This window comes from Blennius ocellaris, assembly GCF_963422515.1.
Source record: "Blennius ocellaris genome assembly, chromosome: 1".
NCBI lineage: Eukaryota > Metazoa > Chordata > Actinopteri > Blenniiformes > Blenniidae > Blennius > Blennius ocellaris.
The window spans coordinates 9,042,820-9,186,998 of NC_137650.1; the positions used below are offsets into that span (position 1 = coordinate 9,042,820).

General features: G+C 40.3%; 6 protein-coding genes across 6 annotated transcripts in view; 2 read left to right on the forward strand and 4 right to left on the reverse strand.

Annotated features, from left to right (window-relative positions):
- Window positions 1–23,632: 23,632 nt before the first annotated feature.
- Window positions 23,633–24,478, forward strand: LOC308148873 (ribonuclease P protein subunit p25-like; the record flags this gene model as incomplete). Its single annotated transcript, XM_080520413.1, has 1 exon — window positions 23,633–24,478. The coding sequence occupies one exon, from the start codon at window positions 23,633–23,635 to the stop codon at window positions 24,476–24,478; it is 846 nt and encodes a 281-aa protein (XP_080376539.1).
- Window positions 24,479–32,976: 8,498 nt separating this feature from the next.
- Window positions 32,977–39,020, forward strand: dpep2 (dipeptidase 2; the record flags this gene model as incomplete). The annotated part of the gene is made up of 10 exons (XM_080520425.1): window positions 32,977–33,111; window positions 33,247–33,373; window positions 33,710–33,839; window positions 33,986–34,136; window positions 34,433–34,502; window positions 35,615–35,791; window positions 37,118–37,202; window positions 37,318–37,393; window positions 37,960–38,095; window positions 38,817–39,020. Exons 1-10 carry the CDS (start codon window positions 32,984–32,986, stop codon window positions 39,018–39,020), a joined length of 1,284 nt encoding a protein of 427 aa, XP_080376551.1. The 5' UTR covers window positions 32,977–32,983.
- Window positions 39,021–40,472: 1,452 nt separating this feature from the next.
- Window positions 40,473–65,225, reverse strand: slc12a4 (solute carrier family 12 member 4). Its single transcript, XM_080496198.1, has 24 exons — window positions 65,021–65,225; window positions 54,562–54,659; window positions 54,329–54,460; window positions 53,805–53,951; window positions 52,933–52,987; window positions 51,958–52,088; window positions 51,603–51,844; window positions 51,016–51,230; window positions 50,126–50,290; window positions 49,786–49,884; window positions 49,623–49,680; window positions 49,352–49,526; window positions 48,584–48,702; window positions 48,322–48,420; window positions 48,006–48,125; window positions 47,788–47,892; window positions 46,549–46,717; window positions 45,798–45,993; window positions 44,650–44,819; window positions 44,256–44,387; window positions 43,886–43,993; window positions 42,795–42,982; window positions 42,561–42,694; window positions 40,473–42,482 (listed from the first exon to the last, which is right to left on the reverse strand). Exons 1-24 carry the CDS (start codon window positions 65,154–65,156, stop codon window positions 42,391–42,393), a joined length of 3,285 nt encoding a protein of 1,094 aa, XP_080352324.1. The 5' UTR covers window positions 65,157–65,225; the 3' UTR covers window positions 40,473–42,390.
- Window positions 65,226–89,498: 24,273 nt separating this feature from the next.
- On the reverse strand, window positions 89,499–116,457 carry slc6a2 (solute carrier family 6 member 2; the record flags this gene model as incomplete). Its single annotated transcript, XM_080504487.1, has 14 exons — window positions 89,499–89,769; window positions 89,923–89,994; window positions 90,787–90,954; window positions 93,157–93,257; window positions 93,745–93,844; window positions 94,663–94,791; window positions 98,558–98,670; window positions 98,756–98,880; window positions 100,550–100,653; window positions 102,094–102,228; window positions 102,552–102,690; window positions 113,244–113,481; window positions 114,713–114,844; window positions 116,163–116,457. 14 exons carry the CDS (start codon window positions 116,455–116,457, stop codon window positions 89,746–89,748), a joined length of 1,875 nt encoding a protein of 624 aa, XP_080360613.1. The 3' UTR covers window positions 89,499–89,745.
- Window positions 116,458–123,566: 7,109 nt separating this feature from the next.
- On the reverse strand, window positions 123,567–135,960 carry lpcat2 (lysophosphatidylcholine acyltransferase 2). The gene is made up of 14 exons (XM_080499345.1): window positions 135,695–135,960; window positions 135,153–135,295; window positions 131,841–132,058; window positions 131,185–131,297; window positions 130,703–130,763; window positions 130,036–130,094; window positions 129,650–129,684; window positions 129,390–129,444; window positions 129,051–129,133; window positions 128,512–128,637; window positions 128,041–128,194; window positions 127,053–127,151; window positions 126,351–126,492; window positions 123,567–125,464 (listed from the first exon to the last, which is right to left on the reverse strand). Exons 1-14 carry the CDS (start codon window positions 135,803–135,805, stop codon window positions 125,286–125,288), a joined length of 1,578 nt encoding a protein of 525 aa, XP_080355471.1. The 5' UTR covers window positions 135,806–135,960; the 3' UTR covers window positions 123,567–125,285.
- A 2,315-nt stretch (window positions 135,961–138,275) lies between these two features.
- Window positions 138,276–144,179, reverse strand: part of mmp2 (matrix metallopeptidase 2) — a 13,861-nt gene continuing 7,957 nt past the window's right edge. The window contains exons 10-13 of the mRNA XM_080498842.1: window positions 142,598–142,734; window positions 141,976–142,135; window positions 141,628–141,737; window positions 138,276–139,454 (exon numbers count right to left, since the gene is read on the reverse strand). Of these exons, the coding sequence (XP_080354968.1) occupies window positions 139,351–139,454; window positions 141,628–141,737; window positions 141,976–142,135; window positions 142,598–142,734 (511 nt within the window). The 3' untranslated portion in view covers window positions 138,276–139,350. The remainder of the gene's footprint in view (window positions 139,455–141,627; window positions 141,738–141,975; window positions 142,136–142,597; window positions 142,735–144,179) is intronic.

Below are 144,179 nucleotides of genomic sequence, written 5' to 3' on the forward strand. Positions count from 1 at the left end.
GTGTGCTGGCAGCTTTGAATTGTAGACAACACTTAGACACGTCTATCAAAGAGCAGGTGGAAAGAATCTCACCTGAAAAACAGTCATACAGATTCTTCTCAATCCAAAGGAAACCAAGCCTTAACAAGAAAACTCAACAATCAGATAAAAATGCCTGTGATGGATGATTGACAGCTTCACTCTTTTCCCACAGTAGTTCTTACCTCTATTTTTATCATATCACGTCTGTAGTGTGGTCATTTCATATTAAAGAGCAACAAATACCCTACACTGTTCAGCTTGCCTGTGTTCTCGGTGTATGCACTTCAACACCTCGAGATGGCCGAGGCTATCAGCACCGTCTGATTGAAAGCCCTGATCGGTGTCTGTGACCACAAACATCTTTTTAAACGGCTCCTCTCTGTCCAGCTATCTGCCTCTCCCACAGTGCGAGCCCCCCTGCCTGTTCTGGACGATGACCTATCTTTTGCTGTAGTTTTGACCTCGCTGCTCTTATGATGACGGCCACAAAGTCAGTCTTCAGTCTCTGAACATTCAGTGTTCAGCAGGTACAAAGAAAAAGCATCATCTCATCATCTGTGATTCACCGATTCTTTGTTTATCTCTTTTCTGGGCTTGGCTGAGCACCTATTGCTTGTTGGAGCAACGTGTGCTGAAATGTGCAGATAACATTGTTGCTGTCTCCTCTCTATCCTTATTGGAACTTTTTTTTTTACTGTTCTAACCTTGCTGAACAGACAGCTCTGACTGTGCTACCAATGTAAAACATTTGAAATATTTTAACAAAAATAAAATGCCTCATATTAACATGTCACAACATAATCATTGGATTTTCAGGCAAGTTTCTTGATGATCAGTGCTGCAATAACCTGGCAAGAAATAGCAAACAAGCTTATAATGTAAAAGAATCAGATATTTAGAGTTAGATATATAGATATTTAGATATGAGATATTTCATTATTCACTATAAATGAATTCACAGAAAGATAACGATCTCGACATACATCCCACATTGATGAATGTTTGGTTTTTGGAGAAAATGGTCAAGTGGTCATTCATTTCATGTGAAACAGAATCCATCAAAGAGTGTCACTTCTGTGTACACTGCACTCCATCAATAGTCTTCCTGACTTGATAGCCCTCCCACAGCCTTGAGATGAGGTTTAGGGCACTGTGTTACAGAAAAACAAACGACTGTCTCTCAAAGAACAAATGGTGCTTTAAATTGTTATATCGCCACCCGAGGGAATAGTCATAATGAATTTAGAAGAAGTCACCAATGTCACAGGCGAACACCCATACTGACCTGGGTTATCATCAATTTAATACTACAAATATATCATATAAAGGAAATCGTTATGTGGGTCGATGGTTTCAATTATTGACATGTTTGGGCTGCACAGCTGTGTCAGACCACAGTTCAAATCCAAGGTCTGGTCTGCGTAGGGACTGCATGCTCTCTCCCTATGCCTCCATGTGTTTTCTCCATATTTCCATTTGGAATAATGTGTGGGTATGTACATGTATGACACCAATTTAAAACAGTCCACACTGAGTAGTTCATGTAAACACAAACACAACATTTCAAAACACCATAGCACATAAAAAAAGAGACTGATAGAGACTTGGAAAAACAAGAAGACAACATTATGACAAATGGCAAAATTGACCAAGTTCATTGTGAGACCAAGGAGAAGACACAATGATGCATTTTGAGTTTGCATTTGTCTCTTTGGTTATAGAGGCAGAATCTATGCTGCTCAAAATAATAAACACTAAAATAACACATATCAATGAATGAACTGTTCCAGTTGAAACTCTTTATTTATTACATAGTAGAATTCGTTGAGAACAAAATAGCATACAAATCATCAATATAAATCAAATTATTATCCCATGGAGGTCTGGATTTGGAATCATGGTAAAAATTCAAGTGGAAAATCACATTAGGAGCCGATCCAACTTCAGTGGAAATTCCTCAAGACAAGTCAAAATGAGGCTCAGCAGTGTGTATGGCCTCCACATGACTGTATGACCTCCTTACAATGCCTGGGTATCCTCCTGAGGGTTCTCCTCCCAGACCTGGATTGAAACATCAATCAACTCTTGGCCAGTCTGTGGTGCAATGTGTCATTGGTGGATGGAACGAGACATGATGTCCCTGATGTTTTCCATTGGATTCAGGTCTTGGAAACGGGCAGGCCAGTCCACAGCATCAATGCCTTCTTCATGCAGGAACTGCTGACACACTTCAGCCACATGAGGTCTGGTATTGTCCTGCATCAGAAGGAACCAAGGACCCACTGCACCAGCATCTGGTCTCACAATGGGTCTGAGGATCTCATCCCGGTACCTGGTGGCAGTCAGGGTCTCCCTGGCTAGCACATGGAGGGCTGTGCGGCCATCCAAAGAAATGCCTCCCCACGCCATTACTGACCCACCACCAAACGGGTCATGCTGGCAGAAGTTGCAGGCAGCAGAATGTTCTCCACAGCGTCTCTGTCACACCTGTCACATGTGTTCAGTGTGAACCTGCTCTCATCCGTGAAGAGCACAGGGCACCAATAGCAATTCTGCCAATCTTGGCGTCCTCTGGAAAATGCCAATTTGCCTGCACGGTGTTGGGCTGTAAGAACAGGCCCCACTTGTGGACGTGGGGCCCTCACAACATCCTCATGGAGTCTGTTTCTGACAGTTTGAGCAGAAACAAGCACATTCTTGGCCTGCTGGAGGTCATTCTCAGGGCTCTGGCAGTGCTCCTCCTGTTCCTCCTTGTACGAAGGAGGAGGTAGTAGTCCTCGCTTGTTGGCCTCCTACAGCCCCCTCCATGTCTCTTGGTGTAATGGCTTGTCTCCTGGTACCACCTCTATGTCTCATGGAGTACTGGCCTGTCTCCTGGTATCTCATCTGTGCTCTGGACACTGTGCTGACACAGCAAACTTCTTTTCATTGCACTACCTGAACACCTTCTGTGGGTTGCAGACACCATCTCATGCTGCCTCCAGGGGTGAGAGCACTGACAGGATGCTAAATTGACCAAAACAACCAGAAATGATGAGAACAGAAAAATGGTCAGTGGTCACCACCTGCAGAACCACTCCTTTATAGGGGTTGTCTTGCTGATTGCCTCTCATTTCCACCTGTTGTCTGTTCTGTTTGTACAACAGCTGGTAAGATTGATTCACAATCAGTGTTGCTCCCTCGCTGGACAGGTGATTTCACACAAGTGTGATTGACTTGGAGTTATCTTGTGTTGTTTAAGGTCACATTTACATGTACCCTGGTTTTTACAAAAATGTATATTTCCCCCTCTATGTTTACAAAAAAAAAATCACCAATGGCATGACCCTGTATATACACCTGTTTCAGAGCAACTATGAGCATGCCAAACCTGTAGGGGGCAGTGTAGCGAGAAGCATGAAGCGATAATAGCCAATCAGATTCATGGAAAAAACACCACAACGAGAGACACAGTTTATCCGGAGCACCACTGTGGCCAGAGTTTTCAGGAATCATTGCAAATGTGCAGCCCAAATGCAGAGAAATATCACAGCTTTTTCAAAGTGCGTTTTAATATGGCCTAAGTGTGCCCTTTATTTTTTGAGCAGTGTATTTAAAAGTGCGAAGTGTATCTAAACAGAGGAGGCATATAATGAATTATCAAAGTGTCATTCAAATGAGCCCCAACAAGTATCCTCTTCTTTGGAAATCAAAATATGGTCACTATAGCTTAAATATCTCTCTACGTCACAACCCTGGATAAGGTGGGCAGGTGGGTGAGTGGATGTTTGACACACAGAACAGTAACATGAACGGTACCGTCTTAAATCCAGCAGAGAGCAGGTTGTACTTGCAGTTGTCACTGTGGCGACCGCACATTTCACTTTAACAGCAAATGGACTCACGCCCATATGAGTCATTCCTCGAGTGTGTTCACACTTGTCGGTGTTGATTGATTCAAACAGGCCATTGTGTGATTGCTCAGTTAGAGCAATCCATTTGTGAAATTGTGAACGCTGCCATTCGAACACTGGCATGCTTCAAAGACTTGGTCCATGAGAGAAAATATCTCAGTGTGTACCCAAACAAACTCTGGTGTGTGTGAATTTTAGTACAGAACTCATCACAGACCAACAAGTGGAGATTGAATCAAATATAGCAGAGGAGTTTGTGTGTCATGTCGGTGCTCATCTCGTAAATATGCCAGAATAATAATCAAAAATACACTGTTTCAACAGAGCACAAGTCACACAACACAATCTGGTTTTGTTCACATCTTTTGCCAATTTGCCAGCACAACTAAACCTCTGAAGGGACACAACTCCGCATGGATTCAAAGTTCCACTCAAAACAAAAACAATGAACAAGTAAAGTCCGTTTGAGCCTTGGCTCTGTACTTTGTGGACAGCAGATGTCATTAACCTAGTATAGACATACATTACCAAATATGTGTAACAAACTCCATATAATGTTTTGTACATTCAACAACATTAAAATGTTGATGTCCTTGAGGCCACCATGTTCCCAGAAACATTTTCATAGGATGAACATCATTTTTTATGTAACTGAATCATCATACATCCGAGACGCAAGTAAAAAGAGGTCGCAATATAATTTCCAGGATCAAAATGTTCAGTTTTTCCATGTGTCTGAAGCGTCTGGCTCCAGACAAAATCCCAAAGTGTCATTTTTTTGTAGCTAAACCCCAAACCCCTCTCAAACATGTCTTGCAAGTAACCAGACATGATGTGGTATATACACCCAACCCTGATGTTAAGTGAACAGATAGAAATAGAATGTGCAGAGGAGGTGAAGTGTAGCAATTTTTCAGTACTCTGCACTTCTACAAATATGATGGGATTGAGCGATGGAAAGGAAAAAAAGCATTTAGACAAAGAGCGATGTTGAGTGAAGAGATAGCGCCAGCAGGATGGGGGCCGGGGGGGTTGCGTCTGTGATTGTGTTGAGCCATCCATGGTGAGAGCGCGAGTGTTTTCCTGCTCTGAGAGGGCGAAAGAGTAGTCGCTGGGCAGATAGATGGGAGGAAAACGTGCTGCTGTGGCACTGATAAAGTGACTGAAGACCACTACTGCCACACTTGGACAATTCCAGACACAATCTTCACCCCTCTTTTCTTCTCTTTTCTCTGTTGCCGGCCGTTGTTGTTGCAGGCATAATAATGGCTGCTTCTATCTCCTTCCCCTCACTCTCCCCCTCTCTCCCTAAATCTTAAACACACACTACCTTCCAGTGTCTGTCAAAGATGTGGGGGGAAAACTAGGAGGGGAGCCACTTTTGGATGTAGTGCAGCCCTGACAACCTTTCATTAAAGAGGCCAAATTAGAGGTTTGTAAACCCACTGCTGTCCCAGGCACCAGAGCCCATCCACCTCTACTTTATCCTTTGTGTCCTCAGAGCGTATACAGATTCTACATCCCAGGCCCATCACATGACAGTATCTCTTGAAGCCTGTGAGCTCGAAATAGTTTCAGATCTGTACTTGCACATTATCACTGAGATGTGAAAAAAAAAAAGAAGTCTGTACAACACAAGCTCAGCTAAACTGGGGGGAAAAAAGACATTAGCACAAAGGTTCACAGTTGACGGCATGCAGATTTGCTGACGCCTGTAATAAAATAAGGCCAGCCGGGTGTGAAAGAGTTGACATTGCGTATAGGTGTACAGCCGGGCATCTGCATAAAGAGCCTCGGCTTCTGCCAGCAGCCATCATGGCCTCGACAGATTAGAAATTGTGTATGTAAGGATTCACCGCAAATAATGAGAAATGAGTTTTAAATTGTGGCTCAGGCACAGTGAAAAAAATGGGCCCTGTCAATATGTGGTGAGTACGATGCAGCGAGAGGGAGGGAAGGAGTGAGAGAGCGCGTTAGAGGATTTAGGGGCAAGAGAGATTGAGAAACATGGTGACGGAAGGAGAGAGAGAATGAGGGATCAGGGGATGACTTTGTTTTGGTTTACTGCTTATTACCATCATAATCCTTTGTCCTGTTTTCCACTCTGCAGTCCGGGCACACCTCTCGCCTCGTCTCTGCGTTAGACACTGTGATTGCCTTGTATTTAAGAAGCCTTCTGTGAGCCTCTGTTCCGACAAATGCTTTTCCAATACCAATCACAGCTGAGTGCACCTCATTTGAATCTGTGAAAGGGGTTTTGATTCCATCAGCAGAATGCTCCTCCAAGCGCGGCGCAGACCATTCAATACTGAGGCAACGTGTGAAAGCCTCAGAATATTCTCACCTAGTATATGCATACACTGTAAGGGGTTTGGGTGAGGACTGCTTCGTCTCTTTAAACCGTGTTGTTCATTAATCCCCCTTTTATTCTCTACATAGGGCCTCATTAGCTCCTCTCCTTTATAGCATTTGGAAATTGTAAGCTGTGCTCAATACCGGTTTCAAATGTGTGATGAAACAGAAGCATTTCACTGATCGTAAACTTTGATGAGGAGTGAAAAAGGCTAATTGTACACTCGGTTTTAGTGTTTGATAGTGTTTATGCCACCTGGTCACCCTCTGATGTGCACGCTGGGTGTGTATTGTATTTTACTGTGACTGAGTGGCAGTGGTACAGACCAGCTGCTGATATCTCCACTGCAGCAGCTTGTTGACCTTCAAACTTATCAGTGCATATCTTTTTGTCGGAGCAATTGCCTGCCTTTTGGTCTGTAAGGAGTTCGGATAATGCATTCAAATTAAAATCTTTTGTAAATCCCATTGCTTGATTGCTTGGGAGCCACTGAGAGTTGTTCAACATTAATGGTGAAGGACTTCCTGATTCCCAAAGTCATTTTCTCTTCATTATTCAGGCGGGTATTAGCACCTCTTGTTTTCCGCACAGAGATAACACCCTGCCACTAAACTGCTTCATACAACAGTTTGCACAGTCGTCAAACAGGTTGTGCACATTCGCCTTATTAGTGTTGTGTGGCACTGCATTCCCCAATGTGGCCTTAGAATTTGGTTTGGACAAAATATGTGGAGATAGTTGGAGGTTTGTTATCACATTTTCATTATCCTAATATACCCATTGTAGGTGCCTCTGAAAATACATGAATATATAAAAAAAAATCAATGAGATTGTCAGTAATTTGTACCCTTTGAATTTTAATTGCCTTCAGTCGAGCCTCTGGTGAAAAGAAATCTGAACTGCTTATGATTTTATTCATTTTTAGATACTGTTTTATTTTCATATTTCTTAAAATATTAAATATATTACTTTAGGTCTAATGACTCCAGAATAAACTAGAACTACACTTGGTAGAGCGTAGACCTTTGCCAATGCGTTTACGGAACCGAGTTAGCATCGCTAGCACGATAGCTGTTAGCTCATATAAATGTTAACTTGAGAGGTCAGGTCGCTACATCACTGTGAGACACTGAGCAGGGAGCGTCTCCATGGCAACAGACACTGATCTCTTTTGATGTCCTCCATGAGGTGCCTCTCTCTTTGTATGGGAAGATTTTTGGCAGTTTTGGGGGATTTGGTGAGTAGTTTTTATGAATAGTTTGTTACATACATACATACAAACCAATAAGTAAATAAATACACGCAGACAAACAAAACCTTTTCACCCAACTTCGTTAGCGAAGGTAGTGAAAGTTTCACACAGTCTTAAATTATGGGGAAAATATTTACATTTGTTTTCAAAGTCTTCAAGATGCAGCTATATATTCATAAATCTACAGTTTTCACATTTATAAGATACTCTTGTGAATGTCCTACTTTTGTGTATAAATAAATATATTAAAAAAGTACATAAATATGTAATGTAACTCACCTAAATGTACAAATAGAGTAGACTGCGATTGAGTGAATCCCAGAGGTGGATTCACCCTGAATTTGTGTCTAGCAAAAGGAGATGTAAAAAAGACAACATGAATATTACAACAATAACTGACATACCATAGACACGTCAAGCCAACAGATGAATACCAACCAAATGATATGATTGACCTGTCTATTGTAATCAACTCCTCTGTGTGAAGACAGTAATGTATGGATATTGAGTGTGTCCATGTATAGACCCTTGTGGGGTCAATGTCCACTCTTGTTTTGGTGCATTTGCATGAAAAAACAACAAAACCTACAGAGTAGCACATAAGTGCAACCAGCCTTGAGTACAGAGTACAATCCCTGAATAGTACTGCACAAACGCCCTGCTTGTATTTAATTCTTTTATCAGATTAAGATAAAAGGGTTGGGTTTTTTTTTAAAGTGGTGCCAGATAATCGTATAAAAAGAAACCAGCTGTGTAAAAGCCACATTGTACCATAAGTCACTTCGTGTCATTTAACAGAGCATAGTTGTCTTGATAAAACAGAATGAAATAAGAATTATCTGACACAATGTGGACTCATCTGATGACCATGCCTGTATACTTTAGGACATTAAAACAGTGTTCACAACACCTGAAGAATGCCACAGAATAAAAAAAAAAAAAAAGAATTTTACATTAAAAAAACATCAGCAATCAAATAGTCAACTGGTATAATACTTTTGGGTGTAATTATATTGCCAATGGTATTTAAAGGTAAAAGAGGTCGCTTTTCAAAAGGGAAGGTCAATATCTTGAACTCAGTACACTGCATGTTGTGTGATGGAAACAAAACAAACAAAATGAACCATTATGTACTTTAATGTAATTGGTCTTTAAATGATCAACATCTCTGTTGATGTCAAATGTTCTTTGGTATGTCCTTATGATGAGATCTTATTCAGCTGAACTGCAAGGATTTGTTAGGTGAAACTGTCTCTCTAATAAGTACTATTCAGCAGTGGTGTGCAGTCAGAGGCAGCAGGGCGAGCACTGCTAGCCCTGTCAAAAATCATTTTCCTGTTTTGTATATAATTAAAAAGGAATTCTGAAATCTGTGTCTGGAATCAATTAGGCTGCTTGGTCAGCATACAACTTTATCCAGAAGACGGCTGGATATATTTTGTGGAGCTCAAATCTCCCATGTCCCTAAATGCATCACAGCTCCTTTCCTCTGCTGGGGGCCAGCAGAGGAAATCATTGCTAACCTCTGATCGAAGTTGGACGCTGCTATTGGGTTAAAATGTTGAGTGACACTATCACCAGCCAATCAGATTTTCATGTGTTATTGACGGACCGCCTTAGGGAAAGCAGAGTGTCTAGTGCTGGTCTTGGTGTCGTCATTGAAATGAGCTTGACTGATTGGCCCACCGGCAGGTGGTGATGACGCTCTGCTATTATCTGCTACTCTGGAGTGATGATGGCGGTTAATTTAACAGCAAGATCGGATGATACAATAGCGGAGTTGCTCTGAGGACCTTTTTCAAGGCGCCCGTTTGCAGAAGAAATGGAAATTGTGAGTAGAGGAAGACCAAAGGCTTTGTGCAGCATTTTACAATGGGAAACTACCAACACTAAGACTGGGTGACAGCTGGCTGGGAGCTCAACAAGCTGTCCTGCTGGTCATGTTTACTCTTCAGTACAAACTCCAGAACATGGAATAGCACTGGTTTTAGCAGCCTCACAGAGCGATTCATCAAAAACGACCGCGGGATGGATTTCCTCCACAAGTGATGGGTGAATGATATTCTCTTTTCTTTTTTTTTTTTACTTTCTCTGGATTAGATTGGTGCTGCTGCTGGCATTTGGTGCTGCTTGTGATTGTAAATTGGTGTTTCCCATACAATCGTGGCAGCTTGGTTCGACCAAGACAATATCGCTCCGTTCATTCATCTCCACATAGCGCACATACTCCGTTATTGTCATTCACACAGACAAACAAGTGCACATGCATGACAGTGGTACGTGAGACTCACACGGTCCGAGCCCCTCGTCAGACGCTACCCCCCCCCCCCCCCGTTCAAACCTGCGGGAAACACTGGAAGATGATCTGATGGTGATGGTGCATAATAGTGGCCTTACATTGGATTCAGATTGTGTTTTTACTATAGGACATAATGTGTGGCTATTGCATTGGCTGTATCGGCAACAATAGTTGTTTTTTTTGTTGGGGGGGTGGGGGGGTTGTATTTTGTTACTGCTGGCCCTGACTGAAACCCCATCGCACGCTACTACTATTCAGTACATACAGGCTAAAACTATGAGGTCTGCAGTTCTTATAAAACATATTATATTCGAGAAAATGTTAGAAAATGAAACGTTGGTGTGGAACAAATACAGTATCTGTCAACTGCATTAATTCTTGTCATATCAAACACAATTTCATGGTTGACATGGTGGAAGAGGATTAACACCCAATTTATATACCTTTAAAAGAAACAGAGTGCTAATGCTGTAGCGTCTAATCCTCTGCACACTCCGGGCATGGATGTGTTCAATCTGCTAGTTTTACTCTAAGTGTGCTGGCTTGGCCGGATAGCTGATGACTAAAGTAGTAACAGAGGGAGTGCAAAGGCTACGGGGAAATCAAGAGTTGTTGTACCCAGCAGCTAAGAGAGGGACTTGACAGTGTCAAAGGATTATGTACTGTGGGGCTAACAATACTAATGGCACTTCTTTTGCATTATGATAATTGCCAAGACAAAATTGCCACCTAATTTCTCCCTGTTTCTAATTATTGGGCTCTTCAATGCAAGCAGGCAGTGGGAGCAGAGCATTGGCAGGCAATTAAACTTCTGCAATCATGGGTCTATTGTAAAGCGCAGCTTTACCGCGGATTTGTAGGGCAGAGAGTGATTGCTCTCCAATGCAATTAAATACAGAATAAAACCTGTGTGGACCTCTGAAGAGATCCCTTAAAGTTGACTGCTGTGTTTTGTAATGGCAAGGAAACCTCAACCACATCTGTTAAGAAGGTAATTCACCCAACCTCCTGAGTAATGGCCTATGTAGTGTTGAATATGGACTCACACACACACACACTCACGATAAATGCTCTTGACTTGAAAATAGACCTTCATGACTGTAGAATCATTCCAAATACATCTAATAAAAACATATTTAGAAATATTTCATTGTATTAATATGAATACATGTAAATATATCTTTGTATTTTATATATGTATGTATATCAGTAACGGGAGAGGAGGAGATCCAGCAGGTGATGGATGCTGCTGTTCGGATTGAGAAAGTTTGCCACCGCTTTGCATGGCCGCTGAGCTGTGGATGCGGGGAGCTGACAGCTTTGGACGTCCGCACAACTGCAGCTACCGCGAGCTGTGACCGCAACGGAAGCGCTCTTCGCGCCACTATTGTTGCATAATGACGTGACATCCCCACGTCGTTCACAAGACCACCGACATTTTACTGCACTCTCTGTAGTGGGACCGCGCAAACACAGTTGGTTCTGGTTGCACTTTGCCTTACTGTACCGCCCCGCTCAGGGATGAACTGCAGTGGGACTGAGGCTCAAGGGGCCGTAGTGGAGGGGCGAAAGAGCCCTGCCTTAGGGGGCGCTGCAGCATCAAAGCTGCCTGGTGCCCAACCTCTGGAGGTGCCAGGTGATATGTTTCAAGGCAAGTATTTTTATACATTTTGGGGAATTTAAAACATGGTCACTGTAACTTATTTGTTACAATAAAACAAAATAAAAAGTTTGATAATTAAAAAAACTTTTTGGAACCGTATTTAGCAACGACATATGTTGAAAGGTGTTTTATAAACTGTTTGCTGTTGTTTTCTCACAAGGTCACCTGTTGTTGAAGCTTGTGTGATTACACAACCCGAAAACTGCCCCATTTGAGGCTAGAATATCTTTTAATGACTTTTGACGTGATAAGTTAAAGCATGTAGTGTTTTGCAAGACGCCAAATGAGCTTTAGAGTAAACATGGAGTACTTTAATATGCTGATATGTTCTCATACTGTCAGAAAAAGGTTTACTGCAGCTCAAATGTGTGAAATCTATGCTCATTGTTATTCATATGATCAAATCTTAAAAGGACCAACATCTCTAAATTGGACAAATCTCTCTCTGAATTTCTGTATGAGGTTGCTTATGCATTATTGAGTACTGCAGCAACACCAGTAATAAGTGTAATTTCCCCCCAGATATGCCTTATCAAAACCATGAAGTGTAAGTTGATTCATTTTGATTTGTTTGGGGGAAAAAGTGCTTAAGTCTAACACGCAGGGAAAAAAGTTTGGGCCGACTTTTAAAGAACATTGATTTCTTGAATTATCTTTTATACTTGAAAGACTCTGGAGATTCTTCCCTCAGAGCAGAAAAGCAGATGTTTTATTCTCATTTTACTCTAAAAGATTATCTAAAGCATGCAGCTGTTTGAATGGAGTTCTGCTCTGTGTGTCTTTGTGTGTATAGGAGGGGATGTCCTGCACACTCCCAACACCCTCCACCATGGTACATATGCTTTTCTTTCAGGATCTACACTCAACCCTGCATTTAGAAAACGACCTTGGCAATATTGTTTGACCTGAAATCTGGCTTTCGTTTAAAGTATGATTTCAATTTAGTTTCCTTGTATTGTGGCGGCCGTTAGGACCCAGGCCTCTCACCCAGCAGGACTATGGGAAAAGTGGCTTAGCTCTCCCGCTCCTGGGCTGTTGCTGTACTGTTCTGAGTTGAGTGTTGGCGGTTGCAAAATAAAGATGAGTTTTTACCTTCAGCTCCAGCTCATCCTTCATCCTGCCACAATATTACCCAACCTGTTTAAGAAGGATTCAAATGAAACACCAACGTTTTCTTATTTGCAAGGGTTTATTCTACAATGTTTGTATTGTCAAATATCAATAAGTGATGGAGGCTGGTGGAACAGTGGACAAGCCTTTATGTTGACAGTCAGGCAGGACCGAGGTTTGAATCCTGTTTTCAGCACAAACACTGAGTCGTCGGTGCAATTTGTAATGATTTGCCACAGCATGTAAAGGTGAAGAGCTGATAAGACCATTGTCATCATCAGGAATGACTGGTTTACACAGGGTTTTTTTTCCTTTTGCTTTTGCAGGTGGCGGAGCTGCAGCCTACACTGTCAGGAAAACAGACTCTGCCTTCGAGGTAACACACGGTCATGTGGGATTGAAAAAGAGTCGAATGAAGCAGCTTGTCTTTTAAGGGAGTCAAGTGATAAACACTGCACTTTTCTAACGTCTAATGTCCCAATAAATTTACAACACTACAGTCTTTCAGTTTTTAAAAATGTTTCTTCCGGAGATGGGCATGCGGAGCCGATCCAGCTCAAACAGACACAACAGATTCTGAATGCAGCTCCTATGAGCCAATATTGTAATAGATGAAAATCAAGGAAAAGCTGGATTTGGGGTGATGAAATTTGAATACGTCATCTTTGGACCAACAAGATGGTGTTAAAAAGCTGTATAATATGACTCATTTAAATCCTACAGCAAACATGCAATGACTCAGTTTTACTCTGCTGATTAAAAGACTGGAACACACACACGCGCACATGCACACACGCTTTTGAACAAGTATGTTTCTTCCATATTATATTATTTGGTGTTTGATATCAACTGCCCCTACAATTTATTACATGTCACAATGCAGTATTTAGTAGTTCACAATGCATTAAAATGCACCGTTTAAGGTTTTTTTCCCCATAAATTTTCTGGGTGTTTATTGTGGTGTTTATTTTTTTTTATTTATATTTACTTGCTGTTATGTTCTGATTGTATGTCCAGCATTGCTGTCCAAATGCTTCAGGAACTAAGGTAAAAGGCAGACTACAGACCCCCCCCCCCCCCCCCCCCCCACACACACACACACACACACACACACATAGCCCCCCCGGAGAGAATGCCCCTGAAAAGAATCACAGAAGAAACACTGCTACCTATTGTATTTTGTTGTCTATGTTCATATTTATTCATGTGGTTAAAATGTATTCACATTTCAGTGCAAATATTAGGTGGCGTCCATACATAATCGTACACCAGTATGGTTTTCTACAGTACTATTAGCTCAAAATGCATTCTTGTAACTAAACAACTCTCACCTCCAAATATAAAAAGGACAACAATTTGCATATTTCCAGGGTTCCAGGGAGGCATGCTGGGTAGTTTAAGTGTTCTTCCTACCCTCTGTTTCAGAGGGAGCAGTGACCTGATGCAAATGTGTGTGCCAAGAAGTTTAGCGCTACGGACTGTGGGATACAAAGGAGCGTGGCCATCTGGAAACTCAGTGACAGGAAGGTGTTTATGGGAGACTAGGGAGAACAAGAAGCCACAGCCTACTTTGTCTCATTTTGTTGTACAGAAACCACTGATCCACAGCAGTGTTGTTTAAAGGGACACAAAGGAGGAATATATAAATTGGTCAATAAACTAGTTAACCTGAGTTTAGGTAATCAGTCCAGCTGTTAATAGAAATACGTGAACGTTTGCTTGAGCACAAGGACATCTCCTTATTGACGATGATGAATAAAGCACTTATCAGCCACACTTACCTCCAAAATAATAGCAGCGTCTTGAAGTAAAACTTCTTCCATCCATCTTCTATATTGCTTTGTCTAACTAAGGGTAACAGGACAATGGGGCCAAACCCAGCTGACTTAATGTGAAGGTACAGTACGGACTCAGCAGGACACCAGTCCATCACAGGGCAAATAAGAGACTGACAGCCACACACACATAAAAACCTATAGATATTTGTAGTCAACGAAACACATTTTTGACCTGTGCAATGATACTGGAAGAAACATAATCGTGTAGAGAACATGCAAACTCCACACAGAAAGCCTTTTAAGCCTGGACTCCTATTTTCAAAGTGAAGGGAGAGTGATAACTATTACATCACCCAGGGCCAGAGAACGACATAAACAAAGGACACTATGCACTCCTCGTTGTAAAATGAGGAAGTAGAGATTTGCCCTGGGATGGGACCCCTAAATAGCAGATCAAACATGTTATATGACCTAGCTACTGTTGTTGTAAGTTAGTTGTACCTTTAAATAATTCATATTAACCAAAACAAGTCTGCTTTTTGGGAATTTCAAAAAAAACAAGTGTTCATCAGAGCATCAAAAGTAATATGTGGTGAATATGTGCTTGTTTGCAAACATCTGTGATGTAATAATGACATCCAATCTTTAAAATAAGGACAATATACTAATGATATCTTTCTGAACTTATCCCGTTGCAGTAAGCATCTGTTGGATCACTAGTCAAGAGAACCAGTTGGAGAAGTAGTTGTAAAAACCCTCATAAAGATACAACCCTCATTCATCAGGTTTGGACAATGAGAATTTCCAGTCTTTCTCTCCAATTGTGGTTTTCCATAACTCTGGCAAAGGTTTGTTTTTGCTATTTGTGCTGCTGCTTAGAAGATCTTAACTTGGTGCATTAGTATCCTATCCTCGTTTCAGAACTGTGTGTGCTAAATCTGGATATCTGGTTTCAGTTTCTTGGTAAATGGTAAATTAATTTCTCTTATATAGCGCTCTTCAACTGCTTGAACAGACCCAAGCGCTTTAGATGGTTAGTCACATTCACCCATGCACACACCGGTGATGACTGCTCTACCAACCTCAGCATCAGCCGTCCCAATCTTCAGTTGGCAGATTTTTATGGGCGCAGGGTGTCCGTCCAAATTCCTCAAGTCTGTCCTTCACTTCATTCGACGATGCCAGGGGGATAGTACTGCAGTCGACAAAGTGCAGAGAGGTCACAGGGAAATACAAGCTATCCTAAAAGTATATCCACCTGAGAGTATCCTCTGGAATTTTCCTATCAATGTCTTGTAGTATTTTTCCCCTGTTCTTTGTAGGCTTATGACAGTGTCAAAAATCTATGTTTTGAAGTTCTTCTTAACAGAATAAAATGCTTTGTCTCTCAGCTGCAGTTTTCTTGAAAATGCTCTTCAATGTGAAAACCAACAGCAGTTTATTTGTACACTTTATGCTTCAGGCATTTGTTTACTCTGCTACAATTCTGATTGGTGTTCTATGTCTTGTTTAGTTCCACTTCTAACAACAAAAGATGGAAGAGACACCTTATTTGAGGGCCAAACACTCAGTCCTTTTCTGTGTGAATAATCCTTGAAAAAAGAAAACATCCACAGTACGAGTCATAAATATACACGAGAGGCAATCAATACAAATAAAGTACTAAATGCATACTGATGTGAGGACCAATTAATTAAATCTGATACTTACAGGTTTAATTTGAGGATTAAATTATGGTTTGAAATCCTCGAACATGGACACGGAGAGGATTGAATTTCAGAAAAGCAGCAACAGCTGGTATGAAGTAAATACTCTGTGTCAAAACACTGCAGTCTCATAGCAGTTAAACATGAATTTTTGCATTCATCCATTCACACGCAAGCATTCATTGTGACAAAGTAAGTATGTTTGCACAAAATTGGATGCAAGTTGTAGATCAGCAACATTTTGACCAACTGAGCCCCCACCAGCCTCTATCTGCTCAACCGGGGCTAATTAACCATGAATTCTTTGAATAAAGAAGAAAGTCACATGGCTGGAACAGTCCAGCCGACCCATGCCACAAGCACATATGGGTCTGTCTTTTTCAGTGTGCACAGCTGGAAGGGTTTTTGCATATGCAAGACCGGTTTGAATAATGTTTTTAATACAATGTCGTGAAGGCCTGTCACCTTCTTTTGAGAGTTTCATGTTTTATATAATCCGACAACCGAATGAATTTTTGCACACAAAAAAAAGTAGATTATGTGCAGTGATTGTAGATGTAACGCATGTGGTTAAATAGGGAACACAGAGAGGCTCTCTTGTTTACTGGTCATGCAGCACAAGCCATTTATTAGTCTAAGTAGCTCTTTAGACGTTTAATCTTTAGGCAGGGCTCCTCGAATGTCAAACCTACCAGCATAACAAAATACATTAACAAAGATGAATCTAATACACCTGACTGCAATAAATTGCTATAGTCTTCTGTCAAAGATATAAAACATTAATAACAAACCCACACAGGTGAGATATTGTTTTAAGGAAGCACTTGAGCGGGTACACCTCAATTTAAAGGAGTCATATTAAGCAAAATTCACTTTCTAATTGTGTTCCAGCAGAAATATGCATCCCCATACCTGGAATGATGCCCCAGTGTGTTGCTCCAACCAGCCAAACAGAAATCAAACCCTGACGATATATAGCCATTGGGGGTTTAGCCAACCCCAATCAAGGTAGGCTCCTCCCTTTGACCCTCCCACAATCAGGCAGCTCTGCTCTGGCACATGGCACCACGAGAGGAACGACTTCCTCCTCTTCCCAAGATGTGTGGGCGGAGCCAGTCCCGCTCACACAGACACAGCAGATTCTGAATGCAGCTCCTATGATCCAGTATTCAAATGGTTGAACATCAAAGAAAAGGTGGATTTGGGGCAATAAACTTTGAATACAACAGTTTTGGACCAATGAGACCCATGTGAAAGTGTTGAGAAGCTGCATGATATGAGCCCTGTAAAAACACAGGCAGCTCTAAAGTTGTCTCTCAGTATAAAATATAAAAGTATAACCTGCAATTTTACATAATCTATTAATTGCAACCTGAATTCTTTGAAACTCCAAGAAATGAGTTTCTCTTTAGACTAAAGTCAGTTGCTTCCCAGGACAGAGGATTTCTGCAGCCTCCAGCAAGCATGTTTTTGCAAACTGGCTTTGATAGTACGGCTTTGATGAAAATGCAATTTCTCTAACAATAAGGTAGCTAGTTTTCACTGCTGCATCACGGATCTCTCAGTGACAAACGTTGATGCTCTCTGCTGCTCTGTTCACAGCCACTATTTTGTCAGTTTTGATTGAATTCTTCCAGTGAATCTTCAAGACCATCCAATTGAAATGAACAATACATAATGTGATCAGATTTCTGAGACGCGATAACATTGATTATAAGTTATCACTATATTTGAACAATAGTGTTTTGCCAGCACCATTAGTTGTTTTTTTTAAAACACAGGGCATGAAGCGTCACATGATACTGTAACGCAACTGACACAAAAAGGAATCTAAAGTGCTGTTTCCATGGACTGTGATGTGGATCACGAACAGTTGTACCAATCATGATTTCAATCAGAAGAGCTAGTCTAATAAGTGTTTTCATGAGGCCATTGCAATCACATGACCATTTAATCGGATTACTTATAGTCCATATAACCACAGTATTAATCACAGCTGTAGAGGAGCTGAGGAGCTCTTTCAGTGGCAGACTGAGATACCCTCAGTGCAAGACGGAGCGCTACCACAAGTCCTTCATCCCCACTGCTGTTAGACTGTACAACAAGACTGTGAAGTAACATGCAATGACCTGCAAAAACTATGTGCAATAACCCCTGTATCTACGCCACTTTATCTACGCCACTTTATCTACGCCACTTTATCTACGTCACTTTACCTACGTCACTTAATTGACCACTTGTACTAGGACTGAACCTGCACTGCCAACACTGGTATTATTTTTTACTATAGTATGTTTATTGTACTTTTATTCTACACTTCGCCCCCCCCCCCCCCCTTGCCCCCCTAATTTCCTTGTATTTCATCTTACTGTATACTTTGCTTAGAACTTATTATACTCTACTATAGCTTGTGATTTTTATCTTTTTTTTTTTTTTGTCCTTTTTATTCTTTTTATTATTACTTTACTGTAAATACATTTGGCCCTTAGAGTTCTTGATAGTCATTGTATATAAGATACCTCTATTCTTATCTAACTGTTTGCACATTTCTTGTCTTTCCTACTCATGAGTGTCCTTAAGAGCAGAATGAAACAAGTAAGTTTCTCCATCGTGAGATCAATAAAGGCTTATCTTATCTTATCTTACATTATGGCTTTGTCACCGTTCCTGAAAAATCTGTGTTTTCACACATGACAAGCTCATTCAGCAGGCTGGACTGAACTGTGTTGTGGGTTGATTTTGGCACGTGTGTCCAACGTTTGACATCCCAGCTTTATGGAAATACGCAGTAAAGAGCAGACATCGTTAAAGGTACAGCCTTGGGTGCACATGTTTACCATTCAAATGCCATTTCCACTGTGACAAACCTAATGGTGTGTCTACAAACGTACAGTAAGCAATATTGGGACACCCATTTGAAATCTCCATAATAAGTGAATACTTCCTTTGAGGCATTCATTTGCCTTTTGCATTTGTTTTAACACGGCCAATTAATTTGTGATATAATTGATCAACATTTTTTCCATGAAGTCCATTAACTTTTACCCTGAGGCCAGACAAAACGGAAGCACCAAACAAATGCTATTTTCAACTGCTGCTGCCTATTTAAATTAGAGGCTGTGCTGTTAATCAAACCATGTGCAATAATATGCCTAAAAGCACAGAGCAACAGGGTTAAACTCCGCCCCATTCAATTAAATGCCGAAACAAAGAATGTCGCCTCTCGTATCATTGCTGTATGTCAAAAACATCAAAACATTTGTTAGGTGGTGTCGTGGCTTTGTGATTCTGTTCAGCTGATGAAGCTAAAGACACCATTTTCACTGACGGGGCTCATAAATCAAGAGTTACCATGTCTGCTTTGGTCTGCCATCTGTTTCCCATTTCCCTTCATAATGCTTGAGGTTTTCAAACTTTCTTGCATCATTTTGAGCAGTTTGATGCATTTCCACCAGCATCCCCCTGTCTCCTTCAACTTTTGATTCATGTCTGTCAGGCCCTCCCCTCTTCGTCTCATGTTCCTCCTTCACAAGTGTCTTCAATGGAAGTTTGCCGCCTCGGCGAGAGACATAGCTGCATTGCAGTGCCGAGAGGAAAGCAGCAGCTGGAGGAAAAGAGTATACAAAGCACTTGGGTCAGAGATACAGAGCAGGAAGACTGACCTGTCATTTCCTGAAATAATAGAAGCGTTTCTTCTATTTGGTATAATATATCACTGCGGTCCTGTGTGTGTGTGTGTGTGTGTGTGTGTGTGTGTGTGTGTGTGTGTGTGTGTGTGTGTGTGTGTGTGTGTGTGTGTGTGTGTGTGTGTGTGTGTGTGTGTGTGTTGCTTCAGATGGAAAAACATGTCCATTTAAACATCTAAAAACCTAATACAAACACAACCATTTGCACCTCAAAGTGCTGTCACAGGGAAATCACAGAGAGGGTCATCCACCCCACCTCCTCACGAGCCTCTGAGCCACCCTGTTATTAATGGCGTCATCATTTTTCCTCTGCTCACTCTATTTCCCTTCTGATAGTGGGGCCCGCTTCATCGTGTTCTGCCATGTTTCTGTAATTGCTTCAACAGCCTGCCTTATGCTGAGCATATAGGTTTTTTTTTTCCTCTCTTTGTGCGCATGTGTCTTAAGTGCGTACATATGCATGTGTATGTGTTACACCACCCCCCCCCCCCCCCCCGCCCGCCCAACCACCACCACCTCCCAAATGGGGCCGGCTGTGAGTTTGTGGGGCAGAACCGAGCCGCGGGCGAGCTCCACACAGAGCGAAATGACAGCCTCCAGGCCACCACTGGTTGATGACCGTGAAAACACTTGCGGTTAACGTAAAGTGAGAGACTGGCTGTCACAGTGAGGCACCGCGCTTATGTGCAGCCCCGACAACAGCACAACAAGCTGCTCGACAACTAGACTCTGCAATGCCGCAACAACCGACAAAAGGAGAGGTCCTACAACTCATAAAAGCATCTCAGGCACCTGACGTACGACACCAAAGAGGGATGTGTACGAGAACACGAGCGCCACTATTTGTCACAGTCTTTGGGGATAAATAGTTTTTCTTCACTTGAATTCCAGAGGGCAAAACCAAAAGCAGAAAGTAGCCGCTGAACGGGGAGAACAGAAATGAGCGTGCCGGGGAGAAGTCCAAGACTGTCACAGATCCCAGCCAAGGTCAGATAAAGTGAGGAGTAAGTGCTTAGAGAGCTAAAGGGGCAGAGGCCATTTCTGTGGAGGAGATGTGAAGGAGTGAGTGACCAAGCGTGCGCGCCGCCTCTACCCGTCATTAAATGAAGCCACTTAAAAGAAAAGGGCTCCACTCAAAAAGGTCAATACTCGGCACTCCGGCAAAGCCCTGATAGTTTTATTTAGCCATCCAGAGAATAGTTTTGTCTTTGATGGAGACAAAAAATGTTGTGAATACGTGTCTGCAGACTTTGCGCTCAAAAGCCCACATTTTTACTCAGATGCTGCACTGCTTAATCTATCACATTCCCACCAGTAAAGCGGTTCCCAGAGCTAAACTGAGAAGCAATAAATGATGTGCCAACATCATGTAGTAAGGAGGGATGATTACAGGGCTGCTTTTATCATCAATTTTAACCTCTCGGTGGTTAAATCAGACTTCTTTTACCCTGTGCCCTCTTGCATTTCCTTCTCGCTTTCTCTCAGCCTCGTGGAACATGCACACGCATGCACACACACACACACACACACACAGTTTATTATGCAGTAACATTACCAGATCCCCTTAGGCAGCTGTGCATCTCTGTATGACTGATGAGGGTAATTTCTCCCAAACAACAGAATGATCACTTTGGTAGTGAATGCTACAGAATCTCCCTCCTCCCTCTGTCTTCCCTCTCTCCCATCTTCTGTTCAGCTTACAAAAAAGGCAAGAAAAAGAAAGACATTTGTTACTATGTCTCCCGCGGTGTCTGGAAAACCTCCAGAGATGAATAGCTCTCTCACCTTATACATATGAATTAAACAACACCCCCCCCCAAAAAAAAAAAAACAACAACAACAACAAAAAAGAGAAGAGAGTGGATTAATCAATTGATCTTTCAGTATGGATTTACAATCAGCCAAAAAGACATTTTAACTGTGATCGTTAGATTTAGGGGTGATGAGGGTTTTCTTATTTTTTCCCTGATTACCATAGGGATCCAGTATAATACACATGCCAGTGTGAATTAGCCTCACAGTAAGAAGAGGAGCAAGCCACAGTGAGTTCATACTGCCTGTGTACGACCGTGCAGCGTGGGATATACTGAGCAGAGTGTAGTTAGGACTGTCTGCCTCCATCTCCCGCTCCCTCTCTTTTCGCTCCCTCTCTCTCTTGGCCTCATAGGTTCAGCCTCAGTGGGCTGTCTTTACCTATTCTTCCATCTGTCAGTCACACACAAAAACAAATCCACCTGTCGACTGGGAGACTGGGCTGAACAGGGCGACGCTACAGCTGTCTGGGCCTGACTCAGCGCTGAAGGGAGCCAGCCAGCGCCCTCCACTGGTGACAGAGAGCCCATTAAGAAGCTTATTACCCCACCTGTCAGCCCCGTCTCCTCACCTGCACAGATACGACAGACTAATGAAGACGGTCAGGCTTAATACAGCACCTTGAACATGGTAGTCATGCATCCATGCTTTTTGTGGTCCTCGTGTCCTTGATCACAAGGGCTCTCCAGGCTTGTGACAATATAACAATCCATGCGTTTAGGTGCCAGGCGTTCTTACCGTGCCACTTGATTGCCTCAACAATGAAGCTATTAATGCTGCATTATGTAAATGGTAATGGCCACGAAGATCTAATAGGATAAAGGCTAAGTACAGTGCAATTTAATGCTGCTGACTTTCAGTAGCTCTTTGAAGGATGTTTTCAATTATAACAGTGCTAATTTAATTCATTGTTTCGTAGCCGAAAATGCATTTTTAAAGGTTGACTGAGTCTCTATTTCAGAACCCGGGTTTAATAAGTCATGTACATTGAACAGCGGAACGTCCTCTACAGAGATTGACAAAGTTGCCGGGGATCTGCATTCTAGGTTTTAAAGGGACACCGTAGCCCAACCTTTCTCTTTTTTTGCTCAGATGCCAGGCTTCAGTTGTGGAGGGGAGGGTGTTCGTCTGAAAGATGAAAAGACCTGCGCCTTTAAGAGGGCTGTCTCCCCTTTCCCTCATGCTCCCCCTCAACCACACAGACACTCCTCCTGTGAGCATTAGTGAGGCAGCTCCTGTCCCTTATGTCTCTTTGTGGGGAACAGAACAGACTTCCCACAGCATCACTGAGGACAAGGCAGAGCTCCAGGGACAACACCCCTGGTGCAGACCTCCAAGCAACCCTGGCCTTAGGTGCACTGGACGCCTGCATGGGCATGAAGAGAGGAGACGCACACACAACTATGCTGCTGGAGTAAAACATCCAGAGGTCCAAAACAGGAGGTGGAACTTGACAGCTGGTCAAACCAAGAAGGCAGTTTTTGAGTTGATCGGCAGATCAAAATCAACAACGCTGGACTGGATCTCTAAGAACAAGGTGGAGTCTTTATTTTAAGTTTTTAGTTTGTCTTTAGAAAAGTTTTACAAGGGAGGAATCGACAAAGCACTTCATAGATTTTGCAGCTGTTAAGGATGAAAGTACCATATGAAATGCATACGCCAGAAGAAAGGTGGATAATTTAGCTGTGTATTTGTTGTTGTTTTTTGGTGTTGTTTTTTTTGAAGTGTCACCAGAACACTTTTCAAATAGTCATTCATGGGATGAAATGGAGATGCTCTTTACAGAACATCTTTAAAGGTCCCGACAGCGCTTTTAATTCACCAGCAGGCGTTTATCTTATTCCTCCAGCTCTTTCTGAGAGCCAACATTAAAGACTTGGCTGATAGTGCTCTAGGGGAGCGGGTAATATTTCTTATATGAAGTCTTGAAACTTTGCAGCTGTTGACTGGAGGGAGAGAAATGCGGCACATGCGTATGACAATGGTGTTAAACTGTGTTCCATGTGGGAAACGTGTGTGCCTGGACTAACATTACAGTGGAGCACCGAGGACTGCAGAAATGTTCACAGGGTGTGGATTGGTCGCTGGCCAGAACCAGTATCTGACCAGGGACGCCGTCAGGCCCCACCCAGGACTGGAGGTCGCCAAACCAATGCAGATGGTGAACGGGGTGTTGCCGGGAACGTGCCCCGTCTACCAGGGTCAAGTGTACGGCAACGCCGTTCCGTCGGCAGTGCTCAATGTATGCAGCCCGTTGAAACCAGCAATACCAGCAGCACTACCAGTTCCTCCGCCTGCACTCAAGCTCGGGCAGGAGGGCTTCAAAAAAGTGTGCCGAACCGAGGAGGACAGCCCCTGCCCCTTTCCAGGACTCGCCTCTGGGGTGCTGGAGATGCGAGTGAAAGAGGGAAGCAAAATCCGCAACTTAATGGGATTTGCCATGGCGCGGATGCAGGGAGAGAAGGATGCGAGTGGGGGAGGTGGAGTCGGCGGTGGCGGGCTCAGGCAGGTGGTCTTCACCGGGTCAGGCCGTGCCGTCACCAAGACCATCACCTGCGCCGAGATCATGAAACGTAAAGTGGGATGTTTGCACCAGCTGACCAAACTGCGGTACAAGGTGGTGAAGGAGGTGTGGGAGAGCGCCGAAGGGGGGGCTTCGGAGATGACCGTGCACAGGACTGTTCCCTCCATCAGCATCCTGCTTTCCAAAGACCCTCTGGACCCCCAGGAACCCGGCTATCAGCCGCCGCAGACTCTCAGTGCATTGTGGGAGGAGAGAGAGGGTGGCGAACCCGCCTCACAGGCGGCATGTAAGAGACCGTTTGGACCTTTGCCATACAGCAGTTTTCCTCACTGTAAGAGGGTGTGTTTGGGAGAAGGAGTCTCAGTCCTGCCTCCTCACTGACTGGCTGAGCCGGAGTCACAGTGGAGAGGATTGAATCAGAGGAGTTCATTTGGCGCTGCACTCCACTCAAGCACAATGCTGAGACAATCAGAACATTCACTCAGACAGAACAGTGCTTTCTCACAAGAACTGACTACCAATTCCAGCCTCCAGAGGTCAGTTTGACCAGGACCTGAGAGCCTGCCTCTGTACATACGGCGCTAACGGGACGTATTTCCCGGTAGCTCCGAGGTGGACTCTCACGTCCACAAAACTCTGGTGATGCGTGCTACCGTGCTATGAGATCTGGAAACCGATTTACATCCTATTTCACACCAATAAAAAGCCATGAATAGCACAAGCTCCAGATTCCTGCTTTCAGTAAACTATCTACAACCTGTGGAGAGAATTGTTTATGAGCATTGTGTTACAATCATCTCTCTCTTTCTCCATGCTTTTAAATATAGCCTTTCAACCTACACAAGGAAAATCCAATAATTCAAAATAAATGCAGCTTGAAGCCATTGATGATATGACAAATGCAAAACAACCGGTTTTATCTCATTAATAACCCTCAAGAAAACAAAATTGAATAAATGTTCTTTTTCCCCCTCCGAACTGAAACTTTCTCATTATTTCATCTTTCTTACTCACACATCACTGAATTTGCAGAGCTCTGATTGAACAGAAAATCACAGTGCGCTGATCTTTTGATAAGAATAACCGCAGTGAAATTTGTCTGTAGAAAAAGCTGATTCAATGACAAAGCTGTTGATAAGGCACAGCTCCTGAACCGACCCAGTCTGACAGAAACGCCTGGGGCAGAAATACAGGCACAGATTATCATTAAGATAACACTATAACATCACACAACACAGTAGAAAAGGGGATTAAAACTGGGCTTGACAGAGCTGCACGCTACAGTATGCCTGTAAAATATGAAACCAAGGCAACGAGATACATACCCCGAGGTTTCATCCTATAGGCCCACCCTCTCTATTGTGGTCCACCGCTTCCTCTGTATTCGCCTTTTCCTCAACTTAAATAATGTGCCGGAAAATGTGGTCTAAAAGGTGCCGACTTTTCAAAGTGTGACTGTGCACTTGTAGTTGACAGACATAACAAATGAAATGGCTGCAGACTTTTTCCAGTTGACACTTTATATGCATTGCCTCACTTCATTTTCACACCATTTAGATCCCATTTTAGTTGCAAAAGAGGTAGCTCTGAGTAATTGCTGAGGCTTAACTGGATGCTGCAGACATCTATGGCAACTGGATCAAAATTCAACTCCGAGCAGAATGCACATTGGTAGAAAAATTTAAAAAGAGAAAAAAGTTTTGAGGCATACACATCGATTTTTATGGATTAAAGATTTTTCTAAAACGTAGTCGCAAATGAAAATAAACAAAAACTATACGGTGAGTTATTCAATTTGAATTCTCAGTAACTTTTTCCCATTTACTCAATGTTCTGCAAGCAATACTAGAAATAAAGTTGGACCTTGTCTAAAGCGTTTTTCCCTTGATCTTAATGAAAATCTACAAATGAAAATGCCGACCTCTTGAAGTAAATTATTCAAAGTGACTTCTAATTACGGAGACAATTTTAAAATAGATAATAATCGGCACAGGCTCCAGCGGCATTTTCCAGACGAAATTCATCTTTCACAAAAGGAAAAATATATCTCATACAGTGGTCAGGCAGTACTTTTAATAGTCTATGGCGGACATAGTGATTAACCTCACTCTCGATCCCATTAAATGAATCAGAGCACAGCAGAGCATCCAAGGTTGAATAGGAAACGCTGCCACTGCAATACAGCACATATGTAGCAAACTGTGTGTCCTCAAGACCGCTGGAAGGTTATCACTTCGGGTCGTTGTTATCACAGAGTTAACAGCTTTCGCCCGAGAGCCTATGGAACAGTAAGTCTGCGATGCGGGTCAAAGAGATAATGCCGATATAAGTAAATTTCCCATCGACCTGCATCTGTTATCAAGCATTAAGAATTCTGGGCCAAGTGTGAGATGCAGAGGGGGTAATTAGGGATAACGGCATAGCGTACCTGAGTGAGAGAACAGATAAAACATAGTGACAAATGCATTATCCCAGAGCTAAATCCAATGTGGCTGGCAAGAAATAGCACAGTGGAGGAGTCAACAAAGTGCCTTATAGGAGTGTGGACAAGGTTATTCTCCGTCTGCGAGTCTGTTTGCCAGTAATGTTTGTTTGCAAAGATGCACTCAAGGTGGATGAAGCGGAGGTTCGGGCCAAGATGTACCATACTCTATTTATTTTTAGTGACAAGTCGTCACTGTACTTATGACTCTGGTTTATTAAATCTGACAAGTTTCAAAAGTCTGTTGTTTCCATAAAGCCGACTAAACAAAAGATTGTATATCAAGCCTTTTTTCCCCCCTGTTCTACTGAAATTATATAAATACTATTTGGTTCAAAGATTGATTATAAAAGTGCAGGTTTTTGACAGACTTGTGATTTCAGCTTCATTCGGTGCGTACCAAGGTTTTCCTCCCTTTAAAAGATGAATTCAAAACGACAATGCAGCAAGACAAGACTGGTGTTTATTTATTACTTTTTCTAACTATTACAAATGAAAAAGGACAACGTTATGCATTAATAAGGGCTGATCATAGTTTTCTGTTATGGCGGACAGAACAGTAACCTTCTGTTTACCAAAGCCAATAACTGCATGCAGTGAATGTGAATGAATTCATTTTGAAGTTAACATAATGAAAGTGTTGGCACTCTATTTTTCCCCTTCTTCGCCGCTGCAGCAGATGAGAGTGAGGTCTCCGGGATGGCGTGGGAGTTCGCTATCTCCCAGCCTCCAGATGGCTCCGTCTTCTCTTATCTAGAAGAATGGGTGCTGCCTCAATTTTTCAACTCGCCTTATCTGGGAATCCTTTAAATTGAATATTTACTGGGCCTATGTTTTCTGCCTGTGTTAGCCCTCTGAAGTCGACATTCCTCTTGCTTGTCGAGACAGGCCAAAAGGTTTTTCTCACTCATACACTCTCTTTGTCTGCCTTGTCAAGTAATGGGACAGTGATTGATTGTGTGATTGCTGGCAGACAATAGAAGGTTAAGCAGTTAAGCAGAGAGCAGTGGAGACATATTAAGCAACGGCCAAAGAGGGAATATGTTGAACAACAGAGAAGCGTACATTACCCAAACATGACATAAGGCACTTCCACTATACGTCAGGGGTAAAATAGATTGAATTAATCATTTTTTTTCCCAAACACTCCATTGTTTCGTGTGCAGTGTACACTAGAGGTTAAGAGAACACTTAAGCAGCCATTGAAAACATCTTATTGCCATTTGACTGGCTATGGTCTATCTGCATAAACAAGCTGTGCCACAGCTACTCCCTGGTAAGTGTCTGGAAATGTATTTTCAAAACCATTTTGTGAAATGCCTCCATGTTGGATTAATCAGCGCAGCTGAGGATGTAATTGCTGTGCTGAAGTTAAAGCTGTAAGAGCAGATAATGAACGCCGACTAACCGGCTGCCAGAAAGCCAGGGCGAAAAAGAAACACGAAGTTTGGAGACCAAAATGTCTTCAGCAGGCTTTCAAAAGCTGAGGCTGAAAATGAAGGCTGAGTGTATTTACACTGAATAATATAAAATGTAACAAAAATAAAACATCACAAGTAACATGGAACGGTAACATGTAAATTATACACTCATTTCTGATGTAGAAGTAATCTGAAGCAAAAAACACAAATATTTAAAATATTTATATATGTTTTTGTGCCCAAAATCACAGAGGCATTTTTCAGCTTTGGTTATTGCACCTATTCTTTCATTTATTTTCCTCACATGAAGGATGACGTGCAAAACCAACTGACTGCTGCTGCCCTCTAGTGGTCGAATGAGTTTACATGCAGCTGCAGACAAACGTCCCCCCTCCAGAGTGTCATCACTGATATTATTCGACGGACATTTATGGCCCTGCGGACTAAAGGGTTTTGCAAAACAAAGCCTAAATGGTAACAGAATAGACCACCATTATCTGATGAACTTATTATCTATAATCATGTTCGAAGACTATAACAGAGCATTTACAACTGGCAAATGGGAGCCGTGGGCCATGCTATTTTTTGGATCATTTAATGGCAATCTCCATGCTGGCACGCTGAAATCCTTCTCTTTTCTCACAGAAAACATCCCACCATTTAATCATCATCATTTCCTCGCTGTGGCAATAATGAGAGGACTTAATTCGATTTAAGCGGTGGCAGCACAAAGGAGGTCTCCTATTAAGCACATGGAGCAACATGGCACCATGTCTTCTTTTTGAAAAGGTACCGATGAGGAACGAACGGGCCAAGCAGGGCTTAGTGATCAATGTGAAGCAAAAGGGACACAAAAGCAAACACATAAGGACTGGCTTTGGGCTCTTTCAGCGACGCCCAGTAAAAGGTGGAGGTGGGACACAAAATAAACACTAAAGTGATGATCCGGATGTGTGTTCAGGCCTGACGCCACGATAAATAATACACCCGGCGATACATGTCGGCATTCGAGCACCCTTCCACACGCAACTGACGGCGGCGAGGAGCAGCCGAGGCTTCTGGGCGTTATCATCATCAGCTGGCGTAATCTATACAAGCGCTGAAGAAAGCACATGATGGGTTTCTTAAGCATCTCACACTTGAAAGAACAAAGAAATGAACACCTCTCATCAGGTTATCCTCTCACTTTGGTGAACACAAGGCAAAGACCCCTTTGTGTTGTTCGAAACAAAAAGGTACAAACAAGTTCCACACAAGCCTTCTCATGCATTTATTTATGCTATTCTGGTGCGGCCAGTTGAAATACAGTGTTACCCATGCTTTTATTTATTGAATTAAGTGTAATATACTAGATAATATACTGCACAGTTCACATTGAAAGTATAATGTTTTTTTCTATTTTGGATTGTAATGTTTATTTGCCATCTTCCACTACTGCTCTTACACATTGATTTCATTCTGGATATTATAATCTTCCAGAGAAATATATATAACTATATATAATCTTTATTTCAGACACAGGTCCATATAAAACAAGAACATACAGAACAAAACAAGTACAGAGAGAAAGAAATAAAAGTAGCCTACCATACTAACGAACAAACAAACTAACTACCTAAATAAATAAAAAATAATTAAAGATACAACATACTAAACTGTGCATATAGATCACTTAAGTTGATGCACTGAAGGATGCTGCACAAATAAATATCACTTCAAATAGCAAAGGATCTGAAACATGTGGCTTGACCTTCTCAATGTGATTTCAAAGCTGTGTTCAGTGTTACAGACTTATGCTTTCACAAGCCATGAACACAATAAGAAATGGAAATGAAAATGAAAATCTGCATGACACTAGTGACATTTCCCCACTGACGAGCACATCATGTTGTCATTTTAACTCGTTTTTTATGAAGCATTTAGGGGAAAAACATCTCTTGAAATTAAACATTTTGTTAAAAAAAAAAAAAAAAAAAGGCTCACCTGATAATGGGCTAATCCCTGCACCCATCATCCCCCCCAACATTAATTAAAACAAACACTAATAATAGGCCTTTGGCCTAAGCCTCCTAATCAAACTGTGAAAGACTCGGTTTTAATGCGAGGGATTTTCGGTTCTTGTGTTGCCACTCACATTCTGTACCAAGGTCGACAATATGACTAAATGATTTGGTTAATCTGAATTCAAACAGTGTCAGCCGGGGGTCCACTCCTCGCAGTGGGGGGATCGGTGGAGTAATATCAACACAGTAGTGATTACTCCATTGAAACAGTAGGGTGCTCCAATCAGAGGCGAATCGCTCTCCTCATTACAGACTACAAGGCCAAATCTCAGTGGGTGGACCACAGAATCAGGCTTCACATCTTCCCACTGAAATTAATTGAAATTCATTTGTGGCGCCCTGATGCTCCCCATCAACACCAGACTCATTCACATTTACACAATTCATCCCAGATTCATTAGGCAAGGCACATTTTAAGTTCCGGAGCATGTAAATGCAGAGGTTGTAATGCATGATATGGACCTTGGTTTTCCAGCTAATTCGAGCAGTTAGATCGTTTACTGGATCACAGTAGTCTTTTAGGAGACACTTATTGTCAACAAAAAGCTGAGCTATCTAGTTTTCTATTGCTCCAGTGGAGGGAGTCCTGAAATGGATTTAATCTGGACTGTTGGATAACAACAAGAAACCTGCCTCGTATCAAATGACCACACACCATGTGTATGTATACAGTCACAAAAGGGACACTGTATGTAGCGGACCAACCATCCATCCATCCATCCATCCATCCATCCTATTTGTAGATAAACAAAGTGGGGTTATTTCAAAGTCATCAGTCACCTCAAATGCATGTGTGTGTCCTGAAAGAGGAAACATGCAAACTCCACACACAAAGGCAAACGCTTCAACTGGTATGCAGCAATAACCAGTTAATCAACATAACTCAGTATAGAAAAAGAGCATTTCAGTGAAGCCAAGTCTCTCATAAGAGAATAGAGCTCGTTATGAGAACCTGGAAAATGATCTTCAATGTTGCTCTCGAACCGTCATCTCTGAAGCAGCAGTACATGAATAAAATACAAGAGGAAACTGAAAATTACAATCTCAGTCTAAACACTTCCGAAAAGAATATAGTGTGGAACCAAAAAGAAGAAAAAGCTACATTGCAAAAATGCATGGAAATGAGGCTGTATTTGGATCAGTTTCTGAAGCAGCACACCTCAAATATGTATCTGTATATGTAAAAGCGTGATTCAATAGGTCATAATAAGTATTGAATGAAACGTGTCATACAAAGTATATCCAAACACTACTGTGTCTGATCATGAACAAACAATCCATCACAATGCCCGAAGAACGCACACGTTTAATAGGGAATATAATAACATTTCATATCCCCACGGCAAATCAAAAGAAAGCAAATTATCACGAACACGTCCACAAATAATGCATTCAGTAGATGCATGTGAAATGTTTCTCATAAATGTGGCTCCATTTTAAAAGGGCCATAAAGAGGCTTTCCAGTATTACCACAGTACATTTACTGTACTCTTGTAGGCTTCTCACACCATAAACAGCAACGTATCAGCTTTAATGTCATCATTATGTGGTTGTTATTATGTTAAAGGCCGTCTTACCTTGAGATTGTATTCTTGCTCCGTTTTCATGTGAGCTTGAAACACTTTTGTTGAGAGAAAAAATAAATAAATAGGAAAACCGTAAAGGCTCCAGCTTTACATTCTAGAGTTACTTGTGTGTATTTCCTATCGTGAGGTTGTGATAATGGAGGAAACGTGCATGCACAAAATAAAATGTTTCCAGTCGGTTTAACCTGGCATGCCACCTTCTCTATCTTCCATGTAATGGACACTCGACCAGCGTTATTGCTGTTTCGCAAATCAGGATATTTACCTGGAAACAGGCCTCTCCTTGTTTTTAATTTACTGAGGGCCCTGCAGCTGCGACATTAAATTATTTGACCACGCCCACAAATGAACCTGTCAGTCACTTTATATTACTGGACCACGCCTTCAATTGATTGATTAAAACATTATGCTGTGCTCAATTCATTATTTGTGTTTTAAGTTTTGGGGTTTTTTAATGTTTATAATAGTAAATTTTGTTAGCGAAAATCGTGAACTCGACATGTGACCAGCAGAGGGCAGCTTCCGAACCCAAAGGTCACGATGGGGCTTTTAGATGCCCCTGGTAAATTTGTTAAATACATCCATAAACAGTGCTGGAGGGGATGTCGATCATTGTCACATTAGCATATTGTTCAGCTATACTCCGCTATAAATGTGTGGAAAACAAAAGCAACTAAACTTTAAATACTGTGAGACAATTTAGACGCAAAATGTGTCCTATCTTACCTTTCCCGAGTTTTATGAACGCACCACCACGGTGCGGCTCTCTCTTGTTTGTGTCGAGGCGCTGGAAACTTCCTGCAGTTTCAATACAGAAAGCTCAACAAGAGGGTCAAATAGAAGCTTTGACACCACCAGCATGGTAAGTCTGTTGTTGTAACTTCCCTGCAATCTATAATAATAATTATAATAATAACAATAACAATAATAATAATACTACTACTAATAATAATGATGATGATGTATACTTCTTGTGCTGTAAAATTGTCGCTGTCATTATGATCTATCATTTACATGAAATTAGCTGTAATATTATATATAGTATTTTTGATATTTGATAACTTGTGCATTTATAAATACCATCCTTTTTATTAATACCATTAATACCACCAAATACCATCCTTTTTATTCCGCAATTTCGTTGTACCATGTACAATGACAATAAAGCTTCTTATAATCTAATTATGTTTGTTGTTCTGCCACTGTATTAGTTGTACAGTTATTGGGTGGTGTGTTAGAGTGTGGTGTGTTTTTTGGCCATGCAGTAAGGAGTTTGTTATCAGATCATCTGGTTTGTTTTCGCTCTTCAGAACACGCCCTCTAAGAAAACTGTCATGATGAGTGCTTCATGCAGATTCTGGATGCAGTCACTCCTGGTTTCCTCTCTGTGCCACTTGATAACTGGATACTCGGCGAGGGACAGAGCCCACGACTTGATGTCCAGATATCCTCTTATCGATGGGTGAATGATGCGTCTTGTTGTGCCTACACAGATGCCGCTCTGATAGAAATGGAGTATTGAAATCCGATTGCTTCTCTCTTGTCTCCCGTCCGCCCCGTCGCCCTCTCTCTCCTGCCCCCTCGCTCCGCCTGTCAGTCATAATGACCTGGCTCTTCAGCTGAGGATCCTTCACAACAATCGCCTGAGTCAAATTGACCTTCATAATGTCAGTAAAGTGGCCACCGACATCTCCCGCCTCCGGGCAGGACACGTTCAGACACAGGTACCGCAGATTAAACGGCGCTCACTGCTGACACAAGGCTGTTTTACACATTTCAACTGCTTTGAAATGATCAATTCAAGCATAACTGTTATAATAATGTTTTACATTGTTGAAAGGAAATAGAATACAAGGCAAGTAAAGTCAGTTGAAACAAGTAACACGTTGATCAGAATGATGTCGTAAAGTTAGACAAGTAGGCCATGAAAATGGCCCCAATATTAATATAGGATCAAATAAAAACCCGTGAACCAATAACGGCATTTGCTGCGTGTTTGAAAAAGACAATGACATTTCACTTCAGTTCCCAAAACGTGTCTCCCGCCGTCCTTTTGTCAGACGTTTGCGGTCTATGTGATGTGTGGGGCCCAGCAGAAGGACGCCGTGAGGCTGACTCTGGAGCAGATCGATGTGGTCAGGCGCATGTGCACCGAGTATCCGGACTTCGAGCTGGTCACGTCCGCACAGGGTTCGATGGATCTAACTTCATGTTGCAAATCAAACCATCTCATGATCGCAGAGAACCTTTTCAAGCGGTTTACACACCAGATGTGACCTTTGGTCTGACACTTGTACATGTTGTTATTGTTGTTTTTGTTGCGTCCGACATCACAGAGCTGAAGGACGCCGAGATGAGGCATAAGATCGGATGTCTCGTCAGTATTGAGGGAGGTCACTCCATTGACAGCAGCCTTCCAGCTCTGCGCATGTTCTACCAGCTCGGCGTCCGCTCCATGGCGCTCACGCACACCTGCAACACACCTTGGTAACAAAAACAACAACAACAAAAAAAACTGGGATTTTAGATAATTCACCATCATATCAATCCTGTCTGACACTGGGTGCTGTTGTATTTTGAAGCCAGCTTTCAGATAAAGTAAATATGGAGCCTTTTTTTGTGTGTGTTGAGTTAGTTGATAGAAAGAAATACATTTAATCCGTGTCTGTTTATACAAAAGGAGTAATTAAATGATTGTCTCTCAAAGCATCACGATGTCGCTGCATGAAGAGTCCGGTATGTGACGTAGAAGAGGCGTGATGAGTGTTTTATTCTCATTGCAGGGCTGAAGCATCCTCAAACCTTTACAGTGTGTTTCAAAGACAGAATGACAGCCTGACAGACTTTGGAAAGGTGAGTTTAACCCGCAGTAATATCAGCTTTTAGGATTTGACCTGTTCATTTTGCCACAACATTTTTTTGTAGACCTTCTGTATTCTTTCATTCTCTGGATAGTACCTAGTCTAATATGTATATTTTTTATATATTTTATACTCAGATATTCAGATTAGTTTAGTATTTGTAGATGCAGATGGGCTTAAGAATGTGGACTTTATCACTAAAAGTTGGTTAGTGCAGTGAAAAGTATAACCTTTCTGAGAGAAATACAAATAACTCAAACTAGCCTGACGCGTCCTTTAAATAGCATTTCTCCAACCAAATGTTTTCAGTCATTCAGACTGAATGTCGCTTCTCCATTTGATGGAGTCGCCTCTTCGTTAAAATATTATTGTTCACAGCTGCTGGGATTCATAATATCTGCAATAAATCACACTCTTCTTGAGCTCTTGAGATGCTTTCAATCTGGAACATGCAGTAAGTCCTTGTATGAAGTCTGCAGCTGTTATTAGTTTTATGTGTAATTTGTTAATTTACCAGCAGCCATCTCTATACATCCTATTAATGTGTTTACTTTCCTCCTATTCACCATGTTTTTATCGTTCAACAAATATCTATCTAATAAAATGTCATCTAAATGTTGGGCTTATGGTTTCGCAATGAAACATTTTTCTTTAGGATTGTTGTTTATCTTTATCAAACTTACATTAAATTCAGTTTTATTTAGTTTCAATAACAAAAATGAATGTTTGATAAGTCCACGTCATCAATCATGCTGAGGAACGTTACGCCTCTGCCCCCCCCCCCCCCCCCCCCCCCCCCCCCCACACACGCACACACACACACACACACACATATTTTAAACCTGGAGAGGCCTTGCGCCACACTAACATACAACAATGCTGTTAGGCGGTGAAACCGCTTCCAAATAGGTTGATTCAAACTCCCATGGTCAAAACACACACGTCTTTATCATGCTCTCCTCCTCCTCCAGCTGGCTCTCTCCCTGCAGCTCGCTGTCGCCTGCTCCAGTGTTGGCATACTGGCGACCGCCGTCGGGCTGAAGTGACGTCCTTATTGAGATACCGTAAATTGCTTCTGAAATGGTCTTTGAATGTGTTTTTGAGGCTGTGGTGGAGGAAATGAACCGGCTGGGAATGATTGTGGACCTCTCCCACACTTCTTGGGACACAGCTCTGGCCGTGCTGAGGCACTCCAAGGCTCCCGTTATTTTCAGCCATTCATCTTCCCACGCTATCTGCAACCACAGCCGCAACGTACCTGACTGGCTGCTGCACAAGCTGGTGAGGAAAACAATCCGCCGACTGATTAATTGCCTGCTTAGTTGCTTGATTGAAAAATTATCTCCTCAATCAGGTTAATGATTCATTAATTTTTGGGCTAATTTTTATTGATATCTCCAGTTAAAGAAGATGCTATATGTTCATATTGTTGATCTGTTTGCATACCCCCTGCCTCCCCCATTGACAAATCACTGTTTCAACATGGATGTGATAATGGATTTCAAATTCTCATCGTATATTCTTGTGAAATTCCCATTGATGGCTTTTTTCATTGTTATGCACTTTATATAATCTGCGCAGCTTCGTTTGCCTCTTACTATATTTTCTTTGTAGTCCCAGCATGCACAGCGTGCACATGAGATCCAGCATTGGATGATGCAAAATAGTGGTGTGCGATACTGCAAGATTTGGTAAAAATACAGAGCCAGTATAACACATATCAATGCGATGCAGATTCTGTTTAACAGTCAAGGCTAATGCATCATCAAATTGTAAAATCTGGATGAATTTTCACAGCATTTAAATGTTTTTATGATTATTTTTCCTTTGGTTTATTAATTACCTTAACAGAATTTCAGAAAAGTTTATAGGTAAACAGAAAATACTTAATTATCTTTATATCTTAAATATCTGTTGTTACAAACAGTGACAAAACAATTCTCTCCCATGCATTGTAATGTCTGGAGTTTTTTCTTAAATAAACAAAATGTGCAAAACTATTACTGCAGAACAAACTAGAACAACATGTTATTTCAGGCAAAGTGTTCAGGCTGGAGCAGCATGGATACAGGAGAGAAAGTGAAACTCAGTATTGATCTCATTGTGCTGGTATTATTTCATATCGAAAGTGAGTATTGATATCAACGATATTTGGCTCAATCTGCCCACCACTAATACAAACACACACTGGTGGATAACAGCTCAGTTCTCCACCCAACCAGACGTATCTGTACATTTAAGTGTTGCAGTTGGCAGTCCTTTAAATGTGCGGCGTGATGTTTGAGAGATAAACTATCCCAAATTTAATGAACACATTCCAACTGATCAGAGCGTTGGTGAATAGTCTAATGATAGAGATTGTCGCTGACACCAAAGCTTCATTTAAAATAATAGAATTTTAGTCTGCATTCTGTCTAACTCACACTGGATTTCACGGTGGCACCGTGTGTGTGTGCGTGCGTCCGTGCGTGTGTGTGTGTGTGTGTGTGTGTGTGTGTGTGTGTGTGTGTGTGTGTGTGTGTGTGTGTGTGTGTGTGTGTGTGTGTGTGTGTGTGTGTGTGTGTGTGTGTGTGTGTGTGTGTGTGTGTGTGTGTGTGTGTGTTGCAGAAAAGCAACAAGGGGTTGATCATGGTGAATCTCCACAGCAAATTCATTTCCTGCAGGGACGAGGCAAACGTCTCCCGGGTGGCCGGTGAGGCATCCATCTTTGATAGACGTGTATTAAATCTGGAGCTTGTATTTCTTTTCTTTTTTCTTTTTTTTTTTTTTATCTCAGGTGATTTATTATTCCATCTGTCTTTTCACAGACCATTTTGATCACATTAAGCAGGTGATTGGAGCTGAGTCCATAGGAATCGGAGGAGACTTTGAAGGTGCAACAGGGTGAGAGATTTTCACGTGCAGATGATTGGAAGCTCAAAGGCAAAGGAAAATACATGTGCGGCTTGTAAACAGAAAATATACGATTTTCTGTCTTCTGCAGTCGAGACTTTTCAAAGCGAGAGCAAACTGGAGGCAGTCGGCCGCATGTGGTCTCAAGGCCTCTCGAGAGAACGTTTTTCAAAGACTGTTGTTAAAGCAGATCAATTTTTCTGCTTTTGGTTGCTTTATAATAATATCAACAATTTGGCTGTCTCGCTGTCCAGCTGTCAGCAGAGAAATGTTCAAAATCAATAACTCTGTACTGCTAACAGATGTGAGGAGAGAAACCTGACGCACTACATTCTCTGCACAATGTTAGAACTTTTAACTGAACCCTTGTTAGCAAACATCAAATAATATGTCCTACATTTGATAACCATAATACTAAATGCTAAAGATTTAGTATTATGGTTATCAAATGTAGGACATATTCAAGTGATGCATGAGGCAAATCCAAAGGGAATCATTTGCAAAACCAGTCATGTAGAAGCATAAACTATGATTATTTTTTTCTTCTTTGTATACAGCTTTCCTGTGGGATTAGAGGATGTGTCAAAGTACCCTGCCCTAATCCAGGAACTCCTGCAGAGAAACTGGACAGAGAGCGAGTTGGCCGACGTGCTCCGACGGAACTTCCTGCGCGTGTTTGAGGAGGTGGAGAGGGTGAGCCGAACAATGCTTTAAATATTACAAACCTCTCTTATAACTAGATAGCCACATTAATTTGTAATAAATAATTGAGGGGGAAATAAATGTCCATAAAAGATGTCTGTACTATTTATTTATGTATTCATTTTATTTTAATTTCCACATTTTCACACATGCAACCAGGGATTTCGACTTGTGCATGAAAGATGTGAAAACTGTCAAAATATGGACACGCAAAAAAAGCTTGGAGCTTAACATGCTGGGGGCCAACACACCGCCATCCAGGCTCCAACACACCACCACCACCCAGAGTCCAACACACCACCACCCAGGCATCAACACACCACCACCATCCAGGCTCCAACACACCACCACCATCCAGGCTCCAACACACCACCACCACCCAGGGCAACTTATTCTGCACATTTTAGGATGGCTCAACCATAACTGGTGATATTATTAGTCAGGAAAGTGATCTGTGCAGAAGAAAGTAGTGCAAACTTAGTGTATCCATCTAAAATGACCAAGATTTATCTACAATAATAAAACAAACAAAATATGAATGTATATAAATAAATAAACAAACATTTCCCTACAAGTGTGGCCCTAAACACAGTGCAAAACAACACATGACTAAATGTGCATATATGGGATGTTAATATGTAATTGCTTAACTTGAAGCTTTGTAAGCACACACACAATTTGCAGTTGATGCAATTCCTCTCTCTCCTCCCAGGTGCGTGATCGTCTGGTTCTCACCAGGCCCAGCGAGGTCCAGATCCCGTTAGAGGAGGTGCAGAACGCCTGCAGGCTGGCGCTCAGACGCCCCGACCCCCGGGAGCTGCCCCCCGAGCATAGTTTCTCCCAAGCAGATCACAGATCACCAGGTCTGCTAATCTCGGCCGCAGCGCTGCTGCTTCCCAGCCTCTTTTGGATTTAATGAATATTTTGAATTTCAATTCAGCTGCACCATCCTTCTCCTTTTTTTTTTTTTTCCTAATCTTGTTTAATATAATGAAGGCGAGTTTAATGAGTTTGCTGCAGCTGTTTGGGGGTCATCACGAGACTCCATGTGTCAATAAAGATTAGCAGGGATTAATCACGTCCTTACTGTTTAAAAATAATTAGAAAGAAACATTTGCAGTTTTGTTCTATTTTTGCAGCAAGTTTAGTGCTGATTCTTAATATGTACATTTGTTTTGGACTTTACTTTTGTTCTTGCTGCGTATGCTGTGCTGTTGTTTTGATATATTGCTAATAAAAAGAACACAATACAAAGAAATGACAGTGATGAATAAAATATTAGTTTTTATCTCGGCATCATTTTATAATCTATTCACCACCTTAAAGTGAGACTGCGAAAGGGCCACTGAAGAAGTATAGAAAGCCATTTTGTTTTTTTTTACATCAGTTGGCTGTGGGGAGTTATTGCTACATCCTGTCTGCTTCCTGTTCATATTTTGCTTTATTACCAGCATTTGGCCACTGTCACGTTTTACATGTTATCAGGCTGCGTAACGTGATCGCTTAACTTATAGTAATATAACATGGATCACTTTGTGCAAAACAAATTTACAAGACTGTTGATACCTTCGCTCTCAACCACTACAACCCACATATTGTTTTATTATGACATCTAATGTTGAGTGCATTATTATTGCTTATTTGGTGGTTGAGATCCTAATGCTGGTTATCTCTATGCAGTGTTTATTAACATTGACCCAAATATTTCACTCTCAGTGGAGGGTTTGGTGTGTGAGGCCGAAATGAAAACTTGCTGTGTGTTTTGCTTCCTGCTGCTGTTGAGGCTCCATCAGTGACATTCTTGCATTAAAGTTTACAGTCAATGGTGTTTTTTTTTTTAAGCAGTAGCCTTGTGAACCATTCATCTTTTATCGCTCTGGCTAGATATTGTACGTATTGTGTCGCATAATAATGTTTTAAATAGCAGAGCTTTTACTGTATGTGTATGACAGTTACGTGCATGGTGCAGTGCACATAAGTGCATCTAACATATTTCCGGTGTTACAGTAGGAAATTAAGTTAAGATCCCTAAATTCGGCAGCACCGTCACTGAAAGCTTGAGCTCCCCCATAGCACCAGCAAAAAAAAAAAAAAAAAAACAACCTCTGGAGCCGCCACTGGTTTTCTATACCTGCTTCAACCAGCATGGGTTTGTTTGGAGCTTGAGCTCATCAATACGAATGAGGTCCAAGTACACCTTGGACTCCATAACAGGGCGAATGCCATCAGATCCCTTTGGGCATTTTTAAGTTGTGGTGGATGTTTTTGCAACGGGATGAGAAAGCAAACCACGACACCCCCGGCAGTGTATAGTGTTTAGTTGCATGTTGTGCTTTGACAAAATAGTCCGGGGGCCCACAGGTTGGAAAGCAATTGTTTTGCTTCTTTATTCATCTTATAGCCTGACTACATCGAGGTTTACAAAACTTCATGAACATTTTCCTCTCAATTAATTTGCTGAACAGACAAATTCATTATTGCAATGTCTACACACACAAAAAAAACTGAAACCCAAATGATTAAAGAGAACAGCAGGTACTCAAAGCAACTCAATGAAAATACGCTGTGAAAACAGAGACTCAGTATTCAGTGCCAACATAACTGATGGGATTTTACACGGGTAAGATCCCTGGAGGTGGGTATGTTAATTTTTTACACAACCAAAAGAGCTGTGATAAAACTTGAGCAAAATGCTGCTCACAAACTTTTTGATTTTGGAGAGTATCACTCTGTCAAGGAATCATGAAGAGAAAACATTGATTTGGGTGACTGATGACGGCAGGTTAAGAGGGCTGAAGCACTCCAACCTTCCATTTGCTGCTGTCTGATTTTGTGTCTTAGTGTTTAACAGCACTGAAGAGTATTTTGTGTAAGCCTTACATAGAAGACACAGCTGGCTTATATGAGTCCTTAAGTCTTGACAACTGCTGCAGACAGTGTGTGTAGGGTTGTAGGCCCGATCGCAAAATGCTGTGAAAAGTTAGACGTGAAAAATTCATGTATCTGAGCTGAATTCAACACTTGAATCGAAGGAGAAACACCTGTTCCTTTAATACGAATAAAAATGTGTCATTAAAACGCAAACTGTATACCGGTTTAACAGCTGTTTCGCAAAAGAAGTCCATTAGGAAGTCAAACAACAACAAACTTTGCTACCAGTACTCAGAATGAGACCTTCATGCAAGATTGGGTTTCAGCCGGTTTGCTGGTGAGGTTTTTTTGTTGTTGTTGCAATTGTATCCCTCCTAACGTCAAAAATATCTGCAGAAGAGATGGCACTTACACCAAAGGAAGGAGTGTATCCTATCTACCGCCTCAAGTAACCCAATTTACATAAATATTTTGAAATTTAATTCCAGGAAAAGAATTCTAATATATATATATATATATATATATATATATATATATATATACACACACACACACACACACAAGTGCCCTTCAAAACCAATCCCAGTTGCATTGGATTGTTCTGTAGTATCCAAAAACCACCTGCATGCAGCCACAACAAAAGTCACAAACATTCACTCCGTCTTTCGTATGAAAGTTAAGTTTGAAGAGAAACACGTGTTTAAATTAAATAAATCCTTTCTTTTTCAAGCTGGTAAACTTTTTAGGCTGGTTAAAAGTAAAAAGTAAAGACGTAACAGTTTAAAGACCATTCTGCAGGGTTTTTTTTATCCTCTTATTAAGAAAAAACACAAATATCTTCCCAAAACATCAACACAATTATAAATTATAACTTTCTTCGTGATCTCTGCCATCTGCATATTTACAAACCCGATTCTGCGCCCACTCGCACACTCCAGCCAACATCACCTGCACAAACATATTTTCTATCGCCGGTGGGGAAAATAAATAAATAAATAAACAAGCGTGTGCCTCCAAGATAATCCAAAGATAAAAAGAGCTGTTTGAGGGATAAAACTCTGGGATTATATTAACATTACACGGATAAAACGTACGTTACTCAGAGTAGCTCTGTCTGCCAAATTGTCAAATAAAGATTTATTAAGTGTTTGCGACCTATAAATAAGAAAAGGTTTTTGTTTGACAAACAAGCATTAAATTCTCTGGGAGCTTTCATTTGTAAAGACAGAGCAGACCGGTAGATATGTACACTGTGACATCCAAATATTCTACAAGAATAGAATGAACCTCTTTTGTACATAAACGTTCATACAAAAGTGTAAAAAATTATGCATCTACCCAAAAAAAAAAAAAAAACTGTGTTTTATCCAGAGGGGGAATGTATGGAGAAGCCCTTTGAAGCAGTGTCTAGCTGGTCAAGAGTAGATGGTGATGACCTCTCGCCCTCCGCCTCTCACCAGCAGCACTCTTTCCAGGCCTTCAGTCAACACCTCCAGAAACTCCATATCTGAGGCACGGGAGGTTAAAGACGAGAACAGAGAGACAGATTCCACCACCTCTTGACGCTCTTTCAGGTAAAGGATACAGTTCTCATCTCCGTCTGCGTTCCGAGGCGGCCCCGGCATGTTGAGCAGCACCAGTCGAGCGTCATGGGACCTGTTGACGATCACCTCGTTCAGCTTCACGGCCGTGTGCATCCGACGTACGTTGGATTGATCACTGGATGGCAACCAAAAAGACACAAGTTTGCACTGCAGCTCAACACCGACAGAAGTCAGTTGGATGCACACGGAGATGAAAACCTCTGGACTGGACTCACGGTTTGAGGCTCATGAGCTCTCTGAAGTTCTCCGGGGCGTTGTTCCTATTCTTCCTCTCAGCCTCGCACCTTTCTCTGGTCCATGTCATGTGAACTTTCTCCGGAGGAACGTCCACAACGTCCTCCTCCTCATCTGAGTAGAGACTCCCCATGCGCACCAACGAGTGTCTGTCCTTTACCAACTGGGCCTGCAGGCCACACAGAGATAGTTCATTCCTTGATGCTAAAACTAATATTACTGCATTGTTGTGGTAGTTTGTTTCCACCAATTAGCAAAGTGAACGGATTTCAGCGTGATGCCTGCGTGGCACTACGTGCCTACTTTTGACATTTTAAACCTCAGTTAATTATTTTGTTCAGATCGACAATACATTAACCCTTTATAGGGTCCTCATTGAAAAGACTTTAAACTTTTGCGCATTGCTGGGGTATTTTTTTAAAAGTACTTTTGGAATACTTTAAAGTTATTGACCAAAGTACATAAAAAAAAATTCACAACTTATTGTAAATCTATTTACATTTGATGTAGATTTCACAATTCTATTGTCCCATAGCAGCAGTGGCCTGCTAAAAAGCATTTTTTTTTGTATGAAGAATTACAAGTTTTGTGTATATTTTAAATCGAGTTTGCTTCTCTTTGTTTCTTTCTCTGTCTTTTGTACACGTTCCAAAATCCACAAATAAACAGACAGACAGACAGACAGACAAATAAATAAATAAATAAATAAAATGCAAATCCTCTCAAAGGTACTGACCTCTAGTGGACCAATGACCTGTTCATGTTGCAGTTCACAGGATAATGCATGCACAGTTTGAAGATGAGTCCACACACACGTGAAGGTGAACCATCATAATGGAATCACAGAGTGGGAGTGAAAGGCTATGTAATCAAATGCAATCAAGTTCCCACAAGGCATCCCTGAGATATTGTATTAATGAGAATGAATTCCACAAACGACTCCCTGAAAAATAAATGCCTGCAGTCCACAGCTGTTGCTGGCATGGAGGCCTAATTATTCATTTACATCTGTAAATTGCTTATTTTCAGGCTCATGCAAAACAAGCAAATGGGAAGAAAAACAAAAGCCCACCTCTCTTTGTCTTTCTGCACTGGACAGCCTCATTTGCCTCAACATCTGGGACCTCTGCTCCATCATTAATGTTCGCTCGTAGGTGTACGCCGAGATGTCACTGTCATGCTGGAGTCCCAGTGGAGAAACACAACGTTACCGACTTTAACAGGCCTGTGACAGATCGGCAATGTGACAGTGAAGCATTGTTTTCCTGAACAAATAAAAGCGATGGTTTCAACTGAATCAAGTTCGAGGTGCAGCTTTAACTTCTGAGTCAAAATCATTTAGTTTTTAGTTGATTCTATCAAAAATAAATAAGAAAGAAAATAAAACTTTCCTGTCATTAATCATTTCTTCCTCAAGTGAGCTTTTGTGTGAGAAATCTTACCATCTCCACCACTTCCACCTCGGCTTCAATTCTCAGCTGATAAAGGAACGTGGCGAGATCTTTCTTCATCTGGATGCTGTTGTCATCCATCTGGGCCACAGTGAAGATGCGCATCTTACATTTTCTCCACACCTAAAATGCAAATATAGCCGTGAGGCTCAAAACCTCGCTTTTTATCAACGTGCATAATGTAAACTGAAGATAGTAGATACGAACATCCATAAAAAGCAAACTTCCTGACTAAAACGGATGCAGAATGTAGACTATTCTATGTGTTGCGTGCGAAAACGCAGCAAACACATACGTATGTAGATGGAGACGCCGTGAAAACGTTGAAACGGAGTTATTGTAAGCTGAATCTGCAATATATGTTTACTGAGCTCTGTCGTCTCACTTTATGCTGTTTGAGCAGGAAAGGCAGCAGCATGAGCATCCCGCCGTCGTGGACGATCCACCACACGTCGATGTTGCCGTCTGTGAAGCGCTCGTGGTTGCTCGGATAGAAGGAGACGTTCTTGGGCACCATCAAGGCCAGGTGGGCGGCGGTGGTGCAGCGGACTGTGTCTGGGTGGTTAACACAACATGGAAGCTGAGGAATTTACTACACTCTGTACATTAAGCACACTGGAGTACATCTTCTGAACACCGTTTATTTGCTGTGCGTATTGATTTTTTTTACTATTGAATATCTGGAAAATGAATGATGAGCGCAGTAACAAACAAACGTAAGCTTTTCACATGTCTGATATGTTTCCAGCAGTTTAAAAAAAAAAAAACTCATGAGAGAGTCAAGTATTATTGAAGTGAAAGGAATGCATCATCAATATATACATTTAAAGCTAAACTGAATCAACACACTTAAAATTAAGTACTTTTTTTTTAAAGCAGCAATTCACTGGATCAGAATTAGCTCAGATTATTCAGTCAGGCATTTTACTATGATTAAAATATTAGGTTTGTCAGACTGTAGCAGCAGATTTGATGATTTCTCTCTGATACCTATGTATAAGGTCCAGATTGTTATTAAAGAAGGGGGAAGGACATAGTTAAAAAAAAAAACAAAAAAAAACAATACATTAAAAGTGAAAATAATGATTAAACAAAACGCTTAACAATTTTACTGCAAAATGCAAAAAGAAATGTAAACACAAGGCCATCTTTGTTGCACTGGCTGCAGAGACTCACAATAGCATTTACTTTCCTCTCAACAGACGTCATTCTTTCCCCATGGATCTGCTGTTTGCTATAATATTAAAATTTTGAAAGCACGGAAAATCCATAGCTAATTGTATTAAATAGAAATGCATTCTGTGAGTGTGAGTTTAGAGTTAATTGTTTAGATTTCACTCTCGATTAATGAGATGTGTCAGTTCTGCCCAATGTACTTCGTCTAGTCTGCTGGTGAAGTAGCGCTAACCACTATGTAAAGGTTTATATAGAATTTCTAAAGTTAATATCAACACAAAGTTACAACGTATGGATATATACAGCCTTAAAGCATTTTTTAATGTTATATGACTGGAGTGTCATTGAGGCTCTTACTGATGAAGGTCTTCCAGGCACGGGGGTCTTCGCTCTGTCTCCAGCCGTACGGCCAGCCCATCACCACCGTGTTGTGTTTCATCCCTCCCAGACCGCAGGACTGGATCAGATGGACGATGCCCTCGCGCACCTTGGTAGCCACCACAACCTGGCAGAAACCTTTGACGCGCTCGATTTCCATCATATTCTTGATCGCCTGGAATTGGATTGGAAGTGGAAATGGATTGTTAATACAGCGCGAATCGTTCAGTTTAGATTATAAACCGCATGAACCATTTGAACTGCTGAAATTGCACTGATTCACCTTCAGCACCTCGATGTAGAGCACCACACCTTATTATAAAGATGTCTTTTGATATAGTATTGCCTCAGTACAGCGTGAACTGAACGTTACTTAAACATTATTTCACATTAACAATGAGCAGACATCTTTGAGTTTTCACCAAACACATCACATTGTCTGAAATACCTTTATGTCACAGTGAAGTACTGTTTGTAATCACACACACACACAACATTTGAATAAGTGAAATTATACACTATTGCCATTGCTTAAAAAAATGTTATACACATTAGGAAATTCTGACTTTTTACATTCACTGTGAAAACCCAATGCTTCATTGTGGGGTTTTTTTTGTTTTTGTTTAGTTTTTTTTAAACTGCCTGGGCTAACAATAACCCTTGGCACAGTCAGCAGTCCAGTACAATAGAGGACAGTACGATATATTGTCTGCCCCTTTCCAGCAATTACCTGTTCAGCTGCCTGCAGTTCTCCATAGCTGTCCAGGAAGTTACCCTGCACGACAGAGCCCACGATGGTCAAACCCTTTCCTGCCTTCAGCTGGGATGCAAAAGTGAGCATCCTGGGATATTTGACGTGGAGATCCTCGTCCAGCTTCAACAACACCAACAGCTGAGGTCTGAAATAAAGACAATAACAGACTGTATTAGAGATATTAACGGTTAGAAAAGGTTGTTGCTTCTCCTCAGGCCATATTGAATGAGATGTGACTGTATAGAAGAGAGACTGAGAGAGAGAGAGAGAGAGAGAGAGAGAGAGAGAGAGCGAGAGAGCGAGAGAGAGTGACTGCAGGTAATCGTCTATTAAAAGAAGACTGGTCTCTGTCAGCAGGACACATGGAACGATGATAGATGAAAGGTGGGACTTTGTACTCATCAATTATTCTCTCCTGCAGACCTTCAACTGAATATGAGCTACAATCTTACAGAATCTGTAAGTTTAATCATTTGCGGATTTCTATCGTCACTTAAGACGCAATGAACAAATCACATATAATAGAAGTACATTTTAACAAACACATTGACACACTGAATCTTCTGGTTGATTGTTTAAATTCAGGATTTTTTTTCCTTTATTACATTTTCTCTTGAATGTTTAAATTAACAAAACATCATGCATCTATTTAAATATAAAGTAATTCACATTTTAGTCAAAGACAAGCTCAAAGTATTTGTTTTAATATCAGGATATATTGGAGTATGAAAACAGTATTTGCATATTTCTTTTAACTATTCCATGAATCTCAATAAATATAAGTAAAGGTTTTTGTTCCTTTAATTAAATTATAAAAAAATATATTAGAGTAACGCTTTTTTTTGGCATCTCACCTCGCAGTGGTTAATTTTCTTCTTCATCACTTTCTATAATGTACCCTTCTTAAAGAAAGAACTGGGATTGGCTTCCGCAGCCCACAACACTCAACTCGATGATGAAGCAGTACCAGTAGACGAATTATTTAAAATAATGTATTAGTTAAATGTTAATACTTTTCAAGAGCATTGGGAGACAAAACATGTGTTGTTCAGTTATGGCGATGTCCAATGTTTGTAGTCACAATTTGATAGTTTTTTAATGTATTTTGTCAACCTTGTTGTCATGTCTGACTGTAAACATTTGTATTTAAACATATAAATCCAAGCAGATCGTCAGTATTAAACAGTAACACTCAAACAGGTGTTGGAGTCATACCTCCAGTTTTTGGTGTGTGGCGGCCCTGCTTCTAGCCTGAGCAGTGCATAGCGTGCGCCACTCAGGGAAAGTCCTCTTATACCGTCTCCCCACTCCTTCTCAGCCCTGTTTTTCAAGGACACAATCTCATGTTTATACTCGCACGTCACTCACGACAAACAATGATAAGACTTCAATATTGCAAGATGAGCGAATGGCTGATTAGATTCCAGACCTACCCCTGGTACTCGATGTACTTGTAGATCATCCCGGCAATGCCCATGGCCACGATCGCGTAATACCACGAGGAGATGAACATGAGAGCCAGACACATACTCATGCCAAGGAACGACAGGGCCCTGCGGGAGTGACACATAAAGACTGGAATTATGTGTTTGCATCGGAGTAAAAGGGGCCTGCGCCAAAACAATGGCCAAACAATCCTCCCTCATATGATATAGTTAAATAAGCCTGAACTGAAAAACAATAAAATATGCAAAGTATGCCAGAATGTATAAACAAATATGTGAAACACTGGTATTTGCCGTCACTCACCAGTGATAATATCTGAACCTCGGCCTCCAGTTTGGTGTGCGTAAGAGAGTCTGTACTGCGCAGGCCAAGTTCACGAAGAGATAGCACATCAAGAAGAACCTACAATGGATAAAAAAGCAGCACACGAATGAGGCGGTACAGCAGATACACATATATGAATATAACAGTGGCGCTACTGATGGAAAAAGATTGAGCGCAATTGTTACGAGTGCTCTTTGACACAAGAGCATGAGTCGTGCGAGTGTTTGTGTGTAAGGCGTACATGGAAAGGATAGGAGCCACCATATCCAGCGAGGCGATGAGGATTCCCAGCTCGGCGATGAGGCCAGTGAGCAGCAGCGCCCACGTCGGCTCTCCGTTGCTCTTTCCATGACCGAACACCTGGGAGAGAAGCTCAAATTATTCACACAAGATTCCCTGTTTGTTTAGTCCATCAGATAAGCGTGCAAATCAAATGCAAATTGTTGCTCATTTTTTCTTATGCTTCACTACAGCAACACTGCAGGAATAGAGACACTGGAGCTGAATGGTTTGTAGCAGGAGTGGAAATGATGAAATGATCCATTATATTGTATTTAAGTAGTTTTTTGGGGGAAACTTGCATTTTTACTTCTTAATTTTGAATGCTCCACTAAATTTTACGGATACTTATACTTGAGATCTCATTTGCTACTTTTCAAATTATAAGCGGCTTCAGATTACTCCCACAATTTGAAGTAAAATTCAAAACTTCTTAGCAGTATTTTTACAGTTAATCACAGAGGAAGAGAGAAAATCTCTGATTATATGTACATTTGTTAAATTGAATGCCTGCTTGACAATATGTTTAAAAAAAATTTAAACATATACTATTTTCACTCAAGTATTTTTTTCCACCTATAGTTTGCAGGTCAATGTCATCATTGACATAACATTATGACTGTTGATTATTTGTCAAAATAAAATACTACATGTGACAACCGTGAAATAGCGATGTTCACACGATGCCAATGGTCTCAGGAGAAGAGTGTTTCATATTGTTCTCTCTCACCCTGAGGAAGGGGATGATGTTGTCCTTGGCAATGGCCTGCAGAAGTCTTGGAGCTCCCGTGAGGGATTGCAGACCCGCCCCAACAGTGGAGAAGAAGGAACCGATGACAATAACCCACGGAGATGGCCAAGATAGAGTCCCAACCACCAAGGTTTTTCTCACTGCATCACCAAACCTGCAAGTACAGAAGGTTGTGATTGACGCCTATGATCAAGAATCTTGTTTAAAAAAAAAAAAAAAAAAGTATTCTGATGGACTCATTTGAACTTACTTGTCCCGCAAGACGACTCCCTCTATGCAGGCTCCAAACAGGACAACTGAACTTATATCTGAATGCAACTTGTCAAGGACTATAATCGCACAGAAACGTGTATTTCAAATCTGCTTCCAGTTCTCTGAGACGGAAGAAGGTTGTGCAGGCAAAGTGAGGATACAAACAAGTGTAGTAGTGGTTATAGCTAAGATAGTTCCTATGGGGATTGACTTCTGAGCATCCCTGAGATCTCCAGATCTGTTGGAGCCTGCCATTATTCCTGCAACAGACAGAACGAAAGCTGAAACAGACGATTTGAGGCTGTACAATAATGCCACCTGCTGGTTAGTTCAGGGAAAAGTTTAATCATTGTCTAATTTGTGCCTCCATTTAACCACCTCATACTCTCAAGCATTTATCATACAGCGTCAACTATGTTTTACAGGAAGTTAAACATAAAAGAAGAAACATGCTTAATATTAAAGAAGAAAGGAATTGTCTGCGTTGTAACTCGGTTGTACCTGTAGCAGATGGAAAGAAGATCCCCACCAGAAGTGTGAACGATGTAGCAATGTCTGCTGAAACGTACATGTACATGTTTTCCATGGCACTGGGAGTGTCCACTGACTGCAGCCCTGCCTTGTCCAAGATCTCCCCTTTCAGCATGTAGTCGCTCCACATGTTACCTGCAGCAGAAGCGAATCACACAATTCTTGAACATAAAGTAGGAAAAAGATTTGACCTGAATAATAAAATATTCTAAAATAATATATTGCAATATAGTGTGTTTTTTATTTCCCAAAATTAAATGAAATGTTTGCAATAATTCAGTTTGTGTGATAAATTGAAAATGTGCTCCTTTCTTATTGACAAAAATATTAGTAAAGTGTTCTAATTTGCACCCACACGTCACGTATTTTCCGACATCGCAATGCATGTGTCTTTGATGAATTTATTATGTATTCACTATTTGTGGGATGTATGAGGAGTAATTTTTCTGAGTAATGCTTGAGGCCAAATACAACTCGGAATTTTACAGAAACTAGTTGAAATTCAGGAAAAAACAAAGGAGCTGTGATGATCATGACCTCAACTGTCACATGGTCAACATCCCAAAACAAATGTATGAGGACCCCTGGAGTCTCATTTTTCTGCTTGATATTCATGTTTTTGAATTACAAAATGAAGACGATGCAAAACAAAGTCGATGAGAGATTGGAAAGGTTCCACAGGTGGAGGAGTTCTAGTATCTCAGGGTCTTATTCACAAGCTATTGGGAAGAGAAATCATGAAATCATGGGGGGGGGGTCGCCACAGCAATGTCATGTGTGGAAGATTGATGGATGGTGCAGGTTTGGATGGGTGGACATGCAAATATAATAGTAATAACAATATCATGTTCCTGTCTTACCTCTTATAATCCCACTGCTCAGTCCAGGGATGCCCTGAATCTCTGTCACATTGTTCTGGGTGAAGTAGTCGTCACACTGGGCGCTACTCATGTTTCCTGGCACACAGAATCTCTCCCACAGCTGACTGGGCTCTGTGATGTTGCCGTTCATAACAGTCTTTGCACACACATCAAAGCGATCTCTCACCAAAGTCCTGTTGCCCAACATGCAGATTCTACAGCAATAAAACAATGGAAAATATGACAATGTTACGACGTACATCGCCATCATATCTGCTTCTAACATCTTCATAATCATCACCACGGAGCTCTTTTGCATTATTACAGCCATCAATTCAGAGTTATTTGCTCGCAATGTCATTGATGATTATGGAATGATCTGTGGCTCAAAATCACTTTGTGAGCAAGTAATTGGTAGCAGATGGAAACTGACAAATAGAATATGAAAACAAGGAGCGTAATATAAAACTATGGAACACATCTATGATACTCAAAAATTAGTGCTCTCTCGCCCCATCGGATTCTAATTCTACATGAAGGTTTCCGTTAATAACGATCACAAGCTGTCTATTGCAGCAACAACGTACGTGAATTCCGGTGGATGAGAAATGGATTTGATGGCTCCAGCATAGATGGACACAATCGAGATGATGACACAGGCCAGAAAAAGCGAGGCCAACTTGTTGACATATTTGACTCCCACAAATACCACCACGGCCATCAGACTGAGGCATATTGAGCCGTATACACGCATGTTGTTGAGCATGGCGCTGTCGCTGCCGTGGGACTCCGTGGCTTGAAAGATGGCTGCCTGAGGGACCAGGTATTTCTGGAGAGGGAACGATATGAGAGGTAGGTAAAAACTGCTGCAACTGCATTGAGCTTATGACACGTAGCAGCCAAATATGATCAATTGAAGTGAAGAATAATGTTTGAACAGACCAAGAAGATTTCGATAGCCCCCAGTATGTACATGGCAGAGGCGAAAGTGGTGCCCAAGTAGAAGCAGAGCCCAACAGCTCCGCCAAACTCCGGGCCAAGGGACCGTGAAATCATAAAGTAAGCACCTCCGGCTACAAAAGAAAACAATAACGGTTATACATATAAAGCTTGTAGGAATCTTTTAATTTGTGTTGCACAAATCTCTGTTTGCTGCGAGTGTAAAAATATTAGCGTTAACGTTTCTCTAGTTGTTTCAGCCTGAATTAAAACATTTTTTTTAAATCAAACTGTAACAACGCCGACGCCAACTGCTTCTACAACTTTAGAGCTCGATATGTAATGATGAAATGTAACAACGACATAAATTGTTATCAAATATAATGTAATAAAATCTATATCTCCATTTTGCCAAAACAGTACTGTAAAACCAAACTGTGGTGACATACAGAACATCAGCACATTCTAAATAAGAGACATGGGGAATTTGTTCGGTCTGCTTTCAATTGTTGAAAATGTCCTCAGACAAATTGCGAGCTGCTTGAACTCCGGTGCCCCTACGACAGGGACCCATGGTGGGGGGTCACAGAGTTACCAAAACATCCACAGAACTGATCATACATTAGTGAAGTATAAATGTAGGATCATACACTTTAACACAGAGAAGAACCAAGTGACAATTTGGTGTATATATTTTATATATATATATATATATATATATATATATATATATATATATATATATATATATATATATATATATATATATATATATATATATATATATATATATATATATATATATATATATATAAAAGTATTCAAGGTCAAGGTCAAGGTCAAGAAAAAAAATATTTATAGAGCACATTTACAAACAGCAGCCACTGCCCCAAAGTGCTGTACAGATCCATACAATAAAACAATCAACATTTAATACAAATAGATAATAAAATCAACATGAGAAAAAAAAAGTATTACCTGGAACAACACCATTAGTAGCAATGGCACTCATTGATATAGCCGTAAGCATCGTCTGTGAAAGAATAAAAAAATATGCAAAATCAACATAAATGATTCACACACGACGAGTACAACAACCTCCTGGTGAATAAATATTGATATATATGATTATATATATATAATATTGATTTCAACAATATGGTTTTTTATATTTAGTATGCATTTTGAAAAAAAATCAAACTAAGAATCTGTAACTTATGTTCCCTTGTAAGTGTCTCTGAATGTGTGAACCATTTCTTTAGTGTTCATGGGAATGCCATGTCTTGCAACCTGCTTGTACGTTCAAGTAAATTCACTTCAATATTGGTGATGTGCAGATAATGGCTAAAATAGTGATATTTATACAACAGCTGAGATTCATTACAAAACATGCAGATCATTTCAGACTGAGAATAAATCACAGCAACGGTGGATTGAAATCTCCAGCGAGGGCTAAAGCTGCAATTCTACAACAGGAGAGGCAGCAGCTCCTCAACTAGTTTAATTTGCAACGATAGATAGGCTCACAGAAACTGCTATTAATTTAAGATAAGAATCAGTTACTACTGCATTACTGCCCAAAGTACTGGCGTTATATTAAAACATTATCATACCCTTACTGCGGTGGGACGAGAGAACAAACTCAACTTATCTTTATATTTTAGGACTCACTCCACTATCACTCCATGCAGAGAGGTCACGGTCTGCACACACTGGCTGCTGCTTACGTAACACGTGCATTGATTGTCTGGATTTGCGATAAAAAGCCGCCACATGCCTCTCACAAGGGGGTTGAGGCAACCCCACTCGCGTGACGAGGTGCAGCGATGTGCGTATGTGGGCATACTAACGCATGAGCAGCACATGAGGACAATCAGTAGGGACTGTATGATGCCGGCCATGCCCACGATCCACGTGAGTCGGAGGAAGAGGATGACGCCGAAGATGTTCTGGAGACACGGCAAGTAGACGCCCATCAGAGTGCCCATGTTGGGAGACTGAGAGAGCGAGAGAGAGAGAGAGAGAGAGAGAGAGAGAGAGAGAGAGAGAGAGAGAGAGAGGGAGGTGGGGTGAGCAAATAGAGAGGGGAGAGTATTGAGCATGACATTTCAGGAAACAAGTGCATTGATCATTACTATAGATTGATGTACTTTTTAAAGGTCAGCCGTGTTATCAGCCCTTGGCTCGTATCAGACTCTTACAGGGGCACAGTCTAACTGCAGAGTGTACAAAGACACAGACACTCAGTCAACAAGCTTTAATAACTTGGTTATTGAGGCCCGGAGCGAGCCAGCCGTGCATTGTATACTTGACGACAACAGTAAGCCAGTGTGTTCCCGAGATTTTTTGATTTTTTTTTTCTCAGACTGCTGACCTTGGGGGTCTTCCTACGTGAGGCCTCGGCACTCTCCTCCTCTTCGTGCTCCTTGGCTCCCTGGGTGATGTTGGTGTAGTTGACCAAGCGGCTGAGCAGAGAGGAAACTTTTGGCCGGATGTCCAGCTCTTCCTGGGAGAAAAGACAGAAGAAATGGGGGCGGAGGTTCATTTCACACGACTCACTTGAAATGGTCATTCAGCGGGAGCTGTTGGAAAGTAGTATGATCAAACCTCGAACAAGGCCAGGTTCCTGTCATAGAAGTCATTTTTCTTGCTCGCAGAATCAGAGCTGTTGAGAAACGGGCTGTCTTCTTTGTGGTTCCCATGTCCTAGTGAATGAAAGAAAGAAACCGTAAACTCATTTTAGCTTGAGCCAAACGGGCACGTTGTCCTGGTGAAGTTATAAAATACTCATTCGGACCATGCAGATAGTATCACTGACAACATGTGGTTGTTTTTCTATGCAAGCTGTTAATTGAAATTAACAAGCACTGATGGATACAACTACCATGAATGAGCATTAAAAATAAAATAGCATTGCTTGATTGTAAGATAAAAAAATGTAAATTAAAAAAAAGCATTTCATAATCAAATTAAAGATTAAAAGGATTGTTAAAAGTATGGCATTATGAGATTAAAAAAAAAATCCCCATTGGGAAATTAATATTAACTGCAGCTTCGTTTCCAGCTTTTACTGTTAATCGAAACATCTCATCTTCTTATCATCTCTTCTGAGCAGTAAACACAAATCGTGAGGAAAAAGTGAAGTGAACAGCGACCGTTAAAAGCCAGGGCGAATGACAAAGCAACGTCCAGGTGATAAACAGGCATATGATTAGATTTCACTCTCGTTAAAATTGTGCTTCAGAAGAAAAGAAGCGAAACACAGATGAGCACAGCGTCTGGGGCAATTACTGCATGTGAAGCAGCAGCACAAACTTTACTGCGCACACATTAACACTCAGATGCACGCTCACACCTCATTACCTAGAGATTGCCCAACCTTGGGTTATTGGAGCATGTAAACTTTAACAGTGGCATTATGGATCCCACATTCATTTCCCAAGAAGGCAAACAACAAACAAACAAAGAACTTGCAAAATAGGCATGAAACAAGAAAGAAAAGTGTTGTCAGCTGTGCAGAGGACACCAGCTTTGTGCACAGGCCCAATGTCAGCGGTGGTCCTCACTCACCTGTGTTCTGTGTCCCATTGCTGCTGCTATCACTGTGGGTGAGCATAGCTATGCACCGTGTGCAGTCTGGTACGCAGCGCTATCAGCCTCACAGCTCAGGAGGCAGTCGATTACTATCCAGGACACCCATCCGCCCAGGGTGAAAACTCATTCAGAGGACTGATCTCACTCATAGTGCACACTGAAGGGGGCCGTTGGAAGGGGGGAGGAAACATTCACAATCCACACACGGACTTGACAGGACTTCGAAATGACTTGTGGATGTAATCTCATCTTAATTAATAAACCCTTAATCATAACCCTTGACTCATTTTTCAAACATGCCTTAGAGGTCACTGGTTAGGTCGAAGGTGTATCAATGGACATGGAGTTGTGAATATCTTATAATGAAATAATTATTGCAATGAATAATGACATTATTTTTCCAGATCGATGCAAGAGCCAGACCTATGCAACACAATGAGAAAAATGCACAGGTGCTTCAAATGCCTCGAATATTAAACAATGTTTGCTAATAGCTAATAACGGCACATTATTTGTATAAAAAAATATCAAAAACTTGTATTTTACAGGTCAAAATGAGGTGATTAGTGGAAACAATGAAAGCCAAATTTCTGTCCAACAAAGTGTAAAAGGATTTTGAGGAGTGGAAAGCAATTCTAACACTGCCTCCTAGTGTTGACTTTATATAAATACATTTGCAGTCAATGACAGGTCATTGTCTCACACACACACACACACACACACACACACACACACACACACACACACACACACACACACACACACACACACACACACACACACAATAACTACTAACAAGTCTCAATGTTTTGTTTTTTTGTTTGATTTATTGATAAAGATGTTCATATTAAATGCATTAATCACTAAAAAGCAATGATGAAAACATGAAAAAAAATCCCACCTGAAATCCTGCCTGCTACTCTGTTTTCCATTCAGACAAATGTGGGCAAAAGCATGCAGGTTTTTAGAAACACATCTATGGTATAGTTTCAATACTTGTAATTTTTCGCTTGAATAAGTTAGTTTTCACTGCGACATCACTGACATCATCTGCTCTGTTTCTGGGTAGTGTTGCATTAGAAGTGCCGCTCAAACTAAAACATTATGGTTGGACACAACAAACTACATTTTATTGGAAAATTACAGTCACTCTTATTTCTAGACTTTGCTAAGTCATCCTTTTGGGTGTTGCTTGTGGGCTGGCATTGTCCCACATGCTACATGTCTGACACACTTTATCTGCAATGATGAGTCAGCACTGCCGCGGATAAAAGTTCAAACATTTGCCGCCAGCAACACAAGCAACTAATTTTCCCCTAAATCTGAGCTCTGAAGGTCACTGCTCTCACGCCCAGAATAGTTCATCCAGTTGGTTTTTTTGTTCCTTTTTTTTTGACAGTAAACATAAAACTCACTTTAACAATAAGCAGTGACAGTGGGGGGGGGTTCTCTTGTTAATAACCACACATTAAATGCCTAATTGAAAATATTAAAGATTAACTGGCTTGTTATGAAGGTGGGCAGGAGTCGTGCTGTGAGCGCAGAACAGCAGAGGCTTTTACAGCAACGTGCGCTGACATGTCATGTGTGGCCGCCTCCAAATCCACTCACGGATACAGCAAAGAGATCAAAGAGCGCGCTGCAGTACGAACACAATTGCAGAAGGGGCTGTCTCTGGAAGAGTATCATTGTGGGCACTTATGACTTTTACTTTCTCAAGACTTTTCCTGTGTAGAATCAAACTTTTAAGGTTGACGTGTGACAATGAAAAATGGAAATAAAAATTATAATAATTTACCTTAAAGTTTCACTTCCTTTTTGACAGCAAAAGTTTTATTTGATTGAAAGCAGTGATTTTAAGCCAGAAATAATAACCCCGATATCCATTCTTGAACTTTTTTCTGTGATGAGTTAGTGACACAGGAGTGCCAGAGCTAATTATAACTGCAAGGCTTGAGACTGACAACTTTATTTACTGACTCCCGAAAAACAAAAACGCTGTGATACGTCTCGGTGCAACTAATTCTACACTTTAGCAACAGTTAAACACAATATTCAAGACATGTTTTGACATCGATATTGTTGCGTATTCACATCTAAATCCATCTTTCCTGACCAGTTGTCAAATCATTTCTTAAACTCTTAAGTTTTCATCAAGGAAACTTCCCAAAGAAGAGAATGAGGATTTAAAAGTTAACACCCACAAAACAGGTTGCTGCAGAAAACCCTCATCTACACATCCATCAATGTTCTTGAGTTGATGTGAATTCAGATTGCAGGTTGCTGGAGCTGAATGTGTGAAGGCCTCAAAGTACTCAGAATGAAGTATTGAGTGTGCGCACTAAACCACTGTGGGGTCTTCTCAATGTTCAATTAAAACAAAAAGAAAAAAAAACAAACCCTGCCATTTTAAAGCCGATTATAAATGGAAAACAGTATCACTGTCCATTAGCTTCTTAAGGTTTACAAAAGGCCTCTTTTTAAAACTTCCTGTTTAATAAACATTTAAGATTTAACACTGAGAGAGGCACAAAAGTCATCCGGATTAGCTTACACTGCATGGAGTTAGTTGGCAAGAATATTCACCTCATTACTTCTGGTTGGAGGGTGTATGCTCGGTTAAGTGTGCGGAAAAAAACAAAGCCACTTGCATATATACACACCCCTCTTCTTTCTACACTATTAGTCCTCAAGGCACGTCAAGCACAACGGTGCTGCATTGCTTGAGAGCTGCTCACACGATACAAAGATGAAAGTGTGAAAGTATAAACACCTGCAAACCTGCTTCAGTGCACCTGTTTGCATTGGAGCAGGTTTTGGTTTCTATCTGCTGGAGACAGTTGTCTGTACAGGGTCTATTTACAAGGGCTGATTCATTTCTGTACACAAGCACCCTATTTTTGCAGTCACAGTGTCAACTATACATACATGTACATTAAATAACACAAAAGTTCAAGAAGTTTACTCATGTAAGACACAGAACAAGCTAATGAAGCATCCAGCTCTTCCAGCTCTGCTGACATTATTTAAATATCTTCTTTTCATGACTCATTTGTCATGAGGAGGAGTTGAAGAAGCACAAAAACGAAGCCCCTCTTCTGTCATTGTGTGTTTGTGTGTGTCACGAAGCTAACGTCATGCTGCAGAGTGGTGCATTACTATGATAACAAGACACATCCAAGTGAACCTGGAGACATGTGATCACTATAAGACATGATTATCTCATGGGTACAAACTGAAGGCAGGACAGATGTTAGTAACACTGCACCAAAACTGAAAGGATTCCTTCATTGTAACTAAGGAATATCCAAGGATATAATCTGGTGGCATGCACATCATGACAGGGTTTCATAATTTCTTTTTTTTTAATGTTTACTTTCGATAGAACGTTGTGCATAGATGCTAAATGTTGTAGATGGATGATTTGAAGAACTACTGTCAACATACCAATACTAAACATTTTATAATACAAGAAGAAGCTTGAGAGTGTTAGAAAGAAGAATAAGGCTCCTCGAGGCACTGGTGTTCCTCTTTTAGAGACAAAGAGCCTACATTTTCTATGAAATTTTATTAATCTATTCTTACCATTTTGGCATATCATCTTCTTTCAAGAAAACAAGGCCCATTTTCAAAAAGCAAACTGCACAGTTTCTTGCAGTTTATAAAAGTAGCATGGTTTCATTTAACTTCCCTCTCCTCCCTAGCCTGTGGCAACAACTAATGTCATTCTATTACAGCGATAGGCCAACTTTAACTGTAATGGCGAAGTTTCATGTGGAGCTGAATCTGAAGAGAGCTGAGGAATGCTAACCTGCTGAGCCCCAGAGCAAAACATATTATCTTTGATGTGCACTAATGATGAGAGGAGATGGCAGCTCAGTCTGACGAACTCAGGGGGTAAAGGTGGGCGGGAAGGGGTGCATCGTGCAGCAATTTCCTAAAATACAAAATGAACTAAACGGGGAAGTCAGTGTCTGGAAAGCAAATGGATAAACACATCCACCGCAGGAAGTTCTTTGTAACCAAGTTTAAATGAGTTGCACAGAGTCCATACGGACGATTGGTACTTATTAATTCATGGAGAAATCACCAAAACACCACGTTGGTTTCCTCAACCCGTAACCAGAGGCATCGGGATTAGGAGGAATGTGTGTCTGTTTCAGGAGTTTCTCAAGAAAAACTTTGAAGGCCTGAAGATCCTAAACACTGACTACTAACTTGAGTATATGGCGTCCAAAGATAACGCCACAATCTGTTAGTTGACATTTTTGAACTGCAGATGCTAAGATCTTCACAAACTTTGCAATTGAAAGTTGAGGAACATTTTAATAAAAATCGATGAAGCGCTGCCTGATTTTATTTCAAAGAGATGTTGCCTCTCTTATACACTTTTCATACATGACGCCAGTTGATCATTTTTTTTTTTATGTGTGTAAGAAATATGAGTGTTTCAAATCAGTAAAGTTAGTTTTTTGCCATTTGACACACCCAACCTTCTCAGAATTAGATTTGTGGTGATCCCAGAGGGCTCAGTGGGTCGAGAAAGAAGATGTTCAGACGAATATGAGGCACCAGTGTGTCTGGCTCATTCATCCGTCATGTTGCAAAGGTTTGTGTAAGTTAAAGACAATCCGCCTGATAGAGTGTTCTGAACTATCAGAAGGCCAACACTGATAAATGCTGCCACTGAGGCATTGTCCCATGTTATAAAACAATTGTCAACAAATGGCTTACTGGTTACACAACTGACAGTTAAACTATGTGAATGACTTGTCTGGACGTCAGATTCACAATGTGGTTGTTTTTTTTTACCCTTAATAAAAGTCTTAGTCTCAGGTTTTATTGTGTGGTCTGGTAAGAATTGCATGCACTTGGTATAAACCAGGAGTCTGCAACCTTTTTGACCAAAAGAGTGTCTGATATGAGAGGGGATGGTTTTAGCAACTCTATCTATCAAACTGTGTCTGACATTCAATCTGATACAAATGGTGACATGTTATTTGATTATTAGTATTTTAGCAGGTTTAATCATTTGATCAGTTTTTTTCAGTTTTGACTATTTTAGATATTCGATTTATTTCTTAGTTTCAGCTGTTCAGGCTATGTTCCTTTTGACCTTTTCTGGGGATTTGAGCCATTTTGACTGTTTTAGCCACTTCAGCTGTTTATTTGTATATAAATGTGTGAAACCTTCACACTCTACAAAGGCTCCAGAGCTGCTGATTGCAGACGGTGGATAGCGATGGACATTGAATGAATTATAACCGTGCCATTGTTGGATGCCTGCAGAAACGTCTGTGCTTTCATTGGATGTGCAGACGGCCCTGCTTCAGGAAAATGTGTTAGGATAGGACAAAAAACTAAAAATCTACCTCCCCACCCGGGTTTGCTCGCAGGCTGAACACTTCTGTCTAACCTAATATAAAGAATATATTTAAGAGTACACTTTTACTGCCAAATCATGTTTACAGAGTTACATACTGGACTTCAATTTGCTTGGTCATGAGATCAGATATGGAGTTCAAACTAGTATGGAATTGGGTATTTGTCACTTTATTTTTAATTAATATAGTCATAGTGATGTGTATCAGTCTTCAGTCTGTCACTCTACTATTTTTTTGATCTTTAGAGATCATTACTATCGTCTGACCTTCATGTTGAATGGCACCTTGCACACTCGGCTGTCATTAATTACCTGTTCTGGTGACTGGAGAAGTGGAAGCAATCCATGCAGCAACCGGCTCTATTGCTGGATGTTTTGCAGCCTTGTTGTCACTCATGTGAATGAGGTGATCGAACCAAAATAACTGATGATTACATTTGCAAAAATTGCATCAAAGGAAGTTGTGTGTGATAAATAATCAAAGCAGGATCCTGCTTGCAATGATCTTTGAAGAGTATTAAAAAGATCAAGACCCAAAAGGTACATATAATTTTTTGGTAATTCACTCTGTCAGATTGCAAACACAACAGAAGCTGAAGCCAATGGCAATTACTAACCACAGGAAAACAAAAACCTCCCTGCACTCTCCAAGACATTCCAAAGAGCTGATACTGTTTGAAAGACAAACAGTATTACGATACACGTAACTGTCACTATTTGCATTGTGTGCCTATAAAGATGTGTAGTGTTTTGTGTTGACGTTGTTGTAACTCTGTCATCTGCGCCACATTTGTACTTCATAGTAAAGTGTTTATCTCTGGAAGCCTATCAGAGTGGCATCCCAGATAGCTTGACAGGAATGATCACCATGTTCTCCAGAATTAGAGAGGCAACACATGGCAACGTTCTCCAAATAAACCAGTCATTGCACAAACTCCCCAGGACCTGCTGAGTTTGACAAACTTGTACTGCCACATCATTTCCCCTTTACAGGAGGCACAGTACAACTGTTACATTCCCCAGAAACACAGGAAGAAATTATTGCCGGAGGTTTTGTTGATTAATGTTAACAGTGGATCAATTCAGTGTGTATTCCTGGCACACATTCAGCTCAAGAGAGCATTTCAATGTGGTTGTTTGTGTTTTCTGTCCTGTGAGTTTAACTGAACTGCACACAAGGGGAAAACATGTAAACTCCACACAGAAAGATCCCAGTCTGATATTTGAACCCACACCTTCTCACTATGAGTCATTATATCAATATTAGTGAAACGTGTCATCTGTCATTATAAACACCTATAAATCCATACATTTTCTATACCAAGTCACTATAATTCAGGGTCCCTTGACAGTTCACAAGACTACCATTACAAATGCAAAGACAGACAATCACGTAAACTCACATTCACACTTTAATTTAATCTTCTTTAAACTTCACGCTCAATTTAATCATTATTTAACCTGTCTTTATACTGTAGAAAGAAACACGCAAATGTGGGTTAATCATGCAAAATCCCACCAACGAGCCTCTAACATGGGGTATCCTTGCTGTGAGGTGAGAGTGCTAACCACTACCCCACCATTTGGCGGGATTTCCAGAAGAAGGAACTTTGAACTATTATGTGTTATTTTATTAATTCATTGATGTCAATAGTATTCTGCCCATCAGTCGCTATTTATTGCCAAACCTCAAAGCCTCAATAGGATTAATAAAAATCTACAGGTGAACTCTGATGTTACACTATGGAAACGACTTTTTTTTATTAAAACTGGAAAATATACAAGTAGAAGGGCAGATGATAGACATAGCATGGAAATGTCACTTTCAGCTTTCCAAAGAAGTCGATATAAAACAAAAACACAAGAACATTTCAGAAAACTTCAAAGGTCTTCTACAGTAAACCACTTTATCCAGTTTAGGGTTGTGGCGCACTGAAAATCCCAGCTAAGAGAAAAAGTTGAGAAATCTTAGGGTTTTGTTGGTTTAACAATACAAACAAAGACAACAAAGCTTTAATTATGGGTCGCATCGCAAAGCTCCATGCCTGTTGGCTGCAATAAAATACAGATAAAAGCAGATTTTTTTTCTTTTTTTCTGCAGCAGTAAGAGAGAGAAACAAGGAACGTGCAACACACTTTTCCCCCTGAAATGTAGCTGCTATTTCTGGGTTTGAAGCAGAGGCCTATTACAAAGATCGCAATGTTGGTCGTGTCCTGTGCTGAACAGTACTGACTTCATGGCCTGAGACAGAGTCTGCACTGTGTCACTTCCTTGCTCCTGACTGCGATATACAACATGTAACACAGCCCAGCACGCCACTCCCATGATGAAATCATCCAGCCTGCTTTTTTCCACAGTGACCACTCTCCCTCCCAGTTTCATCTCCAAGGAAATGTAAAGACACAAGGATATTCTTAGGACATTTGCTTTCCTTCAGTCTATATCTACGTTTGCTAAACAGAAAAAATACATGAAGGAAATAAGTCTAGATTCCAAACAAAAAAAAGGTAGTCGAAATTAAATAAAATGAGTCTCTATTTGTAAGCTTGTTTTTGTTTAAACCTTATGACACAGCTTGCCCTTTGCACTAAATCATGATTCACTGCTTCCTCTCCCCTCTTGCACCCATTTCCAACTTGTAGCAGCCGACAGTCACCCCTGCAGCCGTCCACTATTTTGCTTGCTGTTGTTCTCATACTTCAGGAAGCTCTCCTCGGGTGGGTTAGTAAGAATTATGACTGCAGGAAGATAGGGTTAAAAAGTTCCAGGCTTGCGGGGAACTCACCCAAAAAAAAACCCTTGAGGGTTATTTCAGGACATCTGTTTTTCTCTCTCTGTCATCATGACCCATGTGTGCGGAGTGATGTTTGGCTTAGGCAACACTCAAGCCACCTTTAACAGTAACATAAAAGCTCCAACTCGCATTGGCATTATGCTTGAACATCACGAAGAAGCATTGGGTGACTTCCACGCATTCCAGACATATACAAGCCGGCAGCTGGGTCAACATGTGCTGAGGATCTTTCTTGTTATGCTTCATGTATCAGTCCACTTTAAGCCCTTGGCTCGCCGAAGCGTGTCTCATCTCATCTCCATGGTAATGTTTTCTTGAAAATTGAGGCTCTCACACATTTATGCACGACCACACAGCAGAAGCACATGTCTCCTTTACCCAGACAAGTCTGGTTCATTCACTTACAAACTCAGAAACTCATAAACAACAGGGAACTGTGATCCTCGCAGATTTTTTTTTTTTTTTGGACCGTTTACAGCTTTTGGTGTTTCATTCGAATGCCACGCCTATAGCATGTGTCTTTTATAAAGACAAACTCTGCTTCCCAATAGGCTCGCTCCCTCAGCCCACACAAACTTTGCTCCCACATAATCCTGCCCCGAGCTACAAACTTCTTGCCGCTCTCCTTGTCTTTTCTCTGCCCCCCCCTTCATTATTCCATGAGAGACCGGCCCCACTCTTTCTGTGTCAACACTGAGAAAAAAAGAAAAAAAATCCAGGCGGGTGATAGTGTGAGACATGCTGAGGCAGACAAGCAAGATCGGAGAAATCTAGTCCTCTCTGTGAAAGGACATCCTTCTCTGGTACAAAGAGAGCTTCATCTTTTGTGCGTGGAAGCACTTGAGGCCTTTTCTTGTGGCGGCAGTACCAACCCCACCCCCTTTGTAAACCCCCCCCATTCAGTTCTCACCCATCTCATTGTTTCCCCTTTGTTGCTTAGCACTCCCTAAGTTGTGTGTCTATGTGATCAGATTTGTTCAACAAGTGAGAGAAAAACTCATTTAGAATGATTAAACAGAGAAAGACTTTCTCAAACTTCACCTAAAGTGAGCTGTCAGAAACTGACCATCATGTATATACTGTCTTCTGGCCCTGGATAATTGCCATGGTAACCATTCAAGCAGCTGGCCATAATACTCTCAGGAGAAAAAGTAATTTCAACCACACTCCGCTGGGTCCAGTCCATGTCAGGTATCACTTTTCAGAAACTTTCTCAACTCTGAAACTTTTTAGATGAGCCACTTTTTTGTTCAATCGGAGAGACAGCGGGCAGTGTAGAAATTGTGAGACTCACCATCAGAGCTGACAGTGTCCTGATGATCAGGGTAGTCCTGTCCAGTATCCCTGTAATCAACCCAGTTAATCCCCTCCAGGCTGTCGTAGCTGGCCTGAGCCTGATCCTTCACCGGTACCACAGTGAAGTGAGGCATGTTTTCATCACTCTCCTCTGCGTCTCAGCTCAGACTCACCATAGCAGGCTAGCTGTTAGCCAGCGTCAACTCAACTCCCACTAATGGCAACTACATTCCACTACACTGTGCTCACTTCCTCTGGAGGCTATTATCATACTCCCCGCCCACAAACCAGCCTCTCCTGCTTTTTTCTGTTTTGGGGTGGGAATTGAACTGAGTGGGACCTTGGGGAAGCATTTGGACGGGGACACTTACAACTCATCCCCACCCTCATGGTGAAGGGCTGACCTTTGGGGCGCAGCTTTCATTGAAGAGTGAGCGTGGTCACTGCCGAGTCAGGGTGACCCCCCCCTCCTCCCCAGTGTCTGTGTCATGATGACAGCTAACAGAGAAGTCCTTGTCTGTTCAAGGTCCACACAGGCTTACCTCTGTGTGTGTGTGTGTGTGTGTGTGTGTGTGTGTGTGTGTGTGTGTGTGTGTGTGTGTGTGTGTGTGTGTGTGTGTGTGTGTGTGTGTGTGTGTGTGTGTGTGTGTGTGTGTGTGTAGGTCCCAAAACACACAAACAGCAACGTGGCAGAAGCTGGAAAATAATCAATCTTAGTGAAGTGGAAGCACAGAGTGGGAACTGCTGGGAAAAAAAGAGAGGGGGCGGAAAAAAGGGGATTTGGTCACAATATGAGGAAACAAGAGACGAAGTCCAGCCCCTAAAGGTTAACAGCTTAAAAATCAGATCTCACTTAAATCTTTATGCTGAGAATCAATCAGAATCCAAAAGAACTGGATGCTACAAAATCAATGGGTGATATTACATTTTCCTTTCAAAAAGGAATTTAATAAAATTACTTCGGCACAGAAATGTGTGATGCTGCACATCCCTGTGGAGTTTGTTGTGTCGTCAACCTGTAGATTGAAAGCAATTGTGTTTATATGGATTTTTTTCTTTCCTGGCATCTTGTGACGTTATATATTGTAGAATAATAACATATATATGGGAATCATGTTTGAGAACTCCAAGAAAGAATAACATGAGCAACAGGTATTCAAATATACCTTGAAATATTTGGAACTTCATCCAGTGACAATGTGAAGTAAAACAGATGGTTTCTTGCTGTTTGAGTGATGAAGAAAGGCTCGGTCATGAATTCTGGTCTTATTAGTGGGACAAGTTACGCACTTCTGTCCAAGAATAGAAGCTCGTCTCCGACCATAAAAAGCAGCAGATCAAAGACACTCCAGAAAGGCTGTTATTAGTGAGTCTATTTAAGACAGTTTCAGAACTTGCTACTGCTCCATTTTGGTTACAAAGAATTTGCAAACTGTTTGCCTTTCCAGTTCTTTCTTTTGTTGACTTTTAATTATACATTTGAAGAGGGAAAAAATGTGGATTGTAATCAGCAAAATCCTAATGGGCAATTCACTTGCTTGATTTTTGTGCAGAAGAGAAGATTACAATTTGCAAAGAAAGAAAAAAAAAGCTCCTGCACACTTTACTCTGTCTAGACCCTTCAAACAAGCTGTTCGTTAGAAATGTTTCCTTCGACTGTATGAGGGAAAATGAGGAAAACATTTAACATAGAAAATTAATGAGAAGAATTCTCACTGTGCCTTACTGCATGGTTCCACAAAATATCCATGTATGTGTGTGCATATGTAATGTATGTATATGTATATATACCTTTAAAACTTCACAAGATAAATATTGAACTGCATAAAGGTTTTTGAACCTTTACAGCACTTAAAAAAGGAGAAGAAAAAGTCTATGATTTGAAGATATGAAGATTTAAAGTGTGAATAAACAAACAAACTGAAGGTGTCACTCATATATGATGAAATCAGTTGAAATGAATGAAACTGTGTAAAATCGTGTATATTTCATGATCTGTTGGTATAAAATGCTCAAAATCAAACAAGTATGTCTCTGTTTTGCTGTGAAAGATGGAATATAATTCATTTCGCACCAGATTTGCATTGACTTTATAGTTTGTTTTGAAGAACCAGGAGGAAATGTAGAAATGACAAATTATGACCACTTGCCCCAAAAACAGTTCAAATGTGAGCTGCAAGCTGTGCACATGTACAGTGAGAATAGGTCGAGAAATGATTTAAAGAACTAATTAATTTTGGTTCAGACCATCCAGCCCTGCACTAATTTCTATCTTTGAGGATTTTGTTTTGTTTTGTTTTCCAGCTCTGCCCCACAGTAAGACTTATTGCCCCTCCTGTTTTCGCTGTTCTCCTCCCCACAGACTTTGACAAACAAGCTTTCCGCCCCTTCGTCTGACTTTGTGACTCGGCGGCACAGGGCACACAGGCAGCGATGGACAATGTGAGGTTATTTCCTAACTCATGTGGTGCTGGGAACAAGTGAGGGTCAGTGTGCAGCAGGCAGGCCGACCCTGACGCAGTCTTTTCTGCCCACCACCATTACTCAGTCTTGTGGAAAGATGTGTGAGCAGGAGGGGCAGGTTCCAGGAAACATGAGGCCAAAAAAAGGCTTGTTTATTGCACAGGAATGAACCAGAGGATCTTGGAGCAACGTGTATGCAGAGGTGGTCTAAAACATTTTTTAACTGCTTTGACTACAAGCCTGCTTCAACACACTGCTAATCTAACTTAAACCCCCCAATGAGACAGAATGGCAATCAGACACCTGTGAGGCCACAAAATATCCCATTTCCTTTCATAAAAGTTAAATCCATTCACTACTCACTTTCCATATTTTTACGATCTTTTCTCGTGGTTCCTTTCAATAATTGCAGTAGTCGTACTTCTGACTGGCAACTAAGGTTTGGACTCACTAGATGGCAGCATTGGAACATCCAACACTACAAAGACGTCTTCTCAGCTCCTCTGTCAACAACGCCTTACCAATTTCAGTCTGTAATAATAATCAGGACAGAGTGAAAGCTGTTTTTCAGGATCATTTCCCGATATCTGATTTTGGCAAATCTTTCAGAATTGACAGGCTCTCTGATGGAAGATGTGACGAATAGGTCATGCATGGAGTTAAGACAGAATACTAACATGAAATAAAAAGTGAATCTACTAATTTAATTATAACTAAAAAGACTTTAATTGAGCATGTGCCATTTTTCTTCTGTCGATCTATAAATTCATTCAAAGTGATCACCCATTCAGGTCATAAGTATTGGATTATGTGATTGAGCTCAGCTTTGAAGAGATCTCAAGAAAAGCAGCTCAAACAAGTATGGTACACAAATTTATGGCATTTAGGGCAATTCTTGTCGTCCAATGCTTTTTTAGTGGAAAACTTAAATCACATATATCAGTCATGTTGATTTCATTGCTTAAGACTGCAAAAAACAATTTCAAATAGTCATTTTTGAGTAATTTCACGGGTTCTGTTGGAAACATTTTTTCCCACAGTCATTGCTCTAAAGCCTCTTGAGATGGGTTCTGCAGACCGCTCGGTGAATGAGGGGATTTTTCAGCATTTTGAATGAATGGTTCTTAGCTGTATGGCTAACTCTAATTGGTTGTGAAAGCCAAGCAGCCTTTGTCTTTCTACCAATGACACTGATTAGGATTTTCTAATACTGTGCCCGTGGGCACTTAAGTCAATCCAATTACCTTTGGCTGCCGTGATTAGCTTGACGTGGCCCCAGGGGCCCTTCCACTTTGTGTGCAGCAGTGAAGATCTGGATCTGGGGATGCTGAATGCCACAAAGCCTGGCTCCTCTGGCTACTGAAAGGTTGGCCATGGCAATACATCATCCCTAAAGGGGCTTGATCCGTCTCTGCAATGACACTGAAAGACAGTTTCCATTTGCTTTGAGTAGAGCAAGGTCCCGTCTCGCGTACACCACAGAACATAGTAACTTTGAAACAAAAATGTATACTTAATATTTCTTAAGAAATTGTCGTACTTATGCAGAATATCTCCAGTTTGAGCCAAGTTATTTCCAGTATGTGGGTTTTCTCTGGGTACTCTGATTTCCTATAAGAGTATAACTGGTGACACTAAATTGACAATAGGTATGAATGTGTGCGATTGCCCTTTTGAGGTCCAATCCCAAGATGAAATATAGAAGCATCACAGTGGGATGGACAGATCAGATTAAAAAAAATATATATGAGTACATTTTGAATGTAAAATAGGTAGCAATCATAGCATAAAGTTTAACAAATGTTTGGGCAGGGAGGAAAAAAAATATTTTGTGAACCTTGATAGAGACTTCAGGGGTTTTATTATCTATGATTTTAAAAAGCTTTGAAATCTTCAGCCCTTCAGGGAACACAGTGATGAAATCTCGTACAATTCTACACAAAACATAAGCTTATGTGATGTACTGTGGTCCGTGAATAAGCTATTGTTGAATAAATAAACGGTGGTAAATCCTCAAACATTCAAAGATGAAGATGTCCGTTAATTAAATCTAGAAATGTTACCTCTTTCTCTTACATTGGTCCCATTTACATTAAATGAGCTGAAGGAGAAATGTGTGCTTGTAATTTGATGTGGGATTTTTAGACATTATGTCTTCTAGGAAAGGAAAAGTAGCTTTTTTTCCCAAACCTTTTCTTCAGATCTAAAATTACACAGTTCTAAAGCCAGCAGCTGTGAGGGTCTGGCGATATATTTTCACACATTGCACGGGTGACTTGGACATCTTTACATGCATCATTAATCCTGAACATTTACAGGTTTTTTGGGGAAAAACCACATCTCAAATACATTCCAATGAAAACAAACAGAATAATCCAAAAGCAGGACTGAGCTGCCTGCAGTCCAGATGTGTCACCTACTTAAAACATTTGGCACATTATAAAATATTACACAGGCTGTCGAGAAACTTAAAAATGAAAACCATAATCCAATCTCAAGACATAATAGTGATTCACTTCACGGTGAAAGCCACAGCTGCTAGTTGTCTCAGCTGCCAAACACATCCAGACTAATATTGCGGATATGCAAGTCAGGCAGGACATGCTGCAACTTTTTTCTTTAGAGGTGGCTGTTAAAAAATCAAAAAGCTGAATTTTCAGAAAAAAATGATCTGATTGCTTTTGACCCTTAATGTGTTTTAAAATTCAGATTTGGATTTGAAAATGGCTCATGTTTGCCTTCAGATTTTATCAAGGAAATCATATATTTTCTTTAGCACTGGGTGGCAGGGCATTGGAGCCGATCCCAGCCGACTGTGGGTGAAGGCAGGCGTTAAAATTCACTTCATGGCAGGAACCAATCAGCCAAGTGAAGAGAAAACAGTCCATCATTACTTTAAGAAGTGAAGGTCAGCCAGTCAGTCTTGAAAATCCCAAAAACTGCTGTGTCAAAAAGTGCAGTCACGAAAAGTATCAAGCGCCATGAGGAAACTAGAGGGCAACATCAGGAATAGAAGACCAAGTTTCACTGCTGCTGCTGAGAAGTTCATCTGAGTCGCCAGCTTAAAAAATTGCGAGTTAACGGCACCTCAGATTAGAGCCCAGATAAATGCCACACAGAGTTCTCTTAACAGACACATCTCTACAGACACTGCAACAGAAAATGTACTTGTTACATATCACTGCTTGAGCAGTTACATCACAAATAACATAATTCACCCATTCACATACACATTCACACACCAATGGAGGCAGCTTCCTTGCAAGGCGCTGTCAATCCATTGGGAGCAATTTGGGATCCAGTGACTTGCTCAAGGACACTCCGTCATGTGGACAGGTGGAGATGGGCCAGGTACACTGCTTGTAGATGGCATGAGGATTGTTTGTTTATACACTAGTGCTGTTTGAGTAATAGGTGTGCCTTAACTGTTGATAGTATAGTATATTGTAGGATTGCAGGAATGCATTGAAAGTGACGACGCTATATTGTTGTAAATTATGATAGCAACTCCTATTCCTTTTTCCTCCTACTCCTTTCCGTGCATGTGAAAGACATGGGCACATATGGTGTTGACCCTTTTATAATGTTATTATACAAACTGAGCCCCAACCGCCCACTCAGAGGAGACTTTGACTCTTTATGGTCTAATAGCTGCGAGGAAACCAGTACTGAGGAAAACCAAAAAGCAGCATAGATCTGTTTGAGCCCAGAAACACAAGGAATAGACATTTGACCACTGGGAATCTGCGCTTTGGTCTGATCAGTCCATATCGAAAATATTAATATATATATATTAATATATATATATATATATATATATATATATATATATATATATATATATATATATATATATATATATATATATATATATATATATATATATATATATATATATATATCCACCTGCCATTTCTTTGTGCAATGCAGATGGTTTCTACATGAATAGTTCCCACAGAGGACAAGGTGTGGGGGTGCTTTTCTGGTGACTGTTGGAGATTTCTTTGAAACTGAAGTCACACCGAGCCAGCATGGCAACCATAGTATCCAGCAGCGACATACAATCCCATTCGGTTTGCGATTAGTTGGATCATCATTTATTTTTTTAGGACAACGACACCAAACACATTTCCAGGCTGTGTGACGGCTATTTGACCAAGAAGGAAAGTGATGGAGTCCTGCACCAGATGACTTGGCCTCCATAGTCACCTGACATGAACCCAATTGAGGTTGTTTAGGATGAGATGGACCACAGAGTGAAGGCAAAAGGGGCAAACAGGTGCTCAGTATCTCTGGGAACTCTGTCAACACTTTGGGAAAACCATATCAACTTCATGAAGCTCATACAGAGAAGGCCAAGAGGGCGCAAACTGCAAAGCAGTAATCAAAGCAAAGGGTGGCTATTGTTTAAAATATAAAATACAGCATGTATTTTGTGTTATTTGACACAATTTTGTTGCCTACGTCATTCTAAATATATTTATTCACAGTTTTGATGCTTTCAGCAAAAAAATCTACAATGTATATTAGTTGTAGTAGTTGAGACAATAAAGAAAAATATTAAATGAGAAGGTGTGCCCAAACTCACAGTATATATACATGATGCAGCAAAAGATTAGGAAGGGCGATTTTGGCTGCTTATACAAACTCATTGTCATACGGCGTTGTTGAGGCTGCATGAGATCCCAAAAACGTCCAATCAGTTACTCTTCTGTGCTGGCAAAAAAGCAATATATATACAGTGTATTTGCATCTGTATAATTAGTGCACTAATCTATCAGGGGAGCTCAAGTTTGTCATGGCTTGTTGAATATGGACCCTCAGCACCATGGACAGAGCCCGAAGGAACTTTAACCCATTTGGAACCCCAAAAGACTCCCTTTAAGAGTGGATGCGACTGTCTGCCATAACATGATGTTAGTGAGAAGATAATGCAGCTCATCGCGACGATGAACTCACAAATTCGGTTTTCACTTAACTTTGTCAACACACTGGGCCTGGAATTATCTAATTTGATCGTTTGATGTGGGTTCTTCTAACTACTGTGAAGTAGAATTCAAAAAGGATTGTGCTGTTCACGCACTGATAAGGAGTGTGAGTTGAGTTACATCCTCATGAGACTGGAGGTGATTTTTCATACTACTGACTGCAGTAGTAATCCTGCTCCATCCATTTCCAGCTATCTTCTATACTTCTTGATTCGGTTCAGGGTCACGTTGTGCTTTAGCGGTTCCCAGATGATAACAGAGAACAGGTTACACCTTGGACAAGTCATCATACACTTTGCAATATCTTGACTGTTTTATTATTATTTCTTTTAATAAATCTGAATTAAAATTACCGCTGTATTACTCACATATACCATCCCGAGTTTTATCTGAATATTAATTAATGAATGATGTCAAAAGATGACTGAATACTATTTAGCCTTAACTTCTCATTGACCAGTAGAGAGAGGGGTCTGTTAGGACCAGGGTGCAGAACGGCAGGGGGGAAATTTAGAACTAGACACCCAGTAAACTATTTTAAACTATTTTCTGCATGTTATTTTCCATTTTTTTAAGCAAATGGACAGCCTGGACAGCCTTCCATGATGAGGGTGTGCAATGTTCTCAGTCGCCCAAATGAACACACAGATGAATGTGATTTCATCAAATGTTTGAAGAGGAGTACTGAATCCTCAAAATGCATTGTCAATAGGGATACTTCCACGACACTGACCTGTACAGAACAATGTAGAACTGTCTAATGATACATATCGCATAAACATTGTAGAATGCAAATGCTGCTTTTTACTAGTTTTGAGTTTCCTTGATAAAGTTGTCTGTCTGCAGTGAGTGCAAGAGATGATGTATGATCCTCCAGAAACAGACACACACACACACGCACGCATGCACGCATGCAAGCACGCACGCACACACATAATAACATATCTGTTATTACCTCTCTGTGCCCCTCAGTCTCTCTATGTCTATGACGCTTGTGGATCACTTCTCCCGGACCAGATGCCCTGGCTGAGTATATAAATCTGTCTGATAAGGAAATAGCTCAGATAAGTTATCCCGATGACTCCCTTAACACAAACTTAATGCACATGCTGTGTCTTATCACCAACATGCAGTGGCAAAGCCGGAGAGCTCCCAGAGATGTGGAGTAAATGACGTGTCTAACGCTATTTGAAAAGGAGTGTCGAAATGGAATCTGTGTCAAAAGTGCAGAGTCATATTAGGAATAAACTGACTTATTTATCGTGCTGGGAGCATCGGGTTCATCTGTGTCAACAGATGAACTATTTTGCAATACACAGTGGCATTGACCTGGTAATTGCTCTGTCTGATTCGACTGCTGCCATTCAGCATCATGCAGAAAATCAGGGTGATGCTTTAACGTATAGCCACACTGCGGATGTACATGCACACACACACACAAACACTCGCACACGCACCATCCTCTCAGGAAATCTACTGTTGATGGGCACGATAACAACAGCACTGAACCCTTTCATTGACAGATTGCAGACCAGGAACCGGCACAAACAGGATTTAAAACGAGAGCATAATAGAGATACAGAGAGAAACATAGATGATGGACAAATAGGAAAAGGGAGTTTAGGGGTAAGAGGGGAAGAAAGTTAAAGAGAAGTAATGAATCAGTGATCCAGAGTGCGTGAGGCATTAATGTAGGCGTAGGACACATTACACATCTTCTTCTTTGTCACGACAGGGTGTTTGTGCTTTCCCTATCCTGCTCTGTTTTGTCTTTGGAGTCAGCCGCCGAATGTCAAAACTTCTGTACTTTTCAGCACTGCAGTGGTAAACAACCATGTTGGCCAACAGTTTGTAGCTATGGCATAAACATCAATCCCATTTTTATGAGTTTCATATTTTCCACTGAAAACACGTCTGTGCAAAAAACCCTTCAAATCTTTCTTGAAGTCAAAACTGATCTCGTTAGCATCCATTTGATATGCTAAACTGTACTTGTAACTTATATCCATCGTCTGCTTCTCTCTTTCAATTAAGTCCATTTACACCAACCACATCTCATATTTTGTTCATTCTATAGTGTTTTAATGTGATATCTGCTGACAACCTAAGAAACACATCATCTCGACTACCTAACAGATATATATATATATATATCAAATTTTATTGAAGGAAAAATCTCTTGAGGTGTGTCACCTCGTTTTCAAGGGGGATCCTTAATAGCACATTCAGCAAACAGCAATGAAAGATAACTTTGTCCAATACTTAAAGAGATATGCTCAGGAAGGTAGTATGACATTCAATATGTTTGAGTGGTTGCACAGTTATTGTTCTTCAGTTATAGTGTCAACATTATACATTTGAAGAAAGAAAAAAGTCAAATTCGAGTCAGATATCAAATCCAGTGCATGAATGGGCAACTTCCATCATGGTGAGAGCCACACAAATGTCATCCAGACTAAAAAAGGGCCAAATTATGACCAATAGAATAGACTAGAATAGAATAGAATAGAATAGAAAACATAGTACATGTAAAATGTATCTTAAAGTGCTTTAAAAAGAGTATAAAGACAATAAAAAACTCAAATCATCAAGGTCATTATGTACACAATAAAAACCTTAAGATAAGCAACTACAATCAATATGATTTTTTTTTTTTTTTAAGAATAGCAGCTATATTAAACAATGCTGATACAAATTAAAAGGTTTTTAGATGCTTTTAGCTGCCATTGAGGAAGTCCATGTTTTTGGTGGACAAAAACAGCAAGTTGTGTCATTGATTCTAATTTGTTTTTAATATTTGATTAAAGGAACATTCGACAAAGCGGCATTAGTCTTAAAGTAGTTGATCTCCCTTAAATCAGATTGTGAGAAATGCACAAAGGTGCTCATGCATGAAGTGACTTTTGGGAAGTTAACATCATTTTATACTCAATTCTAATTGAAAACAACGAAATAGCACGTGCATTGAGAAAAACTATAAAAGGCTAAATTGTCTTGCAGAATAAGGACCTCAGGTGTTGTGGACTAAAACATTGAAATGAGAACATTTCCTCTTTCCTCCTACACAGTGAGTAAGACTTCCTCTCCAGGGTGTTGGTGGATGATGCATTTCCCTTTGCATGATTAAGTCTTAATAACAATAAACTACAAGTTGCACCAGAATCAAAATAACTATCTTTAACACATCCCCCAACCTTTTTTCACCCATCAACATCATTATATCTTATAATTTAGTTCACTTTGTAAGATGATTCCAGGCTGTTTTTACCACTGCAGCATTACTGTCATGGCAAAATGTACTAACATATGAATTCAATTAAGTAGTGATCTTTTAGCTTATCCTGTTACAGTTTTTTGGTCTGTGAAAACAGATTTAACAGCTGTTTTTCCTCAGCCCTTCTCACACAGCTGTTTAGTTTTAGCATGACATCTCAGTAGCCCAGTCGCCAGTAAAGTAGCTCTGTTGCTTTTTCAGCTCCTATTAACTGGTGGAGGTGAACCTGCTAATTTCTATTCTTTGTCAGTAGTCATGAATAAATATAAGAATAATAATAAGAACCACTGACCTTGAAGTATCTGTGCACATTCCTCTAATAACTGACAGATCTTCTATTGATCCTGATGAGTCAACATTAGCATGGCAGATACCTCCCTCATTATTAGGCCTGAGACCAGGGTTGCCAGATGTAGCTGACAATTTACAGCTCAAACACAAGTTAAAACCTCCCCAATGTAAACTATAACCCATGGTCAAAATCAGAAAATCATTGCATGCGTTGTGAATAACTCATAAGAAGAGCACAGAACTTTGCAACAGTATGAAACAACAAAAGGAAAGTGCAATCATACAAGTGAACTGGCAACACAGATTGTTTCCTCTGCTCAGTGTTGAGAATCCTGAAGCCAAGCAATTGAGAATAATGTGGAAGTTTCCATTTTGAAGGACTGACAAACACTTAATTGACTGATAAAATGCTTTAATATGTTCATTACGGCCAGTCATGGGGAGTATTTCCTCTTTCAGCCGGCTCTGGTTATTGAACTTTTGTCCAGTCTCCTCATTGTTTGGACCAGGAGAGCTGCTCTGGCTGCCATGGGTAGGAGACTTTATCCAATTCAGAGTTACAGCGGAGTTCAGCTGACCATCAGTGAAGGTCACCAGTCCATCATGGAATGAACACAAACAAGCAATCACAAACAGCCACAAGAAATCGAGAAAAGTCACCAATTAGCTAACATTCAAGTTATGGACTGTGAGAAGAATAAGTGTACACTCAAACCTGGAACATTCACACCTTTGACGTAAGAAATACTAACCACTACATCACTGTGTGGTGATTTAATCATGTACAGACAGAAATGACATGCTGTAGTGTAAATAAGATAAATCACAAGGGGCTATCTGGTTTAATGAAAAGACAAGATATAGAGATGTTCCTTAGGGAAGTGAATTATTTTGTGATGTGTCATTCAAAATAAAATCATATACAGTTATGTTGGCATTCAAGAGTTAAGAGAGGAGGGGGAAGTCATGGGGATCATGTTGCATAAAATGCAGGGTCAACACTGTTCAATTCATGTTTTTATATAAATTCATTCCTTTAAATTGTTGGTATTGAATGTAATTTCAAAAGAGGCTGTTCAAAACATGCCCTTAAAACTAACCAAAAATCACTGCAATCTGGGAAATACCTTTTTTCAATCAGTATTTTCTTTGTCCCTTCATCCGAAAGTCTGTCTTCATGATGAAACGCATCTGGCAAATTCATATTTTCTCATCAGACGATTATTTTCTGACCGATGTAGACAAGACTTTTATAAATACACGAGTGGTTTTGATGATGGGTTTCGTATGTTTGTGTGAGTGTGTGTGTGTGTGTGTGTGTGTGTGTGTGTGTGTGTGTGTGTGTGGTGTGTGTGTGTGTGGGTGGGTGGGTGTGTGTTTTCTCTAAGTGTCTCTAAGTGTCTGTGTTTTGTCTAAGACATTCTGATGCCTGTTAAGACAATAAATGCAGCAACCATTTTTTTTCTCACTCATCATAATTCCAAAAGTTTATTCTAAATAAATAAAGTTGCCAGACTACTCTCTCTCTCTCTCTCTGCTTTGTTCTGGATCCTCTTGCAGCTTTCCAGAGGTGTTGAAATTTGCCCTAATGCAGCTTCAGTGCTCCAGGCTGCATTGTGAAATTGGCTTATTAGCAGAGAAAGAACAGCTGCTTCAGTCTTCCATGTAGGTCACCCTTGTTTGGGCAGCACCCATTATCCAACGGACAGTCATTCAGTTTAATCATACACACAAAGTGGAAGGAAGACAGCGGGTATTAAAACGTGCTTGAGGATGCAGTTACGCATGTAAAGTGGAAATAGATAAACATGTGTCGATGACTGTGTTGTGGTTAGAGTGGGTTAGTTCTGGTTAAAGTCCATGTTGGGCTTGGTGAATTTCAACTGTGGAGTTAGTTTCCACAGCAAACTGTTGACCACCACAGTTGTTTAAGTACATGTGTGGGTTTTCTCCAGGAACTGCTTCCACATTACATCATCATGGGTTCTTTGGTGATGGGAGAGTCTAAATTGCCCTCCATGTAAATGTGAGTATGTGTGACTAGAGAAAGCATTGTAGAAGATGGATGGATGGATGGATGGATGGATGGATGGATGGATGGATATGGGTACATTCAAATTACACCCTCACCAGGTTGCCAGTCCATTATGGGGCAAAGGCAGACAGATATTTGGATTCATATTCATTAATCTCAACTGTGGACTGCGACTGTGGAAGGAAATGACAACACACTCTGCACAGTGTGCTAACCATTACATTTTCATGCACTCCTGACTGCAATCCCAAGTGTTTCATGTTCAAGCACGACCAAATGTAAACTATATCACACTGTAACAAACAGCAAATGAATAAAATGCACATTTGCATTCCATTTCGTTACATACAACAGTTATTCATAGTATAATGTGCAGTGAAATGTTTTAAGTGCCTGTTCCGCAGCAAAATAGTTTTTATCGGATGGAAGAATCAAAAATAAAAATCTAGAACACACATAATGAAAATAGTACACTATATGACATAGTGCCATAAATAATAATAATAATAATAATAATAATAATAATAATAATAATAATAATAATAATAATAATAATAATAAAGAAATTTAATGCACATGAAAGATAAAAGAGAAATAGGTAAATATGGGTAGACTAGTGTTGAATAGTGTAAATAAACAGTAAATACATTATTTACATTCAGGGGCAAAGCAGCAGCCCTCAAATCTTCATACAGTAAATTCCATATATTTCTTTCGGATCTATTCACATATTTCAAAAAGCAGCTCCGATTTATGTTTCCTGGCTCCTTTTTATTTTCTGATTTGGCTCGTTTTCCCCTCCACGTCAAAGGCAGTGCAGATAACCAGTAAACTGTTCCTGTTGGTACTGATAAGTGTGGATGTCAAGCAAACTTCAGGGTCAGCACAATTTAACATCACTGTTCTGTTCTTGTTTTTATTTATTCATTTGAAATGATTGTACAAACACAAATATATCCTGCCAGTCACAAACACTTTGTTCCGAGATGAGATATGCATCATGCTTACAAAACCAGACCACATGAAAAAAAAACAAAAAAAATCCCTCTGGGATTTTCCTTCTCCTCATCGTCAGTGTTGGAGAAGCAAAACTGAACTTGGACAAAATAGAAAGCAACCCTATTGGCCATCATCAGCAGATTTATCGCAAGGAAACAATGCATAAGATTGTCACATTACACTGGATTCTAGTGAATTAGTCTATTGAGAGTATACATCAAATCGAAGAAAAAAAACATTTTATTTAGATTTCATTACATTGAAATAATATTCACCTTCTTAAAATGTACAGCATATAGTCAGCGTTATTTAGTCTTTTTAATAGAGCATCTGTAAAGTAAATGAGGCCTATGTGAAACACACGGATACCCTCCCAGTAGGATTATATCAGATTTTTATGGTCTGCAATGGAAGTATGTGCATGTATGAGCCTCATTGGCTGTTTTCCTGTAAGAGTATCTACCAGCCTGCAAAAATACATGTTCATCCCTCTCAATCTGCACGTACTATACCATATGAGTAGTTTGGAAGTTTGACACTTCGATGTTTGTAGCTTCGATAAATAAAAGTGGAAGACACCAGACAGAAACTGTATGTTGAGGAAAGGCCAAACAAAAAATACAGCGTCTGTCCATACAAACATTAAAGTAATGTTTATTTAAGAGGATCCTATAACATAGTACTTTGCTAACAATGAAAGAACAAAAAGGAATAAAGGAAGTACCAGAGGAAATGATGCGGTACTCCAACAGGTGGCTTAACTGAGGAGAGCATAAACAGAGTGAGGAGCACGAATAAGGAAAACAGACTGACTGACTGACAATGTCACCAGGACAGAGTGAGGCACATATACAGACAGAGGGAGTGGCTAAACAAGAGACAGCTGGAAACAATCATTGAGTGTAATCAAAGGGAGACAAAAAGGCCACAGAGCTTCAGGAGCCACAGTGATACTAACAACTTTGGGATTTGTTGGGCACTTTTTTTTTTTTTTTTGTCCTTTTGATTTTTTTTAAGAATTCATGAGGAATGGAAACTTTTCAAAATTGTAATTGTAATGGAGACAAATCTTAAGCTTTTGTGCAACGAATATGATGGTTGCAAAAAATGTATAAAGAGTCACCTAAGCTTTATTTTTGCCAGTGGATCCCAACAGCTGTCAACACTTTAAAATCCACGATTCAACCACAAATAAGTCAGACCATGTATGATACGATAATAGGGTTATTGCATTATGATAGAAGCTTTATGTCAAGACTTGAAAAAGTTTGGCCTGCTAGTCTTTCTGGATTTAAACAAAAGAAACTTTTGACATTTTTGGCTACTTTGTGCTTGCTTTCGACACCAAGAGCTTTGATTCTGGCATTCCAGACATGCAAATCAAATGTATGCAATGAATTTTACTGGAGTCAAATCTTTAGCTTTTAAGCAGTTTATTCTGTGAAGTCAAGACCAGATTATTATTTTGTCTTTCTTTTTTACTTACCCCACTGTTTTCTTGCAGTGGGGCAATTTGTACAGGCTTTCTCCTTGTCGCCCGCAGCATTACATCCCGATAGCTTTTTGACACTGTAATGATAAATACAAGTCTGTAGTATAGTTTTAAATAGAATATTTTCCATTTTCTTGAAACCAGACCAGTGACCTGAATCTGTCTGAATTTTGGAGAAATGTTTGTGTGAGTTATGTATGTCATCTGTGTGAGTCATGTATGTATGTATGTATGTAAATGATCATAGCTTAAAAAAGGCAGAATGAAAAGAAAAACAAAAGCACCCAGTGAAAGACACAGATTGTACCCTCAACTTCTCCTACTCTGCTTGATGAGCTTTGTACTATAACGGGTCTCCTGTCAGATACAGAAGGTTTGTTATTTTGTAACATGAAGATATAAACATCAGCGTTCCAGTTAGCCTCAGGTCAGAAATGCTTACCAGGAATTCTGGGAAGTGGCGGCCATATGTAACCGTATCTCAAGTAGGAATCAGAATTTGCCATTTCTTAGATTCCTGTCTGGTTTTTCTTGAGAGACAGGAAACAGGCAGCTCTTTGGGGGAAAAAAATAGTTGTTCTGCAATAAATTCAAACATGTCAGAATTAAATGGTAGCTGAGGAGGGAAAGGTCACAGGGGTGCTGTAGTTCTATCCTTCTTTTGAAGATGTTTTGGATTTTGTTGCGATGCTTGCTTGGATAGTTGCCGGGGTGGCTCAGAAATAAACAGGAAATACATCATCCACACAGTGCGCCCATGGGAGGAGAGGAGTTTCCTGCTTGTGAGGAATGCGGGCCATCGAGTGATGCCCACAGCTGCTCTGTGGTTTCTGAACCCTCTGCCATGTGGTTACACACCAGCAAGACCTCGAAGCATAAATAAGGTTTGGTGTAAGGTTTTATTATCATTATTTAAACTAAGTAATACTTCCATTTGCGACTGGGCAGGACAGTAAATAGGTTTCAGGGAAGAATACAGCAACAGACTCATCGAATGACCGAATCAGGCATTCGTTCATGGAAAACACTTAATGAGTAATCCATCCAATGAAGGAAGGGAAAAAAAAGTTGCACGCCAAAGGATAACAAGATATTTTTTCAAGCCCCAAGCATTGAAGGATTGTTTTTCTGTCACAGTCAGACATATAAGCTGGAATAATTGACTGCTTGATGAATTGCACTTTTCCAAGAAAAGCAAAGAAATGTCTGCAGTGCCGAGGAGCGGCAACCTGTCAAAGTTACACAGTTTAAGATCAAAACAGTTAAACAGTTGGTGAGACGGCTTATGGTAGACAAATGAACATTCAATTCACAGACAACAGCTCTGGTGGACATTCCTGCAGTCAGCATGCCAATTGCACGCTTCCTCAAAACGTGGGTTAGTGCCATTGTGCTGTGTGATCAAACTGCACATTTCAGAGTGACCTTTTTATTGTGGCCACCCTGAGGCACACCTGTGCAATAATTATTCTGTCTAATCGGCATCTTGATCAGCCACACCTGTGAGGTGGGATGGATTATCTCAGCAAAGGAGAAGTGCTCACGAAAGCCCGGTTCACACGGCAGGATAATGAGGCCGATTTTGGCCCAAATTCTCTCCTTCCGACAATCTTAAGGACGCTGTTAGAATTATGATGTTTTCTATGACCTCCGTACTGTGACGTTTCCTGCATAGACTTACTTAAACTGTCAAAATGGCGGCGGCCTGCTTGCTATTGAGCTGTAGATTGTGGAAAATTACTGAGTGCATTATGGGTAGCGTAGTTTGTTCAGTCTGTGTGAAGGCCCGCCAATAGGAGATTACGTTGCTTACGCCTCTTTCTAGCGGTGGCCAATGGAAAGAGGGGATTGAGCGAAGCGCTGTTTTGAACTCCTGCCTGCTCCGGCTGGCTCGCTCTCTTGTTTCCTCTCTGCTACTGATCTGACGCGTGTTTATCCTCAGCTATTTTTCTCCGTGCTAAATGGCTAAGTATAAGGCGATTCTCTGGAAGGCCAGTATTTCTGTCTTTTGTAATAAATTACTGTGTTAATCCAATCTCAAGGTTTGTAGAATTATGACTCACTGTTCACCTCTCCTTTCTTCCGGGGAGGTATTTGTCCCCTCCTCCGTGCTCAGGGGATACAGAGACACGATCGGACAACGCTCAGATCATAAGAAAATCTTATCAGATATTCGTGCCATGTGTAGTGTGTTAAGACTGCTCCCGTCTGCTCGGAAGGATATCAGGACCGCACCAATCTGAGATCGGGGATATTCAACATGTCAGATTGTTTTGGACCAAGTTCTCACCGTGTGTGGTGTCCCCCGAGGGGAAGACGCACCGAGCCTGTTGACTGTGACACGTAGCCAATCAGAAAGCGAGGAAACGCCGGACTGGAAGCACCACACACTGTACGACCAAAACTGTTAAACCTGTGATTATTTATTGCCGCGTGTGGTCTCTTCGGTTTGGGAAAATCTGCCGACAATTTTATGATCCTGCCGTGTGAACCGGGCTTTACACAGATTTAGACAGATTTGTCAACAATATTTGAGAGAAGTAGGTATTTTGTGTATATAATGTTTTAGATCTTTGAGTGAAACTCATGAAAAATGGGAGCATAAACAAAAGTATGACATTTATATTAGTATATATATATATATATATGTGTATATATATATATGTGTATATATATATATATGTATATATATATATGTATATATATATATATGTATATATATATATGTATATATATATATATATATGTGTGTGTTTAATTAAAGGAATATACAATAAACAAAAGAATGTTCAACATGTGGTTATTGGATGGCAAATTCACATGAACTGATCTTTTGACTAGACATGAAGCCTGACACACTGTTGTGTCTACTCTCACTTAACTGTAATATGAAAACCAAGAGGCATAAAAATAAGATTTTCCTTCAAGGATTTCTTGTTTTCCTATGAGACAACTCTCCCTACCCCAGTGCCAGGATTCACCCCACAGTGTTCCTGCCAGCCACAAAATGCTTTACCACACATACGGACTGTTGTCTGGCAATCGAATTGTATGGAAGAGGATGGAACAAATCCTCAGTCTAAAGCGGTGCATTAAAAAAATGACTCTCCTTTGCCCCAATTACATTAGTGCTGCACAGAGCTGACAATTAAGAAGCAAGTCTATGGTGGTCTGGCTTGACTTTTATTGGCTAAACAAATTTGATGAAAGTTTGTGAGTTTGACCTTTTTGCTGCACCGAGGCAGAAGCACAGGCAGTGAGAGACAGAGAACAGATAAGATCATAAGGAAAAAAAACGACAGCTATTTGAGCTGAACTTCTAAATATAGTGTATAAATGCATGGGAGAAACAATAAGGAGCAATTAACAGTCACAAGACTGTTCATGATTAACCGTAACATAAATTGTTTTTACAATGATGCTAACATTTTATTATTTTGGTAACCTTGACCTGCTTTGTTAAATTGACTTATATTTAAAGGCTTATTGGTAAAATCCTTGTGTTAATATATGATATACACAGAACTATTTGCTGTTTATTGGATAGTGCCAGAAACAAAACCCTTTCCTGTATTTAAAAAAAAAAAACATTATCTCAAATCGTAGCTTTACATTAATTCTGTTGAAATTTTAACCACTAAACACATTGTGTATGATGATTTCTGAACTCTGGCCACAGCAGAGATTTAGAACAGCTGGCCATGTTTACACCTCGGATTTTACAAAAATGGATATTTCCCCTAACCTAAAAAAAAAAAAAATCATAATTTACACGGATGGCATATACACCTGGTTCAGAGCTACTATGAGCAACCAAACCTATAGGGGGCGGTGAAACGAGAAGCATGAAGCCATGGTGGCCAATCAGAATCCTGGTACAAAACATGACATCACTAATTGTGACATCAATGTCCACCGACCTCCCTTTAGATGCAAACGAAGACACAAGGTGCGTCCGGAATGTCCTTCCTATCGACTTTTCCGTCAACTCCGGAACTGTTTAAGTGGCGGCCATAATAAGGAATGTTTGAATTCTCTATAAGCTAAGGAGAGGAGACTCAATTAAAGGGACCTAGTTATTAGAGTGTTCAGGGAAACTCATGATGATTCAAGGCAGATCATGTAAGTTACCAATGCAATAACATGGCTTGAACAACTTAAAACCCATATCCCAACTACGAATGTTATGCCAATGTTGTAAAACAAACACAGTAAAGTAAACTTTTTGTGCAGCATATTCTCACTTTGATTGGTTCTTTATTCAAGTGGCAGAAGTTTCACTTTAGTTCCAGTAGCCTCTTTTCCTTTGATTTCAATTTAAACCTTGTGATATTTGATATTATATCAGCGGTTAGAGGCAAAGGGGAAAGTGTTATATATGCACTTTTAGTAGTCCATTTTTTTAAATAAAATTTCTTTTCACCAACTTTAGTCACTAACCCTCACTACCATCGAATTATTATTACATCACCTCGTGGAAGTGGTCTGATTGTCAGAGCAAAGTGGATTTCTTTCCCTAATTTCTTTTGGAAGTCTCCTAGCACCTTTCCATAACCATGTGATGTCATCCACGAGGATAAGGAAAAGTGGATAGGAAAGGAGATAGGAGAGACTATTCGGAAGCACCCACAGTTTTTCCAGATCTCCACTGTGGCTGGAATTTTTAGGATCATCGTTTGTGGCAGGGTGCAGTTATGTTTATATATTAATGCAAGGCCCAGAAGCAGAGAAATATCCCAGCTTTTTGTGTAAATGTGGCCTCAGATGAACGGGCAGCGACAGAGACACACAGGGCGTGTTGTGTTAACAAGGCACACCTGACACAATCAGGAGGGACGGAGCTCAACACCAGGGAGGAGTGTGACATAGAACTGGGTGAGGAGAAGGGATAAAAGGGAGAACAGCCAGCCACAGCATGGATAAGCAGAAATAAGAGCAAATGTGAGCATGAACAAAGAGAGAAACCAAGAACATGAAACCACTAACTACAAAATAAAAAAAAACCTGATTTGAAATCAGGAATCAATGACACAGATGTTATATCAATGTGATTTGAAATATGGACAAATTTGACTCCATGAGTAGTCATTGTTGATCTTCTACATAGAGCAGAATTCATTTATTACAGATAAATGTTGGGCGTTGCATTAACCTGCTTGGGTATTTTTGATACAGACTTCGATACAAACTTTATTTTATATGCTTTCCCAAAAGTTGTGAAAAGCAAACAAGATGCTCTTGACTTTATAATACTATCTTCAAGATTATCTTAATACTCATAAAAATGTCATCCCATTTAGGGTTGGACATAAAAGAAATCAAATAAAAAAAATATATATATATATATATAAAAAGTTGATGGGTAAAAGTGGCCAGAATGAAGCTTATTCTACAGATGCTGTTGATTTCCTTTAAGACGTCTCTTATTACTCTTTATAATGCAGAAGAAGCTCTCTTGGTGTGTCGTCCTCCACCCCACTGAAAACGGCCTCCCTTCTTCCTCAGTATGCAGCTTTCCCTCATGATCTGTCTGGCTAAATGAAAGCCAAAGGAAAAAAAACAATCTTCATTCAGGCTTCAAAAGTCTGCTGTTCTCAGCATGATCACTTCCTCCTCTCCTGGTTTGTTTGTTGGCATTGAGGTGACGCCCACGTCCAACCACTAACCATTGTCTGTACCTGCGTATCCTTTCCGGGTTCCTGTTGCTACAACCCCGGTTCAAATCCATCGCGATCTGGACTATGCATATCAACAAGTGTTGATGAATATATACATAGGTAGAAAAGCTCTTGGAAGCATGATCAACATAGTGTTGCCTCATTTACTGTGAGGCGACAGTGTTACACGCTTTGCCCATCTGTGCAACTGGAGACGCAAAAGAACTAAACATGACTGTCTGCGGTTTGAGCCTCACATGAGTTTGGACCATGTTTTTAGTCTTTTTTTTTCTTTTTTCTTTCTTCCCCCCCCCCCCCCCCCTTCTGAACATTACCAGAATGTGAGTACTCTGCAGCTTAATATTTGATATACGCACCACTCGACACACATGGAGGAAGCAGAACTCCCCCGCTACCGTTTGGCTCATGATAGCTTCAGACAGGTTTCTGTGCTTGTGGGGGAGCACTCGTTGGATGATGAAATATTGCACGTCACGTTTATGTAGCCTCTCTGCTCTTAGTTTGTTGGATAGGATAGAGGCAGTGTTGTTTTAACTTCCTTTGTGTAAAGACTCTACACAAAAGGCCTCTCAGGCATTCAGATAACATGTAACTGTTGCAACTTCAGATAATCTCGTATTGGGCCCCCTCATGTACTCTGGCTGGTATAAGTGAACTATCTGGTTGATTTTTTTCTCCTTCTCTTAAGATATAACGTAAAAAAAAATTGAAACTATATAAATGCAGCAAATGTAACATCAGTGTTCATGTTTTTGGAGTTGAGGCATCATAATAACCTCATAGATACATGATATACATTATATTCTTCACTGAGATTCCCCACAGAATCAACTTATTAATCTTCCTTAGAAAGGAAAAAGTTCTGTTGTTCATCCCCCCAGAAAACCATGTATTTAGTTCAGGATACATTGTACACAATATAATCTAAGTGGCAGGTAGAAATGGGGATTGTGCTAACAGAAAATTAAATCAGCTTATTTGTATTTTTTCCGGTGCTTACATTAATTAATTTCAGCTTCTTGTACAATTAAATTAAACACCTAATTCAACCAGTATTACCATGTACATGCAGATCTTTTTACATATGTATTGCAGCCCTGTCCAAAACATATTCTAAAATATATATTTTCAACACATTGAACTATAGCGTCAGTGAGCTTCATCTTTGTAAGTACAAATTTAAATAATACAAATTTTCCTACTCCTATAGCTGATCAAGGAATACTGTTCAGTTGGAAACGCCAAATTTCTTCTATATTATCTACCTAAAAGATATGTCGTCATTTATGCATATAAGGGGGAAAATTTTGAATTAAAGACCATAAGGAATAAACTGGTTGACCAGTTCCACTGATATCTGTGTTATTTATCCATAAAATGAAACAATGTTTTACACATTTTTGAAACCGTCTTACTGGATGGAGCATGCAGCTTGTAAATAAACCACCCAAAACAGCTTGAAAGTTATGAATCATGAAATAAACAATATTTCTGAGTACAGATCGAGCGCTTAAAATCCTTAATACAGACTATCAATTTTGTCGAAACCTGTTGAGTTTTACAATATAATATTTGAGTAATTTACGGGCGTATGCACACAAGATATTGGAAAGCAGTCGGTTAATGAAGCGGAAAAGAGTGCTGAAGTGGTATTTCGGCATCTTAGACAATGATTTACACAGGAAGGAATAGCAAAAAGGCCAAATCAGCTTTGAAAACCCCTCAGTGTGCACTAAAATGATGCTGACTCAAGTCAAACATTGTTCAAACTTGAAAGAAATCAGAGTGCGAGGCAGGTGATCTTCACATGTGTGTGTAGAAGAAAGTCTTTATTATCATAATGTGAATACTTCAGACTTTTTAGATAGATGTCACTCACGTTCAACAGGACATTGGTATTGTACACAGTATTTCTGTAAACGTACTCCAGGAGAGCTGGCTGTTTATTTGTTCACATTTAATACGTGACAGTAGCTCAGAATTACACTGAAGAATATAGATATATTTTTTTCTTTCATAATAGTTCATCTTAGCTATACATCAAACACCAGGTTATGCGAATGGACAGGTACATTTAAAATACTTTACATTCACGTTTTCCTATAAACAATTTGATAAATACAAGATTAGCTATACCAAAAGAATATATTTATATATATTTCTTTTATATCTTCTTATATATTTCCACATATTTTCTTTTTTCCTTTGTGACTGTATTTCTTTGAGTAAGACTGTTTCATAATGATTCAAGGTTAAAAATCAACTTCATTCCAATAAATAAGGAAATAGAGGAATATAAATATAACAATATCTCTCTTAAAGGAACATGTTGGCACTTTTATGATCATGAAACACCAAAAGACATGTCTAGAAAAGAAAAATATAAACAGTTATGCTGAAGACGTCACAGCTAATATGCAGCACAGCAAAAGAGGCAGTTTTGAGTCCTCCTTGCACCCTTACAGCATACTGTATGGTTGACTACAGCATCCCAACACACCCGCTCTCCTTATCTTCATTTATTTGGAGGAAAGATCACAGATAGTCCTTAGATGCACTGAAGACACACGTATTAAAAAAAGAAGTCAGACAACAAGGATACAAAATCTGTAACAGTTACACCGTTTGGTTTGATGGATTCTTCTCCTGCATCATGAGTGAAGTAGCCAGGCACTAATGAGAGTCAACCTTGATCTGTCTTTCAGATTGAGGCCTGGTTGTGAGTCTGGCTAATAAAAGCATAATATCTTATTAAAAACTGCTGCAGTTTTAGTTTTTAATAAAGCTCTGAGTAGTTGCGTGCAACTTTCCCTTTACTGTGATGTTTGACCTTGGTGTTATGCTGACCTTCAGGTCTTTGTTTTCAGTTTGAAAGGACTTCGTTAAAATTAACCGTCCATAAACCGGTCCGATTTTTTTAAAGGTTCCTGAGTCAACACATCTTTTTTGTCGTCGTCGTTTTTTGGTTAAACGTGAAGTGTCTTGCTTGATAAGGCACTGACACAGATGAGCGACTGCGCCAAAAGAATCGCAAGAAGAGAGACTTTATTATAAACCTAATGCAATAAATAATCACAGGCCGTTAAAAAAAACAAGCTTAAAAGTTGACTTTGGCCCCTCCGCCTGTGTACTGACACACAGGGAAATACCGTAGTTAGATTCACTTTAGTCTCTGTCCCTTACAAGAGACAAAAACATCACAAACTATACAAAATCATAACTAAAGTTATGATTGTTTCAAATAGTATATAAAATCATATTTGTGCCCATAGGGAAAAGTGGCGCTCCTCCAATCCTGCTTTCAGAAAGTTACGAGGCATAACTCTGAAATCAAACCATGTGAAACCACTGTGAACGAAGGCCTTGTGTGTTAAATGTGCAGGGAGAAGAGGGAGGCTGCTGAGAGAGGCTGAAGCCTGTTGCTCTCCCGGTCTGCCGGACCACTGGTGGCACACAGGAACTCTAGATGTGAGGTTGGATGACAGTATTCTGGATACCCAGGATCAAATGGCCAACCAGTGTTTGAGCTGCAGAGAAAAAGATCAATGTTATTGCCTCTTTACCCCTCCATCACCATCTGTCGATCGCTTCACACCTAACAATCCTGTACAGGCCAGCTGAAGGTTCATTGTTTTTAGCTACTGATTTATGTCAGAAAATAACAAAAAAAGTCCTCTTACATGGAACTGCCGAATGTTTCCTTGAGCCACCAAATGGTGTTCATGTTCTGGAGTGATGCAGTAGGCTATTCTCTGCAAGAAAAGAGATCCCAACACACACTCATTACTGCTCATACAACCGATGTGCCAACAAACCTTTAATATGCGACTTGTTCATTTTTCTAAGTGCTAAAAAAAATTTTTTTATCAAAATATCCAGGTAAAATGTAATATTTACAAGGTAATACAATCAAGCTAGAGATTGTTTGCTTTGGTTATTTTGAAGTGGAACCTGAGATAAAAAAAAAATTAAAAATCTTTGCCCAGCGTATCAACGGGAAATGCCAATGAGATGTGGGAAATTTTTAAGTGTTGCGAAGCTGACACCAACCGGTTGACTGCTGAGAGATGAAAATAGCTCTCTGGCGCTTTGATGATTACGATCATGAACTCTCAATTTGCTTTTAAGCAATCATTTCATCTGACAGTGTTCTCACAGTGCCAGCATCAAGTTGAAGGAGCGCAGCTCACTCCTAAATCAGATGATTGTTTTTAATTACGTCTAAAGACATAACACACTGCATGCCCTGCAGCGACAATCATACCATTTACCAGTGATTACATGTGGCTACTGTTATGCAATGTCCATTTACACTGAGACCCTGGTTTATTTGTGCTTCGCACGTGAGTCCAACTTTTTCTCGTGTGCTTGCGCAAGTCAAAGCTGTTTTCGAATGAGCTGCTCTTCTTCAGTCATCAGGCCATTAACGATGTCCGTTAATGTACATCTCATCACACGACTTAGGTTTTGCAAAGTCGGTCCAGTTACTCTTTTGATTGAAAAAAAACCAACCAAACCAAAAAAAAACATGGTTTCATACAAACCTCTTTGAATGTTCCTGAGAGGCTGCAGAATTTATACACAGCGTAAAAGGGAACAAACAGCATCGAGGACATGGCCACACCCCAGCCCAGTAGGTTGGACCAGTTAGGGAAGACGTATTCATCATACTTCAGGCCCGACGCTGTCAAAGTACTGGCTATTACCACAAACTGAGGGAGACAATAAAAAAAACAACAAAAAAAACCAAGGAATGACAAAAAACAGATATTAGGATTTTGGATATGTTTGTATTGGCGAGGCCTGTAATGTGTGGAGAACAGGGCAGGATTAGTAAATACAAAAGACTGATGGTGAAAGAGAATGGTATTAATACCAAGAGAAAAATACAGTCAAGTGAGTTATATTATGTATATCATATATTCCAAATGAAAATTATATATATCAAAATTGACGCTCTTGTTTAAAGTCTCTGAAATATTTCTTTTGTTTTCACTTTGTAATCCGTCTGAGATGGTAATCACGAGATCGGTTAGTATTCTTGGATACGATGGGACATTTTTGACATGTTTTCCTCACATAGCATTTCAGGAGCACTTCAGTGTGAAATCCAGTACAAAACTCATTTCCGATATCGCTTGTAATTTCACCTGACTCGCAATGAAAAACTCCTAATTCCTGAAAAAGTCCACTGTTGATCAGGGGAGGGTGCAGACAGTCATTACTATTAGAGGAAACACATGGCTGTCAACACCCACCCCTGCATAACATTGACGAGGCCATGTGCTTCCTTTTTTGCATGTGGCCCCTCTCTCTCTCTCTCTCGCTCTCTCTCTCTCACACACACATACACGACTAAATTTACAGCAGGAGGTACGTCCAGTCTGACTTGGCCCACCGCACTTCTGTGTACAAGGCTGATACGTGACTGCAGGCTCATGGTATCTGGTGGCTAAACTCCAATGATATGAATATTGTGATTTGCAGGTATACCCGTCGTCTGCTAAATTAAGTTCACCACTCAGGGGGAATCTTAAAAAAGTGAGACAAATGCCTTTTCAGGCATGGCTGCACGCTTCATTGATATTGAAATTGTCTCAATAAACTTTAAGGATGTAAAAATGTTGCCTTTTGTCGGTTAATGTTTGGTTGGGAGTTGCTCTTTCTGTGGTTTCATAATAAAACATGTTGTTCGCAGCTGTTGGAATCGATTCAGAATTATTAAACCGTTACTTATGGCAACAGTTTATTTGTCCAACGTAGTTTATTAGATTTCCATTACATTCAGTTATAAAATGTGTGAATTCAATAAAACATTTTTTTTCTCAATATAATTTCTTCTAAATTAGCCAGAAACAGATTATCTCGGGACTGGACCTTGCAGATGAAATCAAGCCCATGTGTAATGAAACCTACTTCAAGGAGAGAACTTCTGCTATCCCAGGTCAGTAGAACACGTTGCAGGATCACTTCACTCCTGTTTACACATTTTAAAATGCACGGGTGAAGCTGTGGGACGCCAAATACTGGCAACGAGCCTGTTCAGACATGGCGTTAAAATGGCGAGCCCTCAAGACAAAGTGTGAACAGGCACCAAAGCGTTTTTGCTCAAGGCACTTCGCCAGGTGGTCAGGGATGCATCTGACCACACAGGCTTTGTAGCGTCACAGCAAAATCAGTCACACGTAAATGTCACAAGTGTGTGCCACGTTTTCATTCAAGAGAATGCACCAGTCTGAGGAATACAGTCTTTCCAACTTTCTGAAGAAACTCTAGAAAGAATCTACAGAGACACGGTGTCTTACAGCAGCAGATACCGTCCAGTGAGAGCTGGATGACTCATCGCCGCATGCCAGCCATTTAGCAGAATCGACGTAGAGGTAGTAACACAATCTAAATATCCAATCTCAAGTGGTTAGCCGGAAACGTGCGATAAGAACAGGTGTAAACAGTTTGCGGGGCCCGCCACATATGATTGGGTCACCCGAAATGGACGTTAGCGCCAGGTCTTAACTCTGCGGCAGAAATACAGTGAACCAAGAAACGGTTTTCTCTTCTACAACTTTTGAAAAACTCAGCTTGTTTTCTTTCTGAAATGAAGGCAGCTGAGATCCTCCAGAGACTCATCACATCGCGTTGCAATGGAAGTTACATGTGCATTACAGCACATGGTTAACCCAGGCCAGCTGGTAACTTTAGCAAGTGGCATGGACGTTTTCTCCCTTTCTGTTGACTATTGTATGTTGTTTCTGAATGTTTTCCCACTTCAAATACTCTGTCTCGAAACAGTCTGTTTTTCATTCTCCAAATATATGTTTAATCTATCCAGCATTTTGTTGGCTATTCGGTTATTATTCCCATCCAATGATGCCAGTCTTAATCAAATAACTTTGTGTATTTTTTTTTTATCTCACCAGTAGAAAAGCCGGGCTGACAAATTTCCAGCAGAGTCTCCAGTAGAGTCCTGGTCTGAAGCCCATCATTCGCTCAATATCGTCACTGAAGCGATCCACACCTGGGAACACAGCAGACCTACATTCAATATTCTCACAGGAAAGTAATGGAGAATGTAAGACTGTCTTCTATTCATCAAAACATTTTCATGAAGTTGAACTTGCTAAGTTTTGTGCTTTATAAGAGGAAGTCCAGAGATCCGATCAACGTGCCTCAATAATGGCCATGATTTGATGATTTGCGGTTTATTCCAAAAGAGCCTATTTAGTGATGGCTGAACTTCATTTTCTGATTAGAGCCACTTGTTCCTGCCTTGTTGAACTAAAACAAATGTCCACTATTAACATGAGCTTCTCTATACTTAATTTTTTTCCACGATCATATCACAAGTTTTGAAATCATAGCAAGTCATGAAAATAGATCATTTTTATTTCAATAACATTATTATCATTCATATTATTACTAGATGAGACATTGTTCCAGCGCAGGTAAGTATCAGAACAAAGGCATTATATAAATACAAAAACTATGAGAGAACAGTTTCTTACCATAGAACCATGACACTCCAATGGCTTCGATTAACACACCAAACAATATAGAAGTCCCTGCAGCATACTTATCCAACAATGTCAGCACGTAGATACCGCCCTTAAGAAGGGGAAAGAAACAGGAAAATGACATGTGAGTATGCGCGATGTATAATGCCGAGATAATTAGAGACCGTTAGAACTTTGTGTGTAGTCCTGTGGTGAGCCAACCTAATATATTGTGACTTAAAGCTCATCCTGTGGACTTTACTTGCCAGCATAGACAAGTTCCACATATGTAATTGTCCATTCCTTGCACCACAGGTCAAGGATTCGGAAGGCATGCCGTACCGTCTCAGTAATTTATTGATTGGATTAAGGGGCGAAACCATGTGAATCACGGACAAAATACCTTTCTGTCTCCAATGTCTCCACTTCTGTAATCCCAGGGCATTTCTTCGGTGTTCACTCTATGCCAATGAATAGGGCCTACAGAGTAATCAATGGCTTCCCGGATCCAGCCATAATTTAATTCTGACTTGTTATCAGAGCTCTTGTTGTGGAGCTCTTTTGATCGTTTCTGTGCGTTTTGAGGTAATTTCTCAGTGAGGATCGGAGAGGCGAGAGTAGTTTAAACCTCCAACATTTTAATAAGCAAGCATTCAGTGTATTTAATCCATCCATCCATCCATCCATATTGCTTGTTCCAGTTCTGGGGTTTAGAGTTAAATGTTCATTTCAAAAGCATGTTTTTTGATTGTGGACAGAAAACAGACGAATACACTGAAAGACCGGAGTCCAACCTGTCACTGTGCGGTGAGAGCATCAACCTCTACGAGAGTATAGCCCCATATTACCACAAAAATATTGTTTTAGACTGTATGGTAAACGATGGAGTAAATGTCTTAAGCAAACAGCCCCAGATGAGCTGATTCTTACATTAGTGATGCAAAACAAAGCAACTAAGAAGGTTCCGAAAGCTGTGGCGAAGGTGAAGACTTTTCTATTTCTCTTGAGGATCTTGAAGTCATCGGACAGGCCTGTGAGGACAGCCTCCATCCCACCCATCTGTGAAAAAACACACAATACTCAGATTTCACCTCAAAACAAATGTGTTCACTCGAGAGCTCTGGGAGAGTGTGTGCGGGGATTCTGTCCAGGCTAAGTTTAGTCAGTCTTATTTTCAAAGGTTGAATAACACTCCTTTAATTAACTGTTAACATTTCCACTACAATACTACAAAGGCTAACTTTAATACAACAGAGTTATCCATAAATACACATCCTCAAGTGTGAGTAGTATAAATTAGCCAGTTACACTGCACTACTGGTAGGTGCTGTAAGCGAGCAAAACATTATGTGGTGACAGGGAAATTATAATTTAATCAACTGATAATAGTAGTTAAGAATGTGATCCAGTCAAGTAAGTGAATAAAACTGCAGCCACACATGCTTTCTCTATTACAAGTGGTAAATAAAAAAAGAGAATAGATTCTTTGACAATTTTGAGTATAAGTTGATGTAAGGTATGTCAAATTTTTACTAAGAATCTGTTTATCTGGACTTAAATTGTTGCACCTGTTACACCTCTGGTTCAACACTATGATTAATTTCATCTTAATTTTACATCTTCACACACCAGTTTCATAATAACTATAAAAGAACATGTTATCCCCCACTTATTCATTATGCGAGGAGGATGTTTTCTCAGTCACGATTTTAACTTATAATATGCACCAGTGACAATGATTTTGTCATTTGTTTTTATATAAAATCATGTGTTGGTAACATCAGGATCGCTGCTGACAAATATATAAATAAAGACTAAAAAAAAATGTTTGTGAATGAAAGTGGAAAGTCTTTTTGCAGGCAAAAACAATCTGTTTACAGTTTTACACAACACATCAAAACATCACAACATGATCAAAATGATCATTCCGTAGCACAGTGGTACATAAGCCTGAATTCTAATTACGATTAAGAAAAAAGACGTACAGCTGAGGATTTTCTATTGCAGGATACTGTACAAGAGCAATTAGCTCCAAGTTGAAACTGAACAACACTTTTAATATTCCTTGTGGATTTCACTCTAACAACTTCCTTGTGAAGAAAGTTAATTTAAGACTGCCAAAGAAAATGCAGCTTTATGAAAAACAGGGGGTGAGGAAATCAAACCTGCTCGCAGGGCTCAAGTATGACTTAATGTTTGTTTGTAACAGCTAACAAATGGAACGTTTTGAAAATGTCCTCACTGATGTTTTTCTGTTTTTGTAATGAGTTCACCATGTTAAAATAACCGGCTCAAATACGATGGCTTTCAGTTTGCAGGATTTAAAACATTCACAACCCCTTCGCAGAACTCGAACCACTTTACACCTTTGAGCCGTCACTGCCGCCATACAAATATTGATTTGTGGTTGGAAGCCACGCTTAATGTTTTTTCACATCATACGATTGGTTGGGATTATTTGAGATCTGCTATAACAGCCTGAATAAATATTTCTATCATGAAACAGAGAGAGATGGGTGAAGCCACTGGTGAAGCTGCTGCTTCTTTATGGACCAGCACTGTGGAATTCTTTACAGCTTCGTTTTCACCCCGCACCATCTGTTACCAGTGTTTAGAAAGTATACCTTTTATAGCGACTTAACAATGTGTTAAACTGTTCTCTTGTCTTTTTGTTTTCAACTATTTATTTGAAGTCGATTATAAATTTTTCTTTATATTATTCTTGTTTGTTATGTAATATAATTTGTATTTTTCTAGTTTTAAGGCTTCTTCTCATTTAATATTATATTACTGATGCTATTACATTTTTATGCATTTTTTATCTTTCCTTTCCAATTTCAGAAACACTTTGCACTGTAGTTTATATGAAAGACACTATTTAAATAACGTTATTGTTATGATTATACATTGTGCTTCTAAGATACTTACCACATATACTGTTGTTATGCTCTAAAGTGTATTTACTTGATAAACTCCTTATTACAGCAGTAACATATACAGTTTGTAAATTATGTGCTTTAATAAGATGATTTATAGTTTTACCATTCATTTTCCTTTTCTTTTTTTTTTTTTCACAAATTCTTCTCAAACTATCACAAAACAAAATATCACGCAGAAAATAACCTTTCCTCCAATCCCCAGATTTACCCTTATAGACCCCAGAGAGCTCTCCAGCCCAACAGGGGAAGTCTGCCCAACATTACCACACCTTATACCAGGGGTGGGCAACCATTAATGCCCAAAGAGCCATTAGGTCCTTTTTCCCACTGAACACTGGGAGCCACACACCCACATATGCGCATGAGCACACGTACGGACATCACCACTCATAATGTCACGAACAGTGTCAAAGAAGCACTTTAGAGATCAATGTTACACTTACACAGTCTTTTAGTTCAACACTCCAACAGGCAGACCATGGCAGGAAGAAACTACACACAAAACCTTCACTCCTGGTTGCCAACTTACAACTTATAAACTAAACTCGACGAACTGACTAACTACATAACTAAGCAACAAAAACACAACACAACACAACCAGTACCAACACTACAAACCTAATATAACCCTCAATAATTACATTTACATGTCACGACAAACAGAAACTCCCATAATGCATTGCAGCTATCAGCTCCTTTATCGTTACACATTATTAAAATGGAGGATATATGCGGGAGATCAGATTTTTTTTAGAACCATGAGTGTGGGTGGTGTGGCTTTCAATATCATTTAGTCGTTGTGTAACTGGCTCTCATTTGCCGACACTCTCAACAAGACCACAATAAACCCTCCCGTTATTGTTGGCACGCCACAGCACCGCGGTCTTCCTGTGTCACAGATACAGGAAGTTCCCGGCTTTAGGCGCCCGTTGAGCCGTGGCCGCCCGGAGTTGCGGAGCCGTGACCTGCGGCAGCTAGTCCACGTTTTTCGCGCCTTTATTGTTTACGGAACGATGTTATATCGCTGTGTCGTTCACAACCCACCTACATTTTACTGCACTCTCTGTAGCGGGACCACGCAGCACAGTTGGTTCTGGGTGTGCTTTGCCTTACCGTACCGCCCCGCTCAGGGATGAGCTGCAGTGGGACTGAGGCAAGTTGTCGACCCCTGCCTTATACTGTTGATTACTGTGGACTCTTTGACTCACACTTGTCCTTCTAATATTGTCTTTGTATATATGCACACATCAAAATGCTGAGAAGCCAATAGGTACAAAAAAACTCAAGAGATCTTAACATGTGGTGGTGACTTTAATATACTATTAAATCCAAAATTAGACTCTTCAAATGGATAATCAGCTACAAAAAAATCCAACCTGTCATGACCACACATTACTCATTAGTACATGATGTTTATGCCCGGATAGACTATTTTATTTTATGTTCAAACAAGATATCCAAAAGTCAGTAGACTGTGAAATTGGCCCGAGTACTCTTTCAGACCACTGGGCAGTGTACATTTCAGTCCAACTTAATAATAGGATTAGATCTACATCTTGGAGGTTGAACACAGATATTTTAATTAACCCAGCAATTAAAGAAAAATTTAAAACTGAAATTCAACCATACTTAGAATTTAACAATAATAAAGAAGTGATGCCGCCATTACTACGGGACGCTCTAAAGGCGGTGCTGAGAGGCAAAATAATAGCAATGTCCACCAGTGAAAAGAAAATTAGACAATAGAAGCTTAAACAAATTCGAGGACAAACTCAAAAAACTTCAAAAAGTATATTCATCGCCACTGACAAATTATATTAAATCCAAAATACTGAGAAGCCTCACTTAAAGCTTGTTTTACTGCTGCAATAGTGCCTGGTACTCACTGAGCTGTCAATCCCCAGGGTCAGCAACATAATGAAGAACACAATGGCCCAAAACGTTGAGCCGGGTAGAGTAGAGATGGCCTCGGGATAGATGATGAACACCAAACCTGCCCCTGTGCGTACAACAAATACATCTTTACACACTAAACTATGCACACAAAGTTCAAATGTTCAACGTGTGAGAGAATCATTACTCACCCTCCGTGGCCACATCCTCTATTTTCACCCCGTGTTTGTAAGCCATGTATCCGAGCACAGAGAAGATGGCAAACCCTGAGAAGAAACTGGTGACGCAGTTCACAGTGCTGGTCAGAAGAGCATCCCTGTGGAAAGTCAACAACAACAAGGTACTGAGCTCTTCAACCTTCAAAGACAGATACTCTATTTTCCACAGGGTTGAATCCACTGATAAGGTTAATATCAGAAAACTGCTGTTCAAACACCAGGAAACGTCTGAGAACATCAAAGCTTCCCTTTTATAGGTTTTCTTCATTTTCAGAGGTTTTGGGTTGTAGGCCAGCGTGACATCGGCTGATCTTGAAGAAAAGTGTTTTTAGGAGGGATATTGAGATTGTAGAGAAAGCTGCTGTTCCCTTGTTCTCTTGTACTTTGTTAACGAGCTGACAAATAATGCCAGTGCTGTTCTGTCAGAATTAAACTGATGTCTGACACACTTAACAAGGTCAGCTTGTCCTGGGCTGGGTTTAGAGAGCAGAGAAAGTTTTTTTTTTTTTTTCCTACATGTCTTTTTTGCAGGCTGTAATAGATGCTTTATCAGCTTTATTCATATCTGCTCTTCACTGCATTAAAGCACAGCTCGGCTCATGTACTTCGTCGTTCATGACAAACCAGCACAGTGGAAACGGACGTGTCATACACCAACAGATAAATGAGGTACTTTTTAAATGTACGAGGACTACTCACATTTCTGTGAGTAGTCCTACTTTTTCTCTATATCAAAAGAGTTTGTGGAATATAATTAATGTTTCCATCCGACTTGCACAGTTTCTGGAGTAGCTGCGAAAACATTCCAGTCCTGCTGTACATGTACAATCATGCATGTGATTAATTAACCTCTTGAACTTGAATGTTGAAACAATGGCTTTAAGCTTTCACGGAAATGGTTTCATAGTTCCAATTATCACTAGCATTTAAAACGTTCACGCAACTAACGGTTTACATTATGAAAAATACTGTCATTTAAAAAAACAGTTACTTGTAGTGAGCTGTGTATTAGATAGTGTTCAATCCAGCAGTTGTGTTTTTCTGTGCTTTGTTAGAGGACACACAGATATCGGTGCCTGCTTCTCCACCCACTTCAAATCTGTTAATTTGCCACCAAAGGGCTTAACGCAAATCCCACCTGTCAGCAAGGGCACTCTCTTTTTTTCTTTTTTCATTGGGACACAAGAAGAGGAAAGAAAAAGAGGCCCAGTTTGGGGTTAAAGAAAGTGGAGGAAATGAGAGGGGACTCGAGGGGGAGGGATCTTGTGATACAAAGCAGTATGCTGCTGACACTTTGCATTATGTTTCACCTCTGAGGTGAGACTTTATTTGACTATTTCTTTATAGTTAAGACTGTGACAGTATCATAATCATTCAACAATGTGGGAAATGCGTGTTGTTCCAGCGAATGGAATTATATTCATAAGGTCATACTGCTTTGAGGACTTGCCAACAATATCTTCCTATTAATGTGGGGAAAAAAAAGATTAGGCAGGCTCACAGCCTCCTGTCCTGCTTTTTCTGAGGAAGAGCAGCTCTATGACAAACCAGTCAACATCTTGCCTTTGGCTGTAATGTGAAAACCTTTCCTGGCCTGTACTTTATCAGCCGGAATAAGACCTGACCACAGGGGGTCAGCGAGACAGATTAGCATCACCCTTACTTTGTGATCCAGTTTAAAAGCGGGAAAGAAAAAAGGCTGTCTGTTTAATAACCAGCATGATGGCACGTCACTGCGGGCTTGTTTCAGGCCAAACGCTTACAAACCTGTAACAGTTGTTGTCGAATTTGTTGTAACTGGCAAAGGCAATGAGCACACCAAATCCCGCACCCAGAGAGTAGAATATTTGTGTGGCAGCGTCGATCCACACCTACGGAAAAACGAACGGGGACACGAAACACTTTCAGTAACCACAAATTTTATGCCACATAAATAAATCTCGACCTGCCTGAAAATGTCATTTCGTGTGGTTCCTAAATAGAAAAACATCTTTTTTTCCCCCATGTGTCATCAGTCCAGGCCACCCGGCTCACAAAACGCAACAATTAAGCTTTTACATAACTCCCAGCAATGTTTTGAAAAAACATGAACTTTTATTTTCTTCTTCTTCAACCTTCACATATACATTAACTCAGAAAGTGGAAGATAATATCTTAAGTGTGCACACAGCGTGCATTCACTCATTTACTGCGAATACATTCAGAGAGGAAAGTGCCGATGGAATCTGGCCTTTCACCCATACTGCGTGAAATGCTACACCCAATAAATGACAGAAACGAGGCCTGGTTAATCTGCACAGGCTCTGATCTTTATGTTACTTGTAGCTTGTAAAATGAACAAATGGTTGTGACAGTTTCAGAGTTTCAATGCGAAACCTGGAGGTCGAACTAACCAAACACTTCAATACAAACGCTTCAATACACTTTAAACCCCAAACTTACAATCAATTAAGTAATTAGTTTTTTTCAGATTTTGGATGTTTGGATTACATATTAAACGTACACACTCTAGTTACTGCTACATTCAAGTGATCGACATAATTAATATCTTCTCTGTGTTACAAGAACCAAATTATTTTTTTAGTTTTATCAAAACTACGCCTAATGTTTTGTTTAATTCGAGAACAGTTTAACTACTTAATTTTATGTTTCGTTGACAATGAACTATGAGGACTACACAGGTCTATAAGGTAAAATTATTTGAAAATGTGGTTAAAACTACTTTGAGCTCATGTTTTGTCTAACCACGGCGACTTGTCGGAAAAGATGGGAGGATATCTGGTCTATGCGTTTTATTATTTTCATAGCAAAGTAAATTGAGGGGTGGGAGTTGATAAGGTTTTTTTTCTTGCTCCTCCATTTGTCATACAAATGTGGATCAAGTGGGATGTGTCGTTTCATTGTTTTCATTGTTGGCAATTTAAATTTAAATGTTTCTCTTTTCCTTTCTTTCTTTTTTTCTTTACATTTGTATGTTTGAAATAAAGTTTCATTCATTCAATCATTCATTCAAATTTGTCCTCCCTTCATAGTTTTTAAAGCTTCCCAGTAGGCTGAACAGAGGGCGTCAAATAAATGTACTTAAAATCTAACTAAAGCCGATTTTTCTCCTTGTTCATTTAAAGAGTTCATTGTCTGCATCACATCAACATTTACTAATTTCTTGTGAAAATGTAATTTCTAAAGCGTTGTATTTCAACAGAAATAGTTTCTCTTACTGCTTACATTAAAAGCCGCTCCCTGAGAGTAACAATAGTACATTTACTACTTTTTAAATACAAAGGCTGCGGACCACAAGTGATATTTCTGACCTCTAGATTGTTGAGCCTGTTGAAGTCGATGTGGAGGTAGGCCCTGATCCCATTCATAGACCCGGGTAGAGTTATTCCTCTTATGAGCAACACAAACAGGACGACGTAGGGCATGGTAGCAGTGATGTACACCACCTGAATCCAACAAGGCGTGGGGGGAAATGGAAAGATACATCAACATAATTGAAAAGGAAAAAGTTTGCTTGCCTTATTGTGTGTATATAGTCATATGCTGCACCAACAAAACATAAATGCAGAGCACTATATAGTTATGTAAAGATGATAGAGATAATCTACAGACAAATTGTTGTGTTTGCAACAGTCAGGTTGTGAATAATTGAGAGGAGGCTCCGGTCGTCATGCTGTTTATCACTCCCGCTGGACAGTTCAGGCTATGCTGGTAAGATTTATAACAGGTATAAGGAGGCTGATGTTTGGGTGTTGGTGCAGGCGCGTACCTTCCCTGAAGACTTGACGCCTTTCCACAGGCTGAAGTAGAGGATGAAGACCACCACAATCAGGCATAAAGACAACTCCCAGCGAGGCATGCCCAGGTCCTGGATGCCCCGACTTTCATGGAGATGCAGCACGCCTCGTCTGCAACAACAGAAGGCGCCCACTGTGTTTTGATCTCAGGCATTCTGTGATTGAGGTGAACTCTTGAGGTGTTTAGAGAGAAAGCTGAGGAACGTCTTATTTGTGGGGAAGAAAACCATGCATTTGGAATTTGCAGCACTTTTCAAAACAGTGGAAAATGAAGAAGTGCAGCTACACATGTAGGTTTTGTTTTTTTCTGTCAGAACCAGTTTGGCACAGTTTTTCTTCTGTCTTTTTTAAAACAGCTCAGTTTTACAACAGCGAGGATGGTCAAAAAGCTAATATATTCCCATTGTCCCATTCTTATACTGGTAACAAAAACAACAACAAAAACTGGACAATACAACTTTCATCTAAATGTAGTTTCTCCTCCTGTGGCCTTATTAATTAAGATGGGATAATGTAAACAGTATGTTGAGAAGGTGGAGAGTTGGATCCCGAAAACTGGATTGGGAAAAAAAACAACAAAAAAAAACAGAGACCAATGATAGTTGCCAATGTGGTACTGCAATGTGATATTTACATTCATAACTGGAAATGAACATTTTAATTGTTTAGTTAGTGTGTTTGCTCATCCTGCTTTTGTTGGCGAAGTTCCTACTTCTTGTTTGCAAAGAATATACTGCTTTTTTATTTTAAACTTGTATTTTTATTTTTTATTTGGGCACGTCCACATGCCAACATTTCTCTTCAGTGTAGTTATCAGTTACCACATATTGTAATATTCACTTAATTTCTCACAGAGTTGTACAGAGTTGTACAGAGTTGTAAGAAAACCCCAGGCTCACTTTGTCAATTCAGGTTGACTTTTTCAACTTGCATGTGGGTGATGCATATAAATTAAGTTACTGCTCCTATATAACTGAGTCTAGCCAAGTAATTTAGGAGCACAAATTCAACTAAACTGTCTGCTATCATCATTAAAAAAGTGCTTGTCACTGTTACAGTCTTGAGTCGACTTTACTCATTCGATCAGATAATGTACTGTCGAAGTAATAAATAGAAAACTTCAATGTTATTGTATGTTATTCAATGAAAATCACAAGGTTACAGAATCAAACATAATGTGAATTGAGACATAAAGCATAAGCAGAAAAACATCAATAATAATAATTATAATTATCATCACAATCATAAATATTAGTTAAAAACGTATAGATAATGTTATTGTGTTATTAGGATAAAGATGAATGTATGACACCTTATTGCACTTTGAGCCAGAGTGAAATAATAAGTAAGATCCATCTTTCTGGTGGACGTAAGGCGGCACAGCCCGGCGGGTTTTAGCTGTATCCTTACCACCTGCCTCTCAGATGCCATTATAAAAACCAATGGACAACGTACCTTATTTATTGTTTTCATATGAGAAGGTGCTGAGTCAGAGGCTTTCTAGGCAGCGGTGTGACAGAACCTCACCTTTTGAGTGTTTGAGTGAAAATAGATCAGAAGCAACCAACATTGTGCTATCAGGACACGTTTAAAAATACTGTTCACTGCAAATAGCATGATTAGAAAATACAAGTTGTTTACTTCCGAGAAGATAAAGTCCCCAAAGTGTGATGTTTTGTATATAAATTATGTCTGAATATATTGTTTTTCCATTCATTGCTATTAACTCTATTCCTCCTCAAATATATGGTTATAAGTGTGCACCAGTGACATAATTCTGAGTTATAACATATAGCATTTTGTATTTCTCAGTATTTTTGAATAAATGTCTTTTCAAAATATTTTATATTTATATATTATTCAAGCACGGAAACAAATCAGTGAAGATTGTGGGTTCTGAGGTTTGTTTTCTCTGCAGCCATCTCCTGCTTTGTTTCAGAAGTGAAGTAATGCTTTTCCTCTCTCGCCTAAAGAATGTATGAAATGCTTTGAAAGTGTCAATAATAACCTCTTATTGTTTTGCTATTATCAGGTCACCTCCTTGAGCCAAAGATGTGTATTAAAAGATTTAAGTGTTTGATTGCAACAAAGTGAAACAGGAGAAGACAAATGGTGTCTCTTCCTTCCCTGTCTAAACATTATTTCCAGCTGTGAGCTCATTCTTTGAGCGTCTGCTTTAGGAGAGTGTGGAGGAAGTGCACAATTCACGTGTACAATAGCGGAGACGGGGGCAGAGTTCATGTGGTACAGTACACATAATCACTTTGGCCAATTTGGTTGCCGGCGAAAAACTACAAGGACTAAAATAGACGCCGCGTTTGTATTTGCTGTGCTTCATTTCCGCTGCAGTGACAGGCTGAACCCTCCCCACTGGCGGGTATGGGGGGGAGTTATTAAACTGATGGGTATCTTTTCTTGAAACAAGGCTTTTGATTTTCACTCTGACATTTTGAGCTTTGATGAGGTGGAACAAAAGTTCATCAACTGCCCTCCTTTTCTTCACATCTTTATGTGGCCTGGTCATCAGGAGACCTCAGAGTCTCTCGCATTCAAAAAGCCCGAAGCTGTTCATTTTGGCCTCACTCTTTTGCAGCTGTTCTACACTAAATTCGGGGATATTTTGTCAGGTGGAATTAAAAAAAAAAAAAAAAAAAAAAAGCCCAAGGCTTAACACATTTAAAGTTTTAATGATTCTCATTTAAACTTCCTTCCTCTACATCCGGGCACACTGACCACGGACTAATATCCTGCCCCCCCCCCCCCCCCCCCCCCCCCCTATATATATATATATCCATCCAGAAAAGTGCAGTACTTGGAACAGCAAGACACTGCGCAGGACCCTCAAGCTCCCAGGCCTCTGGTAGAGGACCCGAGCTTGGAATAGAAAAAACAGGCGACCACCCGCAGAGGGTGAGAGGGGAATTTATATATATATATATATATATATATATATTTGTTTATATATGAATATCATGACTGTACAGAGACTGAAGCTGTACTTGTACCAGTTGTACTGTTCTCTGATTCAGACCAAAGTAAATAAAAAGCATAGTGCTGGACAGCTGTCATGCTGTACTTAATGGAACAAAACGAACATCTATGCTGCCTGCTGGGTTGAATGCATTCTGGGTGATCACTGAGGTGGTATTCTTACCAGCTGAGGAATCATCATAAACATATACACGTATACGCACAAGTCAAAACACCAAGAGGAACTTGTTAGTTACACAACAATGCCAATTATGAACATCTGCTTTAAAGCGTTGGCGCTTACGTCTTGTCATGTCAGGCATTGGGACCATGTTGATGATCTCAGTGGTTTTGGTTTACCAAAACGCTCTTTCAGAGAAGAGATGTGAATCAATGAATAAACTGTTGTCGCTTCGCATGGAAGCATCTCCTCAATGAGTTTTAAGGAGAAGACAACAGCTCAGTGTATTTAAGTACAGATATAAAGTTTCTCAGAAACAATGGAAGCTGTTGATATTAGATACAAATATGCATGCAGAGCACATAGTTGCTTTGAAAATGTAAAATAAATAAGACAATAATAATAATACAATTCTTGGCTATCAATGTTTACTTTCCGGTCAATTGAGCACAGCTGAATACAAGCCACCAAATTTTAAAAGAAAAAAAAAATGTGTTTAAGCCACATAGTTTGAAGCATGTGAAAACAGAAGGGGCTTATAGTCTGGAAATTATGGTATTTCAAACTGATGGATGTCATCAGCACCAGATGAGACTGAAAACTTTAAACAAACCCACCAGATGAGACTGAAAACTTTAAACAAACCAAATAACCTCAAAGACATGTTTTTGAACTGTGGGAGGAAACCAGAGTACTTGGACATAAGCCATCCGAAGGAACAACAAGTTAGCTCCACACAGAAAGGTCAAACCTTTCCCTTCTCTCGGTGTAAGGCAACAGTGATAACCGTTACACCACTGCGATGCCCTGTTGGATCAACCTCTGCAGTTTTGATTTCCGAGCGTTATACTAGTTTAAAACATTTTAGTATCTTCTGTCGTCCAGTTATATTAGCAGATATATTACAAGTTAAAACAGTTTAAAAGTCTCTGCAAAGACATACAATAAAACTCTAGTTATAAAACCTCCCTCGATCTGGCTGGCCCAGCGAGGACCCATGTTGGACAAACATGAATCCAACAACAAACTGAAGAATGTCTTAAAACCTTTAGATGTTGCTCCAGGTCCGGGATGTAGTGGGAGCACACTCGATTTTATTTGGCTATCAATAACACACAGTAAAACGTTTAGAAGCGCTTTTGTTCCTTTTTCACATTTGCCCATGGACTTTCCTCGAGAAAGATTCAATTTCGCCGGCATGTGATGCTCAGAGCTGATAACCAGGGGAACTGGATGCAGATCTGATATACCAGTTGCTTGCACAACAAAACACACACACACACACACACACACACACACACACACACACACACACACACACACACACACACACACACACACACACACACACACCAGGGCCGGAAAACACACACTCAAGTATGCTCAGATGCGGATTCAGAAGGGACTGAAAGATCTGTCACACTGTTCTTCTCCAGTGTTTACTTATCTGCTGCTGATAAATTCAAAGCTGTACGGTCTTTGGGGAAACAGATAGCAGTGAGAAGATTACTATTGGGGGGGGGGGGCATTTAAATTCTGTGTTAATGTTTAGTTTTGGTGTTACGGCCCCCTTGCTCATCTGATATAATTGATAATGCTCTGCAAGTAAACAGTCGCCATAACTGCAGTCCCGATCCCTTCAGATTTTTCTAAACACATTAATGCTGTTATCTCAACACTGCTGCTGTCAGAAATGTGGCGAGAGAGAGAGAGAGAGAGAAAGAGAGAGAGAGAGAATGTAAAAGAAATAAATAAATAAAATGAACGGAAAAAAAAAAAACTATAAAAGCACAGCTAAAAGATACAGCATCATTTCAAGCCAATACATACATGTGATGCCATCCAGAGTTTTTCAAAAGAAACTTCTTGAACAAAGGGTAAACTGTAGGAGCGACTGAAGCGGGAGCAACCTTCTCTTACTGTCTTTGTAATTAGATCTCCTCTCCTTAAATGAGAGCAATTCATCAAGTCTCTGGATGGATCTAAAGTGAATGGAATTGGTGTCGTGAGTGTGCTGATGAAATGAGTCGTGTGGTGCCATCACTGCCATCTAGAAAAAGAAAAAACAAGCATTTCCACTCCTAATCCAAAAATGAGGGGCCCAACTTTTAAACAGTCTAAATTGTATTTATTTGTGTCCTGGTTCACTTTTACTATTTTACTCTGCATGCACAGTGCATTTTGATATGTTTTTTTCTTTCTTTCTTATATTTTGTTATTTCAGTAGCACATCAACCAATTTTCAATGACATCATCAATTTATTCAGACCGAAACAAACTGGTGTGTTTGCATCGCCATGCATTGCTTTGGCCGGCAGGTCAAAATAGTTGAAAAGTTGACGGCTGGAGTGGAGTTCAGACCTGAGGATGGCTGCTTTCTTCCAAGCTGTGACTGTGTGGAAGCTCGCCTGGCTGAATTAAAAGAAAAGTACTGAAAAATCACCGGCTGTCAAGGGCCTGGTCGATCATAGCTTTGCTTGCATCCGGGATGCATCTCTGTCACATACCTAACTCTGCACACTGATCTGTTATTGAGATACATAAGCAGCAAGTATTGAAAAAATAAATAAATCAACAAAATACAGCTTCAGCTCCTCCTGGTGTGACAGAGTTCCCTCCATGGTGTTTACGTAGTATCACATATTTCAATAATAACATAAAAGTAAAAGTAACAACAAGTTACCATTCTATCAAACCACATGTTTTTAATATACACAAACACATCCTTTCATATACGGATGCTTACAATTGCTACTTAAACAGCTTGGATGCTTTAAAATGACTAAGGTACTAGCCTGAAACTAACAACAACACGTAATACTATGGGGTCGGAATTTAACTACTTCAAACGTGATGTGAATGTGTGGTCTGCATATTTACAATTTCGTTCCATTTCTATTGATTGTCTAGTCGATAAACATGACAGGATCAGTAGCTGAAGAAGCCAGTAACGACCAAACGCAGGGCGAAAAGAGTGAGCGTAGTACTCGTCAGTACTTCTACTGGATATACTCCCACTCAGATATTAAATTACCAGGTGAGTAGGTGAGTTTATTCTTCTAAGCAGCACATCAGTGTTTGTTTTTGCAATAACAGTTCACCAATGAAGACTACAACTTAAAAAAAAACTGCCTAATAGATATTCCCATTAACGAAGCGCCACAATCCGAAAAGCTATTACGTGTCAATACCCTGATCTATTACCGCTCTTACAAAACTTTCAAGGAGAAAACACAAAAATAGAATACTCTCACAAAGTATTTTGTGGTTAATGAGCTGCCATTTAACAACAAACTGGAGCGACGAAAGAAAACTTGTATTTCAGGTGTTTTTCAGAGACAAAGTCAAAGAACCTGCAAGGACTTTCTGTTTAACAAGTGATTCTTACACAGCTTGCAGGGAGCTCAATGATCTGCTTGTTTTCAATCAATTAGACAGTTTTATTAAGTAACTTTAATGAACTCTTAACATCTTGGGGTATTGGTTTGATCTTTGCACGTTATCAAATTAATCATGGAAAAATCCCTCCAAAGCTCTTGTGTCCCAGCCAGAAGTTTTCTTTCTGGCTGTCCTCGCATGGCTCCTTAAAGTAGAGATATTCCATCTAAGTGCTCTCTGTTGAACTTCACTTTGGTATTATTTACGTTGAGTCTGGTCAGGATGGGTTTTACAATCTACTGTTGCCATATAAACAGGCAATGTTTAACCGAGTGTGTGAGACGTAAACTTTACCGGGTTTGTAAAAACTTTCTAAATCAATTAAATGCAATTTTTACATTACATACTAAATAATTAAAAATTGTTAATTTTGCCTATTAGTTACTCGCAATGAATGATCCTTTATTTGTTTTCATTATAATAATTTCATATAGACTTGCATGATCTTTTTTTTATTATTGTCTCCCTTTATAAATGTTTAAGTAGATGTGAGTTTATACTTCTCAGAATTTTCAACCTGCACACAGAGCCTGCTTTATTGACATCCGGCATAAAACATGGTAAACTGCACACTTCTGTAAATCGATTGTAGGGTTAGTCTTCAGATGAGGGTTTTGCATGTTTTACTCTGTTTGCATGAGAACAGCCTGCGAGACATTGAATTGTTCTCGTGTTTGCTTGCCGGCGTTGACCCTGGAGAGATTGGATGGAATTGGAAGCTCAATTCCAATGTCGTAATCGATCACAAAGTCAAAGTTTGAGGCGCAACAAAGAAAATATAGTAAAATGCAGTCTGTGAAGAAAAGTCGTGGCAAGCCAACTCGGGAAATGCCTCCAACCTCCATAACAGTAATGTCTCTGCTAGATAATGCCACGTGTTCAGAGAACATTGCACATTAATCAATTATTACATTCTCCTCACAGTATTTTGTGCTGGATATTTAGTATTCATAAAGATGAATCTGCTGTACTTTTTCTTATTTCACCTCTATCCATAAGCTTCCATCTGTGTAAAACACCACATTTACACATTTGTTTACAAGAAACAAACAGTAAATTATTCTCCCCAATGCAGCGAGGCCAAATAACGCCACAAGTCTTTCTTGAAAGCTAAAGTCAAACCTGGAAAATGGGAAAGGGCCCACTTCCCAGAAGGATAAACGCAATGGGAGCTTCTCACTGAAAAAGTGGGAGGTTTTTGAAAACTCAAAAAATAGTGGGAGTCTGACATTCCTCAACATCATTTTTAATTAAAGTCAAAGAAATAGACTCCCTCCAAAATCCAATAACTTACATGCACATGTTCATGCACATCATGGGCTCATGTGTTCTTGTTAGGAATTGTGATATTGATATGATTTCTATCAAAAAACTCATGATGTTTGTGATTATTCTTTCTCCCAAAATAGCAGGGCTCCTTCTCTTTACACCTAATTTAAGCCTGAATGAAATGAAAATGAAAATGAAATGAAAATGCACATTGATATCGCAAGAATGGAACAAAAGATGCTATACTTTATCTAGCCGTAATTAATATTTACTGAGGCTTCACACAGAACACTACACTACTTTGTTGTGTTTGACATCAGTTGATTGATCTTTGAGTGTAATTTCAAGGCTGAGCCAAATATAATCACATTATGTTGCCAGTTTCATGAGTAAAAAAGGAAATGGCTGATCTCCCATTAACCACGTGCCAGATCAGTCAATAGTCATTGCTAAGCCACCTCTCGGAACCCAAAAAAAACATCCAAAAATAAGTGAAAGAGAAATCAAAGCTGAGGTTGTATCTCATTGTAAAAAAAAACATAGCAATGCGGTATTCTCCACCAAGTTGGATGGTGTATCAAAAAGCCAATTACACCAGCTCAGGTGTAAAGTCAGAAGGAAGGTTGTAAATGGACATCACTTACTGGACCCAGACAAGGGAGACACCTAAAGTAGGGCCTTCACATAAAGATGCTCTTATTAACTTTGCATTTTGTGTAAGATAAACAAAGCCTTTAAACACCAGTGCCCACAGAGCCCCCACAGTACTGCTGGCGTCACTTTTGTGTATTCACACAGGGAAAGCGGCTGAAACGCAGGTAGTTTATTTTGCTGTCAACTTCGGTCCAGTGTGGAGCAGGGTGGTGAGAGGGATTTTACCCAGCTGCTCCCTGGAGCTCTTTGTCTCATAATCTTCCTCTGTACGCTCAAGCGAGAATCCAAGCTCCAACGGGTTCGTGGAGGTACTGGAGTGTAAGAGGTGAAGCAACAGAACTGTTGACTCAGTTGGCCTGCGTCACGCTGTGCCTTGGCATTGCTCGTGTGCTCAAAGCTAGCTGTAAGCAGGAGGATTTATGATCCCCGCGGTGTCTAACCCCCATGCAAGATCCATGCTAAAGTACACTCTTTGTGTCATTGTCTGCAAATCCGAGCCTATTTTTCCCCCGCATTTGAAATGTAATCGTCCACCTGGTCGAAATATTCCTACAAGTTTAAACACAATGTCTCCCCCTTGCATGAAATTGCATCACTTTCTGTTTGAGGGTCTCTGGTTAATCCATCAACTTCTAAGAGACCTCAAACCTTGTGATTTACAAGAGACACAGATTAAATAAGCATACTGCTGCAGACGGCAGCGCACTGCAGAACGGGAGTTGAACTTTAACGAGCCGTCATTGGCTGTGATGCACTCTAAATGTATCCCGCGCGTCACACTTCGCACGTGTCCTCTGTATTGTCCAAGTCGTTTCACGGAACTTCATCTGGGCTGCACAGTCAGCCATCACCGAAGCTTGGGGAACAACTGGCCGTCTTTGAAGTTATAAGCTATCATTGTGAAGCAGAATTCACCAAGCGTTGGATTGTTCACCCACTAATAGGGAACGTGAGCTGGTTTAGACCGTCGTGAGACAGGTTAGTTTTACCCTACTGATGATGTGTTGTTGCAATAGTGATTGCATCGGAACACGGAGCTTTTTTTCCCCAAGCACTTGAAAGAGTGCATTTGAACATTTTCCGTATACACCTTTTATAGCGCAAACAGTAATAGCTGGATAATTTTGGAGCAACTCTACTGACGGTTCAGTCACGTGGTGGTTGAGTCATTTACCGGGCTGCATTTCCCAACAAGCAAGAAACTGTTGATGAAACAAACAGGAATAAATGCATCGGAACTAAGCCTTTGTAGCTGTGGTAATATATTGTCACTTAATTACTAATGATTCAAAAATCTCTGTGCAAAAGTAAGAAAAAGAATTTGATAATATTTGAAAAACACAATCTATTGCTATACAGACGACATCTATTTGTATGCCTTCATTTTGTAATTGAAGCCAGCGCTGCATGAGCTTTTGAAAGAAATCTGAGGGAAACATTTAGACTTTAGCCAATTTGAAGATGGATGTTTTTGTCTGTCGTTGCTGGGTTAGACCACATGACTCTCCTTTAAACACGCACACTTACCACCTCCACTCTTTCGCTGTGAAACGACACTGTTGTGTTACAAACATGGCTTGATATCACTTTGTGTGTAAAAAAATAAAATTTAATGTTTCCTGAAATACAAAAGTGCCTGGCTGGCATCAAATGTGATCATATGTATTGATGCATTTCCACACAAATCCTGGCATCAAAATAATAAACTGACACACTGCCTGTGTTTGTGTAGATTTTGTTTTCTTTTGGGTGCATTTTTGTTCTCTAAGCTGTATCATGTATTAATGACGGAATACTTGTGAGCCGACATCGTGTCATTCATCTGATATTGAAGTGATTTATTTTGCTGTTATGTGATGTCAGCTGTCATAGTTTCATAACAGTTTCATGTGTATTGTGTGGGATGTACCTGACAGCTTAAATGTACATATTTAGCATATCATTGTACTTTTATCAGAATCAGAGACATCTTTCTTGCTACATATGTCCAGCATAAGAGGAACTTCTTTTGGCATATTGGGGAGTATCAATCAAAACTATAAACACATACTTCCATATATTCACATAAAGTATGTTGGCATCAGGTTTTGTAGTATTGTCTGTATAAGTTACAATATGATGAATGTTTGTTTTTTGTTGTTAAATCACTTACTCATAGTACTCCGCCGCCGGGGTGATCTTGTACTTGGCGTAAGATGTGCCGTTTCCGAGAACAGATCCATTGATGGCTTTGGGATCCGTGCAGTTGGGACTGTTCCAGCTGTTCCCACATTTGAGCCATGGCAGCTCTCTCGTCATGGAGGAGAACAGGTAGTAGAGGGACCAGGCGATGATGACATTGTAGTAGAAGCCAACATACAGGGCTATAATTATCACAGTGTATCCCACTCCTGAAGACAAAGAGTTACTTGTCAGGTTGTAGAAACGCTTTGTGAACACTGTGATAAGTTGAAACAGCCAAGAGCAGGGCAATTACATGATCAATAGCATACAAAGGTAAAAAAAGGAAGAAATTACACCTTCCAGTTGAAGTAGCCTCTTTGTTAAAAAATCTTCTTGTTTTTGATTATCTGAACACTTGTGTCCATTTATAATCTACATTGCCTCATTAAATTCTTGAGGTTCACCTCTTGTTATTCAGCGGGTGCAGATGAGGTTCAAAGGCCGACACCGCCATCAATCCAGCTGGAACAGCATTCACATTAAGCAATAAAAAGTGGTTTCTCAGACTTTTGTACTTATATTTTGGAAAAATTGAGATCATCTCTCCTGTTCTGTCTCCACTGGAATGGGAAGTTCGTATATAAAATAGAGAAGCCCATGGACCTGTTACACTTCCTTCTATTCAGGAAAAAAACAAACCATCCTCGTAGTTCTGAAGCCAACATCAGCAATGACTAATGCTGTTTCAGTTGTGCAGACGGAGATACTTTCTCTTAATAGTACTGGGAGACGAGCCTTGCTTGTACAGCGCATTTTAGCTTTTAAGAAGACAACTTAGATCGAGCACCCATGCCAACGCCACCAACCTGTATTCATTTTGTTAAGTTTATCACAGCGAGAGCCATTTACAGGTTTACATTAGGAGTAGATACAATATTGCAGTCATATACAGTCTCTGTAATTAACCCAAGGTCAGTATCATTTTTAAGGTTTGCCAAGCATCAATACATAATAATCCATTTTGAGAGGCTCATAGTGACTCTTAGTAATTGAGTTCATAATAGGTCATGTTTTTTATGGTATATTTTTAATTAATATAATTGATTAACTTATAATTGAATCAATTGGTTTCATTGGCATAGTCTGGTCACGAGTCTGGTTTGATTTTGTTGCAGTCATTGGAAATTGACATTTACACAAAACACACGCGGGGGCATTCGGGTGCAAGCACAATTGGAGAGACACGACAGAAAATTACAGAGGGATGAGAGAGTTATTGTGACAAGTGTTAGGTGCAGGTGACACTCATGAACCTCGGGAGGTGAAAGGACAGAAACAAAGAATTGAAATTAAAGGGCAGAGCAGAAAATGACTAAACTGTGGGTTTGGCTAAAATCCGGAGACATGCATGGTCGTGTGTGTGTGCGCGTGTGTGCGTGCGTGTGTTTTAGAGTTCACCTTTAAAGACGGGGCATATTTTCCAAATGGTAGCTGCCCCTTCCCTGTTGTACTGGCCCAAGGCAAGTTCCATGTAGAACAATGGCATCCCCGCAATCACCAAGAAAAGGATGTAGGGAATCAAAAAGGCACCTGGGAAAAACACGAAATGGCTGCTTTATTAACTGGTCTTCTTATACTGTAATGTTGAGCTTTCTGTATTTTTACAAAATGCCAGATGAGACTCTTGATACTATAAAGGCATAGAAAAATACCTCAGAACGGCGATAACACGGGTAAAGCATTGTTTGGGGGCCTGTCATTTTTAGAAAAAGAACACATCAAAGCAAACAAGTGCGAAGGCTCTCAGCTATTTTCACACTGTGCTGGAGTACAACGTCAACCAACAAGGAAATGACCTCTCTTAGGCACAATGGTTTTGACATTGTCCATCACAAATGACAGATTATCTGCTTAATTAAATGAATACATTCTGCTGAGGGCCAATATGATTGACAGGCCAGTGGTGGAGTTGATTTATTTATTTTTTTTAACATGTAAAATGAATGCGTAAAAAAACAGTACAGGGCACACCTTCTATTGAACACTCATCATGACAACACAACGAGTGCTTCAGCTCCATATACTGTCATCATTATTCCTTTTGATACAAGTGCGGCTTCAATGTTCAATAACTTTGACCAGAAGTCTGCCAATCGCTTGTGTTCAAACTGAATTAATATCAGCTCAGAAACCTGTTATTAACCTTCTTTTTGGAGAAGACTGATCAACATTCATGTAATTTTATGCTTTTTTCCCCAAATGGGTATCTTCTATTTATCTAGGGTTAAAGGACACTTCATGCAAACTGTTCACTGAGCCAATTTCCATTGTTGAAGTCCAGCAGGTTCACATTTTCATGTACGTGATATCTCACTGAATACATCAACCCTGTGTTCACCAGCCTCCCACAAACAAACATATCAGTTTGCTTTGACCTCTTGTCACTTTTCAGGAATTATCTGCTAGTCATAAATTACACAGCTCAGTTGTGCACGTCTTGAAAGAAATTAGGTATTTCATTCATCATGAAAGCTCAATGCACTTCCTCCATCAGTCCAGCTGGGACTAGCGAGATTAAAGGAATTTAAATTAGAATGAGGGTCCTAACTTGAATCAAATTTTGAGTCATTTATAGAAAAAAAAACAATCAATATATGTACTGTATTTACTTTACGAGGCACACCTTCAATGTTTTTCAAAAGTGGAAATAAAAAAAAACACATGAATAAAAAAATATCGATGTCACTGTGGCAATTTCTTGTAATTTTCCAAACAGCATAAGTCCTACACGACCTTTTCATTATTTTACTTATTGAGCAGTTGAACACTACTCTAACTTAACCTTGATTAGAGTTTGGTGCCCTGTACTAGCGTTATACACACATGAATGAGCCAGAAACAAACTCACCCCCTCCATTTTTGTAGCACAAGTAAGGAAATCTCCAAACATTGGCCAGATCCACCGCGAAGCCAATGACAGACAGGAGAAAGTCTATTTTCTTGCCCCAAGTTTCTCGGTCGATGTCGGATGATCCAGGCGGACCTGCGCGGGGAACAGGGGTGGGGACGATGGAGGAACTTGTGTACTGGACGCCATTCTGGTCCTTAACCAGCGTCAGTTCTACATCTCTTTTCTCCACATCGCACTGGTTCATAGGGGCCACCGATGACAGTTTGTGTTCTGGCAGAACCTGGATATTCATCTTCTCTGAGACGCGTACAAAGCCCACGCCGGCGCGGTGCTCTCACGGCCCCCTGCGGGTTCTGCTGGAGCCGGTGGTCAGAGCCGGTGCGCTTGGACCACTATCCCGGTGACAGAAACCGGATAAATGGGTCTTCTCCGACGAAACTGCAAGTGACGCCTTCGTGCACATGAGCTGGAGAGGAGAGCAGAGAGACAAGACTTTAGGGAGAAGGTTTGGTGTTTGTGCGTAAAGTTCCAGCACCGTTACGCACAGCGGGGAATAAAGGCTGAGGCGGCGAGGGAAGGTGGGGTGACATTATTCTTCTCTGAGAGGAGAAAAGCAATGATGCGTGCTACGATTACACTAATCGTACTAAGATATACACCGTATCTGCACACAGCGATAGCAGGTGTCCTCTGAGAAACACAGCGAAATCCTTTGTACGTCACTATGCGTAATGCGCACGGAACGGCGAACAGTCCAGTCCAACATCAAACGAAGAGGCTGAAAAAGAAAAGTTTCCTGCTCGAGCGGACATACAATTACATTAATACGAGTCGCACAATATTACAAAAAGCAAGTCAGAACAAGTAATAACAAAGCAAAAACCCCAAAAAACGCAAAAACAAACTCCTCTTACCAGAACTGTCGCTACATGCAAAAGTAAAATAAATGTTTTTAAGCACCGTTTTAAAAGGTGAGCTCCTAACCAAGACACTCCGTGAATACGAGTAGGTGAACGGAAGTGGAAAAAGGAGTATAGAAAACTTCTCTCTTTACCACTAAACAGTGATTAAAAGCATTTCTATCGATGGCAGCGAATGAGATGAATGGTTACTTGAACACGTCCCCGTCACTAAAGCAATCGAAACATCTGTAATTGAACGGCTTTCCTCCGTACTTGGTAGAGCTAGGGGCACCTCTCCATGACCCGATGCTGCTGTTGTCCAGACGCATCTGAGGAAAGACTGCCCATGCTGAAGGAACTTTAAGACTCGCCTTCTTCGACAGAGACGACATAAAATGCGAGCCTTGAACTCTCTCTCCTCCACGTGATATTTTATAATTGTACTATTTCTCTTCAGTCCGATGTCAACAGGGCATGATCGCCTTTTCTTCTATTTCTTCTTTTTTGTGTGTGTGCTGCTGAAGTTCCCACAAACTTCTGCGTGTCCTTTTCGGGACACAGTGGGATTCAGATTTAAGCACGTGGAGCCTGAGTAATATGTTTCGACGCAGTTTCTTTTAAAATCAGAGGTTTATTCAGGGATAGCTTTACAATTTTGTTTATTTGACAATGGAGATTCATCACCAGCAATCACTGATTGACACGTTTTTGTTTTTCAGATCTGTCTTCAGGCTTAACAGGGTGCAAGATGCATAAGGTGACTTTACCGTCAGGTTCCTATAGTACTTCACACACAGAAAAAAACTTTTTTAATGTCTTAATTTGGACTTTATCTGTTTCTTCTCTGTACAAAACAGATTGAATTACAGTTTTCTAAGAAGCCATAAAAGCATTGTGTTCCATGTGTAATTCAATTCTGCCGCAGCTTTTGCCAGGGGCAATGATTTCTATTAGATATGGTTGATCAGTTCATCCCATTAAAGTCAATGAATGTCCTCTTTGCTCTCCAGTGCTTGTTTTAAAAAACCCTAATAGGGCTGGTTTTGGGCATTTTGTTTGTGAAGATTGAATAACTGCAGTGATGGTAAAGCAAAGGAGCAGGTAAGGGAGATGAATATAAGGTGATTTTACTGTTGTTTTCTCTCTGCTGATTTCTTTTCTATTGCACTATATTTTGCACTGTCAGGGACATTTGAATACCAAGACTGATCAACAGTTTTACACTATGTTAACATCATGATTGTGTGTCATTGAGAGTGGTATGGTGGTTTCTTCTCTAATGCACGGCAGCCTAATGGAGGCTGTTATCAGAATTGTTTTAAAGTGCAGGGACGGACTGGGAATGGGCAGAAGGATGCAAGAGGTGGTTTTGAAACCTTGATTGTGCTTCAGCCAGGAGCAGTCATGTCCACCTGTTCAGCACCGCCCAAGGCAAAATGATATCATCCTTCACCTTTTACCTGGATCATCTTTGATCTTCTATTCTGACTGGGAACAAACCCTGAGACCACTTCCTTCTGTCTCCCTTAAGGTTGGGGGTCTCCCCTGTCGACCTGCGGATGAGAAACTAATGAAACTAGACAGAGCCTCTCAGCATTCACAATGTGCCTGTCTGGATTTAACCTGAACATTTGATTGGGGTCACAGCAGAGATTTTGTCCCTTTCTGTCTTTTCTTTACCTCAGTTGCCGAACTACACTTTGCATTAATAAAGTCTCACGGTACTGGAAAATGCTGTCATTGTACAGCACAACCATAGTGATGACACACACACACACACACACACACACACACACACACACACACACACACACACACACACACACACACACACACACACACACACACACACACACACACGACAAAAAGCTACATCATAAAAAAAAACAACTAGGTTTGGAGTGAAAACAAGGAAGGTTTTAACGACAAACTTTAATGAGTCTTTCCAGATTGTTCTGTAGAGGTGCAAAACACTTTTTTTTCTCCATTTGGAAAGTTCCCACTTAAAAAAAATAATAAAAAAAACTGTCATCCTGACATTAAGGAGCTTGGTCATTTCTTATTCTTGTAATTTCAGACTTAAAGCACCAGGTCATTACGACATGGCAATCAATTCGTGGTATTAGCGCTGAGTGGGGTTTGTTTTGTTCTGTACCCCATTAGAGCCCTCTGGTATAAATCTTCCCAGCCTCATTGAGGGAGGAGTGTCATTAAGCCTCTCCCTCCTGAGCTTTCCTAGTATCTGGAATGATAGAAAGTACCTCAGCAATGTTAAGTCTTCCCCCACACACACTGTATACATTAGGTGGGAAAATAGCAGTGTGAGTCATATGTGACAGAGAACTGCTTTTCCCAGTAGAAAACCTGGGAAATATGGCTAAAGTCAGAGGCTGGTGAGCCCAGCTCATATGGTTCAGCCATCATAGACACATAAATATATAAAAAATGCATTTTATGACTGATTTCTTATCCTTTATTTATGTGTAATTATTACATCGTTCCACAAACCTTCAATCCCTGAGCAAATTGTGGATGAAAACACAACAGATGTTGAGTCCAAATTGCGGATACCACTCAGGGTGCATGAAAAGGGCATGACCATCGACGTAATTATTGTTTGAACTGCAAGAGTGATTCAAAAGACAAAAGCCAGTGATTGAGTGGAAAGTCTCAGGAAGTGTAAGATCAAAGGCTGAAGTCAGATTCGATTTACAAGTCCCCCTACAGATCACTTTCACAGGCTCATTCATACATTAGGAAAGTGTTGCAAAAATCAAGGTGTTGAGCTGTCATCACAAACACTTTAAAAAAAAAAAGTTTTCCTGACTTTAATGCTGGAATTAAAGTGTTGCAGAGATTAAATGTGTTTTTTTTCCTTGTCTCTGGGAGTTTGTTGAGAAACTGTAAACATGTCCAAACAGTATTTGGTTACTCTAACTGATGGGTAAAGGACAAATGTGTTTTCCAAAACCTTTTGCTGGCCCAACCTTGAATATTACACAGGAAAAGTTGTTGCCCGCCATCCAAAAGACCATCTGGAAAAGAATCAAACAGAGATGTGAAACACCCAAAACATTGCACAAGAAAACAAATCTCTTCAGCAGATACTGGAGCTGATAGCGGCGTTGGGATGACTGATGTTCCGTGCAGTTCGTCAAACCTTGCCCTCACCAGGACCTTCACTGTTCCTATAAACCGTCACAGGGGAAATAAGGAACAATCACTTTCCTGAGAGAATAATAGGAGAGTGAAAATCAACAAGGTGTCATCTGGCGTGATAAGGAAATGTAACAATGAGGTTTGGAGGAACTCCCCATAGAGCCCAATGAGAAAAGCCTCAACCCGCCGGAGTCAAGGGTGGTGAAAAATGTGCATGAAGCACAATAGAAACAGCTGAAAATCTTCACTGTGCCAGTGTCAATAAAAGTACAGATCGCTCAGAATTTAATGGAGACTTTGCAAAGCGAAACAGGACTGAAGCCTTATCTCGTCTGATCGAGCACAAAGGAGCCGGTTCGTCTTCACAATACATGACATGCAACCAAACAATGTTCAAATGAGAAAATCAATGATGAACAAATGTGAAAGAGCAATCTGACATGGTATGATAACATTTCCAAGGTTCAACTGGTAACCGACAATAGTGATAATGGTGATCAAAGCATCTTGACGTTAATCACGACCAATACCCAACTCTTATTTTTTCCGGAATGCCATTATTATAACAAATTACTGTCTAAATACTTCATGGTTATATTCAGTATTCTCAATTTGAACTGCCTACAACACCCTGCACTCCTCTCCCCTTTAACCCGAAGTTAACGCACCTTGTGCTCCCCCTTTCCAAAGCCTGCCTCCATGTTTGTCATGCCGGATGAAGGAGGGGGTCACGGGTGAGGACACACACCCAGGTATCCTGTTGTTTTAAGCAGGAAAGTCAATTCTATAGGAACATCAAGCTAAAATAACTTGGTTATTTTCCTCTTATGCAACATTTTTCAAACATCCTTGCACCAAGAAGCCAAGTCACCTTCCACTGTGTGTGTGTGTGTGTGTGGGTGTGCGTGTGTGCGTGCGTGCGTGCGTGTGTGTGTGCGTGTGTGTGTGCGTGTGTGTGTGTGTGTGTGTGTGTGTGTGTGTGTGTGTGTGTGTGTGTGTGTGCTCAGTTGTGTCATGGTCATGCAGTTAGACTTGAATTTGGAAATGTTTGAACGTAGTGAGTTCACGTATACACAGAAATTATAATCTTTTAATGCAATATAGCAGTCAAACCTGTCCACAGTCAAGATGGTATTCAAGTTTGAGAGACAAACCACAAACTGGTTTATCGAGTGTAAAAAGACAGGACTCGTCCCAATTTTGCCTGAGAAACCTGGGCACCTGCTTAAATTGGAGAACATAGTTGTGTCGCATCAATTTACCAGTGAGGCCTGACGGTTCTGACCTTTCCGTCCAGCCTGGCACGGTGAGTCCCCCCCACACACACACACACAAACACACACACAAACCCACACACAATTCGTGTGAGGCCTGCGTCCAGCTTGCACCCGCAAACAGAAGCTGCTCACTCACTCAGGTCCTGAGGAGACAAAATCAGATTACCAACACATATCTCCCACAATCTACTGCGACAGGATCACCCCCCCGGGCAGCGGCTGAAATGGATACAGCAATATACAACAGCCATCCAGAAGAGGAAAAAAAAAAAGAAGGGAGGATGGAGTGAAGAGAGAGGGAGCTGGTGGGGAAGGTCTCACACTGTTGTAAGTGCGGAAACAATGTGATTTAATTGATTCCATGCCATCTCATCAATTTTGATTAACATGAAATGAGCCTTTGTACGTTTGAAAAGGTTAAAACAAATTGAAGGTGGAAATCACAGCTGGTAATCACAGTTTGTCTAACAGCAGGCTTTTAATGAAGAGACCCGCTATCCATCATTCATTTTAGCCGCCTTTGTACATATAGAGCGAGACTGTGAGTGTGCGAGTAAGCTGTCATCTCTGGTGTGTTTAGACCAGCATATATATTCATGCCTATTTGGATTATGACGGAAGTTGAGCAGAAGTATAAACCTGATTGAATCTCGGTGAATTGTAAAATAGAAGATTATTCTCCTGCGATGATGCTGTTCTTTCATGAAGATCAAAAAGATTATTATTCTTTAAAGTGATAGCTATATATCTATATCTATCTATCTATCTATCTATCTATCTATCTATCTATCTATCTATCTATCTATCTATCTATCTATCTATCTATCTATCTATCTATCTATCTATCTATCTATCTATCTATCTATCTATATACACATATACAATTTGCTTGTTCTTTGACAATAAAGACCGAGGTGATGTTAGAAAGAACAAAGAAATTATTCCAAGTGATATTTCTGCAGACTCATTCTCATGCTGCCTGCATAAACATAAACCTTAGAACAACTTATCCAACGCCAAGTAATCTTTGGAATTCTCACTCAAAATTTGTATAACTTTTGTCATCAGTGCAAGTCTTTATGTCTCCAGTGTAAACTGCTTGACTTGACCCCCCCCCCCCCCCCCCCCCACACACACACACACACACACACACACACATTATATGTATGCATGCCTTCCAGGCACATTGCATTGACAGTATAGTTTCTCACACATTTTCTCTAACTATCCCGAACTAAAACTACCTGTCAATAATCCTCATCCTAACCTGAGCCTAAGAAAAACAATGAATCAAAACACTATAGTCAACAAAACAAGTGTGTTAATCACTCATTCATTGTGATTCCATTACATTGACGTCTATTAGTTTCCTACAGGCTCGCTCTGAACTCACCAACTTATGGAGACTTTACTTTTGTATTCAGGACAAGAAATCCCCATGTCTCAGCAGATTTAACACACACACACACACACACACACACACACACACACACACACACACACACACACACACACACACACACACACACACACACACACACACACACACACACACACACACACAAGCGCGCAAATGTTCTCTTCGTTGCAACCGCATTGTTTCCTTTGCATAAATAATGCCTCTATCCATAGCATTTTTATATTTCGATTCATTTAAACTGCAAAGAGAAATGTTCCACTTGAATATACATATATAGCAATATTGCACATTTAATATTTTGATGTAAACTATGGCTGTCAATAACAGTGGGCTTCATGTTACACACACGAGCTCACTCTGTGCCAGAAATCTGGTTTCACCTTAAATGAAAGTGAAGCAAAGGTTGAACTGACAATAGACAGAGAGAAACATAGAGAAACACTGGGATAGATGGATCGTGGAAAAAAAAGGACACTTCCACAAAGTGTGGAGGTAACTGCTGGCCCCTTGTGGTGGTTTTAGTGAACCAGCAGCTTCAGGCAGCTGGAGCACTCTCGTTGCACTTGTACCTCATTATAAGCGACTCCTGTACGAGTCCTTACAAGCTCCCTCAGCGATTAATATGAAACACAAAATGGGCATGGCTGTTGTATTCGTGTTTTATTTAAAAAAGAAAGCAAACTCTGCAGTGTTAACAAAAAAGAAAAAAAGAATCACATAATTGCAATACACCCTGCTAAATAAATAACAATGTTAATGTGAACGCATACCCCACTGGAATATGCTGTTGTGAAGAAGCACTGTTGCCTTTTTGCTCACAAATTGCCCTATTTTCAGTGGTTGGTTTGCTTTAGTAAATCTAAAGCTGCGCAGACATGCTGCTGTCTCAGCAACAATAATCTTCAGTAGAAATGCAAATAGATACACATGCAGAGCAAACCTCTGGCTAATTATACAGCCGTCTTACAAGGTCTGTGTCCCTGAGCGCTGGAGAAAAAAAAGTGTAATGCACAGCATGTATGATCATCATACATAGACATAGCATTAACACAGAAAACCTCTGGGTTGCCATAGCGGAAAAACCCCAATAAAAGTTATTTTACATTAATTATACTGCATCACAGAAGCGCAAGGACTCTTTGCTTATATTTAAAAATGTGTTGGTTTGGCAATTTTCTGCTCATTTAGAGAAAGAAAAAAACATCACAAAAACAAAACAATAAAAGTACATGAAGCCGTGTTCATTTCAGTCCAAGAAAGGGTAAATTGAGGTTACACAAAACAGCTGCAAACATGGTGAGTATCCGGAGAAAATAGTCTTGTTTATCATAAAATGTTGGCGATGACTGAACTGTAAATGTGGTGGGTGTTAGACAGTTATTTCAAACACAGGTTGTTTTTTTTCTTCTTTTTTACATATTACAAACCTTTCATATTTTTCTGACATGACACGTAACAAACACATGAAACTATACAGACGTACAAAGTCACAAAAACACAATCCTTGTGCAAATGGGAAATAGTACTTTAAAGTCTCTATAAGGCACTAAAATTGAAAAATAGAAGCACTCCTAAATCCATCTATAAAAAATGCAAGCGCTTGACTGAATATGGCTGTGCTGTGGCAATGACTTGATTTTTCTTATATAGATATCTATATATATATATATAGATATATATACACACATACTGTGACAAGATGTGGGATGATGGCCTCGTATTTTTTTCCTCTCAGTGCGGTCACATAAAGTGCACAGCTGCACTAAAGGCCAATTCATACTCCATAAGAACAAGAAGAAAGTTCAGCACTCCAGGGTCCGGCCGAAACAAAATGACGTCATTTCCTTCATCCGGCTCCCTCTGGCCGAAAAAATGTGGTTTGGCTGTGTCAACCGTCCGGGCCGAAGTATGTTGATGCCGCACTGCCAAAACTTCCGGCACTCCTGTGTGCTGCGCATTCGTGTTCCAGCTCGCAAATGACTGCATCAGTCATATTCTAATCATGTTTAGTTTGTAACCTCGCCACTGTATGAGCAACGCAGCTCATTAACATGTCCGAGGGTGGAGTTACGTGATGCACCTGTACGCATTTTTTAAAATTTTTTTACTGAAACTGCTCAGAGAAATGTATTTGAGAAAACATTTGAAGTGAGAAATAAGCTGTGCACTTGAAAAGTTAAAAACGCCGCTTTAATGATGTGTGGCTGTGGTGAGGGGGCGTGGCCTGCAAGTTGGACAGCTTCTTCTCGGAGTATGAACTCTCCTGCCAAAAAAGCATTTGTTTGAGCAGCTGTCTGACGTCACAGCCAAACTTGTTCTTGTTCTTATGAGTTCTTATGGGAGTATGAAGGGGCCTTAAATCTCAGTCATCCTTTTTATCTGAGGTGCTGTCTTCCTGTTTGTCTTCTGAAATCATCGGACCGGCCAGTTCCAGATCGCCAGGCGTCGCCTCCTGGATCGCCTGGTACCTCTGCAGCTCCAGGTACGTGGTGAAGAGCTTGGCGTATTCTGGATGTGTCGTAGCAAAGGCCTGGAATTCATCTGCAAAATCACAAGAGAGACCAACAACTCGCAACTGGTTGATGACTTGAAAATGTGAGAAAACATGTTGATAAGCCACAATTTACACCTGGAATCACGATGGAAAATTTGGGTATAATTTATCTGAAGTTTGCATGCATGAGGCACAACATTCAGATAGAATTCAACTTTTTGGGAGTTTGATGAAGAAATGTCAAGCAGTAGCTCCGCAAGACAGTTGAGCATATAAAATGAGTGTCTCTCTCCAAATGCAGATCTCAAGATGGAATAAGACAGGATCGAGGTACTGAAAGCTGTTTAGTTTTTATTTATTGCACGTTCAAGTTCACAGAAACGAAACAGAGAAGGGCATTTGTGTCAACGATGACACTGCTTTGTTATCCAAAAATAAAGTTGTATTAATTTTTATATCAAAGTTCATGTAATATGTTTCCCATGGCCTGTGATTCAAGCCAATGTAATGTGTTGTTCTCCAATCATATTTACATTCCCGGACGTATGTAACATAATTAGAAGCCATGTTCAGGCTGTAGGCTTGGCTTGGATAAAAAGAACAAGAAAACGATTTTATTTGCGTTGTCAATGGGCTGTGTGCAACCTTCCAAAGAAGCAGATTGAAATTTGGTTTCCCTCCAAAATTTCAATTTGAGTTTAAAGTGGCATCTTAAGACGCCTGAATGACCACATTGCAGGATGTGGCAGGTGTCTGAACATTGTTTCAAACAAAACAACAATGTTTTGTTTCATTTACCCATTTAAAAATGCATCATGAGATATGAGCTCGAAAAATGTGTCTACAATGATTTCACAAGTCGATTTATTCCAGCATGTAGCATCACCAACAAGTTACAGCTTTGTTGTTGTTTCAAGGCAAAACTGTACTCACTGAAGGTGATGAAACCCGAAGCATCAGCATCAATCTCTTTGAAGAGTTTGGTCATGTTCAGATCTGACACACCCAGAGTGGAGCGCAGCAGAGCAGTGAACTCCTCGCGGGTTATTTTCTGATCCTCGTCCATGTCAAACAGCTGCAGGAGAGAAGACGGCAAGCGAGAAATTCGACAGTGCTTTTCAATTAGTTGCGTGTTCAGAATAACAAAAAAGAGCTTTCATAAGTGTAGCAATGTGTTGGCAAGCTGAGAAGATTGTGCATGGAATGTAATTTCTTGATGATTAGTGAGGGAAAACATTCTTGTTTATGGTCCTCATGTGAACTAATGGGTGGTAAAATGTCTCCATGCTTTTCTTTATACAACAGACACACACATTGTTAACTTGATATTTTCTAAATCTCCGTGAATGCTCTCTCTGTTCATCCCACAGCACTGCTGCTTTTGTCTGTTTTGTCACAATGAAGACAGCGCCAGATGATTTAACTCAATTGTGGGCACTTTTTTGAGCGCGTGTCATTCATAGTCTTAAAATAATATAATAATAGAATCATTTGCTTTTCATTTTACCACTGAAGATATAAAACAAACAACAAAACACACAATTTGTATTTGTGTCTTCTGTCAAACAGCGTGCAGCAAAATACTGTTCTGCACAACGTTTGATGATCGAAAGAGTGAATCCGTTGCTATCTCACCTGGAAGGCCATTTTCAGAACATCTTCTGTGTTTGCAGGCCGGCACAAAATGTTCACACCGATAACATATTCTCTGAAGTCAATGGTGCCATCGCCGTTCTGCACAGGATCAAGGAGGAAACATCAATAATCAATAAAGCTTCTTAAATCACATTTTATTCAAGCAGTGTTTCTACTACAGTGTGACACTTCCATTTATTTATCAAATGCATATTATACATTTATTCTTTCATACCAGTTTTCTAAAAGTTGTGTGGCTGTGGCTGGAACCTGATCTCCTAACAACAGGGGTTTCAAAGTAAGAGCTGTTTTGCTATGAGGTATTAATGCTCACCACCACACTACTGCACCTTAAAGGAATTATGAAATACATCTACTTATATGTACTTTACACACGTCCAGTGATTCAGAAATATGAGAGCAGAGTCAGAACTGTTTCCAAACTATAAGTAAATTATTTTCTTTCCCCGTCGTCTTCTTGTGCCATCTGTTACACATCCAGCTGTTTAACATCAGGGAAGCTTAAAGACAAGCAGGACGTGCACTAAATCATCATAGAACATTAAAATATCCACTCTTTTCTTTGTCCTGACTTTCCAATCACAGAAAAGATTCACTAACAGTTGACACATGAGATTCTCAGTAGCATCAAAAACACACAACAGCGAAGAGCTTGCAGATTTAAACCCTCGTCCCACTCAAAAATGCTGGCAGACACAGCAAAAGAGTACAAACTGCTTTTGATCGTGATTTGCTCTTGCAGGTTGTATCAATCCTGAACACACACTGTGATTAAATATAAAATGCAGTGTTGTCGTGTATGCTTCTCTATGAGAGTGTTCAACATTATTTTGTATGATTTACTGAAGCGACTCAACGTCTGACAGACCTCAGTGTTTCATTGGTCTGCATTATGTAGTGGGACGTGTTGCACTTATTATATTAATTAAAGAGGTAAGTTAAAAATGGACATACAGGTCAAGCTCACCCTGTCAAACAATGCAAACAGCTCTTCAAGGACTGGGCTGACAGGTAGCTTGAGGAATCTGGCAAACTCCTGGATGGTGATGCGTCCACCTTTACAGGAGCTGGCCATGGTTGCAAACCCCTCCAGCTCCTTCTTCACATTGTCCCATTTCAGACTAGATGGGTAAAAGGCAATGAAGAAAGTATTAATAAAGAACAAACAAGTGGTGAATAATAGAATTAAATGAATACAAAATGTATATTTTTTTTGTTTATGTTACTCGTCAAGAAGTAATTGACAAAACAAACATCTTTTCCACTGTGTTCTATTTTTTAAATGCACCTGCTGAGCTAAATCTCACTGAAGGAAAATGCACATTATGATGACTCCTTCATGATTTAAAAAAAACTGTACCGGGTCAATCTGACCAGAGTGAACTGTGCTCTTCCTCGAAGGTGGAACTGGAATCAGGGTTAATCGAGTTAATCTTACTTGAGTTTGCGGCTAATTTTGGTGAACTCAACCAGGCCAGCCTCCATGGGAAGCGTCAGCTCGCCAGCTGAGATCATGAGGCGGCAATCTTCGTACGTGTGGTCCGTCACGGGAACTCCCAAGGCCCTAGAAAGCAGAAGTGGTGCACGTATAGTAGCTTTCTCACAATTCTTGTGAAGAACAAACAACAGCCAGATCACAACAATGCAAGAAACCAAAAGAGAGATTTGTCCAAGAAAAAGGTACACAACTGGAATGTTAAGGTGCAAAATCACCATTAAAGGAGATTAAACTTTCACAAATTAATTAATTTCATACTTTTGACTTGTAAAAACACACAAACATTTGGTTCTCCATTGCAGTACAAACTCCCAACGATGCATAATATAATGTGATACGAAGTGGGTTTCGCGTCCTCAAACAATATATCGAGGTCAAATCTTTTTCTTTTTATGAGACAGAACAGGCGTGAGCCATAAGGAATTTCCCCTTGGGGTTATTAAAGAAGTTTCTGATCTATAGGACTAGTAAACACTTACCGAGCCATGGATTCTCGTACTCTGCTGGCAAACAGAGGCGCGCTTTTCTTCTCCTCCTCAGTGGGGATATGCGGCGGGAGGAACTGGAAAACAGAACAAACAGATGAGAAGGTCAGAAGGAGGGTCAAACGGAGAGTAAACTTATAAATCTTGGTATGGGAGGCGAAATCCACCTCTCGCAGATAACATCTCTCACCCACAGTAAGCTCACAACAGCTGTGAGAAACTTCCAAATAAACTGCACTTCACTGTTAAAACTTTATTTCTCAAATCAACATGTTGAATCCTGTGTAATAACTCATTCTACTACAATCTGTCGACATGCCTAATGTCTCTTACCTCTATCTCTACTGTGGTGTAGAGCTGGCAGAGCGTCAGAAGCAGCAAGGTCCTCCTGCACGGAACGCAACAGAGACGGTTTGTTATTCAAACACGTCAAAAGGTGAACATGCAAATACAAGCCATTGCTGTTGCTGTTATCGAGTTGTGATCGTCTCCGCAGTCCAAGAAAGCATCAGTCCTGACGCCGGTGCAGTAAAACATGCAACAGTGTGAGAGAAACGTCCAAAATCCTCTCTGGAGATACAAAGCATACTCACGAAGAAAAACCTTGCCAAGTCCAAGTCACTGTGTCCTGGAGGAATAAAATATAGAGAAATGAGGTTTCACAGAGTATAATGATGTGGATAAAATTCCAAATATGATAAATAAGCTTCTGGATTTGATATCGATCTTTCTTAGAGACGGACTGAAATGTTAAATGTAAATAGACAGGGATCGCGAGCTGCAGTCAGAAACTGCTCAGATTTTGGCAAACAGAATGTTGGACTCTTAAATAAACTGTTGATTGATCTGTGTGCTTTTCATTTGTAGCTTTGTGTCTCCATGTTGATCTTATTAGCAAGCTTGTGAAGCGCACTGTGACGACTGCTGCTCAGTTCTCAGTGAAACATTTTAATGTTCCGTCACAACGCTCCACACTCACCAGAGAGTTGGGATATCTCATGAGTACGGGCTGCACAGGGACCCCTGGAATGAAGGCACCTGTATGTGGGGTGAAGAATACAAGATATTAGGAACAAGCACCAAACATAAAAGCATGAAAAGATCAAAGGTTTACTCAACTCGCTCAGATCCTCTTAAGTATCGTCTGATACCAGGGTTAATATTTCATCTTTACATTCCAACCTGGTGACACTGACAAGAGTTTTTAACATCTGTCCTCATCACTTTAATAAAAATAAATAAATAAAAAAAACTACAAGGATGCAGATGATCTTTGCCTCCATTCGCTAGACTTCCACTGTATGACGTCAACATTGAGGAAAAGATTCACCAGCATGTCACTCAGGGATATTTAGGAAGTGCCACATATTCAACAGACTGAAAATTGAAGTTATCTTTGAAAACCAAGGCTGAGCCAGTCACTTATTCTTACTCGTGTAACCACTCACGTCTTGAGAAAAATATACGAGACGTTTCAACACAGGCAGCAGTCAGTTTAAGTCAACAAATAGAGGTGCCTCACGAGCAAAAAAAAGGATCCCGTCAAACTGTTGAATCGATCAATAGGTCAGTTGTCTTCTGGGTTTGAAATGGGAATATTAAACAAGCTGAGGATGAAAACAAACTGTTCACATTTTACACATTACCTTGCTTAAAAGTGATGAGACATGAGCGGTTTGTACACGTTCCCTCAGGGAAGATCAGGACCTGGAGAGCAAAAGAAAAGAGTTAAAGAGAAAATGGTGGATAACTATTTTTTCAATCACCAATCTGTTTTTGCTTGTGAAGGAAACACCCGGTCTCCTGTGCCCTCCCTCCTTACAGCAATCAGCCACATCTCATACGTTGCATTGTACAATGTGAAAAGGTAGCATAAAATACTGGGTTAATATCCTGTGGATTTGTTCTTTCTCTCGGACAGCGTTCAGAAATATACTGCCAGTTATAGAGTCTCTCCCCTTAAGACATGATGTCAATTCAGAAAAAAACTAAAACATGACAAGCAAAATACTACCAAGCCAAACAATTCTTTATTTGTAGTTTACACACAGCTCCCTGCAACAACAATTAAAATGAGTAGTAGACCATCGAAGGGGCCATTTTTTTCTTGGGAATGTCTGAGACTGACCTGTGGCCAGTGGCCGCCTGACTTCGCTCTGCTGTCAATCTCCTGGATTGTGTTCTTCCTGGAGTCTGGGTCCTTTCTGGACACCAGCACTGGCTGGAGGCAGCGCACAAACCCTATAGACGTGACAGAGAACCAAAAGATGACCCCCAACGCCAACAATCGGCAAGGAAAAACAAAACGAAATGGGTGACTGCACGTGCATCCATAGCTCGGACCGATGGTATCAACATGTGACACATCAAGTATGACAGTTATCAAATGGAACAAGCTCTATGGCGGCAGTGCTATTAAAGTAAAGTTGGATGTTTATCAAGTTAGTGGCACATCTTGACTTCACAAAGCACATTTATAAAAGTTAGTTATAACAGGCATCGATGTCAGTGACATTTGTAATGTAATGATCTCCTACAGGCAGCAGATAATGACTTTGCATCACGTATCCTTCAAGCCATCGTTATTAAACACTTTGTCAATGAGGAAGTAAAAGAAACACATGGTGATCGCGACTTTTGATAAGCAGCCCGTTAAAGTATGTGTATTTTCACAAGCTCAGACATAAGGTCAACGTCTATGGAACAAGTGGATCTGCTCAGGCTTTTTGGTCTTGGGGAAAATACAAAACAAAAACCCAAATGCATGAAAATGAAGGGACTTACTGCCGAAGATGGGTGTGGCCAGATTCTCCACACGGGAGACGGTGGAGGGCAGACCCGCCATGATGCACACGATCCCATCGAAAAAAGTGGAGTGGGGCGCCACGGCCAGGATGGGGGCCTCACTGCTGGTGACCTGTCTCCCCTTCACCACCACTCTGAAGCCCATGCAGAAGTAGTAAGCCCTCCCCAGGGCAGCCATCACATTTCGACACAAGAATCTGTGTGAAGAGGAAAAAATGTTGTTGTTTTTTTTTTGCTTTTTGCATTTTGTGAGAATCATTACTCATCTCACATGATCAACCAAGTTATAATTTATTGTCTGACCATGCTTTGTTTGACCTTTTTTCAATTAAGACACTTGAGTGTGTGAAAGTACTTTGGCAACAGGAAGAGTTGCACCATTTGTCTGTTCAGTCACACTGAAATTGCAAAGAACCACCTGTTACTTCCTCCAGGGCTGAGGTGCCACGCAGAAGAAACAGCACTCAGTGTAGAACTTTTGTAATGCATATAAAAAAATGAAGCATGGAGCTACCAGCTGTTCAAGCTATTAAGTCCAGGATGTGGCCACATTATTCAAGCAGAAAACATTGAACCGTATTAAAAAAATGAATGCTGCATTGGCATGTATTTCTGAAAAGAAGGGGAAAGTTAATATGTTTAGCATTGTTGGAGGCTGGAGTCAACACATCTGACTGTTTTTTAATGAGTAACTTCAGAGTCACTTTTGTCGAGTTAATAATTACAAGAAGGAAGCATCCTCTTGACCAGTGGTGGAAAATGACCAGGGGAATGACTTCAGTTAAATTCACATTTCAGAAGAGAAAACTATTTCTAAATAATTTCTCTAAAATTATCAGAGAGGTGTGCTTTTTATTACATATAAAGCCCCAAACCTGTTATTAACATTATATTGATGATTTTATGACGTAAAAACAGAAGGAAGTGTCGTATTCAATGAAGGCCGACTATTCGGGGTGAGGCAAAGCAGGAGAGCTGGGAGGACTCGTCCTCGCCACCCTTTGAAAAACCCCTACTGTGGAGCCTTTAAGATGAAACTACGTAGTACGCATCTTCTGACAGTACAAAAGAAATCCACAAAGCCACAGATTTTAGTGTTAAAGGGGTCATATTATGCAAAATTCCCTTTCTAATGGCTTTCCAACAGTACTAATCGTCCCCAAACCTGAATGACGCCCCAGAAGTGAAGGAAATCTGTCCTCTCTCTCCTTGGATTGTTTCAGTTATTACAAAGTGTGTTGCTCCAACCAGCCGATCAGAAATCAAACCCTATATCATGTCATCGGGGGTTTAACCAATCCCAATCAAGGTAGGTGGTCCCTTTGACCCTCCCACAATTAGGCAGCTCTGCTCTGGCACATGGCACCACAAGAGGAAGTACTTCCTCCTCTTGCCAAGATGGGCATGTGTGGGCGGAGCCAGTCCAGCTCACACAGACACAGCAGATTCTGAACGCAGCTCCTATGATCCAATATTTAAATGGATGAACAGCAAGGAAAAGCTGGATTTGGGGCAATAGACTTGGAATACAACAAAAACCCCATGTGAAAGTGTTGAGGAGCTGTATAATATGACCCCTTTAACATCTGCCTTATAACTCAGTCAGCATAGAGCAGCAGTTTCATGTTGACGTGACAAATAACACAATTGTTCGCCTCATTCGTGACAAGTTAAGAAGCAAAGGACTTAAAATACCTTGAGACATAAAGAACACATTAACTGTGAAGTCAGAATTTGAGACCAGCGTTTACAACGTTTACAGTGTTTACGCACAAGCCCAAGTGAAACCACTTGGGCTTGTAAATCCTCCACACCTTGTTTGGTCATACTCATAAAAGAAGGGTTCTGGTGTAAAGGTCAATGACTGTGTGCTTTACGCAGCAGCCACAACATGCACTGACTGACACCATGTAAAAAGACTTCACGACAGATACTGAATATATCCCATTCATTATGTTAAGATAGGAATTATGCGAGAAACCTTATATTGAATTAACTCTAAGTAATAACATTACTATGATCATTGTCTAATATTACCCTTAAGCATGAGATGTTGGAGGATTGGCTTCAGTATGTAAAGAGACAAATCTCATTTTCAGTTCCTTTTAAGCTCATTCTAATACCACGATTTCCTTTTCTCAGAACTAGAGGGAACTGAGCTGAAGTAACGCTTGTAGGGCAGATATGATCTCAAAAAGCATGATTGGACAGAAGCACATGCAGCTGCACATTCTTCAAGTCATGTCAGACACTATTATTTTGAGAATATGCTGGCTCTGCTCTGTGCTGCTTTCCGGTTCATGAAGCCAGGAAGTCTTTCTAGTAGTCCGTCTCTGTTTTAAGAGCAAAACCCAACCACTTATTTACAAAATCACAACATATGTCTTTATCAGAAGCCAAGTTTGCATTAAATAGGATGGTAGTTAGAGCCCTTTTTGTCACAGTGTTTACATCAACTTAACAAAATGTAATGCTTGTGTGACAGTTTAGAAACATAAAATATAAAAAAAGTGGGCTTTTTATGCTGTCACATAAAATAATCAAACAAAAATTGTGAAATCATCTGAGAGATGTGCATTGAACTGCAGTAATATTAAAAATATGCAAAAGGATAACAGTCCTCTCTCGTCTGATCATTTTAGATTTTATCTCATGACATGATGATACGTGTTCAGTTCAATAAGAATGGAAAAGACAGCAGATGTGAATATTGGCAGATGAGATAATAAACACAATAGGGCCTGGGCCTGGATTTGCTGGGAGCCCAGGCTTGATTGACTGATTGGGGGCCAGACCTTTGTTTGATTATCGATCTTGTAACGATCAAACATGTGCTTTCTGAAAAGATGGGTTCATGAGCCAGTCCCGATTTGGATCATGTTTGTTCTGAAAGTGTTTGTCGGGGTGGTTAGTCAATTGAGTCATAGATGGACAGAACAAATGCTGAGTTAATATTTGACTTACAGCTAAGTGCACATTGGGTAAAAAGTCATTGGAGAGGACGGCCAGGGACGACCGGCTATAAAGAAAATAACTAAATCCCTGATGTATGGTACAGATTGAATGAAACTCAAGTCTGTATTAGCATGCTTAACCACTTTAAAAAGTAAATGTTCAGGGCACATGTAAGTAAATGCTGCACAGTATAATGGCATAGTTCATCAAGTCGAACTCCAGTGTGCCGTCCAGAGAGCTCTGGCCTCTGATGTCCGTCTGACCACTGGTGGCCGAGAGGCGTGGGCAGCTCCCAAAGACAGTGTTGCATGGGATGGCGTTTGTATCCATAGTTACCGTCTCCAGCCTGTCATTGGCTCCACGGCTCCTTTCAGAGGATGTTTGAAGGTTATTATGACCGACACTGGCCATGTCACCATCAGGACCAGGGATATAAGGATGGCACGCACAGGGACGAGGAAGATCCCCAGCAGGACGCACTGCATGGAGGGAGAGGACAGGATTAATCATAAATTGTGGGCCTGCGCCAAAACAGAGGAGGCTGCATCCATCTTTTAGGCGACAGCACAATCCAAGAACAGAAATATGCACGGGGCTGGGAAATCCACATAACTAGTTTGGCGTTCTGCAGAGCGCACAATGGCTCCCATTGTTTGTGCAGCATATAACGAGGCTTGACAAGCCGATTGTCGAAACCCTGGTGAAGCAGATTATAGGCCCTGGTAACACAGCAGCAGCCTGTGCGTGTGTAATCTGACACATCTGAAAACGCTGCATGCGCCCGTGTTGTGCTCAGCCACGGCTGACCGCCCCACGGAGAAGAAACAGCGAAAAACCCTGCTTTTTACGCACCGACACAACCGAAACACCATACTCACTTTCACCACAGCGGCTTTGGTTAGTTTAGTGTCTTGAACGAACGGGTTGATGACCGGAGGCAGCAGCAGGGATTGCTGCCTCGGCAGGGCGAACACTCGCTGTGGAGGCATCGCGACTCCTTTTCAACGGAGAAACACGCAAATTATTGTTGTCGAGGCGCAGTTATGTTATCATCATCTCACTTCCTCAAAGGGGCCTCGTCTTTCTCTCTCTCTGTCTCTCTCTCTCTCGCTCTCCCTCCCTCGCTCTCCTTTTCTTTTTTTTTTCTTCCCTTCCCCAGTGTAGATGGTGTCGATACGGCTGGAGCGCAGCGCGCAGCACACGGACGGATCCCAGCCAGAGCGCAGCGGGACTGACGCGCTCAGGCTCCACCTCCGACGTGGCTGCGATGGGGGCGGGGGGGTCGAGTCCCCGGTCCGCGTCTGCAGGCCATGGACGGGTAAATAAACATCATCGTACATAATCTGAGAAACCTCTTTGAGAATGTGCATGGATACTTTCCGCCCATGGACTCGACTCGCTAATAAAATAAGCCAGGAGACAGAAAAAGGCGCAAACCAGCGATTTCTGGGGGTTGTTGATTACTATACACAAAGTAAGTGCAAAGTATTAAATAAAAACATCAACAGCAAAAGCGTGTAAATGACTTTATCAAATGTCCATATTTCAAGGGAATAAGAACGTGCACATGTTTTTTACCTGATGCTCACAAGATGGCGCTATTCTATAACATATTCTTTACTATTATTATTTGGCTCTAAAGAATAGTCATTTCCTTCTATCTCTTTCCAAACAGATCTAAATCAAATTGCTCACCAATTACTCATTTTCAGTGCAAGTTGGCGTAGTTGTTGAGTTTCCATGTGATTCTTTACTGACATTTAACCAGAGCTGTAACGAACCACCCAGAAATGATCACAACTATTTGTTGTTGTTTTTTTCATTGATAATGCTGATATTTCTGTATAGACGTTTTTGATTTACTGATCCAAAAAGTAACACCATCTTCCAAAAAGTTTAAGTGATGCCGCCACAAGCCAGTTATATAATTTGGTTATTTTATTGTTGTTTTGGTTTGGTTTGACCTCCATTTGTATATTTCATTCTTCAGTTTTAGCTTTTCTTTTTCACATTATTGTTTAATCTGGATGATTTATCTGTTTAAACTTTAGTTTTTAATATTTTATATGTTTTATGTATGTTTTTGTTAATGTATTTTTTATATATGTTTACCTCTCTTTTTAAATCTATTTTCAAACTGCTTCTTTAATTCACATTACCTGCAAATAAAGTTATATCTGTTTCATTTTTGAGTATGTTGCCTTTAATAAAGTGACTCTCATCTTACGGTTTGAGGTGACAGATGGGTGATACTTATTTTTAATATTTTTCTATATTCCATCTATAAGGTGTGTGTCATATTCTACTCTGTTGGTGCCTTTCACTGCTGGTGATTGATGCTGAGTGACCCCAGCAGGCTTTGGAAACTCAATCACGGCTGATCCTGAAAAATATTCATTTAATATTTATGTCAACAATTCTGTTTTATCTTACGTGTGAAAGAAATAAGCAACAAACTTCCAAATAATGATGAGAGAGCTAAACAGCACAAAAATGTGATTTCAGTTCACTTTCATTGATGAAAGCAACTAACAGTTTAGGTGTGCATAACAAAGTTTTGTAATCAATTTTATGAGCTGTGTCATCTTAAGGTTAAATATGGTTTGCAAGCTTCAGACACATTTTATTTAGTAGGAGGCAACATAAAAGAGCTTGTTTGGATGGAAATGTTGCCGACCTATTTGGTGGGAATCACTGAGCACTTCTGAAAACCATTGCAGAACACAATTAATCACTGTATCCACAAATGAAATGAAAACCCAGTCATTCAAAATAATAATAATAATAATAATAATAAGCATACCCTGCATTAACATAGGGGCAAACCAAATACTTCAGGCTCTTGCTCTGTTATAATTGATGACAATTCAGTTGCGAAGCACCCTTTGGTACACTAAATTGAAATTACACTGAAAATCCTATGTGCAGCATCATCTGGGCTCTCCCAGAGAAGGACAGTGAAGCCAGCTTTATAGGCACAGATGTGGCAACTTATGCTGCAATCCAGATGTCATCATAACATGGTCAAGTGAAAATGAAAAACATGTTCGGACCTCAACTACTAAATCATCTGACACATTCTGAAGTCACGGCCGGGCAGAAGGGTTCACAAAATGTTGACTTTATTGATGTTTTCAGGTGGTCACTGGTCCCACTGGTAGAACCCCCAACTTTCATTGATTTGACACCTCCCGCTTCACCCAACTTTAACTTGTTTTCAGGCTCCTTGCAGAACTTCTTGATGACATCTTCATTAAATCCATGGGTGTTGAAGCAGGAAGTCATCACAAACATGCAGAACTGTTACCTCCAGGACCAGGGTTGTCAATATTTGACTTAAGTGAACAACCGGAGCTCTTTTTTTAATCACTTATTTACTATTTTATTTGGAAAGATTACAAGACTGGTGGCAAAAGCCTGTAGTCAATAATCACATCTTCAAATTATGACAAGACCGTATATATTGAACATTTTTATTGATGACAGTAACAAAGTGCACAAGCATAAAAAACCACACGACACAATGACTATACTGTTAAAAACAAAAAACAGAAGAAAAAAAAAAAAGGTTACAATAAACAATACTAGTGTGGTAGCCTTGTCATGATTCCATCATGCAGCGTACGTATAAAGCCTCTAGAGGCAACCTGTGCCATTAATCTTTCTGTACCATAAGTAAAGGGACATGCAACATGGAGTTGCCATGGAAATAATTCAGTCTCCATATTGTGCAGTTCCCATATATAGTCCTATACAAAAGTGCTAACAAATTAAGAATAATGTGTGCCTGCGGGTACAACTTTCTGACATCCAGAGGATATTAGGCCATCTCGTCAGACATAGTTACACAGATTATATAAAAAATAGGACTATATGCAAAAAAAAGAAGAAAAAAAAAGCAATCTCTAAAAGCACCATTTTCGGTCACATTGTGCAAATTCATTCCTTTCAAATGTATTGCACAACATCGAGAAAATTAATTAGACTTGAAACATTTATAAAACTGCACTTCATTCACTCAACAGAGATTTTTTTTTTTGAAGCCAACATGAATTGCTCAGGCTTTCTGATTCAAAATTTGCACAATACGGCAACATCTCACAGCACAGTATAGCACTGCGTTCAATGCAGTGCGGACATACCTGATGTCTGATTCATCAAAAACATAAACACAGAAAAAGAAGAAAAAAAACTTCTAAAACAATTAAAGTGGGGCTACATAATGTAAAAAAAAAATTTAAAATTAAAAATCAGCTTCTGCTTGATAAAATTTCAAAGTCACACAAAAATGAAGCATTTATCCAGTTGTGTATGTTCAGCCTGCGTAGGTGTACAAAGCTGAAGGGTTATAACAGGCTGCAGAGACAAGTGTCCCACAGAAGCGCACAGAGTTGCCAGGGGAAGAAAAAAAAAAATCTTACAACAGTGTGCCCTGTGGCAGCCTCAAGTTGTGTGCGATACTAGCACAACGTCCTCATGAAGAGAGAGGCCGTCGTTCCAGGAAGTAGCCAGTCGAGAGAAGTTTTGCAAGCGCTCAACAACCCAGCCAGTCCTTTGTGATTTCACCGAGCTTGACAATCTTCAAGCTGCTGTCTTCTAGTTTGAAATAGTGGCTGCCTTTGAAGAAGTAGCTGTAATCTGTGAAAAGACAAGCAAAAATATACACATTTGAAATCATCTCCTTGGCTGAGAATGGCCATTCTGTATCCAACAGAGCTTCGATTGACGGGACGTGAGCAGTGGATTTGGTTTCAATCACGTTGACGTGAATTCGAGTATCCAATTAGTCTCAAGCTGAAGCCAAAGACAAGCTATCTCTCTCTGAATTATGCTAATAAGGAAGCATACAGCAGTACCTCTGTTGAGGGTCACAGACTTGCTTTATAAAAATGTGTTTGTTCACAGTGCGGGGAAAGGCGGGCTGTGAGGTGCTTACAGTACCGAGTGTATGTCAGGAGAGCAGTCATGGAAAAATCCCTGGTAGCTTGCCACAGGCAAAAATCTGCATAACCAACCTCAAGGATACTCACACTGACAGACATTTACAGCCTGAAAATTTACCCTTATTTACTTCTCGCAGGAGGGAGTTGCTCTGTAGGAGTTGCTTGGCAATTCCCAGCAGCAGGCCAAGTGAAGATAAACCATCATGTCTGATTCACTCAAAACACATCATATCGTCATGCCAGCAACACGAAGCCAGTACTCCCCCAATGAATGTATTTGACTTTAAAAGTACTCCCTCTGGTTTGTTTCACTTCCTTACATTCTTTGTGTAGTCAGCTCCTCTAATCGCTTCATTTCTGGCTGGACGTTATTTTTGCTTGCTGGCTTTTTTTTTTTTTTTTTAACTCATTTTACTGAGACAGGCAAAGTGCCAGACTCACTGATAGAGCTGACTGGATTTTCCTACAGTCTTACTAGAAGGAATGCCACTCAGCAGACAGTAAACTAGCACATAAAAACAGCAGTGTTTAAGTCGAACAACAGAAACACCATGAAAAACAACACAATCCAAGGGTTATGGCCAGGATGCCTTCAGCTATATTGTCTCGTTGATTTAGATTCAGAGCAGTGACGACTATTGGTTTACTCCTGCAAAGTGTTTTAAAGCCTTTTAAGAGTGTCTGGTGTGTTGCAGTCAAAAGCTCAGCCATCGGTCTTGTTTACCTGTCTATTTATCTATCCGTCTGTCTATCGATCTCGTCCAGACTGCAAAGTTTTAACAGCAACTCGATGGGGATTTCTGATTAACTTAATGGTTACAAGACCATAAAATGTTGGGGATTCTGTGTTTTCTCATTGACTGTCACCATGGGGTTGGCGTTTTCAATGTGGTGAAATTCCCAGATACGTTTGGATGTACTGTTAAAAAATGTTTTTGTATTTAGATATTAGTGTTTCAGTCAACCGAAACCTTAAATGGTGTTTAAAATCAGTAGCACTAAAATATGAGTATCCCAATTATGTAGTTCATTACCGTCAGCGTTATTATTCAGTATACAAAGGAGCTGTAGTGTCTAGTCTCTGAGAATGATTCTATTTTCTGAAACCCTCCAGTCTCTATCTTTGTCTGTGCTGGAAGCCTGCATGTTTTCTCAAAAGTGAAGAGCTGGCGCATGCACACTTCAGTTTGAGTCTGTATTTTTGGTACAAGTCGATTGTCATTAATAACAATGGGACTGCTTGTGCTGTTCGCTCCTTTAACATTGCCTCTTCAACAAAATGTGCATTAAATACACCATCGACTGGATCACATTAGTCTGCCTGCAAGACGCATGGCCAACTAGTGGCCAAGCATGGAAACTACAGCGTTTTCTTACCTTGCAGACTTATTTGTGCATTGATCAAAACAAAAATGGAAAAACTATAGCATTTCCAGCAGAATCTTGACATGTAAACAGAATATAAATGAAGTGAAATAAGACAAATCCGGAACATGAGAAGTGTTATAAAAGAGATTAAATGTGGTTTTCATTTACAAATATGATGTCTGTCCCAATCTTTAATCAAAATAGACTTGTTGTATATTGTTTAGAGTCAAGCTTCGGTGAGTCTGGTAGAAATATAAACATTGTTAGAAGGGCCACTGGTCACATCTAATATGCTGCGGTTGCTGCAGGGTTTATTAGTGCTGCACTGACCCGAATAGTGGCAGCATCATTATTCAATCATCCATTCTGCACAAACCTGGAGTCTAAAAAAAGTTATACACTCTTATAGAGCGAAAGTTTAAGAGGAAATAATGTGACCATGTGTATTTCGATTAAAATAACTAATCAATGAATATGTGAATAGGAAGATATGTTTTTACCAATGCCATTAAGACTGAAGGCTGAGTCTATGCCATCTGGAATGCCATTCCAGGATTCAGCGATGAGTTTGGGGAATCCAGAGTCCATACTCTTCGTCTCTTCATCATATCTGTTCACACACAATACAGTGAACTTCATAAGTATGGTTCTGACATAGACAAACATTTCTGTGGATATAAAGCAGTTAGATGACAACATAATCAACTGTTGAGCACGGACCAACAGAGCTGTTTCTCTCTACAGTGCAGTTTAGGTCAACACTTTAACTTGATCCAGATGCAGCTCAGCTGAGTCAGGCAATGGTTTGAGGTTCGCGTATAGTTGCATAAGCTTGTCCTCCTCTTTACCTCCAGAATTTGTCCCCAGAAAAGAAGTAAGTCTTCCTGTTCTTCCTGAAGTTGAAGGCAGCATCAATTTGCTGTACGTCAGTGGGGAATTCCAAACTGGAGAGCCTCTTTGGATAGCCTTTCTCCAACTCATCAGCTTTGTAAACCCACATCTCATTGCCTAAGAGAAGGAGAAAAAAAACCACAGGGGAATATGTTCAGAAATGAGAACTAACTACTTTAACATTCAAATCAAGGATTTACCCTTTGCTCCTGAAAAATCTACGACCACATTTGAGTGAGATCATCTCGAAACCACCTCGTTGTCTTTGGAGCGGGTGCGTGTGTTATGTAGATCTCATCAGTGCTCGGGCAAACTGTCATATCAATAAAACGCTGACAATTTCTCGAAAACCACTAATAACTTTGGTGGAATATCTTAAGTACACATCGCACACTGGAGAGCTCAGCCAACATTCCTGCTTCTCCTAATGTTCCAAGGCGTCAGCATGGAGACACCTACTACATTTATCAATCACTGGTCATTTGTCTGATAAACACATCATCACAGAGATGATTAATTGATTTTCAGATGGATCTCAATTGGCCGTCTCTTCACAGTTTATCGTTTCCTGCAGGATACCTGAGAAGAAGACGGTTTTCTCCTCCACTGGGTTTTCGTAGGCAGCATCTATCTTGGTGGGAAGGTCCGGCCAGTATGTGGCCACCAGCATGGGGCCATTGGGCTTGCTTCTGAAGTTGACTGACCTGAACAGGAACCTGGCAGACAGAATAAAGTGGGTGAGCATTGTTGAAGGTGTGGGGATGGAACGGGAAAGAGTGAAAGAGGGATGACGGGGGGTGGTGTGTATAAAGACCAGGAGAAAGAGAAAGAGTGAGAGTGTATGTGTGTTTGAGTGGAGTGGGAAGGGGGGGGGGGGGGGTTAGCACAAATGCTCCACTGGTCGAGTCGGCCACAAAGGCCTGATTCATGAGCATCTGGTTCTCGTTAGGACTAAAGGCTGCAGACGCCAGTGGAACAAGACCCATCACGCCTGGATTTCCAATACACAGCTGCACAACAACAGCAGCTTCTTCAGAAAATCTTTTCCACTGACCTATTTCTAAGAAAGGAAATTATCTGCCACTGGCAAAGATGACTTATCATAATGGTAAAATGAAGATGAGCATAAAATCTTACTAACAATCATGAAGGGCATGCAAGACACTCTAAATGTAAGAATGAAAGATATTCCTGTCTGAACTAATGATCTATGAATTTTTTTATTTTGGCTGTGGTTTACAGAGTTAATGTCCTGCACCAACAATATCCAGAGGGTTTTCTGTCTGTATCAGAGCTTTAATTGTATCATTGTCTCCCCGTGCCCTGATTTCCTGTATGTTTCAATAAAAAGCTAGAACAATATGCCTACAGGCAAACAGAACAGACTTACAGGATGTAACAAGATATTTACACAAGTACTTGATTGTTTTTGTGTTCATTGTCTTACTGCTTCCTTTTCTGTTTATTATAATGAACACGACTCCAAACTTTCAACTCTAAGTGATTTACCGAGTATTTGTAGTGCAATAAGTGTTGTTTTAACTTTGTAGCCATCCAAGTAGATAATTATTCTGATCATGCATGTTCATATATCTCTCAAGCTGTGAGTAACAATATTACAATTTGCTCTGATGTATAATTCTCAACGATGGGTTTCAAAATTGATAGCTGGAAAAGCCTCTGCTTTCAATTTTCTTTAACATTGATTGCATTTTAACAAAAAAATTGACTGCGGATGGAACACAACTAGTTCCTGAAAACATAGCTATTCTTATTGTTATAGAAAATATGTAATTTCCTTTGAGTTGGCGGGAAATATGGTATGTTGAAGGGAAACTTTAATATAAAAAGACAAATATCAGGGATCTCAACTTTGTTTGTATTATGGTTATTGATGCAACCGGACATTTGATGGTTCAACCACAGCAAGTTTTTAACCCTCGACTGCAGCAGAAAACTTGTGCCAATTCAACCATGCTGATCACAAGATCCACTATGGAGAAGGGTGCAGTACAAGCAAAGATACACACACAACACACATAATTGTTAATGCTTGATGCTGCTGAAAAAATATGAATTTAATCAGTACGTTTGCCAAAGTCTTTCTATAGGACAGACTATATAATTGCATTCTCCTTAAGCCTCCAGACAGACAGACACA

Coding starts and splice junctions, on each gene's coding strand:
- slc12a4 (XM_080496198.1), bottom strand. CDS start 65,156: ATGCCTCACTTCACTGTGGTACCGGTGAAGGATCAGGCTCAGGCCAGC. Junction 50,291..51,015: donor GAGCAGTGGGATTATAAGAG/GTAAGACAGGAA, acceptor CTTCTGCTGCAG/GTAACATGTGGAGCGACTAC. Junction 48,703..49,351: donor ACATCATCCCCTTCCTCAGG/GTGAGAGAGAAC, acceptor CTTCTCTCCCAG/GTGTTCGGTCATGGAAAGAG.
- lpcat2 (XM_080499345.1), bottom strand. CDS start 135,805: ATGCCTCCACAGCGAGTGTTCGCCCTGCCGAGGCAGCAATCCCTGCTG. Junction 126,493..127,052: donor TTCTGAAAATGGCCTTCCAG/GTGAGATAGCAA, acceptor TCTCTCCTGCAG/CTGTTTGACATGGACGAGGA. Junction 125,465..126,350: donor TTCGGGTTTCATCACCTTCA/GTGAGTACAGTT, acceptor GTGATTTTGCAG/ATGAATTCCAGGCCTTTGCT.